Source organism: Podarcis muralis, chromosome 14 (assembly GCF_964188315.1).
Source record: "Podarcis muralis chromosome 14, rPodMur119.hap1.1, whole genome shotgun sequence".
NCBI lineage: Eukaryota > Metazoa > Chordata > Lepidosauria > Squamata > Lacertidae > Podarcis > Podarcis muralis.
In genome coordinates, this window is record NC_135668.1 from 7,728,882 (window position 1) to 7,873,060 (window position 144,179).

At 45.5% G+C, this 144,179-nt stretch overlaps 2 protein-coding genes across 4 annotated transcripts; one reads left to right on the top strand and one right to left on the bottom strand.

Moving 5' to 3' along the window:
- The first annotated feature begins 7,519 nt into the window (after nt 1–7,519).
- On the top strand, nt 7,520–48,181 carry BBS4 (Bardet-Biedl syndrome 4). The gene is made up of 16 exons (XM_077918865.1): nt 7,520–7,677; nt 16,134–16,185; nt 25,658–25,737; nt 27,649–27,712; nt 29,229–29,340; nt 30,213–30,285; nt 32,566–32,619; nt 37,292–37,419; nt 38,650–38,704; nt 39,547–39,615; nt 40,019–40,171; nt 41,443–41,614; nt 42,658–42,727; nt 44,649–44,787; nt 45,895–46,096; nt 47,399–48,181. The coding sequence occupies exons 1-16, from the start codon at nt 7,654–7,656 to the stop codon at nt 47,509–47,511; spliced, it is 1,560 nt and encodes a 519-aa protein (XP_077774991.1). The 5' UTR covers nt 7,520–7,653; the 3' UTR covers nt 47,512–48,181.
- A 969-nt stretch (nt 48,182–49,150) lies between these two features.
- On the bottom strand, nt 49,151–71,014 carry ADPGK (ADP dependent glucokinase). Of its 3 annotated transcripts, none has more exons than XM_077918866.1 (8): nt 70,684–71,014; nt 69,363–69,703; nt 68,287–68,512; nt 66,688–66,750; nt 64,902–65,022; nt 57,494–57,690; nt 55,548–55,646; nt 49,151–54,161 (listed from the first exon to the last, which is right to left on the bottom strand). In XM_077918866.1, the coding sequence occupies exons 2-8, from the start codon at nt 69,578–69,580 to the stop codon at nt 53,610–53,612; spliced, it is 1,476 nt and encodes a 491-aa protein (XP_077774992.1). In that variant the 5' UTR covers nt 69,581–69,703; nt 70,684–71,014; the 3' UTR covers nt 49,151–53,609. The 3 variants fall into 3 exon arrangements, with proteins under 3 accessions (XP_077774992.1, XP_077774993.1, XP_077774994.1); XM_077918867.1 differs by having other exon boundaries at nt 49,151–54,158; nt 70,684–71,013; XM_077918868.1 differs by lacking the exons at nt 64,902–65,022; nt 68,287–68,512; nt 69,363–69,703; nt 70,684–71,014 and having other exon boundaries at nt 66,688–66,725.
- Nucleotides 71,015–144,179: the final 73,165 nt, after the last annotated feature.

Sequence of the window (144,179 nt, forward strand, 5' to 3'; positions counted from 1 at the left end):
CTTCAAAGGTAGCCCCACATAGAGCGCATTGCAGTAGTCCAAGCGGGAGATAACCAGAGCATGCACCACTCTGGCGAGACAGTCCGCAGGCAGGTAGGGTCTCAGCCTGCATACGAGATGGAGCCGGTAGACAGCTGCCCGGGATACAGAATTGACCTGCGCCTCCATGGACACCTGTCCAAATGACTCCCAGGCTGTGCACCTGGTCCTTCAGGGTCACAGTTACCCTATTCAGGGCCAGGGAGTCTTCCACACCAGCCCACCCACTGTCCCCCAAGAACAGTACTTTTGTCTTGTCAGGATTCAACCTCAATCCATTAGCCGCCATCCATCCTCCAACTGCCTCCAGGCACTCTCACAGGACCTTCACTTGTTCCAATTTAAAAGAGAGGTAGAGCTGGGTATCATCCACATATTAGTGGACACCCAGCCCAAACCCCCTGATGATCTCTCCCAGCGGCTGCATGTAGATGTTAAAAAGCATGGGGGAGAGGACAGAAGCCCAAGGCACCCCACAAGTGAGGGCCCAGGGGTCTGAACACCCCCCCCCCACTTTCTGGACACGGCCCCAGAGGAAGGAGCGGAACCGCTGTATAACAGTGCTCCCAGCTCCTCTAGACGCTTAACACATTTGTCTGACTCCACAGTGAGACATCTAAGGACCATTTTAAGGGGCGGGGGCAGACACAAGTGTGTGATAACAAGTTAGGAAAATGTCCCAGCTTAGAATACGTTTCAGGGAACAGGTAGAGAATGAGCCAGATGGTAGTTTGGATTTGTTTCTGTTCCAGCTGGTGGGATGAAGCCACTGTTGATGTGGGTTTGTTGCCCATATGCAAATCTCAACATATCCCCTCACATACATAGATGTACCAACACTCCACAAGTCTGCAGCTCCACTTCCTTGTCTGTGCATGACTGTACTGCTTGACCCATCTGATTTTTATCTAGCCCTTCTTCCAAAGAGCTCAGATAACACACTTGATCCCTTCCCTGTAGCTCAGTGGTGGAAAACCTTCTAGATGTTGCTGGACTACAACTTCCATTGTCCCTGACAGTGTCTTGCTCAAGGTTGTCCAATGAGCCTGCAAGCAGAAGCTGTTGTAAAATGGCCAAACAGAACTAGAACCAGCATTGGTCAGTGAGGCACATTTGAGTATTCAGATATTATATTGTAGTACCTCTGCCCCTCTCTATTTCTATTTTAAATAGCAATATCCAACTACATGACATACAAGTGGTATAACAGGTCCTTACCAAAGAGACTTGCAGTAGATGTTCTCCTGGAGACACCTAGCTTGGTCGTCCTAGGGGATTTTAACATCCATGCCGACACGACCTTACAAGGGGCCGCTCGGGACTTCGTGGAAAGCATGGCCTCCATGGGGCTGTCCCTGAATAAGTCTGGCCCTACCCATAGCCGTGGACATGCCTTGGACCTGGTGTTTACCTCTATGGATGTTGGTGATCTGACACTAAGTAAAAGCGAAACGAAAGAAGTGCCATGGTCAGATCACTTCCTGGTGCAACTGGACTTCTCTGCAACCCATCCCCTCTGCAGGGAGGTGGGACCAATTCGGATGGTCCGCCCCCGCCACCTAATGGATCCAAATGGTTTCCAGAGAGTGGTAGGGGATGCTTTATCCCATGTTGATGGCCTTTCAGCCGATTCCCTGGTGGCCCGCTGGAATGTGGAGTTAACCAGGGCTATTGACTGTTTGGCTCCGAAGCGCCCTCTCCGATTGCATGGAGCCCGGACAGCCCCGTGGTTTTCCACGGATCTGAGGGCAATGAAACAATCGTTGAGACGGCTAGAGCGCCGGTGGCGGATAACTCATTCCGAATCTGACCGGACACAGGTTAGAGCTCAACGTCGAGCCTACCAAGTGGCGATAGCGACGGCGAAGAAGAATTTCTTCACCGCCTCTATTGCATCTGCAGAAAACAGCAGCAGGAGACTTTTTCAGGTGGTTCACAATTTAGCGGAACCACCTGCAACATCGGGGCCCAGTACGGGCCACATGTTCTCCTGCAATGATTTTGCAAAGTTTTTTGCAGATAAAATCGCTCAGATTCGGGAAGAAGTAGACTCCACCGTGGGAGCAGGGCCGGGGCGGGAGAGTGCTAGAGTTCTGTCTAGTCAAGTTGAGTGGGATCAATTCCAATCTGTTACCTCCGAGGATGTGGACAGGCTGCTTGGACGAGTGAAACCAACCACCTGTCTCCTGGATCCTTGCCCATCCTGGCTTATAAAAGCTAGCCGGGAAGGACTGGGCGATGGGCTTCGTGGGGTGGTGAATGCTTCCCTCCGTGAGGGAGCCTTCCCAGACCCGCTGAAAGAGGCGGTTATTAAACCGCTTCTTAAAAAACCATCTTTAGATGCGGCCACGATGGCCAATTATCGCCCAGTCTCAAATCTTCCATTCCTGGGCAAGGTGATTGAGCGAGCGGTTGCCAAACAACTCCAGGCACGCCTGGAAGAAGCGGACCATTTGGATCCCTTCCAGTCGGGATTCAGGCCTCATCATGGGACTGAAACTGCCTTGGTCGCACTGGTTGATGATCTCCGGCGGGCTAGGGACAAAGGTGAGAGCTGTTTCCTAGTTCTGCTGGATCTCTCAGCGGCGTTTGATACCATCGACCATAGCATCCTTCTGGACCGTCTTGAGGGGCTGGGAGCTGGGGGGCACTGTCATACAGTGGTTCCGCTCCTTCCTCCTGGGCCGTGTTCAGAAAGTGGGGGTGGGGGATGAGTGTTCAGACCCCTGGGCTCTCACTTGTGGGGTGCCTCAGGGTTCTGTCCTCTCCCCCATGCTTTTCAACATTTACATGCAGCCGCTGGGAGAGATCATCAGGAGGTTTGGGCTGGGTGTTCATCAGTATGCCGATGATACCCAGCTCTACCTCTCTTTTAAATCAGAACCAGTGAAGGCGGTGAAGGTCCTGCGTGAGTGTCTGGAGGCGGTTGGAGGATGGATGGCGGCTAACAGATTGAGATTGAATCCTGACAAGACAGAAGTACTGTTTTTGGGGGACAGGAGGCGGGCAGGTGTGGAGGATTCCCTGGTCCTGAATGGGGTAACTGTGCCCCTGAAGGACCAGGTGCGCAGCCTGGGAGTCATTTTGGACTCACAGCTGTCCATGGAGGCACAGGTCAAATCTGTGTCCAGGGCAGCTGTTTACCAGCTCCATCTGGTACGTAGGCTGAGACCCTATCTGCCTGCGGACTGTCTCGCCAGAGTGGTGCATGCTCTGGTTATCTCCCGCTTGGACTACTGCAATGCACTCTACGTGGGGCTACCTTTGAAGGTGACTCGGAAACTACAACTAATCCAGAATGCGGCAGCTAGACTGGTGACTGGGGGCGGCCGCCGAGACCATATAACACCGGTCTTGAAAGACCTACATTGGCTCCCAGTACGTTTCCGAGCACAATTCAAAGTGTTGGTGCTGACCTTTAAAGCCCTAAACGGCCTCGGTCCAGTATACCTGAAGGAGCGTCTCCACCCCCATCATTCTGCCCGGACGCTGAGGTCCAGCGCCGAGGGCCTTCTGGCGGTTCCCTCATTGCGAGAAGCAAAGCTACAGGGAACCGGGCAGAGGGCCTTCTCGGTAGTGGCGCCCGCCCTGTGGAACGCCCTTCCAGCAGATGTCAAAGCGATAAACAACTACCTAACATTCAGAAGACATCTTAAGGCAGCCCTGTTCAGGGAAGTTTTTAACATGTGATTTTACTGTATTTTTGGTTTTTATGGAAGCCGCCCAGAGTGGCTGGGGAGGCCCAGCCAGATGGGCGGGGTATAAATAATAAATTATTATTATTATTATAGATACAGGGAAACAAACGAGGAAGGAAGAGATGGGTGAGGAAGGGAAGAATATGCAGTTATTTAAATTACATGTACGTTGACAATAACAGTAAAGCACTAGGATCATGAGGGAATGGCAAGTTGAGGAGGAGGAGGAGGAGGAGGGAAGTGGGTAAGAGGGGACACTAGGAATGAGACCGGGAAGGAGGATGTTCTGTTTTGTGGCAGAAATGTGAAGTCAGTGCAACAGGCATACATAAAATATGTTTTCATAGTAGCTTCCCTCTGAAAACTTTCTCTGGAGCCTCCTCCCCCCCAGCTCTGAAACCTTTCCCACCGATTACAGAAACTGCTCAAATGAAAAGATGCTTGGCATGATGTTTTGTAATGCATTTTGAGGAGAGACTGTATGCTAACGATGAAGCCTTAGAAGAATGACATCTGTGTCCGCCTTTTTCTAGGCAACTAGCAATTTAACTATGACAGTGTGCTCAACACAGTTGGGGACTGTTTCCATAGAAACAGAACCCTTCTGCAATCCATCTTGCTGCTCATAAGGGGAGAAGCATAGCTGTTTTTCATCCACCTTTTTTCATGAGCTTTTAGTCACTTGTTGCACCTGCAGTTCTGAAACTGACTTTAGGTGCAAAGGTGTTGCATCCTGCCTCTTGCCAATTTTGTTAAACAAAAGCAAAATCTAACTTTTATTAGTGTGGTTTAAGAGTATTTGCAATGCAGCCACTGAAAAGTATTTCATTAAAAGCAATTTCCACAAAAGGCTTTAAGTCTTAGTGGAATCCCAGATGTGCTCAATAATTTATGGAATTTGGTGTTTTTAAAAGGCAGTATTTTATATAGATTTAAAATCATTACTTAACCCTTTTAAGTCTGAAGAATACAACTGAAGAATTGTAGATGTGCAAAATTAGGTATTGATCTCATTTTTAAAGTCCCTAGCTTACATTAATGTATGAACACAAGAATTACCAGTGCTCCAGTTCTGTGAGTGTCATGATGGGCATGATCCAACCCACACAGTTGCTGCAGTACAAATTGGGTGTAGCCAAACGGAATACAATTTTACTTCATTGCTGATTCTTCCATTTTATATTTGCAATATAAAATGTGTGCCCCTTTTCTATTAGGTTATGCCATAAGTGTTTTAAACTGTTCATTTGCTCCATTCAAAACTATATACTCAATTACAAATACCGACAAGCATCAATAATTCAATTTAGAAGCACCAGTAGATCTCAGTACAACTCAGTACCCAATGGGTGGGGAAGCTGTGAGCCTCCAGATGTTGAGCTAGAGCTCCCATCATCTCTCACTTTTGCCCATGGTGGCTTTGGGGTGATAGGAGCAGGGAGTCTTAACATTTGAAGGGCTGCAGGTGGCTCTTCCCTGCTCTCAAACAATACCTACTTAAATGAAACATGTATTTCTCTGTGTTAAAAATCTTACCCAGATACTGTACTTAAATCCAGTGCTTTTTTCGGAAAAAAAAATGTTTAGGGGTACTCTCATTTTCCTACTCGTATTGAAATACTGCCCCTCAATGAGGCCAAACTTAGATTCACAAAATGCTTAGGAGTATGTGTACCCCTGCGTCCCTCCAGAAAAAAGCACTGCTTAAATCTACCAGAAATATATTGTGTGTATTATTATGCATGGATGCCCATCTTTGCCTGTGTGCATGCACATGTTTTTCATGTGTAGCAGGAACCCCCCCACCCCAATCATTCTGTTTGTACAAACTTCATACACACACACTCACACACTGCATACGCCACATTTCTGTTATAAATTCATAGAAAATCAACCATACATCGGATTGCACTGTTCCATTTTTATTTTACTCCATATGACAAGAACTAACAAAGGGGGGTGGCTTGGTCCTGGTCAGCCATAATCCCTTCACCACCCCAGCACATCCACAGGAGCCCTGCCCAGTTGCTATGCCAACCCTGATGATCCCAGACAGAAGACAATCAAGATCACAAAGAACTTGCATATGGGAGTGGATTCAGCATGGACTGAAACGAAGGACAATGATCAGATCTTCCCTCTGGGGGCAGGAAACTGCAAACTCCCCTTTGTCTCCAGGAAGTGACTCATGAGGGAGGGGGAAAGGAGGAACCAGCCAGGTGACAGGACACTCAGGTTACCACCAACGCCTCCCTCAACCCCTCCTTTCTGTAATGTATGCATGATGTTTCTGGGGGTGGGCTCGACCTAGAGGAGGGGAATTTCCAAAAGTTTTTATAAGACCTTGCACACTATTTTTCTGGGTCTTTCCTCTCACCTGCAAGTGAGGGGAGCACCCTGTCGCGACAGTCTTTCTTCAATAAAGACCAAGCCTACAGGCTGCTGATTTGCTTCAATTTACTCTGGTTGGTGTCTTTACTTTTTGTCCAAGGGAGCCCTCAGATTTTTCCGGTAACACATGGGACAAATGTAGCATTTCATAATTTTTTTCCTGCATGTACAGTTAAAACTTCATACGCAAACCTGCAAGCTAGCGGCTACACTTCATTTCAGGGAACCAGCAACCTGACTGCTTTGTCCTTGTTCTCTCTAGCTGAAAAAGCGTAAGAAACGCCTCAAAGACTATAATACGGTTCACGGCATATGCTGTTGTAGGGTAGAAAACACACTGACGGATGCCTGCGATGAGGCAGTGGGTGGTGAGGAGAGCAAAGTGAAGCCCCAAAGGCCTTAAACTCAAAAGTAAAGCAGAATAATATGGTAGAATAGCTTAGGCAAGGAATATCTTTCCTACGACTCCCTGTCAAGACTGGTTATCAGTGCATACTTTTTCATGGTTTTAATGCTCAACGAGCCTTTTACACACGCTTCCCTGCCTGCTCTGTTTACCATCCAGCCTGATGGGAAACTCGAAAGCTAGCTCACTATATTCAAATTATGGTTGCGCCAGTAAATAATAATAATAATAATAATAATAATAATAATAATAATAATAATAATAATAATAATTTATACCCCGCCCTCCCCAGCCAAGGCCGGGCTCAGGGTGGCTAACAAGCAATAATAAAAATAAGTTGAATGAATACAACTTAAAACCAAGATTAAAATACAACATTAAAATATTGAAACATTAAAATGTTAAAATGCAGCCTCATCACAGGTGGAGAAAGGAAAAAGGAAAAAGAAAAACATTGCCTTTCCCCCTTATGAGTTAAAAAATATCCCAGTGTTGGGTTTTGTGTTGTTTTTTAAATAGTCCTAAAACCTCGATAGTTAGCACTGTAAATAGAAAATCACCACCAGCGCTTTCCCCACGTGCACTAGTTTTCTAGCTGCAGGGATGTGGTGGGGTATTATTTTTTAAAAAAAATGCAAAAGGGGAATTAAAAATATGATTTCCCCCGAAAAGTTAGCACTGTAAATAGAAAATTAACCGCGCTTTCCCCTCTTGCACTAGTTTTCTAGCTGCAGGGATGTGGTGGGGTATTAACTATTTTTAAAAAAATACAATGATTCCCACCCACTCCGAAGTGGTACAGTCCATTCTACGGCTGCGCGTTCTACAAGACTTCGCTGGGAAAGGTCCATTTGCGAAAACTGGGAGGGGGGAGGAGCTTATTATGTCGCGGCCGCGCCTCCCCTCCAACTTCCCGACAGGCCTCGCGGCGGCCGCATTCTCACTTCCCGTCTCCCGCTGATGTAAAATCCTGTTTGTCGGGGGGCGGGACCGAGGAGAGCCATGGTTACCGCGGCAACAGCATCCGGGTTCCTCGCGCGGCGCGGGGGAACCTTCCGCGTGGTCTGGTAACCATAGCAACAAGCGGCTTGCCGGGCCTGGTTGAGAAAGTGAGGCGCCATGGCGGAGGTGGCCGTGCGACCGGTGAGCGAGGGGGTCCTGTATTCTCGTCTCTTGCCACCTTTGCCTCCACTCCCCGTTTCCATCACGTTCCCCTTGGGAAGCGGTCGGGGTCCTTCCCTCAGAGCCCGCGCGGCCTGGTTGCTACCAGAAAGCCTGGCTTGGAAACAGGCAGGCTGGGCAGGCGCCGCTGCTCCTCTTCCTCCCCGTCACGTGTAGATATTGGGGTTGGTGAGGGGGGGGGGGTCTTCTGCACCGTCCTCCGAGGGGGCTCCCTGCTTGCTTGCCTACCCGGCCTTCGCACCCCCAGATTCCTTCACAACGTGGCATTCCTGCCTGGCGCGGGGTTGGACTAGATGACCCTTGGGGGGTTCCCTTCCGGCTCTAGGATGTTATAATCCTTATTTATATAGCACTGCCGGTGGCGCTTTGGCGCAGGGATAATAAGGGCAAGGCTGCAAGCTTTCGCGATTTGCTCCGAGCGTCAAGAATCGGTGCCGGATTTACGTATAAGCTCAACAAGCCATAGCTTAGGATCCTCCGGTCTTGGGGACCACCAAAAAATTAAAAGGAAAAAAAATATGGATGCACGTTTCCAAAATAGAAGATAAAAAAACAAAATAAAACCTTCAATTATTATTTACGTATAAGCTCAACAAGCCATAGCTTAGGGCCCCCGGTCTTGGGGACCCCCAAAAAATTAAAAGGAAAAAAATGGATGTACGTTTCCAAAATAGAAGATAAAAAACAAATAAAATAAAACCTTCAATTATTATTTATTATCTGGCCTGGTTCTAATATATCTTTACAATAGCCCTTTGAACTCGGCATCCTCTCCATATTGTCAGTGGTGGGGGAAAGAGGAAAAAGAGAGTGAGTGGCCCAAGGTAATCCTCTAAGCTTTGCAGGGATTTGAACAACCACGTCTCCCGTGCTTAGGCTAAATGTTCTAATCCTTACATCAGTCCCGGTTTTCATCACATACAGTTCCCATCAGCTTCAGCCCACATGGCCAATGGCCAGGGGTTATGGGAGTTGTAGTCCAGAACATCTGGAATGCACCAGGCTACCTTCCCCTTGTAGAGAATAATTGAGGGAGTTAGGAATCTCAGCAGTAGCTGCAATTTATTTATTAAAGTGTGTGTAGTATGCACCTCATAACAAAATCCTAGGGTACAAGAAGATTTATAAAAGAAATAAAATACAGTGGTACCTCAGGTTACAGACGCTTCAGGTTACAGACTCCGCTAACGCAGAAATAGTACCTCGGGTTAAGAACTTTGCTTGATGAGAACAGAAATTGAGCAGTGGCAGTGTGAGGCCCCATTAGCTAAAGTGGTACCTCAGGTTAAGAACAGTTTCAGGTTAAGAACGGACCTCCGGAACGAATTAAGTTCTTAACCCGAGGTACCACTGTACCCCTAAAAACAATACAGAATGATGATTTTAAAGGTATCTTTTTATGGCAATGTGCTCTAACATTAGATTTGTTAAAATAACCTCCAGTACATCACTTCAAAGGACATGATTCACTGGTGTTAATTTTTTGGTGGTCACAGCTGGAGAATATAGTTAGAACCAAGATTCTTTATGGTACATTCCAGGAATTTTAGATGCTCTTTTAATGGTGGTTTCAGCTCAGCATTTCACGTTTGACAGAAGATTTTGATCTGCAAGGTTGTCTTGCTCTATTTGACTATATTTGGTAGTACATTGAGAAAGTTTTGATGTCTTGGTTGCAGAATTATTTTGTACATTGGATTTTTCTTACCAAAGTACCTTCATTATCCAGCACTGCTACATCATTGCCCCAGGTCGCTATTAATTTAAAGTAAATACTTTTGTTTTTCCATTAACTGTTGCAGGCAGTAGTGTTTAAAAGCAGCAATTCTAAGAATAAAATAATGTGACATAAAGCTTTCCTCCTGGCCAGACGCACATGGATCATGATGAATAACCTCCTTTGTCTTCATAGCTGTACTCTGTGTCTCAGCAGTTTGCCTGAAAGCTTACAACATTAATTTATTGAATGAATTTGTGTGCTACTCTTCAGGTAAAAACCACAGGGTGGCTAAGAAAATACACTTAAGTACATAATAACAATGTAAAATGTCATAAAACATTAGCAGAGGAATTAAAAGCAGATGGCTAGATTAAAGCTTAAAAAGCATGGAGAAACAATAATATCTTTCTTCATTGGACACGAAAAAGACATCATTATTGGCACCAGCTGAGGCTTCCTGGACAGAGCGTTTCAGGGGTCTGAGGGCCACAGCTCAAATGACCCTCTTGTGGATCACGACTTGCCTCAGGTCTCTAGCAGAGGGACCCAAAGGAGGGTGTCCAAAGAAGATCCCCAAAATCAGGCAGATGTATGTGTCCAGGTGGTGGTCCTTAATGTATCCTGGCCTTAACCAATGTATGGTTTTAAAGGTTCAGCTAGCATCTTGAACAGAACTCAGATGTTTACTCTGTGAAACTGTTTTAAGACTAGCAACATACACCTGTCTCAGTTAGTACAAAATACAGCTGCTAGGTCAGGGGTCCCAAAACTAAGGCCCATGGGCCAGATAAGGCCCAAAGGACTCTTTATCCAACCCGTAGAGACCCCTGCCGCCCGCTGCCACCGCCCTTACCGGCGCTGCCCACTTCCGGCTCGGAGGAGGACCGGAAATAGCTTGTGCACATGCACAAGCATTATTTGCACATGTGCAAGCGTTATTTCCGGTGCACATCTGGGTCAGAGGAGGCCCGTGCACATGTGCACAAATTATTTCCGGTGCTCCTCCAACCGGGAAGTGCGCCGGAAATAGCGTGTGTGCACGCTTATGGGCACACGCTCCCCTGCTCTCTGGCCCGCCATTCGATTGGCACTGGAGACACGGGCCCAAGGCGCGGTAAGTTTGCTGACCCCTGTGCTAGGTTACCAACTGTATTTTTTCCAAACTGTATGTAGGCAGCCCAACATAAAACTTTAATGCAGCTGGGACATTATCACAACATTAAAAAATTGTGGCTGCTTTTCTTTGTCTAGGAGGGGCCATGCATCAACCTTACCAAGTGTAAGATGGTTTGTGCTGCTGCAGCCGCTTGGATGTCCAAATAAAAGAACAGATAGATCTAGTAGAAATTCCAGCCTATGAACCTAATTGTTCTGACAGTGTTCCCCACCCCCAGCTTCGTTCTCCAAAATCATGAGACTAGGTTCTCAGGCTACAGCTTGTTCTTTTTGTAGTTTTTCGGGGAAGTGCAAACCAAGGGTAGCTTATGGCACAGCAAATGTATAGTTGTTTCCCTGAAGGAAAATGTATGGATCATTTGTACTAAATGAGCAACGGTTCAATTTCTAGGAAGTTGCATTTTCCTATGACTCAATTCCCCCAACCTCAGTTGGCAGAGGCATAGCAGTAGAAATGCCAGTTGTGGTGTAACCATGTACTAATGCCACATACACCTACTGGAACTGGAACTGATTAGTTTTAAAGCTAAATGTAAATAAGTCCATAGTTAGCTTCTTCTGCTACCCCTCTTCTGGTTTTAGTGTAAAGTAAACCCAATCTAGGCAGCAGATACAATTGTCAAAGCAGGGAGTGGATCACCATGTTGTGACGAGAGTCACATATATACTCACAAACATGCATGACCACTGCTCTTGACAATAGATTAAAAAAAATAAAAAATAATCCAGTTTTTTTCTGTGTGCAAGTCCAGCTTCAGGCCAAAATTTCAGCACTCAAGACAGGCAGCAACTCTGTTACAACTTTAAAAGTTCTGCACACTGTCAGAATCCATATAATTATATAATATATAATCCATATAATATAATCCGTCGAAACTGGGCCCCTTGGTTTACTGAGGAGCTCCGGAAAATGAAGTGGGATCTCAGACGGCTAGAGCGAGTATGGCGACGGACTCGTGATGGAGCCTCAAGAACATCTTATAGGACGCTTATGAAAGCCTATGAGATGGCTATGAAAGCTGCTAAGAAATCTTACTTTGCAGCTTCCATTGCATCCGCTAGCTCTCGCCCGGCACAACTTTTTAGAATAATTAGATTAATAACGTCCTTAGGAGGACAACCAAATTTTAGCACAAATTCGACCCACAACTGTGAGGCATTCGCGAGCTTTTTTGCGGAGAAAGTCCTGTTGCTCCGCCGTGACCTCCCTGCCAATTTAGATACAGTGACTGAACTGGAGGCCCCTCGACTGACTTCAGGTCCAGTGTTGGACCATTTCGATCGAATACTCCCTGCTGATGTGAATAGATTCCTCCAAGTTGGTAGGCCCACCACCTGCCTCCTTGATCCGTGCCCGTCTTGGCTGATTAGGGAGTGTCCAGATGTTGCGCGGACCCCCCTGGTTGAAATTATCAAATTGTCCCTTGACACGGGGACATTCCCAGGGGAACTGAAGGAAGCAGTGGTATGTCCACTCTTAAAGAAAACTTCATTAGATCCCTTAGACCTATCCAATTACCGCCCAGTTTCAAATCTTCCATATCTGGGTAAGGTAATTGAGAGAGCGGTTGCTGAACAGCTTGGTAGGTTTCTGGAGGAAACATCGGCTTTAGATCCATTTCAGTCCGGTTTCCGTCCTGGTTTTGGGACCAAGACGGCTCTGGTTGCCCTAACAGACTATCTCCGTAGACAGCTGGATCGAGGCGGGTGAGGACTGGTGATCCTTTTAGATTTGTCAGCAGCCTTTGACATGGTCGATCATGATCTTCTGGACCACCGCCTCGCAGACGTGGGGATACAGGGCATAGCCCGTAACTGGCTGTGCTCTTTTATCTCTGGTCGGGGACAGAGGGTGGCACTAGGGAGGGAAATGTCGTCGCGCCACTCCTTGGTGTGTGGAGTGCCGCAGGGCGCAATCCTTTCCCCAATGCTTTTTAACATCTTTATGCGCCCCCTTGCCCAGATTATCCGGAGCTTTGGGCTGGGTTGTCACCAATATGCTGATGACACTCAGCTCTATCTGCTGATGGATGGCCACACCGACTCAGCCCCGAACGCACTGACGAGATGCTTGGAAGCTGTGGCTGGATGGTTTCGTGGGAGCCGATTGAAACTAAATCCTTCGAAGACAGAGGTCCTATGGCTAGGTCGGGATGGCATGGGGATGAGGGACCAACTCCCTTCTCTTGTGGGGGCCCAATTAGTGCCATTGCCTTCCGTTAAGAGTTTGGGTGTAATCCTTGACGCCTCCCTTTCCATGGAGGCGCAAGTTACAGCAACAGCCAAGGCGACATTTTTCCACCTTCGCTGCATCAAGTAGTTGCTCCCTTACCTTTCCCGCCCCGACCTGGCCACAGTGATCATCTCCAGGCTTGACTACTGTAATTCGCTCTACGCGGGGCTGCCCTTGAAGCTGTCCCAGAAACTCCAGCGGGTGCAGAATGCTGCAGCGAGGCTCCTCACGGGGTCTCTGTCATGGGAGCATATTCACCCAGTGCTTTTCAAGCTGCACTGGCTCCCGGTGGAGTACAGGATCAGATTTAAGGTGCTGCTTTTGACCTTTAAAGCCCTTCACGGCCTAGGACCCTCATACCTACGGGACCGCCTCTCCCGGTATGCCCCACGGAGAGCCTCAAGGTCCATAAATAGCAACACCCTAGTGGTCCCGGGCCCTAAGGAAATTAGATTGGCTTCAACCAGAGCCAGGGCCTTTTCAACACTGGCCCCAGCCTGGTGGAACGCTCTGCCTCATGAGACCAGGGCCCTGCAGGATCTGATTTCTTTCCGCAGGGCCTGTAAGACAGAGTTGTTCCGCCTGGCCTTTGGCTTGGAGCCAATTTGATTCCCTCCCTCTCTTTCTTTTTTCTTTTCCTTCTCCTCCTGCGATGAGGCTACATTTTAATATTTTAATGTTTCAATATTTTAATGTTGCATTTTTAATTTTGTTTTTAAGTTGTAATCATTTAACTTGTTTTTATTATTGCTTGTTAGCCGCTCTGAGCCCGGCCTTGGCTGGGGAGGGTGGGGTATAAATAAAAATTATTATTATTATTATTATTATTATTATTATTATTATTATTATTATCAATAGCAGCAGCAGGATGGCAGGTGTAAGTAAGTGGAATTACCGGTAATCCAATTCTGTTACTAATAATAGATATAATGCAGTCAGCAGCTTTGTGGTGGCTTTCTGTCTCCTTTGTTGATAACAGAGCATAAGCTGCATCTGTTAGGTCTTTAAGAAAAAACTGAACCATTTGGGGCTTTATAGAAAGTTTTTTTTAAAAAGTGGTGACATGTCAGAGATTGAGAAAAGTAAATGTGCTTAATGAGAGAATGCCCCCCTTTTTTCGGGGATCAACCTGTGAAAATTCAGAACAGTCATAAGGGGGTTAGTATTGCATACAGAGCATAATAAATGTATGGAACTTGCTGCTTCAAGATTAGATGGGGGTGAGGGGGCGCCAGCTTAGATAGCTTAAAAGGGGACTAGACAAATTCACCTGCTATTAACTGTTATGGTAAATGGAACCTTTATGTTCAGCATCAGTATACATTTTAGAATACTAGATGCTAGGGGAAATTGGAGGCTGGAGTGAGGAGGGTGGCTGTTTTGTTTGTCAGCTCTGCTGAGAAGCAAGACTTCTCTCTCCACCAAGTGCGAACATGGCAGCAGTCATTCCATCAGACTCAGAAGTGGAAGAAAAGGGAAGCAGTCCCCCTCCCCATTGGTGGTGCAGTTGAGAGACCAGCAATGTTTGGCTCTTCTGTTTCCATCTCAGCTGCTCAACCTTCATCTTAGAACTAGTCAGGACTGGCCCACCTAGCAAAGTGAGGGGGCCACCGTGGGCAGAAAGATTCAGCTAATCCCATTGCATATATTTATTTACACCCCCTTGTTCCTGATATAGATCTGCGCTCACTCCTTATTCCCTGGCAGAGAGGGGGGCATCATTTTGTTTTTTGCCTCAGCTGCCAAAATGTCTTGAGCTAGCCCTGGAACTAAGTACTTGTGTTTCCTCATTTCTTACTCCCTCCCAATCATATTTTCTTTTTGTGTGTTGTGTCTTTTTAGATTGTAAGCCAGAGGGCAGGGTCATTTTGGTTTGTATTGATTTTGTAAGTAAGTAAGTAAGTAAGTGAATGAATGAAAGATAGATGATAGATAGATAGATAGATAGATAGATAGATAGATAGATAGATAGACAGACAGATAAGCTCTTCAGAAGCATCTGTGTGGCCACTGTAGGAAATAGGATGTTGGAGTGGATGGACCCACCAGAACACTCCCATGCTCCTTTCCATTTAGGTTATTCTTGGAACTAAATAATATTGTACCAAAAGCAGGATACTGTAAATAAAATTGGGAAAATGAGAAGTGGAGTGTTACAGGAAGACTGGTGCAAAATCATAGTATTGTAAAGTTGGAAGGGACCTTGAGGGTCATCTAGTCCAACCCTTTGCAGTGCAGGAATCTTGCCCACAGCCATCCCTGGGTGGGCTTGAACCACCAACCTTCTGGTTAACAACCAGACCCTGTCCCTGGGGGCTTATTTTTTTTTATCCCTCTCCCAGTATTTTCCCATTGAAAGTTACAGGATTTGGAAGGAAATCGGGGGGGGGGGGGGAAGAAGGGATAGCTGTGTCTCAAACATTTGGCGTTTTCTCTTAATTTTCTGTGGCAAAAGATAAAGTGGGGCCATTTCTGGCCATTCCATCCCTTGTGGCTAAATTATTTTTGTAGCTTTTACTACACACCTAGCATAAACAAGGCATACCCTGATATACAAGATGTTCAACCCCTGCAGAAATTTCTTCAAAGCATGAGCTTCTTGAAAAGTTACATTAAGTAAATGCTTCTTAAAAAAGATACTATGATATGATATTACAGGCTTTAAAAAAACAGATTTGAAAGCTTCTATTAAATAAAGTTCCCCATTAACTTCTGCAGCCCAAAGAAACCTTCCCTTTGCTTGACTCTCTGCTTCTGTCCCTAGAAAACTGTTTTATTGATCACATGGTTGAATTTTTCAGTCAGCCTGGCAATTAGGCTTTTCTAGAGAGGAGATTTTGCTTCTCAGTTCTAATAAATGTAGAAGTAATGCTTTATAGATTTAGGCCTTGTTCTCACTGTGGTGGTGAATCTGTATCTAGGCTGTGAGCAGTGGGGGCTCACTTGACTGAAAGTTCCTCCAATGCAAAATAAAAATAAAACCCCCTGCATGTAGAAACCGTGTCAGGGTTTGCTTTTTTGTTGTGATGTGTATATTCTGAAGTTGTATGTTGCAAGTTTATCACCTCCATATGAGCAAGATCTTTGATAATGTGCTATTTCCTTTATTAATGTATATGTATTTTACCTGTACTAGTGGCCACAAGGACTGGGGCTGATGGAAGTTGGAATCCAACAAGATCTGGAGAGCCATCCCTGTCATAGTCCACAATTATTAGCGTCATCTCTGGATAGTCCTGTGTTATTCATTTTGACACAGTTTTAATGCCTTTTTTTGTATTATTTCAGCCTGCATCCTTCCCAGCATCCAAAGAACCTCCAAGAGCTCGCTCAGCAAGAGGTTTGTTCTAGCTTATCTATTTCATGAGTAAAACGCTTTGTGAAATAACGGAGCTGTCCTTTTGCAGTTACTGAATTGCTTTGACCCAACCTAGTGAATCAGATCCATTCTACACACACACACACACACACACACACACACACACACACACACACACAGACAGACAGACACACACACACAGACACAGACACACACACCCCTGTGATTTACAGGTTGGTGTGGAGAGACATTTCCATATATCATTGTGACCTTGAAAATGATCTATCAGTCTTTCATTTGATATTGGTACCACTTAGCAGTGACAAATAGTTTAGGCCCAATGGATACCTGTGGGCCAAACTATCATGCTAGGATCGGATTTGTGTCATAATCAGTCTGCTTTCTCATTAATAATAATAATAATAATAATAATAATAATAATAATAATAATTTATTTATACCCCACCCATCTGGCTGGGTTTCCCCAGCCACTTGCACTGGGGCCATATTATTATAGCAGGGGGAGGGGGCTTAAAGCAGGCAAAACTGGGTGGGGAGGAGATGAACATTCTCACCCCTGCATCACTTCCCCCCATCCATTTGTTCCTCAGTGGGGCACCAATAAGTACAAATAACAGGAAACTGACACATAACCACATTTTTCAAGTAACTACTATGTGTCCAGGTTCTGTATGTGTTGGCTCTCTGAGGATTACTACAGATATGTGCCAGTGGTGTTCTGCATGGTACCTAGCATATCAGCTGGGTAGAGGAGTGGAGAATTCTTTTGTTACTCACTGTAATGTCTGTTTTTCTAAGCAATGTCCTATCCAACTAGTTATCTCGTGAATATGAATCCTGCATTTTGTACCTAATGTTTGTCCTTGGGATCAGCTTTATATTACTAGTCCACTTTTGAGTGCATCTTGACCCCCCCATCCACTGAACTCCTTGCATCCTTTTCCTTAGCATTATTCTGAAGCATAGCATTTCACTTGTGTACTATTCACTCTCATTCCTAAGCAGGCAAAGAGGAGCAAAGCTAAGCCCTCTTTCTGGAATTTCCTCTGAGGTAAAGGCAAAGGCAAGTCAGAGTTAAGAATAAACTTCCTCACTTTTAAATAATTTAAACCAGATGGGGTGGAAAGGCTGACCCTGCTTTTGCAGAACTGTACAGCATAGCTGCAGAAACAGAAAATGGTGTGACTGATACGGTTCAGCAGCCTTCAAAATAAAGTCACAAAAATGTACTAGCCAGCAGGAACAGAAACTGGGACTGAGAGTGAGACTATTCAAAAGGCAATTCATCATTACAGCTGAAATCAATAAGAAGCATAAAACAGGAAGAACTGCAAACAGGAAACTTTTAATTAATGTTGCAAAGGACCTTTGTGACTAAACATTACAGAATGATCTATGCCTTGGGGTAGGGCACTGCTGGGTAATATAGCACTACTGTATATTAAATTCCATATGGCACTTCTGGAAAAGGACATAGCTAGGTTGAAAAGCTCATGCTCAAGTTTGGCGCCTCTGTTTCAATTCCATTTCCAGCTAAATGTGAAAAAGTAATATCTCAATAGCGCTAAGGGGCTCTGGTGTGGGAGCCATCCTGGACATCCTTCCAAGAAATCAGCAATGTGTCTATGGTAGATGAACACAACAGTGAAACACTACTTTCCATTAAAAACATAATAACCAAAGGCACCAAAAGCAGAAGAGGAAAAGGTAACGGAATGGAGAGAATAAGGCTTGTCATGAGAAGGAGATAGCAAGTTCCATCCCATCCACTACAGTTTGGCTTCTGGTGAAACCTACGTTATTCATCTCACTATCTGCGTAAATATGCAATTGATTTCAGTGGAAGGGAAAGATCAAAAACAATGCAGAAAAATGTATAATTATTTATGTCCCCATTTGTGGACTAAAAGGCTTGACAACAAATACTGCCCATATTCTGGATCGCAGACGAACATTCAGATTAGGGCAATTTCTGCTCCCATTTAATTTCCAACAGGATTCTTCAACAATACATACTCTTAATGGTGTAGCTAGAAAACACTTGACAAATGATTAGATAATTTTATGTTGTACAAATTATCTTGAACCTTGAAGTCCTTTCCGAGTGAAAGTCCTTGAAGGAAGTAAACCCTTCAGAGCTTTGCTGCATGCCAGGCAATATTCAGGGACTAACACATTCACAGGGGAAACCTTCATCTCTGCACCCCCACACACTTACTTTACCTCCTGGGTAGACCTTCTCTGAAAAACCAGTTTCCTTTGTTTGTGCCTCAAAATCTAGAATACACTCGAAATAGTTTCTCCCCACCCAGAATCAAACAGTGTTTGAATAAAAGGAGCTCTGCTTCTTGAAGCAGCATGGGGTTAATAATAATCATGCTGTGTCAAGATATTAATCTTACTACTTCATTGTAAATGAATTGGATATTTTCTAAAATGCTTTCCTGGTTTTGAATTAAAAATGTCTAGCTCCAGTCATACCCGTTTGCTCTCCCTGAGCATTCCAATCAAATCATCTTGTAGTTAGTGATAGTCTCATACTGGGGAAGGCATTTCTCTCTTTGTATACGGCTGGTCGTGTGGAGCAGGACTCCAATTTATTTTCTTTCTTTGTAAGGAAATGCTCTTTGCATTAAGCCCTGTTCATTAAGTTTATAGAAGAAACATCTCCTGAATTATTTGTTCTGGTGCTCAGTCCAGGTTTTGGGCCAGATTCATAACAGGCATTTTATTGTGGAGAGCAGGACACTAAATGGAATTAAGTCATTTGGGTTTTCTTGTGGTGAAATAGACACAAAATAGTGGGAAATGGACTAAGGCCAAGAAAAGATTGAATTTATCGCTGGATGAGCACGAAACAGATAGATGTTTTTCATGAGGAATACTTTGTTTGTATACATTTCTAGTTTTGCTTTTAGCAGTGGCTCCCACAGCCAACATCTTTCTATAACCTGAAATATATATGTGTGTATATCACAGTCACATAAAATAATTTGGGCACCATACAGCAGTATTAATACCGCATTTCACCACGTAATGGTCACATTTTTTGTGCTGATTTTTCCTTTTAAAAAGGGTGTGTGTGCGACTATTAAGTGAGGGTGGAGACGCTTCTTCAGGTATATTGGACTGAGGCCATTTAGAGCTTTAAAGCAATTATACATGGCCAATGATTCTACAGTGGTGCCTCGCAAGACGAAATTAATTCGTTCCGCGAGTTTTGTCGTCTTGCGATTTTTTTCGTCTTGCGAAGCACGGTGTTGGGAAAGTTTTGGAAAAGCTTCAAAAATCACCAAAGTCTTTAAAAACCTCAAAAAAGGCTACCACACCGCGTTCTATGAGTTGCTCCTCGAAGTCAAGTCGCAACTGTATTAACGGTGTTAAGAAAATGGAAACAAACTTGCAAGATGTTTCTGTCTCGCGAAGCAAGCCCATAGGGAAAATCGTCGTGCGAAGCACCTCAAAAAACAAAAAACCCTTTCGTCTAGCAAGTTTTTTGTCTTGCGAGGCATTTGTCTTGCGAGGTACCACTGTATTCTACCTGTTGAATGTTTTGTCAATTTAGTCCGAAATAGCCTCCCATGGATTCAGAAGGCTGGAGCGTGACTGTTCTTTGATTAAAGAGAGCCTCGAAAAGCACGCTTGCCCTATGGTCAGTTATCAGCCATTGGAAATATACTTTGGCAGCTGTGGTGTATGTGAACTGGGCACCCTCATGCGTTTATGCACGCTGGATCCGTACCTTATCCACACAGACACATAACTTTTTGCAACCCTGGCAAGTGAACTGAATCCTGACAACTGGCAACTGGCTCTTATAGTTGTTTTTTAACACAGCATTCCCCAAAGATATAACAGGGATACTGGTTTGCCAGAGACAAATACCAGAAAACAGGGCCTGTCCCTGCTATCAGGGAACCTGGAAATATTTTTGAAGTGATGGGGCATGCTGGTTCAATATTAAATTAAAAAAAAAAAGTTTAAAAAGATTCCAACAGTACTGAAAAGAAACAGCTTATGAATGTTAAAGAATAGTAGACGGATACAGGCATTCCCCAAACTCGGCCCTCCAGATGTTTTGGGACTACAGCTCCCATCATCCCTGACCACTGGTCCTGTTAGCTAGGGATGATGGGAGTTGTAGTCCGAAAGCATCTAGAGGGCTGAGTTTGGGGATGCCTGGATTAGAAGTTCACTGTTTAGGGCTTGGCCTCCTCAACTCCATATCAACTCTGGTCTCTCTCTCCCCCCCCCCCTTTCTCCTTACACATTCAGTATGTTAGTTGGAGTCCTTGCAGTGCTGATAATCTTCTGTCTGCATGGAAGGATGCCCCCCTCCCAATCTCCCCATAGAAATAGAGGAGGGAGCAGAAAACCCAGTAAGACCAGCACTTGGCCCCAGTCTCCTAGATCAAGGTGGTGGTTGCTGTTGTTCCATGGTTTTCACAAGCCACTATGAGACAAACTGCCTGTTTGGCCTCCTTTTTTTTCTGGGTCTCTGAAGGAAACAGGATACCTCTAACTCTGTACACTGGTGTGTAGCTCAGCCTCCACAATGCAGAACTATAAAAAAGCTTCCTGATATTGCCAGCAAATACCCTCATCATTCTTACAGACTAGCGTGCCAAGACGGGGCATCAGTGAGGACTTGTGACTTGCTCAGTCTCAGTTAACCTGCACTGTTGTGATCAGCCATCAGACAAACACGTTTTTAGGCATGCTAATTATAATAGCATCTTGCTTCCCATTTTTCCTCTTGGTTAGTTTAAAGAATTTAGAAACAAGGGAGGAAAAAACTTGTCAAATAGTCCATTTTCCACTAGGGGGAGATCTGGAGCCAGGAATGGCTGTTCTATATTTAAACCGCTGTTCTTATTTTTTCAATTTCAATCCAATTTTTTCCTTTTGTGTGTATGGGGACTATTAATATAGAATAGTGAGATGAATTATAGCTTTGTTGCAAGCATCAGAATTGTATATGATGGGTTTTATTAAACCCAGTTGACTGTAAATAACTGTGAGCCATACAGGTTTATTGTTTGATTTAAAGTTGGTTCCAGTGGCTGTTTGCAAAAGTGAGCAAAGGGAAAAGAAGCACTAAGCAATGAGACAACAGCTGTGTCTTGGGGAGTAGAGAGATTTCAAAGCTTTCTGTTGTGTGTGTGTGCCAGGAGATGGGCTTATCACCTGCATGTGCTTTTGAGTCTGTGTGCGCAGTGTAGTAAGACACCTTTGTGGTTAGATGAGTTTGTCATGCTTCATCTGTGATTATTCTCAGCCTTTGGGATCATGGATATTTGTAGATGCCGGCCACTATTCTTTTGTTTAACATCTTTAAGCAAACCCTTCACTTCTCCTGTTGCGGGTGTGATCACATCTCTGGAATCCTAGGTGAAAACAGAATCTCTTGTAAAAGACATCTTACACCTCGTGGCTAAGGGATTTTAAACCACTGGCCTGTAAAGAGAAATGTTAGAAGGTCTCCTAGGGCTCATGCATACGTTTTAATCCTCCTCTCTGATCCTTGCTAAAGGGAAGCGATGGCAGCCGACTGGATGTAAGACTTATTCATGCTAGCGTACTGCCTTTCATTTTGTGCCAGAATCCTTACTCCTTGCTCTTCTGTTGCCATTGTTTCTTTAGGCCCTTGTTACCGCTGTTTCCCTTGCTTCTTTTAAAGAGGAATTATAAATCCCCTGGCCTGGATAATTCTAAAGCTGCAAAAAATGGAAACAGTCACAGATTTATTCCCCGCAGGTTGGCAGTAAACGAGGCAAAACAAATAAAGCCCCACAAATACCAAACCCCACATCTGGAACTGCCTTCCCTGGTAGCAGAAATGGGAAAGCAAACATTACTGTTATTAAAAATTGGAGGTTTTGAGTGTTACCTACTATTTGTTTTGGAAAGTGGTTTGTCTGCTTGTCTATCTGTTCTCTATAGGTTTGAATGCTTCTTGAGATATCATTGCCAAATTCAGCATGAGGGTGGCCAAGGTGGGAGCAGCAGTTCTCCTTGATGCTGGGACACCAGCCACCATTTTGAATCAAGATGGCAGACCAAAATGTGACTTTGGCATGACCCTGCCTGCTTCTTTGGTATAGGTTTGGCCACCTCCTGAGATATCGCTGCCAAACTTGGCACAAAGGTTCCCGAGATGGCAGACTGGCAGTCTTTGCCATTGTTTGGACACCAGACATTATTTTGAATCAAAGTGGTGGACCAAAGCATGACTTTGGCATGACCTCACTTATTCTTGGCATGAAAGGTCGAAACTCAAAAACTACACTGCGTTTAAAAACCATAGTATGTTTTGGTTTCTTTTAATTCTTGGGCAGTGCCAGGCACTCCCTGCTAGCTGTTAATACTTTGTGCTTAGAACAATCCCTGGCATAATCTAATGCATGCGTGAATTTGAATTTTCTCACGGCCCAAGAATTGGGGGGGGGGGGGAGGGGAAGACAGAAACAAGTATGTGTCACTGAAGTTCAGGATGTGAGGCAGCAGAGCGGCAAGGCTATTATGATAGGAGGGGGAATTATTTTGTCATTCTTGAGGCTGTTTATACAGACTTATTTCCTAGGAACTACATACAGTGTGCCCAGATGCTGTTCGGTTTACTGGAGCCAACCAGAAACAGTGTTAGAACAGAAAAAGCAAAACTCTGACCAATGAGCTGCTGGCTAGGACCCTCAGAGAGAGAATGTGTTATTGTATGGGAAAGTGTAGGACTTGTAATTTCTTAACTGGAAAGAAGTGTGCCTGCCTGTGCAACATCCTCTCTCAATCATTAGAAGTCCTGGAGTTCCTGCAGGTATTTTCCATGCACAAGCAGGAAGAGCTAACAGGGTGTGGCAACAGGAGGACAGGACAAGCACCAGCATAACCAGGAACAATGAGCTCTCCGGGACAGCAGGAGCCAGCTCTGCTGATGTGATTTACAGGCCCTAGATCAGATGTGAGCAAATGAGTGAGGCCGTAGTTTCCAGTGGGCAGAGAAGATCAGGCACTGAATCTCAGGGATAGGGAACAATGTCTAAAAAGCCTGTGCACTCATATAACGAATGTACAACATACATGTCACACTGGCATGCCTGGCTATAAATCCAAATCAGACAGCCAGAAATGCTGTGAGTTTAAGCAAAAGGAACTTGAATAATCTAAAGGACGCCTATCCATCTTCCAGGATTTCAAAACTGGAGAGGGACCATGAGTGAAGGGGGGCCTGGTAATAAGTTTGGGTCCAGAGAGATGATGCTTTGGCACTGACTCCCCTTCAGGTAGCTTATGTCACAGTAACTGCACATGGCTTCCACTGGTGTCCCCTCCCTGTGGTGAAGTTATTAAAAATGTCTGCCCACATATCTGGCTGGCTGTAAGTATGCTATGTCATAGGCTGCCTGTAGCGCTTCACCAAAAGAAGGGCACTTGCCTCTCCTATCTGCTTTAAAAATAAAGTGAGCTGTTTATGTGATTCAATCAAACCCTTTGATGAAAGGTGTGTTTTTCAGTTGGGTTGGAACACTAAAAAGAAAACTTGATTCAGTCTTCCATGAAGCTTCCTCTCTCCCCAAACCAAAGTCTCTTTACCTTGAAGAGAGGGCATGCTAGAGACAGGATACAAGCCTAAGTCTGAGCTGGGCAAACTTAAAGAGGGCTTTGCTCTTATTATTAGAATGGGGGACATGGGTGGTGCTGTGGGTTAAACCACAGAGCCTAGGGCAGTGTTTCCCAACCGATGTTCCGCGGCACATTAGTGTGCCGCGGAACGTTGCCTTGTGTTCCGTGGGAGGGAGGCGGGCGACTCGGGCGGCGGGCGCGCGCGGGGCGGCGGGCGGGCTCCCTCCCGCATCCCATCGCCGCTCGCTTCGGCCGGCCTACTGGAGCGAGTGGCGATGGGATGTGGGGGGGGGGCTCGCTCGCCGCCCCGCGTGTGCTCGCCGCCGCCGCCCCGCCTCTCGCCGCCCGGGTCGCCCGCCTCCCTCCCACGGCACACCAGCCTACCTCCGTGTGCCTTTGCCCAAAAAAGGTTGGGAAACACTGGCCTAGGGCTTGCCGATCAGAAGGTCGGCGGTTCGAATCCCCGCGACAGGGTGAGCTCCCGTTGCTTGGTCCCTGCTCCTGCCAACCTAGCAGTTCGAAAGCATGAAGTGCAAGTAGATAAATAGGTATCACTCCAGCGGGAAGATAAATGGTGTTTCCTTGTGCTGCTCTGGTTCGCCAGAAGCGGCTTAGTCATGCTGGCCACATGACCCAGAAGCTGTACGTCGGCTCCCTCGGCCAGTAAAGTGAGATGAGCGCCTCAACCGCAAAGTCGTCCATGACTGGTCCTAACGGTCAGGGATCCCTTTACCTTTACCTATTCCCTTCTGAGGTGCTTTCTCTCAAATTCTCACTCCCTACTTCACCACCAACTCGGCGCTCTTGCTCTGGCAGTCTTTTGTCTTTGTTTCCTGCTAGGCTTCTCCATCGTGATACTGGCTTGCAGACATTGGATTTTGCTATTGGTTGCTATGGTTACCTTTGGGTTGCCATAATTTCAGATGCAGAAATGAATTTGATGAACTGCAACTCGTGCCCATTTGATGTGAACAGCGGCTTGTTCTGAAAACTTTAAATAGTATCAGCAAAAGCAGTGTCCATTCTTGCCATTGATTGCATTGTGACTCGGTCCTTCTTTAGAGCTTAAACACTGATTTCTCTGCAGTAACTATGCAACAAGAGGATAAGAGTTGCAACACTGGCTCTATCCCAAAGTCTATCTTGCAATAGCCAAGCAGTTGCCCCAGGTCTACTCACAAGTAGAACAAGTTCTGGGTTCCATTGGGTTATTGCCTCTAAAGCTCTGACTTCAGATTTGTATATTTAAAGTACAATTCCATATGATCTTGCTTATCCACTCAGAGCAACTAGAGAAAACTTGCTCCGTCACCTACTGTCAGAGGTGCAGTTGCTGCTTTGTGGCAGCATCCAGGTTGCGTAAATCCCTGTCCTGGAAGATCCACGAGGCTCTTTTCCAGTACCAAATGAAAACGTCTTTCTTCCAGTGGCCTGTCAGGGGTTTTTTAGTGTTGTTTCGTGGCTTATTTAAGGGTGATCTTGCTTGCTGGTCTTGCCTTTATTTTTAACACAAGGTGAGAGTCAGCTGCCTTGTACCACTAGGAAATGAGATGGAAACATAGGATATAAATATTTAGTGAATGGGTAATGATCAGCCATCCTTTATTCTTGTGCCCACCTTTCATGGCTCCACTACAGTAATAATGCTTAGTATGATGTTTCCTTCCCTGCTTACTTCTTTGTCGCTGCCTCCTGCTGTTTTCTGCTTCATTGGAGCATGAACAGCGAAGAACCTCATATAGCAGGTCTGGTCCAAGGTTCAGCTTCTCTCTGGGTGAAGTACAAAAACTGGGTCTCAAAAGCCATCATCTACTAGATCTCTAAATGTTTGTTTTGCTGCCTTTTTGCACAGTGCCAGAACTGCGCAGTCTGGAGAGTAGGAATTGGCTGATCCACTTGTACTACATTCGCAAAGACTATGATTCGTGTAAGGTAGGAATATGATATACCCTGACTTTTTTGCACTTTAAATCAGAGGTGGGGAACCTGTGGATCTCTAGATGTTGCTGAGCTCCGTTTTCCATCAGCCCCAGCCAATGACCAGATATTATCAGAATTGCAAACCAGCATCTGTAGGGCTATAGCTTTGCCACCAGTGCCTTTTAAGGATAACTTCAGAGAAGTACCCAGGCTTTTGCTTTGGAGAAGGACTTCGGTTCTTCTTGGAACACTTCCAAAACAAGATTTAAAGATAGGGAATATACCAAGGGCTCCTTGTACAGGTTCCTCCACCCTTCTCTGGTTTATTATAGCCAGAGTTTCTTATTAAACCCAAATCAGAGATAACTATGGTTCACACTAATCAAGATTGCTTCCAAACCATGATTTGAAGTGGGTTTGCATACCCCGGGTCTGGAACAATCCTAGTAAGGGTTAATATTCTTTCTGTTCCCAAAAGCCTCCTGTTAACTGAATTAACTGAATTTTTGTTTTGCATTTTGTTGGTTGGCTGGTTGCTTGCTTCAAAATCTAATGAGAGCATGGCAGCACGTTAACATGTTCCATCCTTAGGAACTGCTACCCCTTTACCAAAACTTGTCAGAGTCATGAATGCAGCTAGCCACTTTCTCCTTTTGAATAAATCGCAGCCTCCTATATCTCCCCACTTGGTCCTTCCTCACTGTCATTGGGCCTCTGCTGGTGATCCTATGCATGCTTACTCTGGAGTTCAGAGCTGTCAGAGGTGTTGCTGTCACTGCTGGTGGCCAACTGTCTTTATGGCTTGGTGCCCCTCTCCTGGCCAGGCTGGAGGGCAGTGGGAAGCACACTGGCTGGCACCTGTGCTGGGAGAGTTCAGGGCTGCTCTTGCATGACCCGCTGTTGCCTGCTGGCCATGCCCCCCCCCCCCCGTTGTGGTTGTGGTGGCGGCCTATTGCTGCAACTCCTCTTTTTGCTGGGCACCTCGGCCTCTCAGCCAGCCCAGGGGTGGGGCACCCATGGGCGTCCCTTCGCTGGCCACAAGGAGAAGGAGGCCTGGTCTGGGCACGGCTTGCCTTCCTGAGGCTCTGGAAGGCGGCAGGAGCTCAGCCCGATGAGGGAGCCTGTTGTGGGAGCTCTCAGAAATCTGTGCCCCTCCTGCCCTCCACTGCTTGTGGCCCACTTGGTATGAAAATTTGGACTGCCCTGCTTTAACCATTATGTCACACTGGCTCCTAGAGGTGCAGTTTTCTCTTTGTAGTGAATACAGGAATCTTTGGGAACCTCTGGCTATTTTTGAAAAATAATTTACTCTTGGTGCTGTGAAAAGAGAGTGTGCACTTCTAAGGACCATCAAGGCAGGCACTTAATTTTCCAATAGATGGATAACAGCAATCTATTCCACAAGTACTTGGGTGGCAGGAGTTTCACTTGTCCTAATGTTACCTCTTCAGAGGTCGTTGCCTTAATGTTAACATTTTTTAATGCAAAAGGGTTTTTTATAGTGCCATTAAATGAAATTGAAAGCCTTGCCAATGTCAAAGCCATCAAAAAGCTCCTGCTCTTGGATAATTTGACTTCAGGAGGCTCTTTTCCAGGAAGGACAAATTACCAGCGCGAGAGGTAGTGGTTTCAACAGGCATTTCCTTGCTCTGAAAAAAGGAGAAAATTCTAGGCATTTCCCCCCTCTAGCACAGAGACTGGGAATTTGTGGCCCTCCAGATACTGCTAGGCTACAAATTTCATCTTCCTTGACCCTTGACAAGGTTGGCTGGCCACAGGTTCCTCACCCCTGATCTTTTAGGTACCTTTTATTAATAAATACTGGCTTAGCTTATTAAAGGGTAGAGTTGACAACATTCTGCCCCTTATCCAAAAAAGGAAAATCTTTTTATTGGAACATAACTTCTTTACTTTGTGGTTCAGATTCTTATAAAAGAGCAACTCCAAGAGACCCGTGGGATATGTGAATATGCAGTCTATGTTCAAGGTAAGATAAAAGCACCCTCCCATGACTGACATGCTTCTACCTTGTCTGACACATTTTCCAAGATTAACCTCTCTTCAGGGCTGAAAATAAAATTCTTTCACTGACTCCCTCAGTGAGTTCCAAAAATACAAGGGTCCACATAATCCTCATTATTAGAAAACTATAAAAAATGGGACATTTGCCTAATCTGTCACTCTTAAGGTGATGGGAGGGAACATGAAATGTAGCCCAGAATGATATTATATTATTTCCACACCAGCAAGAGAGATAAATCTGATAAACACAGCTCAAAACACACAGCGTGGCTTACCATGCACAAGCAAATATCTCCTATTTCATTTTTCCTTGCTCATCTACTTATACTGGGAGGAGACAAACCATGATCCTTGACTTAGCCTTTCACTTCATACAAAACAAACCACGGCCTCTGGTTCAGATGTAATATTAGGCCAGGAACCGTGCTTTGTTACCTCCTGGTGCAAAAAGGGAGGGGAACAATAGCACAGAGAGACACGTTCATGGCAAACTGCTAACTACAGTTTACTGTGACATGATTACTAGAAGTCTGAAAAAGAGGGCAGTTGTACATCTCTCTCTCTAAAGTGTGCCCTAAAATATTTAAAGTACTTACAAACTACTAAGAAAGTTGATATTCAGTACACATTTAGCTGAAGATTACTGCAGGATTCTGAGAACTGGTGGTATTTATTTTAGTCGTTCATTAGCTACATTTTCTACCAAATGGCACACGGCATACAATACAAAAATTTACAATAAATCAGCAATACAAACATTCAACACTTATTGCACTCTTATTATGAATTTATTATTATCTTACCCTTAGGCCATTCTTCTCCCCCTGAGCAGCTTAGAGCAACTTATGTACAGTTCTTCTGTCCAGGCTATACGGGGTCATACCTACTGGAGCTAGTAGAAATGCAACATTTGCTGTTTTTACATTTTTACCGCCCGTGTGTGGGACATAAGGCAGAACTTACCATTATAGGATAAAGATGTGACAGCTTCTATAGTTTCCTTGTTGCTGTGTCAGATGCTAAAATCCATGGCAGAAAGTTGAATTGGGGATTGGAGCTTTGAACTCTTCATCGACTGTGGTCCTTGCTGCCACTGCAAAAGTGCCTTTGTCTGCTGCAGCTGCACACATTATGCCACTGCTGGTGTGTATAGTTTGTGCCGTGATAACAGACAAAAGCGATCCTATGGCTCTTTTAGGACAAGCGGGCCAGAGAAATGCTAAACTACCCCATGGGCTACGCTTACCACAAAGGAACAGTGGTGCAGATGGCACCATGGTTTCCAGATACAGAACCCACCAGCTGCTAGCTCTGCTCCACTGTGACCTACCTTCTTCAAAAGCCTGCTGTGTGCTTCAGGTGGGAAGCTGGTGGGGGTCGGTTCTCCTCCTGCACTTCTATACATTTCAGCATTGCCCAGGGTGCAGCTTACTTCCTCGAAAGGACTCCCGATTAACATGCTGTGCACTGTTGTTTTTCAGCTTTGATATTTCGCTTGGAAGGGAAGATTCATGAATCACTTGAGCTTTTCCAAACTTGTGCTATTCTTACGCCCCGGAGTGCAGACAACCTCAAGCAGGTGGCGCGATCGCTGTAGGTACCATTTTATTCTTTAGATTTTGGGTGTTGCATGAAGGGAGTGGGGTTACCAAAGGCTGTTTTACTCCCCTTAGCCTTCACATTTGCATAGGCGAACTACTTAATCATACACCCTCCCTTGCCCACACACTTAAAAACAAAAGCCCTGCTGGACCAGACCAACTCAAACCATCTAATTCAGCATCTTATTTCAAACAGTGGCCAACTAGACACCTGTAGGACATGAAAGCAACAGCCTGCCTCCATTATCTGTCTCCCGGAAACTGGTATTCAGTGACATACTGCCTTTGAACTCTGAGTTTCCATGCAGCCACCATTCCTACTACTAGCTGTCGATTAATTAACCCCCACAAATTTGTCTGCTAAAGCTGTCTAACCTAGTGGCCATCACCACCGGAGGAAAAATGATGTCTATCTGATCCGGCACTATTAGCACAGCACACACTTAAAAGAGAGAGGAGTCACTATTTTTAAAAACCTCTCCAGTCCCCCAAGCTTTAGGGTGGATAACATTTTAAAAGTTATTAAAAAGAGTTGTAAAAAGAAAGAACAGCTGTGAAACTCAGATGGTAGCACCAAGTGGGCAGATACGATCCATATCATGTGACATGACATTATCTGTCCATGCATTAGGAAAGCAAGAAATAGGGGATATCCAGCCTTCTAATAAAGTCCTTTTAACAGGCCTTGTGACGTGCTATGAATCCCCAGTATAGTGGACAAGTATTGGATTCTTCTGTTTGACTCTACAGCACACTAGGCTTCCCTAGAGCTCCCTTTGATCCTCTGACTGACACACAATTGATGGTCCAGTGATACCTTGGGAGGAAAGGGTAAGAAAAATAAGATCTGACATTTTCTTGCAGGTTTCTTTTGGGAAAGCACAAAGCAGCCATTGAAGTGTACAACGATGCGGCCCAATACAATGAGAAGGACTGGGTATGCCCAAGGTTTTCTTTGCTACTTGTAAATAGAATGGAGTTCAATTTGAGACTTGCAGATCGATGGCTGACCTATGGGTCAGTTTTGCGCAGCACTTTCTTCTGTGCAGGAACAGCAGCTCCAGCACCAGCCTTCTCCTCGGAATGCAGCTTATGAAGAGAGGTGTTAATATGAATCTGGGTCTACACAGACACAGCCTTAATGATTCCTGTGGCAAGTGGAGAAGGTGCTCCTGCAACAGCAGGAATTGCTGCTGCCTCTATTGCGTGTACTCCTCAGTTGGATATGTTTCCCACTGTGATCATGTGCAGTCACATGACCAAGGACGGCTATGGCTGCTCCTTTATAGGGGAAAGTGACTGTGTGGATCAGCTCTTAGTCCCATTGGGAGTCTAGTTGCATTGAAGACATAAACCTGTTTCATAAATTCCATGATACAGGAAGGAATATACAACCTTCCCACATAGTTCATCAAAACAGAGGAAGCGCTGGTTAGTGTCTCTGCCAGATGTGCACACAGATGGCTCCCTGCTTTAATATTCAGCAGGAAAACAAAACATGGCTTGATACTCGCTCTTGGACCGAATGCCGCATCTTGGGTGGTGAGTCCACCGCAGAAGAGCCATCAGCATAGGCAAAACATTGTGTACCAAGCTGGATTACCACAACAGACACCAAAATGATCACTGCCAAGGCATATCCATTCATTTATTTGTCACATTTCTTACCCTGCTCTTCAGCCAAGAGCTCTCAGAGTAGCTAACAAAGATTTAGAAGCAGCAAAAAGCCTAAATACAATTAACATGGATAAAGCAGCCAGAATATATCAGTGCCAGACATGTTAAATCAGAGGTCTTAAAATGTGAGGCTCTAAACACTCGAAAAGTGCTTGACCAAACAAAAAAAATGCCCTTGCCAGGCACACAAAAGACATTGAACTCTGCCCAGGTGAATCTAGTGTTCAATTATTTGTTAATTGCATATCACGCCTTTGTACTCAAATTGTGCTCAAGGTGGCTTGGACTTCTGCAGAAGCCTGACAGCATCTCTGTTGTTGAAATGGCACACTGACAAGCCTTATAACTAAATTTATCTTCCTTATTACATGATGTAAATGTATATTGGGCCCGGTATTTATTTTCTGCTTGCATAAGCTCATCCATCAGGTTTATATGCAGAATTCCAATGATAGTTGTTAAAAGAAAGATTAACAGATGTGTCTGGCTAAATCTTTGCTGGGTTTTCAGTTTAATTGTATTTCTGTAGCATCTTTGGTCATAATGGCTGAAGCTAACAACTCAGATCCGTTGAACTTTTCTTTCTGATTCTGGAAGACCAAGTAAGTTACAGTGGCCCAGTTCACACATCATGATAAACCGTAGTTTATGGTTTACTGTGAACAATGAACATGCAGATCTGGGCCACTTTGCTGCTTCCCATTAACACACCACAGCAACAAACCATGTTTCTTGGCTTAACATTATAGCCAGTGTGGTGTAGTGGTTAAGAGCGGTAGTCTCTTAATCTGGTGAACTGGTTTCATGTCTCTGCTTCTCCACCTGCAGCTGCTGAGTGACCTTGGGCTAGTCACACTTCTCTGAAGTCTCTCAGCCTCACTCACCTCACAGAGTGTTTGTTGTGGGGGAGGAAGGGAAAGGAGAATGTTAGCCGCTTTGAGACTCCTTAGGGTAGTGATAAAGCGGGATATCAAATCCAAACTCCTCCTCCTCTTCTTCTTCTTCTTCTTCTTCTTCTTCTTCTTCTTCTTCTTCATCATCATCCAAATTGGAGATCATAGTAGTTTTGTTCCACCCAGTCAGTCAGTCAGAAAGCAAAAAATTCATGCTTTGTTTGAAGTAAAACCCATCATAATTCCCAGTTCAGATATAATGCCATGGTAGGGATTGTGGTTTGTTCTTCCCATGAACTAGTGGGGATGAGCGAAGCTGCTCAGATCAGCGTGTTCATGGTAAACTATTAACTATGGTTTACTGTGATGTGTGAATAAGGCCAGAATTTGGCTATTTGTAAATGAAGAGATTTGTCAAGCTCAGATCTGGGGCATTTAGTACTGTTAATATTCTACTGAATGGAAATGATTTGTTACCAATCTGAGAAAATGAGATCTTTCAATAGATTGTGCCATTCCTGTTTTTTTGAGCACATTGAACCTGTGGTTTTGCAACTTGTGAGCTTGAGACCAATAATGACAAGAGGTTCTATCCCCTCAAGTATCACATGTGGATTTACACATGTCCCCTTTCCCCCCACATCTAGGAGATCTGCCACAACTTGGGTGTCTGCTACATGCACCTGAAGCATTTCAACAAGGTAAAGGGGGCAGTTGTCTGGCAAGCATGAAAGGTCCAGGGGGTGGCAGCCTGAGAATGGGCATTTTTTTGCAGTGGCTCTGTTTGTGGAATGCTTTCCCCAGGGAGGCTTGCCTGGTGCCTTCATTACATAACTTTAAGCACCAGGTGAAAACATTCCTCTTCTCCCAGGCCTTTGGCTCATTAAACAATCTATGGTCTTTTAAACTGGGGGTAGGGGTGGGTGGGTATTGTTTTGTTGGTTATTATGTTATTTATTTTTTTAATTTTTATACCAGGGTGGTCGGATTTTTTTTAAAAAAAATGGATTTTTAAAATTTAAATCAGATTTTTTAAAATTTAAATTGGATTTTTAAAATAAAATGCTTTTGGAGGAAAAAATCTTTCTAAAGATAGTTTTCTATTTAAGTTACATTATAGTCCAAAGGCTATTAATCAGGAAATAAGGATTTGTTTTAAGTTTTTCATGTATGCTGAAACTCAGTCTAAGTTGGTTTTTAAGGAAATTGTTATTAAGGAAATGATTCTTTCATTGGAAAGGATTTTTTTCATGACAGACAGGTCCCCAGTATGCCTCTCATTTTCATGTTAGAACCACAATATTTGTTTTTTCCTAAAACAGCTGCTACGGTCATAACAAGGGTTGAAGACAACCCTGTTTAGGGAAGTTTTTAATGTTTGATGTTTTATCGTGTTTTTAATAGTCTGTTGGGAGCCGCCCAGAGTGGCTGGGAAAACCCAGCCAGATGGGTAGGGTATAAATAATAAATTATTATTATTATCAAATAAGTTATGCACAAATGAAACTTTCCCATAATATTACTTTGTGTCCAACTTTGTGTACAACCTGGTAGGATTTGGGTTTGAATTGCAGAAATCAGCCTTTTTGGTGGGTGGGGTATCAAGGACTGACACATAGAGGAGTGGTTGGGGGGAAGCTGTGGGGGTATAACGGCCTTGCCCAGACTAGTGCCCACAAGATGCGTTGCACTACAACGTCCATCATCCCTTACCATTGACCATGCTGTTTGAGGCTGATGGGAACTATACTCGAAAACATCTGGAGGGCATTAGGCTGGAGAAGGCTTGGATGTAGGATTGAAGTGTGCAGAACTGCTGTTAATAGACAGGAAATTATATGTGGCTGAGCAGCATGTACGTGTATGGCCCCTGGAGTACCTAGCCCATGTTCCTATAGTTAGTGAGTGTTTGACAGAAACAGCCCAGACCTCCTCAGTCTCTGCAAAACGTGAGGCCTATTAACTTGCTGTTTGAATGGGACCCTAAATGCAGAATCCTCTGCATGTTAAACCAAATCCACACCACGTATTGGCCGTCAGAGTTTTGAGTGGAAAGCTGGAAGAGCAGAGATACTTGCCTCTCATGGAGTTGTACAGTAGAAGAATCTAGCTGGAAATGCTCCAGAATCCTGATATCTGACAGGACCAAACCAGCGGCAAACCACACCAAGCAAGTTGGGGTTAGAATCATAGAATCATAGAGTTGGAATAGACCACAAGGGCCATCGAGTCTAACCCCCTGCCAAGCAGGAAACACCATCAGAGCACTCCTGACATATGGTTCTCAAGCCTCTGCTTAAAGACCTCCAAAGAAGGAGACTCCGCCACACTCCTTGGCAGCAAATTCCACTGTCGAACAGCTCTTACTGTCAGGAAGTTCTTCCTAATGTTTAGGTGGAATCTTCTTTCTTGTAGTTTGGATCCATTGGTTCGTGTCCGCTTCTCTGGAGCAGCAGAAAACAACCTTTCTCCCTCCTGTATATGACATCCTTTTATATATTTGAACATGGCTATCATATCACCCCTTAACCTGCTCTTCTCCAGGCTAAACATGCCCAGCTCCCTTAGCCGTTCCTCATAAGGCATCGTTTCCAGGCCTTTGACCATTTTGGTTGCCCTCCTCTGGGCACGTTCCAGTTTGTCAGTGTCCTTCTTGAACTGTGGTGCCCAGAACTGGACACAGTATTCCAGGTGAGGTCTGACCAGAGCAGAATACAGTGGCACTATTACTTCCCTTGATCTAGATGCTATACTCCTATTGATGCAGCCAATGCTGCATCAATAGGAGTATAGGAGTATTCTGTTTTTGCTTATAAACGGGTTAACCGTTTATAAGCAAAAACAGAATCTGCAGAGGAGCGTCAGGCCTAATGAGTACAGCAGCTCATTTCTGGCAGGTCTTGCCCCCTTGAAGCAGCCTCAGTCACCTCTCTCTCTTGGCCTCCCTCTTCCTGCTTCAGCCTCTGTCTCTGATTCTGGACTTGTCTCTGACATAGACCACCCCACTCCTTGAGCCCTGTTACCTCTCCAGCTTCCGACACCTTCTCCCCCCAGTCTTCTCCCTCTGACCACTCATTGTCGTCCTGCCACCAATCCCCCCGTGACAATATCTGACTATGACCTGCAAGGCCATATTCCATGTGTCGTCGGCATGACAGCGATTTAGAAGAATCCTCGTCATTATACATTTTACATGGCTGTTTATTTTTACATATTTTAAATTTTATATATGGATGTTTTATGATGGCCTGTACTTGTAATGCCTAATAAAGGTTTGGCGAAGTAAGAAGTACCATGAAAGGGAGCCTCGGACTTGGCCAGCACATCACCTGTTTCCTGAGCTGTAGCCTGGAGACTTTCGGACGATCGCATGAAAATGCCTGGGCTCCATGTGTTGTTTGATTGGTTCCCACCATATCTTTAGCATCTGTAGCCCTCCAGATGTCTGCATCAGCCCTTGTCTGCATGGACAATGGTCAGGGATGGTGGGAGGTTTTTGAGTGATGAAGCCAGTTGCAGAAAGTATCCAAGATAGCGATGCTGTCTTTACTGAGAATACTGTAGCCCTCAGGTCAGAGCTTGCTTTACTGTCACCAATTAGGAAGATGTACCAGTTTGATTCTTGCAAGCCATGAAAATGGTCCATTCTCTCCAGTTTGGGGCACACAAACATTTGCATTGAGGTGTTAATGGGCCATTAGTATGAGAAATTTCCTCCTTCTCACATTTCCCCTTTGCTGCGTCCCGACCGTACACCATGCTGCTTCCTTGCATCGAGTCACATGGGCCTATAAAATATAATGAAGCCTATAGAATGTGCTGGCATTTTAGCTTTTTAGCAATGAATATCCCGTGGCTGCATAATTCTTTTTTACTTTGTCAGCATCTCTCTCCTTTAATGTGCCTGGAAAAAAGAGAGGAGAAAACCTGCAACCTTTCATTCCAGTCCCACCGGCTGGGCCCAGGGGAGGAAAAGAGGCCATTGCAATCGATGCCTCTCATTGGAGGGGATTAACAATGTGCCCAGGAGGAGCAGTTCTGCTCCTTTGTGCAGTTCAGCAGCCCTCCTGGCTCAGTGCTGGGATAAGCATTTTGTGGAATGATGAGCTGTAAAAGCCTCGCTAACATCCAATCCTGCCAGTCCGCAGATTCCGGCTTCCTAGTGCTTCCAGGCCTATTTAACTCGGGAAAGCACCCAGGAAGACAGGAGGGGGAGGGGCAAAGCAAATGCAGCCCCACCTTTGAGGCTGAGCCCACTGCCCACTTGGCTGGAGCATTCAAGGGGGAAGGAAGGAAGGAGATGAACTCTGCTCCTAGCTTGCCTACTATATATAGGACCTGTTTTGGCAGTGGAGGGAGAGGGTTAGAAAAAAAGGGCCTATCCCAAGAGCTTCATGCAAGAAATTATATTCCGTCCATAAGAGAGAGAAGGAAGGAAGGAAGGAAGGAAGGAAGGAAGGAAGGAAGGAAGGAAGGAAGGAAGGAAGGAAGAAAGAAAGAAAGAAAGAAAGAAAGAAAGAAAGAAAGAAAGAAAGAAAGAAAGAAAGAAAAAGTATCACCAGAGGAGCTCAAGTTGGACCAGCAAAAGGGAGTGAGGAATTAACAAGCAAGGGGAGTTTTTAAAATTGTGAGGCATCCACAGTTGTCCAAAGGGCAGATCATTGGCGAGTGTGTTAGCTTGGTTGCTTTTCTGTCTTTCTCCTATGGGTGTAGCTGCATCATATATGCGGCAAGGGAGTAACTAGCCATTGGTGGGACCAGATACCTGGCATTCCAAAGGTCCCAGGTTCAATCCCTGACATCTCCAGTTCAAAGGGATACAGATAGCTGGACTTTCTCAGCCCGAGAAGGGCAGCAGCCCAGTGGTAGAATGTCCCAGCTTCAGTTTCCAGCATCTCCAGGTGAGGGTGGTAGAAACTCCTGTCTGAAACCCTGGAAAGCCACTGCCATTGAGCTAGATCAATGGATGGTCTGACTTCGTACAATGCAATTGCATAAGCTCAAAACTTATTTGCTCATTCTTTTTCTGGGTCATTGAGTCATCACACCATGACCACCAAACACTGCCCTTCTGCTTTCAGGCTTTTGCAGCCCCAAAGACTACAAGTATTTTTTAGCCCACTGGCTGCAGAAACACGCTTGTCTCTTTTCTCTCTTGCTATCCTAGTGTAAATGAACCAGTGCTCAGGCTGACTCTTTGCCAATTTCATTAAGGAGAGATCTAGCTTTCAAAAAGGTGGGTTTTTTGGTCGCTCATCTTTGGTGTTTTATTATATAGGTTTACCATTTCAGTGTGAAACACTTCATGAAGTTCACCTGAACAGTGGCATATAAATATCTGAAAATGAGTAATACGCTCTGTGCTCTGCTCAGGCAAAAGATCAGCTGAATAATGCCCTGAAGCTCAACCGACATGACCTGACATACATGATGCTGGGGAAGATCCACCTGTTGGAGGGGCAGACGGACAAAGCCATTGAAGTCTATAAGAAAGCAGTGGAGTAAGAGCCTTTCTTCTCTTGTTCTGTTGGGGGTGGAGGTTAGGAAAGATGTCTTGTGACCAGGAATTAACCTCATTGTACAGAACTAGAAAGCGTTGAGAAAGGTCTTCTCTCGTGGCCCAGGCAGCCATCTTAGGCACAGTTTTGGATTACTGCTCCCACCTTTCAAGTCCCTTTGAAGCGCATGAATTCACACAGGTCTCCCACCCCGAGGCTATAAGCCAGTGTGACAGCCTGCAAATCAGCTTCTTCAAACTATTTCTGAAGGCTGTTCTGATGCTAACACAAGCATTTTCATAGCACTCATGAGGGGAAACAGAATCTGCTGCTGCTGTTCTCACAGTATGAGTCAAGGAGCATATGTCAGCCCCATTTCCAACAAAAGGGGTTCTGTTCAAATAGCCTCTAATAGAATTAGGTTTGTTCATTTTTTGGTGTGTGTTTTTAAAAGGAATCATTTGTCTTTTATTCCTTCCCCGGTTTGTATTTATTTATTATTTAATAAGTGCATTTAGAACCTGCCTTTCATCGCAATAGATCCCAGGGCAGAGTACAAATTGCATAAAAGCACATAAAACAGCCATGCACTGCAAAGCCGACAGGAACGATAAGAACAGCTGTATGGCCTTTTAATGTAAATTGATCAGAGAGCTTTGCTGTGGTGCAGTATGTAAATTGAAAAACAAAATCTAAATCTAAACAACACCTCTGGTAGAGTGGGGAAACCTCCTTTGCATTTGCTGCCCCAGACAATTAAAATATGCAGCAATGGCAGCTGGATGGGTGTGTTAGCCCTGCAATACTTCAGAGGCAAATGTATTTAAGCCTTTCTGTGAGCCCCTTGCTTTCAGCAAGTAAAATATTTCTGCCCGGCATGTCATTTGCCATAGTCTTCTGCTCAAGCCACACAGTGGGGGCTTGGTAGTCCTTCTTTAAGGCTGATAAAATGTCTCCTTCACATGCAAGATTGGGGCTAGTCCTCCCATTACGCAGGAAGCAGATCACTTCAAGTGGCAAATTTTGGACCACCATCAAAGGGTAGCAACTTGTACGATATTTACTGTCGTTTATTTTTATCACCATAGTGGGGAACATTTGTATCTTCTGCTTCTGGTGCAGAAATGTCATGGGCCATCTCTGCGTGAAACTCGTTTATGCCCTTGCATAACAATGTATTAATGAGGGCACCAGATGCCATAAAACTCTAGGGTCTCTTTTTCTTTGTTTCAGGTTCTCTCCGGAAAACACAGAGCTCCTTACAACTCTGGGCTTGCTCTACCTGGAGGTATGGGAGGTTGCTAATTGGTTAGCTGTTCAGTTTGGTCCAGCAGCTGTTAATGGCATTCCTGTTGAGGCATCCCCATTGCCACTTTGAGACTTTTCTCAAAAAGTTTGCCCCAGACTATCTCTTCTAAATATGTGCTTTAGATCCCCACAGGATGGAACTTACCTTACGCAGTTGAGCCAAAGCAGAATGCAGATAGGCTCTGCTTCTATATTCTGCTAGTCCAAGTATACGAAGAAGGAAATAGTAGCTTTGTGCATTTTCTATATAGGAAAGGACTGCGTATTGGATACAAATTCAGAAATGGCTTTAAAGTTTCCTGGGGATAAGCAATGTCACACAGTTTTGTGAGTCGACAGTTTTCTCTGTACCATAATTCTGCCAAATCCCTAGCTCACTCCCAAAATGGTTCTTGTTTATGCAACTTGGGCCTCCATTTTGTCTCTGGGCAGGATTTCCTCATCTAAATGCTTTCTTCATTTCCTAGCAGCCTCAGTAATGGCCCGAGATTATTAGGTTTCTAGTGTTGATTTCCCAGGAGGAAATGATAGGGCTTTGAATTCTGGGGTGTGATATTTGGGGCTGGTTGACTTTTGAGTCCTTTCTCATGGGAGAGCCAGATTTAGAGCATGTCAGCCAAAGACGCACAGCAGTCCTCTTTAGAGAGTGCGCAGTGGCTTCCTGGTTGCGTTTGATGAACCTCAGAGGGTTGTTTGTTGCAGTTCCTAAAGAACCTGCATGTGGCGTAGGAAGCAACTACGACCGTGGAGTAAAAACCAATGAAAAATGTATCGTGATTCAGTTGTTTAAATATTCTACTGACATTTCTCCTCTTTACTTAGCTCGAGGTTCATCAGAAAGCCTTTGAGTATCTTGGGAACGCACTCACGTATGATCCCAGCAACTATAAGGTAACTCAGGGGATGGGAATATATTGAATTGTTGGCGGAAACAGAAGAAAATCAATATGAATGTCACAAAATGGTAACCTAAGTAAACAGCTGGATGAGCTGGTCAGAGTCACTAAAGCACCTTTTCCTTCTTGGCACTCTTCACATATTTTGGACTGCAACTCTTGTCCGCCCTAGTTGTAGTCCAAAACATCTGCTGGGCACCATGTTGGGGAAGGCTGATCTTTCTTAGTCCTTGGTCCTGCCTATCCCACAAGGCTCCAGGTATGTGTGGCTTTGGGTGTATTCCTGATGTGCAAAACCTGTCTCTAGTCATTGCTCTGATAATGCCTTCGTGTTCTTTACTCATTGACAGTGGTGAAAAGCCCTATGATTTGGTTTTTTGCTTTATTCTGTTCAAAAGGCCATCTTGGCAGCTGGCAGCATGATGCAGACACATGGAGACTTTGATGTAGCCCTCACCAAGTACCGAGTGGTCGCTTGTGCTGTTCCTGAAAGCCCCCCGCTCTGGAACAACATTGGAATGTGCTTCTTCGGCAAAAAGAAATATGTGGCGGTAGGTGTGTTTTGTGTCATCTGCCTACCCTATTACCTTCCTGAATTTGCTTCCATTTGTGATTGTCTTTTACCCCCTCCTTCCCCTCTCCCCAATCCTCCGGCATGCAGAATTGGAAGTGGGGAGGCAGGCATTTCTTTCAATAGCATTGGTGTTCCTCTTGCTATTTCTTGGCTTCTCCATACTCCAGCATAAAGGAGAGAAATGCCCACCTACCCCTTGGCACAAACAGAGGCAGGGTTTTGTCTTATTTGCACTGATGTTTGGAAAAGATGAAAGCAGTCAGGATTTTGTTCATTCCGTCTTAGCTAGCATTGGCAACTGGAGAGCAGCATCAGTGCTGGTTTTGACATATAAAGCCTTGAACTGCTCATGACCCCAATGCCTCGAGGACCGTCTCTCCATATGAACCTACCCAGACCCTGAGATCATCTTCTGAGGCCCTTCTTTGTGTGTCTCCACGAGAAGTACGGAGGGTGGCAACACAAAAATAGCCCCTTTCTGCAGTGGCTCCCCATCTGTGGAATGCTCTCCCCAGGGAAGTTCGCCTGGTGCCTTCATTGTGTACTTTTAGGCACCAGGTGAAAACATTCTTCTTTAATCAGGCCTTTGGCTGATTGGCATCTAATGCCCTTTTAAATGTGTTGTGGAAGAGGGGATTATTGGGTTGTCTTTACAGTGGTGCCTCGCAAGACGAAAATAATCCGTTCTGTGAGTCTCTTCGTCTAGCGGTTTTTTCGTCTTGCGAAGCAACCCTATTAGCGGCTCAGCGGATTAGCACTATTAGCGGTTTAGCGGCTATTAAAGGCTTAGCGGCTAAAAGGCTATTAGCGGCTTAGCGGCTTAGAAAAAAGGGGGGGGGGAGTGAAAAAAATCGCAAGACTCGCAAGACATTTTCGTCTTGCGAAGCAAGCCCATAGGGAAAATCGTCTTGCGAAGCAACTCAAAAACGGAAAACCCTTTCGTCTAGCGGGTTTTTCGTCTTGCGAGGCATTCGTCTTGCAGGGCACCACTGTATTTTTGTTTTTATTATATATTCTGTGCTTTGTATTTTTTAAATTTTTTGTGTGTTTTGGACCTCTTTGAGATCTATGGGTATAGGGCAGCGTACAAATTTAATAAATAATAAAATAAATGAATGAAGTTCTTTTGAGAGGCGTTTTTATTTGGAAGGATCAAAAAAATTGTACCCTTGGCCTCTACCCCTAAAGCAGCCATTTCATAATGCCTTTGCCTTCTCTCTTATTGAACGGAGCCATTTCCCCCTGCAGGCCATCAGCTGCCTGAAACGAGCAAACTACCTTGCTCCCTTTGACTGGAAGATTCTGTACAACCTTGGCCTCGTCCACCTGACAATGCAGCAGTATGCCTCTGCGTTCCACTTCATCAGCGCTGCCATCCATCTCCAGCCAAAGCTGGCAGAACTCTACATGTTGTTAGCAGGTAGCACCACACACACCTGCCACCCTTACCTGGTTACTACAATGGAAATTCTGTTTCTTATTGATGTTAGAGGATGCCACCCTGGTTGAAATCACTAGTATAAATTTATGTGTTTTAAGCACGTGGTTTATTCGATACTGATGATATCATTTCTTTCCTTAATAATCCCAGTAGACATTATTCCCATTATACAGACTGGGAACTTAGTTCAAGAGACTGACTTGCCTACGGCTACCTCTTATAGTCATGACTAAATGGGCAGTTCGAATCCAGATCTCCCAGGTTCACATCCAACTTTCTGTTCAGTGAACTAAACTGGCTTGAAATAAAATCAGCTGCGATGCAGGTGCAAAAGTACCAGATCCATGGGTAAGGAAGACGGAGGATTCCTATCCTTGGTTAGCATTGATCCTGAACGCATGAAGCAGGCTTATACTTAGACCATGGGTCTATGTAGCCCAGTATTGCCTTTTCTGGTTGGTAGTAGCTTTCCAGTGTCTCAGCCAATGGATCGTTCCCATCACCCAATACTTGAGATCTTTAGCTGGGGATGAAGAACCTCTGACCCACCAGACATTGTTGGACTACAACTCCCCTTATCCCTCAGTCCTTTGCCATTCTGGGTAGGTCATATGGAAGTCACAGTTCAGCAACATCCAGAGGGCCACAGGTTCCCCATTTCTGCTTTAACTGGAGTTGGCAGGGAGTGAACCTGGAAACCTGATCAGGGCCTTTCTACCTACAACTTTTCTGAGAAGACTGTTGTTCCCTGTCTCAAACCCGAACGCGTCTCTTGAAGAGGCTTGTGTGTTCTCTCAGCAAGCTTAGTGTGTTGTGACCCTTCCTTAAGAGCATTGCATGGGGGCCGGGCAATAAAATTCAAACCCTACTCCACCATCAACTTCCTGGAAGGCAAGTCATTCTCTCAGTCCCTTTCCCAGCTGCAATATGAGAATAAAGACACTGGCCAAAGGTGCAGAATTAATTTAGAATTTCTTCACTTTGCCAGCAAGAGTTATCCCATTTCCCCTCTCTTGATACAGTTGCTTTGACAAATCTTGAAGATGTAGAGAATGCCAAGCTCGCCTATCAAAAAGCTTCAGCGCTGGACACGTACGTTTCTCAGTTTACTTGGGGCAGTTTACTTGTTAAATAGTGCTCTTTCTGCGCCTACCCAAGAGTGGCTCCATAGAGCACATATCCTCTCCCATTTCCTCACTAGCAGTACCTTAAGGCTGGCACTATCTGTGAGCTTTCTTGTTTCTTAGGACCACACTTTCTCAACTTTTGTTTTAATGGGAGGTGGTGAGGGGATCAGGAGGTTGTGCATGCATGTTTCTGTAAGGGGGCTCTAGTCCATGAAAAGTGTTTTCCACACTAAATCTCCCTCTGGAACTTGCCATATGAACCTAGTTCCACTAGTCAATAGGTGTGTGCAAGTGTTATCCTGCACAGATTAATCTGGAAATGTACTCTGTAAAGAAGATAATCTTGTGCCTCCAGTGTTTGCTGAGCTTCATTTGCTTCTTTCAAGTGCAATTGCATCATTGCTGACCTAAAAACTTAGAAAATCTGCAAGAGTGGGCAGCAAACAGCATCACTTCCCAGTTCCTTAGCAGAGCCAAAGACTACATTAGTTCTAGTGCTCGCAGCTCCCCATTTGTAAGAAACCACCTCCACTGTATCTTGTCATGATCTCAAAGATAACGTGTGTGCTACCTGGGAAGGTGTTCTTGGTAGCCACATTATAAAAACCATCTCCTGCCTCACCTTTTGGGGTGGCTTTTGGAGACCAGCTGGGAGAGGCATTTCTGTTTTTTAAAAACTATTTCCCTTGGGATTAGAGTATTTAACCTCCATCTGCTCCATGTTGTTGGAATAGGATCAATAAACAGTTGCCAGCTTGCAAGTTCCAGGACTATGATAAGGTGCTTTGCCCTATAACTGCAAGGTATTTGGGGGATAGGTTTCAACATGTGCGTCACATGAGTGAAACGAGTTTCAAAGCCAGTTGGAAATCTCTTGCAGTTGGGGGATTACAACTGTGGCATCTAGGATTGTTTATGCACCAACTATTATTTTGCCTCAGAACTATGGAGCTAATTTTGGTCACATTGCACCAAATCCTGCCCAATCCTGACACTTAAAAGCTGCTGAACTCCAAGCATAAGCACCGCCAGAGGGGTGCAGGGGGGCAGCTACCCCCCCAAAAAATCAAGTAAATAAAAATACTTAACTGACCAATTGCACTGCAGATAACTTGGTCCCCCCCCACACACATAAAGGCTGCCCCCTAAAATAAATCCTGGCTACGCCCATTACTCCAAAGACACAAGTTCAGTGCATGTTCTCATGCACTTTAAAAACTTCAAGATTTGGCTTCCAGCACAATCATTAGACATGCTCTTAGGAACCTTCATTTCCATTTTAAAAAACCCCCAGGTTTTTTTCTTCATTCATATAGTTTTGGAGAGAACACTTGAAAGGGGGTACTAGGATGTGTTAAAGGCCCCAAGGGTCTCTTTGCCTGAGGCTACACTTTCGTACAGCTCCTTGTCCATGTACAGGCTCTCGGTTTTTCATTACTCTCTTACTGTTTGTTCAGCTAATCAGATCTAATATGTAAGATAAAAATTACCTTTGGACACTTACATCATTTTTATGATCTATTCTTCTCATTTCTGAAAAAAGTAGAATTTGACCTACTAGGTTACAGAACTCTTAATTTTATCTGTACTGCAACTGTTTGTTTTTATATGTGGACTTGCTTTCCTAGATGAACTTATTTTTAACTGTTCTGACACTTTCCTTGTGCTGTGGTTGTAATTTTTTTATATATAACTGTGTATTTTATTGTTGTAACCCGAAATCTAATTCATCCAATTAATAATCTCAGCAAGCAAAAGGCCACTGCCTAAGAGATCTCACAGATGGGTCTTGGTCCTGGCTGCAATACTTGCTGACAACAGTGCAGTTTACCTCCCTTTAGTACCAGTACCATTTATACTACCATGTTGTCTCTCCTGGGTTTCAGGTTCAGCCCGCTGATAAATCTCAACTATGCAAGCTTGCTCTACAATCAGGGGGATAAGAAGGGGGCAGTTCTTCAGTACCATGAGATGAAAAGAAAGGTCCAAGCATTAGTGGATAGCACACCGGAGTTTGACCCTGAGGTATGTTAGTTTAAACCACTGCTTGCAGCTCCCAAAGAGCTACGCAGCGAGGGGTTGTTTTGTTAGCGGAACTTCAAACAGAGTGTGTGGTTCCTGAGACAACTAAGGGGTAGGGGTGGGAGAGAAGAGAGTATAGATGCATCACAAATACTGCCCTTTAAAATGAGAATGTAACAGAATCCATTAAAAAAAACCAGAAACAACTAATACAGTGGTACTTCGGTTTTTGAATGTAATCCGTTCCGGAAGACTGTTGGAGTTCCGAAATGTTCAAAAACCGAAACTCAATATGGAAGCCTAAAAATAGAAAACTGAAATACGGAAGCCGTGTGGCATGTTTGACTTCCGAGGCATGTTTGAAAACAAGCATTTGCTTCCAGGTTTACGGCATTCAAAAACTGAAATGTTTGTCAAATGAGATGTTCAAAAACTGAGGTACCACTGTAGTAGCATGGTTGGGATGCCTTCTTAGCAGTCAGTGGACCTAGATAGCATTCCCTGAAATTTGGGGTGGGGAGTTTGGGCACCTCTGGGGATGGGGAGGCAGGCACACAGAAAAAGGGCAAGAGGTGCCAAGGTTCAGGAAGATGAGCACCCCTTCCCTCTCACATTTTGCCCTTAAAAAGGGGGGTAGCACATGGTCTCCATGCAAAACGTCCTAGGTTTAATCCCCAGCCCCTCCATATAAGATTCTTGGAAGCCCCAGAAAGCTGCTGGCAGGCAGTGTAATCTGAACTTGATGGACCAATGGTCTGATTTTTGTGAAAGGCAGGTTGCTAAATACCAGCATGGCTGTACAAGTTGTCTTTTGCTTCAGGATCTTTGGCTGGGCAGGATGATGTACTTCAGGGGAACATACGGCAAGAGGTTATACGTGTGTTTTCCCCAAGTTCCCCTTCCTCCTTTGCCTTTTATCAGGGAGAATCTTTGGCCCCCCAGATATTGCTGGGCTGCAACTCCCATCTTCCCTGACCACTAGGCATGCTGGCTGGGGCTAATGGGAGTTGTCAGAAACATCTGAAGGGCTACAGGTTTGATGGCAATGGTATTTGCTGACCAGATTTTCAATTTCTTCCCACCCCCGTTTCCCTCTTCACACTTGGGCAGATGGTGGATGTAGCTCAGAGACTAGGTGCTGCCTTGCAACTAGGAGAGGTTGCAGTCTGGGCTAAACCTGCTAAAGACTCCAAATCAAAGCAGCGAGCAACTGCATCTAGCAAATCCTCCAGCGCACAGCCTTTGGGCTCTAACCAAGCCCTGGGACAGGCCATGTCTTCTGCAGCTGGGTATGCCAAGACCATGATTCCAGGTATGCCTATCTGCACCATGTCTATTTGCATAGGGCAGAATCAATTCCCTTTTTTCTTTTCATTGTCTGAATACTATAGACAAGCGGGAGCTACACAGTAGCAGTTTAAGTGTTCACTAGTCATCTGTAACCTCACAGGGAGATAGGCCTTCAAGCAGTTAAACCCAGTGTTGCAAGTGCTCAGGTTAAATGGAGAGGTGGACTTCACTGTGAAAAACTTTTAGAAGTAGTTCCTGCATACTTCTGCAGAAAGAAAAAGTTGAGTTAGCAACTTTCATATAGACACAAGTTATGCTCCAGCAAGCACAAGTTTGAATTTAACGGCAAGGGTGGATCCTCATTCAGATTCTGTGCCCACTACTAGCATATAACTTGCAAAAATAGCAGGTGAAGTCTCCAGGCAGCTTGGAGACCATGCACGTAATACCTAGTCTTAGTCTGTGCTCAAAAATGTTCCCAGGTCTAGGTTCAGCAGTGAGAAGTGTTGGTTTTATGTATATTCTGCCTTTTACTCAGTAAGTGATAGTAGCAGGATAGTGTAGAGCAGGAGCAGAGGGAATAAAGGAGGGAACAGGGAATCCTAACAAATTTGTACATGATCTCCACTGATCACACTGGCTCTTAAAAGGCAGAGGCCTCAGGGATAGTTTTGCAAAAGACATTATCTGCTGCAGATAAATCTAAGCACAATTATTGAGCATTTGTTTATTTAACAAAATGTATATACGGCTTGATTGCAAATAGAACCTACAAGCAGTTTCTACCCACTAACAGATATTGCCCATCTTTTGGGGCCAGAGGGCACATCTGCTAACCAGAGAAATGCTGTGGGCATCACAGACACCTGGCAGATTTCTTGATATAATGCTTCTTCTGTCAAGCCTAATTTTAGCAGGGGGAATAAAACCATGCGGGCAGTAGAAAAAGCCTCTGTGGGCACGTGTGCTCGCTGTTCAGGCTGACCCATTTTCCCACACTGCCCCCCCCCAAAAAAAACCCCAATGTGCAATAGTTTATTCACGGTCCTAGAAGTTACTGGAATGGGAGAAGTTTCCTTCCTCAATCAAGGCTAAAGAGAAATGCTTGTTACTTCAGGCAGACAAAAAAATTCCAGGTTACTTACAATGTGATTTGGTCCAACTGAACCATATGGATGCTCAGGAGCAAAGGCTGCTCATGGAATTGGGATAACCTGCACAGTCAGCAATATATAAACACTAGGAATTTCACCATCCACCAAAAGCTCTCTCTCATTTAGAAGAGAAAAGCAAATTGCTGATTTGTGCTCACTTTCATTTTCAGGCGCTGGAACTCAGCTGGCCAAGCCAGTGGAGCCTAAGCCTGCCTCTGATCCAGAGAAAACTGCATCTGCTGAAGGGCAGGAGCCGCCTATGGAACAAGAAAAGGAAACTTGAAGAGACTACCAGGACAGCTCGTAGAGCTGCAGAACCTGCCCTGCTAGTGAGAGGAGCAAGATGTATAAAGTTGGTATCACCCAAGCCTTGCTCCAGCAAGAGGTTCTCTCTCCATCCTTGAGCCAGCAGGATGCTTGGGAACTATTTAAAATCTACTTTCTTCAGTATTCCAAATTAAAAGGATTATGAAAGATGCCCTCAAGATAACAGCAAATGAAATTTGGTAGTAGTCCTGGAAAAAGTTAGGTCTTTGCAGCAAGAGAAGTTGGGTTTTACAGTTATTCTTCAAGTTACTGACAGAAAAACACAATTGTAGAGAGGTGCCCTAAAAATTGAGACTGCAGCATTCCTTGTGCTTTTGTCTTGCCCTCTCCTAGCATATCTGTACTGATAGTAGCCAGTGGTTAACTGATAAAGGGCAGCCTGAAGCATCTGCTACTATACTCTCAAACTAAGTTCTCCGAGGTTGTCAAATTTTGAATGGATTAAGCTACTGCCTTAGGATCCCAGAAAGATCAAGCAGACCAATGATCAGCAGATATCTTCCATCACTGAATGGTGGAATTTATCACTACAGCCAATTTGGCAGAATTACTTTATATATAGGGGGAGCTTTTTAAAAGATGTAAATAGAAATATTTAATAAAAGGATTGAAACGCTTCTATTTAACTTGTCCCATGTGTTACTTTATTCCTTATTAACTTTGAAGATGGATTATGTCTGCTATCTTTTTACCTGGCACATATATATCTTAGTATTAGAAAACAAAAACAAGAAGCCAAGTCTCCGTTGCAAATGAAATAAAAGAGCGGTGTTACCTAAGGTTCCAGATTAGATACCTGAGAAATGAAGTTATCAGAGCTGGGCAGGGGCACGTCATGAAGGAAGAGCTCAGCCAGCTTCTCTGTTTCAGTTTGACAGAGGCAACCCCAGCCCCTTGTACTAGCTGTGCATCTATAAGCAAAACTCAGTAAGGGGGACCCGGCTTGTAGGATGTCTAGAACAATCATATGCTCTTCACTAGCCAACAGTTCCATTCTACCAACTTGTCTTCATTCTTAGTCAGAGCGCACCATTCAAGGACTCACAGCCTATTGTGAATGCCACCCTCTCAAAGAGCTTTTGTTCAAATTGTATATTGATTGTGGTTTTCTGATCAGTAGTGGCCAGTGGACAATTTTGAATTGTCTCCCGTTTTGTTTGAGAGAGTGCTTTGTCATTGAGCCACATCTGTATAGGACTTTGGAAAGAAGCATTCAGGCATTAGAGGCACTGCACCACTGCCCTGAAGCCAAGGCTGTATGGTACCTTTGACATGGTGTCAGTAGAAAGGTTAACAATCCCTGATTTACTATGGAGTAGTTTCACCCGATAAAAAAAGCTGAAAGACCATAGGTCAGTGGGAGAGAACATACCTTGAATGAAAAAGCTACAGATTCAATCTCAGACAACTGAATGGGAAAGTTACCTGTACAAAGCCCTGGAGAGGCATTCTAGTATTGCAGGCCATGCATACTGAGCTCTATGGACCAATGATCTTCGTATACGGCACCTTCTGATGTTTCTAGATTAGTCACACACTCAAAGCCATGGAACTTTAAACCAAGTAATTGCCAAAAAAAGAGAGAACACAGTACATTCTAAATGCAAAAAGAATGTTTTATGGTAACACCAGAATCTTAAGGTTTTAATAATCATATACATTGAAACAGAACACAATGTCCAGAAATACTTTTTTCATAGGAATTGTACAGGCAGAACAATTTGGCAACAGAAGTTATTGAGAACTTGCTTTCAAGGATGCTTTTTAGCTCTTGCAAATGACACCTATTCTATCCCTGCTATTTACAAAAGAAAACAGGAACTGTAGCTTGCACAGCACAGGTGACTTTCACCACCCTTTGTATTAGCAAGTGCCAAACACCAAGACGACGGATGCTTGGTTTCTGAAGCCTCTGGTCCCATGTTAGATTCTGGGGTCAGCAACTCCCTGAGAATTCTGGTGGGATAGAGAGCTGTTCCAATTTGACAATGTGGGCAAGAAACTATACCATTCAGAAGAGCAAAAAGCTCACTTTAGCTGTCACATTAAAGAAACAACTGGGTGTAAAGCACAGGCTAGAACTCTTAGCAAAAGCTTTACTTTCTATCCATAGGGTTTCAGATATAGAGAGGATGAACCTGCTTCAGTATTCTGCTTCACAGAATATTTTCCTAGTGCAAGGAGAGTTGTAAGGAAGACTTTGTCTCACATCACCCATTCGTAAGAGGCCCTGGCACTGGGCACTCACATTGTTATTGCCGTTAAAGCTGGGTTGGCTTGTGGCCAAGTGGATAGGCTCATTCCATAGGCTGAACAAAACAATTTATTAGTATAGCAACTGATGACCCTCAGAGTCCCTTCCAACTCTACAATTCTATGATTCTGTATACAGGAAAGCACCACAGGCAGAGGAAAGGGGTAGGCAGTGTCCAGGTGTTCAGGAGAAGTACTAAAACCAATGCATTCAAATATCTTTTTTACAGGTACTCTTAGACACAATTAACTTGAGGCTTCGGCTTCTAGCTGGTAGGAGAGGACTTTGGGGTTCATGTTCCTTCTGTCTTTCTAACGAAAAGGGTGAGTAAAATACAAGAGTGCACAGAAGTAGGCTCACCTCTACCCAGGGCCACTCTTGATTCAGGTAGGAATTACTGAACTCAAATAAACCTGTGTTAACAAGAGCGGCGGCGGCAGGGGGATAAGGTTACCAAGGCCTCGCATATCAAATAGAGAAACACATGTACAAATGGAGGCTGTCACCACTGGAATATGTGTGACAATAAATAACGACATGTGGATCTAATTAGGATACAGTTTTGCGAAGAGCAAAGGAACTAAGAAAAACCCAACAAGCACCACTGCTGTATAGCTGCCATTCATTTACTTCGTTTATGGAATGAAAACAAGTTCTACAATAGTGCTTTGTACAGTGCACCCTAAACTCAACAGCAAAACCTGGAAAATAAAGCTGCATATTTAACCACTATGATTTGTCTCACAAAAGCAGCAAACACCAAGAGAATACTTCAGTCTTACAGCTCAGGATTGTTAACATTATGCTTTCCTAGTGACCTGTTTCGAGATGTCTAAAGACAGAAGCCCTTCCCACAGAAACAAGAACATGATTATGTAGTACAGTCAAGCTCCCTGTTCTTAAACCTTGATCCAAGCAAAGCACAGCCATGAGCCCGTGGTCTACTGCAACCCTTGGAGTCCTTTTTGGTAATACTATTCATGCACACAGAAGCAACACTTTTGCAAGCTGATGTTTTGGTAAGAGTGTTATACTGACGTTCTGTACTTGGGTTTATGCCAGCAAGCATATGACTGTAAATAGACATAGCAAGCATCTTAGTGCCTGCAGCTGAGTAACAAAATGCCTGCAGGTGGGGCTCACTCAAGTGAGGCCTACTCTGCTGCGAAGAGCCAAGAGAAGCCAATTGACTAAGGACAAAACTAGCTGAGATGGTAGCACATCTGTATTATCAAAGTTCTCTACCATACTGGTATAAATAGGGGGAGAGATGTCAGTTCCAGATGAAGAGGAAAATGGAACATAGGAAGCTGTCTTGAACCAGGTCTGACTATTTGGTCCCTCTATCCAGTACTGTCCATGCTGGCTGGCAGTAGCTCTCCAGCGTCTCGGACGCATCAAAGTATTTCTCGTCATCTACTACTAAATCCTTTTATCTGAATATGCCAGTGACCTGAACCCAGGACCTTCTGCATGCAAAATGAGTGCTCCACCACTGAGCAAAGGTTCTGAACTTTTCCTTTGCCACAGCTTTCCATCACTTCCTCTTCTTTTCTTATGAAGACTCAATATTTGGATATAAACCTGGCTAAGAGGAAAATATCCAGGGGTAAGCAGTGAAGAGAACAGAAAGCAGAGGAACGGTTCCTGCACTGCTACTTCTCCACCTGAAGTTGCTACCCCACCTCTGTTTTAACAGCTATTCAGCAGCTAACTGCATGGATCATCTGTTGCTACTGCCTTTAAATGCAGCACTGAAGTAGTAAAGAAGAGTCCACCCTTCACAGTTCTCCACCCCTGGGCTGACAGAAAAAGCAATTTGAGCAACAAGCATTATACCTTGATGTAAAACTTGTCAGCATGCCCTAAGCCACTGTTTTGAAACTTTTAGTGTGAGAACACATCCTTGATCAGGTTCAAGACCTATATGTCAATTCTAATTCTAAAGTCAAACCTTATCAGCCCTTATTATAAAGTCCTTTTGATGGTTTTTTCTATAGAATGCCCCACCTCCCCCACCCAGTCTCCAGACCACTATCTGCAGCAAAGGAAAACTTTCAGCAAGACTCTGGCACTCAGAGCGTGGGAAGAATTGAAGTCATCCTCCCTGATTCTCACTCAAGAGGCCCCACCACTGCTTTTGGTAGAAGAGGCACACAGAACCCATAGCATAGGTTTAAAAACATTTGAAGTAACATCTAGTTTGACCTTAAGAGACAACAAAATCTGGAATATATTACGTATACAGTGCAAAATTTCTGCTCACCACATTGTAAAAAACTAATGAAAATCTGTGCTAATCAGATGGAGTCCTGCAGATCCTGTTATGTTCCTTAATTGTAAAGGCATTGGTAGCAACCTTAAGCCCTGTTCAGATCTACCAGCATTAATCATACCCTGACCTGTTTTAATCATATCTACTGGCATTCTGGGAATTTTCAGTTTCATCATTTGTTACTACTGTAGCCCACCCTTACTCTGAGGCTTAGTACAGTTCTTAACATCACAACAACCCCATGAGGTAGGTTAGGCAAAGATAAAGCCTAGTGAGAGCCATGTCTGGGTACAGATTTGCACGTGGATTCTCCCATCCAAACCCAACACTCTGCTAACATAGTACATCACTGCCAGATTTTGTCCTCATCCTGAAGTCAAATTTTGTATCTCAGATTCTATATAGTTCTATTGCTATGTGTAAGTACACAGAAAGGAATATGGATTTTACACACACACAACCTGCTCAATGGAATTTCCTGTGCTATGAGCAACACTTACTATCATCATGTGATCACAGCTCCACATAACCTTGCAGAATAATACAGTAACCGTGGAATAATAGAATGTGCCAGGTCCCTAGCCTCTTCTCCACTGAAAATTATGTTTATGCCATTTATTAGGAGTCATTTCAGGTTTTGTACATTACATTTCTTTGGAATTTGACCCAGACTAATTGTCACTTGTTAAGCAGACCAGCAATTATACGGTAAACTCTCACTCAGAGTAATGATCTCTAAGTCACTGCTTAAGAGGCTATTGAGAGGTAAAATAATTGTGTGCATGAGCATTTGGTATGCAACTGTCTTAAAAGTAGATTAACCTGCCAGCAATAAAACAAAACAGAGGATCAAAATTAGCATACACTAGCTGAGGAAGCACATGTAACAAAATGCCACACTCCCAATATTTGATGTCCACTTCATGAGGTCAAAAAAAGGGAGAAAACAGGTACCATTCAGCATCCTTTCCTTGCCACAGAACAATTTATGATGCTTTCATCTTGCCTACCTCCCATTTGTAGAGCTTACAGAACAAGCTTTTGTACTATTCACTTGGGACAGTGTTCCCTTTGGCATGGTGCAGCCCAAGTGCTATACTTTTTCATTCCACCACTACCAAACAAAACAATGGCTCTTGCCATGTTCGGAATGTGATAAGAGGTAACACAATTATCTTTTACCTTTGCCTTCCCAGATATATGTCGGTGTAAAAGACCAAAATAGCCTTCCTGTGATAGCTAGTCACATCAAACTTCTTTCAGTTCCCAGCTTTTTAAGTTACTGCAAATAAGACTGGCTTACTTAAAGCAGAAGCTGTTTTGGTTTAAGTTGTCATTCTGGGCAAAAGGCAGCCCATATATTTAACAAGTCATACCTCACTCTTTAATTGTAGACATCCCTGTAGCAACACGCAGCAGCTGAGCTGTGCCTAACTTTTATTCTTTGGCTTTCTACTAAATGCTAACTTCCAGCCCATGCCTGCATGGTTCAATTTTTGTGTGGAGTGTATCTTAATTCCACAGGTTAATGAGGATAGATTTCTGAATAAAGAAGTCCTTCAGCAGAAATGGCATCACCAAGGCCAACGGTCCGCAGGGGATCTTTGCACACCAGAACAGGAGTGTAATGGAATGTTACCCCATCCCTGTGCCATTCTGACACAGGCTCGTGGGGATTTAAGGAGACTGTAGAGGACTTCTCCATCTTAGAAGTGGCAAACTCCAGTGGCGCTTTAAGGAAAACTCTGCTGGCATCAATGGTTTGGGTGGCACAAGCTTGTGTCCCTGCTACTCTTGCACCAGCAGCAACAGCTGCCACCTGGTTGGCCCAATATCCATCCACAGTAACTAGGAGGTGATAGGCCAAAGTGTGAAAGTGGATACGAGTAAGATCTGATGCTTTCCCAGGAGTCCTTCCATGTTCCTTCAAGATCCAGAAGACAATGTCACTGACAACACCCACATCTGGGACACCATTCCAGGAAGCCAGTGAGGCATGTGGTCCAGAGGCTGCTTGAGTGAGGAACAGTAGCTCCTGTTCATTCAAACCAACTGAGTTCACAAGAGGGAAGACCTGCTAACAAACAGAGCAAGTGACAGATTGGCTTCAGGGGAGTCCAATTTTTAGATTAGGCTTTGACAAACATATAGGAACCAGGGCATGCAAAGCTAGCGTAACATAAGAACGTAGCAAGAACCTTGCTGGATCAGACCAAATGCACACCTATCCAGCATCCTGTTCCCACAGTAACCAACCAGATGCTCATGGAAAACCCAAAAGTAGAACTGGTGTGCTACTGTACACTCCCCATCTGCAATTCTCAACAGCTGGTATTCAGAGGCATATAGCCTCTGGCAGCAGAGGTAGTGCGTAACCTTATCTTCTATGAATTTGTCTAATTCTCTTTCAAAGCCATCCATGTAGGTGGCCATCGCTACCTCTTGTACAGCAAACTGCATAAATTAATTATGAGGTGTGAAGATGTACTTTGTCCTGGATCTTAAACCTTTTTTATATCCATATTCCACATCATGCATAATTTTATATACCTCTATCATGTCCCCTCTTACTGCCTTTTCTCTTAATAAAAAGCTACAAGGGTAACCTTCCCCCATAGTGGAGTTGCTCCATCACCTTCATCATTTTAGTTGCCTTTCTCTGAAGCTTTTCTAGTTCTACAATGTTGTTTTTGAGGTGAGGCGAACAGAACTTTACATAGAATTCCAAGTGTGGCCACACCATAGATTTCTATAACAGAACTATAATACAGGCAGTTTTATCTTCAACTGCTTTGCTAATGATCCCTAACGTGGCATTCACCTTTTTCACAGGTGCAACACACTGTTCTGACACCTTCATCAAACTATCCACAACAACTCCAAGATCTCATTCCTGGTCAGTCAGGGCCAGTTCAGATCTCAAGAATGCATATGTGAAATTTATACATATAATTTTGCTGCAATGGACATCACTTTATACATGCTTATTTTGAAATGCATATGCCATTTTACCACCCATTCACTCAGTTAGGAGGTGTTTTTTTTAAGTTCTCCACAATCCAACAATTTGTTATCAACAACAAACTTTGCTCCCTCTTTTCTCACCCCTAGCTCTAGAGCATTTATGCAAAAGTTAAAAAGCATAGGTCCCAATATGGATTATTGGGATACTCCACTTGCTATACCCTTCCATTGGGAGAACTGTCCATTTATTCTTACTCTCTATTTCTTGTTTCTTAACCACAAAGGACTATGTATTTTGACTGCTAAGCTTAGTAGTAAGGAAGTTTGTCAAAAGCTTATTGAAAGTCTAAATACACAGTTTCCAATTGATCACCTCTATCTGTCTGCTTGTTGACTCAAATGACTAACAGATTAGTGAGGCAAGACTTTTGGGGGAGGGAACAAGGAGTTTGTTGACTAGAAGTCTGAGGTACAGGTCATACCCTGCCATTTAGGTTACCTGATGAATGATTGCGCTCATAAGTTCTGGGTCAGTCATACTGGCCAGTTCCAGGTGTACAGGTACACCCATGGGAATGTCAGAGATGGAAGCTACAGCCTGCAGAAAACAAAGGAAAAAACTTAATAGTAGGAAAAAAGGGGGTGGAGAGAGAATGACATTGATAAAAAGTACAGTATTATATATGCTGTAGATGCAGTCAGATTTATAAAGCCGCAATCCCATAAAAGTAGTCTAATGGAATTCAAGAGTCTAATTCAGGGGTCTGCAACCTTTAAGACAAAAAGAGCCACTTGGACCGAAGAAAACAACAACTGGGAGCCGCAAAACCATTGCGACATTTAAAACAGTGGGGAGTGTCGGGGCACACAATGTGCCTCCTCCCCTCGCTAGTATCTGCCCCAGAGCCGCGGCAAAGGTGTAAAAGAGCCACATGCGGCTCCGGAGCCGCAGGTTGCTGACCCCTGGTCTAACTGAACTCTGAGGGCTTACTTCTCAGTGGACATGTATAAGATTGCCCAGTAAATGTGCTAGTGGACAGAGGCCCAAACATATCCTAGAGTGCTACAAAATTACCGTATTTTCCGCCCTATAGGACGCACCGGCCCATAGGACGCACCTAGCTTTTTGGGGGGGAAATCAAGTAAAAAAATTTTATTTCCCCCCCCAGGTTTGCGCAGCCATCCCCAAGCTAGAAGAGGGAGACGGAGCGCTCCGTCTCCCTCTTCTGCCTTCAGGGACAGCCTCTCTAGCCTCCGTGGGGCAGCGGCTTGCCCCACTATCCCCCGAGCTTATGGGGCTGGCGATGGGGAGAAGCAAGCTTGCTACTCTCCCCCCGCCAGCCTTCAGATCAGGGAATAGCGGGGGTGGCGGCGCTCCGCCTCCCCACTATCCCCCGAGCTTATGGGGCTGGCGGGGGGGAGAAGCAAGCTTGCTTCTACCCCCCGCCAGCCTTCAGATCAGGTCGGGGAATAGCGGGGTGGCGGCGCTCCGCCTCCCCACTATCCCCCGAGCTTGTGGGGCTGGCGGGGGGGGGGGGAGAAGTAAGCTTGCTTCTCTCCCCCCCCGCCAGCCTTCAGATCAGGTCGGGGAATAGCGGGGTGGCGGCGCTCCGCCTCCCCACTATCCCCTGAGCTTATGGGGCTGGTGATGGGGAGAAGCAAGCTTGCTTCTCTCCCCCCGCCAGCCTTCAGATCAGGGAATAGCGGGGGTGGCGGCGCTCCGCCTCCCCACTATCCCCCGAGCTTATGGGGCTGGCAGGGGGGAGAAGCAAGCTTGCTTCTCCCCCCCGCCAGCCTTCAGATCAGGTCGGGGAATAGCGGGGTGGCGGCGCTCCGCCTCCCCACTATCCCCCGAGCTTGTGGGGCTGGCGGGGGGGGGGGGGGAGAAGTAAGCTTGCTTCTCTCCCCCCCCGCCAGCCTTCAGATCAGGTCGGGGAATAGCGGGGTGGCGGCGCTCCGCCTCCCCACTATCCCCTGAGCTTATGGGGCTGGCGGGGGGGAGAAGCAAGCTTGCTTCTACCCCCCGCCAGCCTTCAGATCAGGTTGGGGAATAGCGGGGTGGCGGCGCTCCGCCTCCCCACTATCCCCTGAGCTTGTGGGCTGCAGGCTGCTGCCCGCAAGCTTTGCGAGCCGGCGGGACCTCCTGCCGGGCTTGCAAGGCGTGCGGATAGCTTCCTGAAGCCTGGAGAGCAAGAGGGGTCGGTGCGTACTGACCCCTCTCGCTCTCCAGGCTTCAGCGAAAGCCTGCATTCGCCCCATAGTACCCACACACATTTCCCCTTCATTTTTGGAGGGGAAAAAGTGCATCCTATAGGGCGAAAAATACGGTAAAAACAAGTCCTTTGTAGGGCAATGACTGTACCTAATGTCCTGCACAGTGACAGAAGGACCAACACAGTGCACTTTGGAATGCCTTAAGAGTCTGAGGGAACAAGGTGCTCTTACCTCTAGGAGTCTCTTCTGACGTATCTCCTTTGTCTGTCCCTCCATCATATGCAGACCTGAGAGGACCACCAAGTCAGGCTGGAACTCCTCCAGACTGGACACAAATACCTCCAGCATGTTCATGGCCCCATTAGATAGGTCATGAGAGAAGATAAAGCGGTTGGCATTCGGAGCTTTCAGCTGCCCCCACTCTTCACCTAAGGAATACCCGCAAAAAACACACAATTATATGGGATCCATATAGATAGGCCTCTGAATTACAGTTTGACCTTTCATCAGAGTAGCAAGTAGGGTGGGTTTTATTTCTCCCCATCTGCGTCCTCCTGCAGGATACAAATATCTACACCACATTACTCAATGCACTATTACAAACATAAGAGCTCGCAAATTTAAACATAAGAAGAGCCTAATGGATCTGGCCAATGGACTATCTAGTCCAGCATTCTGTTCTCACAGTGGCCAACCACATGCCTTTGAGAAACCCACAAGCAGGATTTGAGTACAACAGCATCCTCCCCTCTTGTGGTTTCCAGCAACTGGTATTCAGAAGCATTACTGCCTCCAACTATGGAGGCAGAGCATAGCCATCATGGCTAGTAGCTGTCAATAGCCCAGTTTTCCAGGAATTTGTCTAATCCTCTTTTAAAACCATCTAGGTTAGAACATTAGTGCCTTGTGTGAGAGCAAGTTCTAGTGTTTATGCACTGCATAGAGAAGTGCTTTCTTTTATATGTCCTGAATTATCCAACATCCAGCTTCTTTGGATGTCCACAAGTTCTAATGTTATGAGATGGGGGGGGTGTGTGTGTGTGCTTTCTCTATCCACTTTCTCCATGCATCATATATGAACTTCTATCATGTCACCTCTCACTTGCCTTTTCTCTAAACTAGTAAGTCCCAAACGCTGCTACCTTTCTTCATAGGTGAGTTGCTCTGTCCCCTTCATGAGACACCCACAATAGTTCAACAATTTGATTCTTAAGTACCTCTACCCTTGCTGAATGAAGCCAGATTGTTTGAAGCCTAAGGCATTTCCAAGAGATGCTGCTTAAGAATATGCAAGCAAGCCATGCCCTGCTGAACTGCCATGCATTAGTAATTTAACTTGAAAGCAGAGTGCTATCCCTTTAGCCACAGCTCATGAATTCCTCACAATCTTGAGAGGATTTGAATCCTACAGTCAGCTGCAGCCTTCAGTGGGCATGAGGGAAAATTCTATGCTGAACAACAAAATGTGAGATAAATTAATGTGGATCAATGAACAATATCCTGGGTTTGGGAGCTGGGTTTATCCTAATAATTACATGGCAATATTGGCTACATTTTTTTTTCTTTCAAGAGACCTTTTTAAAGAAGTGAAATCTCTCTCCTTTCTCTGATACAGTAATCCAAGCACTGGCAGCTTTGATTCTTCCAAAGCCCAGATTTGCAAATGTGTTTGTGTAGCAGCTGCAACCCTGGACACATATCTCTTTTGATTCTCTTGCAATGAATGTTTTTAGCCAAGAGGGAAGAAATGTGATCATCTGGTTGTTGCCATAATTTCAGGGGCTGCCTACTAAGACAGCTGTCTATACTAGAGCAAACCCGCAATCTACAGGCATTTCAGACCAGTGAAGTACTAGAATTTTGGGGAAAGAGGTGATGCCCCTTACTGAATTCCACAAATTACAGCAAAATCATACCCCACCCATAGCTTTATAAAATCTGTCACTAAGACGCCCACACCTTCTGCTCATCTCTGTAACTCTTTCTGCTCCCCCTGTAAATTCCAAGTGCCAAACCTATGAGAGCTCTGCTCATACTCAACTTGCATAAATGTGCACTACTAATAGGATTGGGCACCATATACAGGGGAAAGTGCTCTTGTGTTCAGGTTCTGCTTGTGGGTTTTGTTGTAAACAAAATCTGGTCTTGTTCCATTACGGGGTACACAAGAGCCCTTATAGAGTCCTTTGTAGGTTCTCCATCGGTAGGAGAAAATAATAGAGGCCAACCAGAGAATATTGAGAAGCAAAGCAGCTAGTAAGCCTGATCTTTATTAACGCTGTTGCAACAGGGTGCTCCCTTCACACACAGGAGAGCGGAGAAGGACCCAGAACAAAGGTGTGCCTGCCCTTATATAGATATTTTAAATTGCCCGCCCCAGAGTCCAAGACCACCCCCAGAAACATCATACATACATCAGAGAAGGGGTGTAGCCCAAGACCACTCCCAGATACATCATATCTGCATTATAGAAAAGGCGGTCTACAACAGAAATTTGAATTTTGTTGTTTTTCCTGTCTGCAAGCTTATCTGATAATGCCTTATCTGATTGCCTTTCCTGGTAGTCTGGCCATTCCTTTGAGATGATAATTACTTAATTCCTGAGACAATGGGAAGGTTTCCTTCACCTCCTCCCTCCTTGCAGAGAAACATTTGGTCAGTTTGGGAGTCAACATGGTTTCAGGACTGTCTTCCTGTGCTGCTCCAGACATGTGGTTTATATATTTATGTACGTGTTTGCTTGGTACATTTATTATAAATCTAAGACCTTAAAATTCTTATAACAGTTTCCACAGGCATCTGTTTGGCCATTGTTGAGAACAGGATGCTGGAGTGAATGGGCCACCGGCCTGGTCCAGCAGGCTCCTCTTAACATTTTTAGCAGGTAGGAATTCAACACAGAGTCAGTTTATTTTTTAATATGTGGGAACCAGTCATGCTCCTATTCTCTGTGTATCAAGCAAAACTGGGAGCACAAGAATGCTTTTAGAATTATCTTTTAGAAAGAAAAGCATGATAGAAATGATGACTTGAAATAAAATGTGCACTGGAGACACAATCATGCCCAGCATTTCATTCTCACAAAGCATATATTCAATTTGCTCTGAGAAGAAGCCAGTTATCACTCATCCACAATGCCATAGGAAGAAACTAAGAAATGTTCTCGATTACCACCAACCAAGCCAGGAATTTATAAGAAGATCAAGTGAATTCTGGGTTATAGGTTTCATTCCAACTCCACTTAAAGAAAGATCATTTAGATTTTTCACTTTGAAACATGCAGGCACACTAAAGACAAAGAGTACAGCAATGCTGTAGAAAACAGAGGAAGAAGAGCATTTTGGGGGCTCTAGTTCAAATGGAAAAGAGCAGCTTGCTGCAGCTTATGCTGCTTTTTCACCCAGCAACCCAGGAAGCTGCATAAATCCAGCAGGAGTACCAGACTCCAAAACTGGCAGCTCTAATTTAGATTATGCTTGACTGCTAAGAAATTTACTTGAGATGTAAATAATAAAGTCAAAAATATACTAGGGTTATAATCAGTACCATTGTGGCATCTAAGCAATTTTTTAAAAACCCTCAAGTTTACAAAAATCTGAAATCATTGATTGAACTCAGCCAAACAAATGCATCTTCCACAGTAAGTTAACCTAAACACCTCAAAGAACAGGATTTCCTCACTCTCTAACCCTGACAGCGTCTAGGAAGAATCAGCACACTGAATGAACTGTTCCCAAGATAATAAAGTACTCAGAAGGGAAGTATCACGTGGAACTACACCACTTAAAAAAAGAGTCACTTCTAAGAAGCGAAGGCTCCACCCAGAGAACACTTGCAACAGAAACACTTGCAGCAGTAACACATAAATTTTAGGTTACTCCTCCACCCACTTTTACAAAGTTTAGAAACAGCAAAATGACTCATCACCTACATGCTACCATATCTGATAATCAGCATTTTTATCATTTAAAGATACAGTTTTCAGACAGAATATCATAAAATATCAATCTAATCTAGACTGTCTTCTTGCAAGAAGTTTTGCAAAAACTTCTTGCAGAAATGGGTCATTTTCACATTGTATTTCAAGTAAAAAAAAATGTAACTGCTTAATGCTGAATTCTTTTTCTGGAGCACAACATTCACTGCCAAAAGTCATCACGACTTTCATGTTGGGCTTCTCTTCAAACTCTACTAAATGAAACTATATGAAATCTGAAACCACCTCGCCAATTTCCACACACTGAAAGAAAATGAAGTTATTATTTTCTACTTTCATACTGAGTAACCTGTAATAGAACCACCAATTTTTTTATTTTTTTTATTTCAGATTTTCTTGTTTTACAGAAGTGTAATGCCTCGTATTCCCCCCCCCCCCATGTAACATTTTTACAAATCCGTTTCATTTGTTGAGGCATTAGGGGGAGAAGAAAAAAAGAAGGGGGGGGAAAGGAAAAAGAAAGGGGGTGGAGGGAGGGAAGATGGATGGGGGTGGGGGTCAGGTGGTAAAGCAGACCTATTCACAACACTCACTATAGGAAATAAAGATCCTGGTTGCATCAGATTGCTTGGTGCTGTATTACAATGGGTGTGGTGCACCAAGTGTCACTGCCAGTTTTATCTTCCTTCAGTAGACTTTTTCATATCTCTAGAAATTCACATTTCAACTCAGATACAATTCAAGTTTAAATGGCCCCATATGTTCCCCTTTAATAAGCATGGATCCTTTCCAAAATGCTTCTTCTGCGTAAACAGCAAGTCAACAGCCATTCAGAAGCATGTGTCATATTCACAATTGTATTTTGCCATTTTTAGATATATGTTGTTCGGTAGTGTGCCAGTACCCACATTTATGTGAATATCTGGTGTTGTTGGCATTTTTATGCAGCCCTTCTGCCAAAAAAATTCTCTAAGGAAGGCTTACAAATACTAAATGAGCAGAAAATCCATAGCCACAGGCACATAGTTTGAGACAACACAAATGGAAAAGAAACTATTAATGAGACTGATCCAAAGTGGTGAAACCCAACTTCCTGGGAAGAAGGCAAAACCTCCTGGAAAGAAGGCTGGACCAAAATGGGGATATTTTGTGTACCCACATTTAGGAAAAACACGTCATACTGCTTCATCCTGAATTTGAAAGGGCTTATTGCACAGAGTTTGATCTTGGACCTGAGTGACATTTTATAGCAAGTAAACATGGGTGGAGTGTTCCTGGGACACCATGAGTTAGTTAAATGTCACAGGGGCTTTTCCATTTACTCAGTCTACTGTTTGCAGAAAAGATATGGTGTTTGTAAATTCTCAGGAAGCTGAAAAAGAAATACTATTGATCGAATTAATCCAGTGTATTAGAAACAAGCTCTCATTCTTGCTGCGTGGCTGTTTTTTAATATGGCATTGGACTCTGGAATTATGTGGGGCAGGGTGTAACCTCCTGCTTGACACCAGCATGAGCCAGGATCATCACTGACTCACACAGTAGGGAACTGCCTGTCTGTCACATGGATACCCTCACTGCTCAAAACAAAGCCAAACCTCTTGCTTCCCCCCCTCCCTGCACTCCAGCATGGCAGTTGAACCAAATTACTCAGTAGCCACGTACTTTCTCTACCAGAGTTTAAAGTGTGAATCAAGACTCTATCAAGAACTCCCTTCGCTCATGCACCTACTTCACAATGCAATCTCCATGTCCAATTTTAAAATTGACCCTGGATCAATTTCAGATGAATCAAACCAAGGCTCTGAATAACTGAACCACATTCTATATTGGGCTACAACAAGCGCAAGTATTTTGTGAAAAACAAGGGATTCTTCATCAATGGAACCAAAGTACCTCAATGCTGCACTTGCAGTGTCTTCTAGAAATCTAACCAGGGCTTCTATATTAGATACTCTCACTTCCTAAGAACACCACAACTGGGAGTATATAAATTATATTTCTAGATTCCATAGGTGGTTTGGTTGTCACGTTTTTCTAAGCACATTTAAAAAGAGAAGTAGGAATTACATTTCCTAGATGATATTACGAAGCTAACTACGGTTTTGATATGGAAAGCAGCTCACAGCCACCACACAACACTTGATAACAGCTTTCCAAGCAATTCTTCAACATAGAAAAATGTAAAGATATAAACATACACTGCATGAAGACCATTAAGCAATTGCCTTCTTTAATTTAGCACCAATTTTCAAACTAATGCTGATCATATAATATAGCAGTTTCTTTCAGTGCTCAATGTACATACATAAACACCTGTAATTTTTATGGTCACACTATAAAAGGTAGGCCACTATTATAAAACTCAAATTACAAATGGGAAGATGAGGCCGAGAGATCCTGGTTACCTGGTTAAAACTGAAGCAGACTTACCAGCTGATAGCTAGCTCACTTCTTAAGCACTGTGCTACACCAACAACACAACACATTAATGCTGACATATATACAAATACAGTGGTACCTTGGGTTACGAACAGCCTAGCCAACAAACTTTTTGGATTACGACCACTTCAAACCCGGAAATGAGTGTTCCGGGTTGTGGGGTTTTTTTTTTTTTTTGCTTTTATTTTGTATACGAACGTACTCTGTTCGGAGGAGCACTTCCATTTTGAGTGCCACACTTCCATTGTCCGGCAGAGAAGGGGATCGTCACAGCGTTTCCCGCAGTGAGGGAGGGAAGCTGCGTGCCCGCAAACCAGCTGGCTCTCCTCTGGGAAAACCACGCGGCCTTTCCATGCACCTCCGTCTCCCAAGAGGCTCAGCAGAAAGAAAATGTTCCCTCCGCCCGGCCGGGCTGCGGGAGGAAGGCGCTCTGCTCACAGAATGGCGGTGGCGGCTGCTCCCCAGGAACTATGTGGAGGCATGCGTACAGCTGCCTTGGCTGCCCGCCCCAGTAAGTCGGAGGAGGCAAGTCCAGCTGGCCGCCGTTCTGCGCACCTGGGAGTAAGCACCATGCAACTTAATGGCACTTTCTGCCGAGTAAACATGGCCGGGGAAGGGAGGCGGGCGGGTTGGATGGAGCTCGCACGCTGCCTTTGTCCAGCCTCGGGAAACACTCTCCTCCCGCAGCAGCATTGGGGGGGGGGGGGGGTTGCACACCCACAAAGCAGCTGGCTCTCGTCTGGGGAAACCACGTGACAGAGTGCCCAGCCAGGCAGAGGGAACTCGTCCCCCATGCCGCTGTGGGAGGCGTGTGCTCTAGGGAGCATTTCCCGCAGCATGGGGGGGGGGGTCTGTGTGGATCCCAGTTCAGCTGCTGATTGATTGATTGTGGAAATGGATAAAAGCCCCCCCCCCCATCCAAACAATGACTATCAGTGCAGGTAAGAATTTTTTTTAATTTTAATTTTTATCATCTGCAATACTGTCTTATTTATTTTATAGTACAGTACATTGATTATTGCTTTCATTTTATGATCAATGGCCTTGTTAGATAGTAAAGTTCATGTAAAACTGCTATTTTAGGGGTTGCTTTTCATCGCCTGGAACGGATTAATCCATTTTCCATTACTTTCTATGGGAAAGTACACCTTTGTTTAAGTACGCTTTGGTTTAAGAACGGAATTCTGGAACGGATTAAGTTCGTAAACCAAGGTACCACTGTACAGCTTTGGGCCTTTTGCATCTTTCAATAAAGCATACCTGCTCGGTACTCCAAAATGAGGTGAAATTCATCAAATTCTTGCATTGATTCTGGAGGGACGATTACATTTTCATCAAGCAGCTCATGCAGCTTAGGACCAATTGGGCCACACAGCAGAACCTACAAATCAACCAATTGATACCAGTTAACTGTTATCATCTCTGTTTAGTGCAATCTTCAGTGAGATGGTTCTCACTCTAACAGAGACACTATAAACTGGATTCCAATGCATTCACTTTTCTGTCCTGTTCCAAATACATGAATTATGTGTGTAGACAGGTCATACAGTTCTATTGTCAGAATATTTCAAAATAAAATAACCATGTGTAACAAGCTCTCAGATTCCAAAGCCCATTCTGAAGAAACGGTTGAGCATCAAGTGTGGGGGGTGGGGAGAAGTCAACTCACTTAACAACCAATACACCAATAAGCACCCTAATATGACATTTCCACACTAGAAGACAAATTACAAACATGATATGGATCATGTCCACAGTTGAGATGTTAAGTCAACTTTCCTATGAAAATGGACATGTCTTTTGCTTCTCTGTATATCCAAATTAGCTTAAAAGACATTTAGTACTACATCTTTATCACCAACAATAAGAGTTCTGTGTCGCCTGGAAATGGAAAAACTAAGAACGCAACTTTTCTCCTATTCATGGGACTAATGAGCATGCGAGTTCGAACACTGTCTGGCTTCTTCTCTAACAATGAGTTCTTCCTATTAAAAAAAATAAATGAAGCCGTGCAGAGCTTCTTGTACTAGGAATATGTGGGACACGGGCAGGAGGGAGGAGACACACAAACAATTTTGCATATCAAAATCTCATAGCACAAGTCACTACTACTGCAAGGTTGGCAGATGTTGGTCATCCCTGGCCACTGGCCACACTGGCTAGGGTTTATGGGACTTGTAGTTCAGGAACATCTGGAGGGCCACCCCTGTTCTAAAAGACCATGTATACTGATGTCATAATATGAATAGCTACTATTACATATAACAGCTGAAATAAGCAGACAGCTCCCAATAACTTGGTCCACTAAGCTACATATACAAATGTATATGGACACTTGGAAAAAGTGGCATTCCACTACGGATTGATTCCTTTTGACATTCCAAGTACATCTCTATGCACAATACTAGAGGTAAGAAAGAAGTAATAACCTCTTCTTCCAAAGAGTTAAGTGAAATATTGTTTAGAACTTTCCTCCAAGTTCTTTTAATTTCCTGGTATGTCTAATCACATTTGTTCACTCAGCAGCTCCGCACATTCTGCTACCAAGCTGCAATTCCTGTTTTCTCAGCCATATACTGCTTCTCATAGTCAGAGGCCTGGTTTTATTTTTTATTAGAGTAACATACTTCACACATATGTGCCTCTCAGCTAGAGATGCCAGGAAGCAATGGTAGTTACACTTCAGTAAAGTAACTTGCACAACTGCCTTTGCTTGTGCTGTTTTTACTTATTTCATACATTATTACCCAGTACTTTGCCCATGTGCTACTCATTGCCTTGCAAAAGCATAATAAAAAAGCCAGGCATGGCACCGGAGTGCCTCAAGCAATAGCTACAAGCATGTGCATCACTAGAAGAAGTTTGTGTCATCAAAAGGAAAATGAACTTTTCCACTGAAAAATTCTTCTGCATCATGCCTGCATATTTACTGGATAAAATGGGGACAATGATTAGATGCTACGTTCAGGATTTTAAACAGGAAAACCAATGAGAGGAGGTATACAGTTATAGGCAATCAGTGAGGGTTGGCATTTGATATTCTTACCTTTAGGTCTGGATTTGTTGCAATTTTCTGGCCAATGAGAGCAGCATTGCCTCCCACATACAACTGTTAAGACACAAATTTGTGCACACATTTAATCTGCAATTTCTACATATCTTTACATGATCACAGTCCTTCGCAGAGTTTTATATGTGTACTATCAAGAATATAACCATAGTTATCAGTGGAATAAACATGTTCACTTATCTAACTACTAGTATGCCAAAGCTGCAGCAAGGCCGCTCTACTCACTTTAGCCACTGACTGCTTGGCTCTCACAAACAATTAAGACCCCTAGATCTTTTTCACATGTACTGCTACTAAGTCAGGTTTCCCCCATCTTATATTTGTACACCTGGTTCTTCCTATCTATGTGCATGACCTTACATTTGTCCCTACTGAAATTCATTTTGTTAGCTTGGGCCCAGGTCTCCAATCTGCTAAAGTCATTTTGAATACTGTTCTGTGTTTTGTGGCATTAGCTACCCCTCCCTTCTGAAACAGGTTTTCCCAGAAGCAGTGGCTTTAAGTTGACTTGAAAGACTAGTTTCAACCCTTCCAACCTTTGGAAAAGTTTCATGTTTCTTAAGCTTTTTTACATGTTGCTGCCTGCAACTTTAAATAATTAACATATATTTTGCAAGGCCAATCTTGTCAGACAGAATTTCATCTCTACTATACTGGGCAGTATTCTTAATAGTGATATTAAGATACAATAGTGCATACAAGTGACATTTTGAGAAGGGCTCATCACTAAGTGAATACAAAAGATGAAAAAACTGCAGGGCTCTTGATATATAGTAGTTTGTGTAGCATAAGCTTTGTAAAGCTTATTAGATTGCACTTTATATATCTGATGAAGCAAAGTTAACTCATAACAAATAAAATGCTTTGGGTCCAAACAAGACACTATTTTCCCCATTCCACTCCATCCCTGCCAAACTACAGGAAAAAAGAATGATAAAATTATAGGGGAAATGGTTATTTGAGCACACAATCCTTTAAAGGAAGGCTAAATTCTGATGGTTTAAATATTCCAAAATAAGAATAACAACTATCACTTAATGATTCAGGAGAGCAGTAAGCAAGGAAGCATGAAGCTGATTGCCAAGCTCTTTATGGAGACAATGTGCCTAAAAGACAGTTTGTGTCTTTTTGCTACTGCAGATTTACAGAGCTATTCTTCTGGAAAATGTGTACCATCAGCTGAAGGCCATACTTCCCCCCAAAATATCCACATAGTGGCTACTTAGCAGTTCTATGGCGTGTTGCTAACTCCTAGTTTGGGGGCCTAGAACAGTTCAAGCAAAATTAAAATAGACAGAGCTGCATATGTAAATTGGGGCTGTGTGCCTGCATGTGTATTGCAAAGTGTTGGGTGGCTACATCCATCAACTGCATGTAGCTCTGGAAGGTTGCCAGGGATGGATGTGGCCCTGAAGCCAGAAAATGTTAAGTCACTTCTGCTCTAGAGAGCAGAAAGAATAGCAAACAAAGGGAAAGCTAAACAATTTACCACAGAAGCTATAAAGAGGTATTGGATATATGCAGTGTATTATGTATCACAGAGGGATAGACTTTGCTCCAAGCTAGAGAATGTACCTGTGCCCCAGGATATGCTGAAGCAGTCTCTGCGATGTGGCGGAAGGACTCTGCATCACTGAAGAAGCGTTCTGCAGCAGCTCCCTTCCCCATGAAGTGGCTGAAGGCTTCCTTCAAATCTTTTGTGGAATGCAAGATTGAGTGGTCTTGCCCAACACCAGAATCTAGACCAAGGGCTTGAAGCAACTTCACACCAGAAAGGACGACATCTACACAGGCATTGACCCTACCAATAACAGGAGATGAAAAGGTATAATCTAGGCTAATTTTTAAGGAACATATCTACAAGGATATATGCATTCAAGCTTATTTTGCAGTTTATTGACATAAGTATTCTGTAGAGTTTAACAAACAACACTGAGGAATCATATCACTACTATTTACTTACAATGGAAATATATGCATGTCTATTCATAAGTAAGTCCTACTGAGTTCATGAGAGTATGAAATTGCAGCTGAAAGTTAGATTTTTCATAAATTCTGTATTTGAGAAATGGACCTCTGAGTGTTTAAGCTTTCTGTCTTGTTTTCCAGGCAAGGCCCCCATGGTGTACTGACTATGAAAGTTTAGGGGTGCTCACATGAGATCTCAGGGGAACTTGGATGGACTTGCGAAAGCATCCCAGAACTGGTGCACCAAGAGAACCTTGCCTCCAAGAAAGGCAAAGAGCTTAAAGGCTCTTTTCATACTGGGAAAACCCAGTGCAAAAATAACTTCCTTGCTTGCATTTAACTTGCACAAGCTTTCCCACCACTATCTGACCTTCCCTTGCAATGCACAACCACAAATAAGTGTGTTCTAATGCATGCTCTTAGTTTACACTTAGATTATACAAAGTAACATCATGGCTCAGCTGGACTGACTAGTGTCCTACATTGAAGGACCCTAATATGTGCCCTAGAATATTTGCCTGGCAAGCATGCAGAGGATCCTCAGTAGTAAAAAATACATGGAAACAGGTTCCTCCACAGCAGAAAATATAAGGACCACTGCTCTATAGCAGGAACGTTTATTAGCTAGTGTTCCAGAGAACACTCAGGGAGACCTATACACAATAATTTAAGACATCACTCACCCAACAGCAACTCTGTTCCACTGTTTGCCCGGCTGGGTGATAAGCACTTCCCAGGCAGCTGCCATGCTGCTCTCTGGGGACGTAAGATCCCCCTGCAGCTGATATAGGAAGGAGCTTGAGAGATATTTCAGCACTGAATCTGGCAGATCAGAGTCCAGTAGGAAGACATAGCCTGTAGCCAGAGCCAACAAGGCCACACAAACCGACTTGTTCCACATGCTGATGTCTTGAAGTGAAAGGTGAAGAGTGTGAATGAAGTTTATATGGCAGCTCTCTTAAGTCTGGCCTGAAAATTGTTTTTCTCCACAACGGCCACCTTCATGTTTATAATTGTTCACAACCTATAAATAAATATTTAAGCATGAGCATTAGAATTTGTATAGCAAATCCCACCTTGCTAGGTTCTTATTTTTGCTTTTTCCTTCTCTTTCCTCCCCCTGCATCTAGGTTTATTATACTTATATTTATTAATTTCTTTATATTGTACAATAAGGTACGGGGTGGGGGTGCAGAGAAGACCTACTGAGTTAGTTGTGGGGGGAATTGCACCTGCCACTCACTCAGTTAAGAAAAGGTCTGACCCAGAGAGAGGAGGGGGTACTGAGAGAGATAGACAAGCGTTGGGCACATATGTGTCTGTGTGTACATATATGTGTATGTGTATACACACACACATATATGCGTGCAACCAGAGTCGGATTTAGGGAGGTGTAACGCCCCCCCCCAGGGCGTACAACCAAAGGGATGCAAAATAACACCACCACCACCTTTATTTATACGGGTACCTACTCAATTATTGTGAAAATAATATATATATGTATATATTGGGGGTGCCCGCCAAACTTTGTTCTGGCTCAGGGCGCCCTTTTACCAAAGTCCGCCCCTCATGATATATAAAAGATATAAATACCTACTCCCACCCCCCCACCCCATTTCCTCTTTGACCTCGATTAGGAGGAAACGAAAGCAAGGAACGGGGACAGGAGGAGGAGAAGTCGGGGGGGGGGGCGTCGGACCCTTCGCCCCTCCCGGGGTCGCTGGACTGCAGCTCCTCCCCCAGCCCCCGACCTCGGGGCAACTCCGGTGGGAGCCACCGGCGAGGGAGGCGACGAGCGGGACGGGGGAAGGCGAAGGAGGGCCTTGCAGGCGGCCTACCCTGCAGAACGAGCTTTCCTCCCTCCCTTTCGGCGCGCTTAGGGGACAGTCACCCCCAAATTTGACCCAAGGGGGAAAAAGAAGCCCCCCCAAGTCCCTCCCTCCCTTTCCCTGAGGTAAACCCCTCGCTGGCTTCCGGCGGAGAGAAAAGCGCGGGCTGGTTTACCTCACAGCTGAGGGGGCAGCAGGGGCCCGGCGCCTTCCCGCCCCTCCCCGGAGCCCAGGCCGCGGGCTGCTCCTCTCAGGAAACGCGGCTCTTCCCGTCCCCGAGGAGACCCGCCGGCCGGCCGCGGGCCCTGCAGCGCCTCTCCGCCGCCCGAGGCTCTCGAAAGGCCGCCTCAGAAGCGCGCAGCTCCCTTACGCCATCTCCGTATCCCGCCGGCGGCGTTACTCAACCCGCTCGGCAGGACCGGGGGGGGGGGCGCCACCGCTTTACGGAGTTTGCGCAGCTTGCGCGGCTCTGCCTAACTTCTCGCGCGGCGGGCGGCCTCTCGTCGGCGCGGCGAGCTTTGCAGAATCGTCGGGCGCCGCAACTCGGAAGCCGGCCGGGCGAAGCTTGACTGCCAATCAAAAGGGAACGTAACCAATCGTCGGGAGAAAGGGGTGGGCGACTAGAGATGGAAAGAGGAAAGGAGGGGAAAAGGGGAGGGAGAGGAATGTACCATGAGGCGTTGCGAGGCGGGGGGGTGTACGCATATATTTTCTCCTTAGTTGCTTGGACCAGTTTGGTGATGGTGATAAGGATGCCCTTTATCGAAGAATGGTAGAGTTAGTCAAAAAAGCTAAGATCATGGCCACTGGGCCCATCACCTTCTGGCAAATAGAAGGGGAAGAAATGGAGGCAGTGAGAGATTTTACTTTCTTGGGCTCCATGATCACTGCAGATGGTGACAGCAGCCACGAAATTAAAAGACGCCTGCTTCTTGGGAGAAAGGCGATGGCAAACCTAGACAGCATCTTAAAAAGCAGAGACATCACCTTGCTGACAAAGGTCCATATAGTTAAAGCTGTGGTTTTCCCAGTAGTGATGTATGGAAGTGAGAGCTGGACCATAAAGAAGGCTGATCGCCAAAGAATTGATGCTTTTGAATTGTGGTGCTGGAGGAGACTCTTGAGAGTCCCATGGACTGCAAGAAGATCAAACACATCCATTCTGAAGGAAATCAGCCCTGAGCGCTCACTGGAAGGACAGATCGTGAAGTTGAGGCTCCAATACTTTGGCCACCTCATGAGAAGAGAAGACTCCCTGGAAAAGACCCTGATGTTGGGAAAGATGGAGGGTACAAGGAGAAGGGGACGACAGAGGATGAGATGGTTGGATGGTGTTCTTGAAGCTACCACATGAGTTTGACTAAACTGCGGGAGGCAGTGGAAGACAGGAGTGCCTGGCGTGCTCTGGTCCAGGGGGTCACGAAGAGTCGGACACAACTAAACAACTAAACAATAACAGAGTTAGAAGGGACCCTTGGGGGCCATCTAGTCCAACCCCCTACAATGCAGAAATCTCAGCTAGGTCATACATGGCAGGTGGCCATCCAGCCTCTGCTTAAAAGCCTCCAAGGAAGGAGAGCCCTTGACTCAGGATGGGTAGGAGGCGAAATGGAGAGAATAGAAGAGGCAGAAAGGGGGAAGGACCATAACAGAGGGGCAGAGCACCCGGTGCTCTGTATGCAGAAGGATCCCAGGTTCAATCCCCAAGTTTGAAATCCTGGAGAACTGCTGCCAGCCTGGGTTGACAGCAATTATGGTGGAGGACACACGTTGCATGACAAAAGCAGATTTTTTAAAAAAAATTCCAGGTTCAGTTGCTGGCATTGCTCGTTATATATTATGTATTGCATTAAAACAATTACCTTATTTTCTTGTTTCATTTAATGGATGTTATGTACATCATGTTGCGCATTATGATATTATGTTGTAAACCTGGATAGCTCAGTTGGCTAGAGTGTGGTGCTGATAATGCCAAGGTTGAAGGTTGGATCCCTGTAGGTGATCCAACTGCATATTCCTGCATTGCAGGGGGTTGGACTAGATGATCTTCCAGCTCTACAATTCTATTAAACCATCCTGTTTGGGGGTTTTTTGGGGGTATGGGGAGCCTACCAGTTTTCAATGTTCTTTGTCACTGTTTGATTTAGAGGCCCAGTTGCCCTTGGATTAGCATAACTGTAGTCATAATGGTTATAGAAACACACCTTGTACATGCTCGATAACTTTTCCTCCACCACCCCTCTTACATTATTATCTGAAGTTAATGGCAGAGCACGTCTGTCTGTGTTTCATTCCACTCAGTGATGGTGATGGATGGATTTCTGGGAGACAAACATCATAGGAACATAAAAAGCTGCCTTATACGAAGGCAGGCCAATCAGTATGGCCTACATTGGCTGGCCACATTTCCAGCTCAGTATTGTCTACACCTGCCTGGCAGGAGTTTGGACAGGACTCGGACGTGGAGATGCTGAGAACCTGGGACCTTCTGCAAACAAAGCAGATGTCCTACCACTGAGCCAGACCCTTCACTGTCAGGCGAATTTGGAAAAGGGTGAGATTTAATGAAGGACAAACACCTAAGAACGGAAGTGGTATTGAAATATACTCGGGAGTCGAGAGTGGATTTCATGCTCCTTATTCAGCTCATAGTAGTGAGGAATGAAAGTTTCCCCAAAATATCTGCTTTATATACATTATTTACACAATGGGCTGCACGTGATTGGCTAATTCCGGGATTCTCCTGTAGGCCAATCAGGTTGCGGATTCACTTCCACCTGGAGCTGGATTGGGTGGCTCCTGCGGACCAATCATACTGCTGCATTGTTCTAGGAGCAATCAGACTGCTGCCTTCTGAATCCTATTCTAGGACCAATCAGACTGCTGCATTTTGGATCCTATTCAACTCAGTACATAACAGGTATGCTAATAGAGTTCCTTTCTTTCCTTAGTTTTCTTTGATTAGCGGCTTGTAATTTAAACCCCAAAGTCTGCTGAATCTCCCCAACCAAAGATGTCATTTCCTAAGCCTGAGTCACTGCAGGCAAACCACTGGGTGGTTACTTCGGCTTTCATGGCTGAGGCAATTACAAAAACAACAAAAGGTTCCCTCCCTAGTTTTATGGCATTAAATAAAACTAAACAAAAAACAACCCACAGAAACATGCTTCTAACAAAGTTCACAGTGAAGGGAAAGGAATATCAACAAACCACATTCTGTTTATCATTCCAGAAATGTTGAAACCCTGTGCATTCCTCTTCCAACTTATTTACAGAGCACAATTCCTGACTTGACCCTAATAGACCAAGGACTCAGCTAGACTGTAAAGAAAAAGCAATTTATATGTGTTGTATATAAACGGCATTTCAGTGCGCTGCTCTGGCTTAGTCATGCTGGCCACATGACCCGGAAAAACTGTCTGTGGACAAACGCTGGCTCCCTTGGCCAGTAAAGCAAGATGAGCGCTGCCACCCCAGAGTCGTCTGCGACTGGACCTAACAGTCAGGGGTCCCTTTACCCTTTACCTTTATATGCAATACAGTGGTACCTCTGGTTACGTACTTAATTCGTTCCGGAGGTCCGTTCTTAACCTGAAACTGTTCTTAACCTGAAGCACCACTTTAGCTAATGGGGCCTCCCGCTGCCGACACACGATTTCTGTTCTTATCCTGAAGCAAAGTTCTTAATCTGAGGTACTATTTCTGGGTTAGAAGAGTCTGTAACCTGAAGTGTGTGTAACCTGAAGCATATGTAACCCGAAGTACCACTGTATAACATTTTGCCACCAGATGGCGGTATGGAGTCCCTTTTTTCTCTACCTGTTTTCCCTGTTTAAATTTACAACGCTTTAAACTGAAACGCTTCTTTGATGTGTCTAGATCCAGCCCAAGTCAATTTACTCAGTTCTGCCAGGGCCTGCAGATTTACATACCATTCCTTCAGTTTTAGAACCTGCTATACTTGCCAGAATCATGTAAAACAGCAATGCCTCTTTATTCTTGGGAACTCACCTTTTAGCCAAAGTCAACGAAACCCTTTAAAAATAATAATAATAATCCAGGCTATGTCTCTCTTCCAAAATCTTATGGAGTGCACATAAAATCAGACTCCAAAGCATGTTGGCCTCTCCTTGCATCCACCAATAATGAAGGGAAGCCTCATTTTCCTCCATCGCTTTTCCAGTGCTGGTCTGATTCTGCTTTATCCCAGATAATTTAGCCAGTCTTATAATCCTCCAATTCTTCCTGAAGCTGCAACTCTATTCACCCTTACCTGGGAGAAAGTCCTACTGAATCTGACTTCCTTTTTCTCCCTCTCTTTCTGATATCTACTTCTCTCCCTACTAAGCCTTCACCCATCAGGCTATCAGAAGCGGCCGAGAGTCGGTCACGACTGGACCTAATGGTAAGGGGTCCCTTTACCTTACCTCGGGTTACAAACTTAATTCGTTCTGGAGGTCCGTTCTTAACCCGAAACCATTCTTAACCTGAGGTGGGCTTTCACTAATGGGGCCTCCTGCTGCTGCCACGCCGCCGTCGTGCGATTTCTGTTCTCATCCTGGGGCAAACTTCGCAACCTGAGGTACTACTTCCAGGTTAGTGGAGTTTGTAACCCAAAGTGTTTGTAACCCAAAGTGTTTGTAACCCAAAGTGTTCGTAACCCAAAGTGTTCATAACCCAAAGTGTTCGTAACCTGAGGTACCACTGTACACATTTTTGTACCACATTGTTTGATTGGAGAACTGTGTTGCAAAATTTGAAGATGTGTGGTTTTCAAGGGATGTCTTGTGTTTCAGTTCCCTGTTTTGAAAAGTGCAAATTAGTTAGCTTTGTGTTTAAATGTGAACTGGATCGATTTCTCTCCCATCCCTTTCTCCAGTCAAAATAATCAGATGATAACGTATCTTAAACCCTGGAACGCAGCTGCCAGTCAGAGTAGCTAATACTCAGCTTGATGGGCCCATGGTCTGGCTCAGTACATGGTAACTTCACATGTAATTACAGAGGCTTTTAAAATAAAAAAAACCTGCATTATTCCCGGGAGGGGGGGACCACAGATTTTTAAAACCCCATTGCTAACCCTCATGCTTGTAGAAATATACTTGAAAAGACATCACTGGCTCTGTTGAAAAGACTTGGCCTCCATTTTGGTTTTAAAACTTTCCTTTCTAGCCCAGCTTATCCTTTCTCCTCAGCGCTAGAATTCTAGTATTTGTTCTTCAAAGTTGTAAAGAAAAATGAAGAAGAGCTCTGTTAAAAATCCTTAGGTGTTTCCCCCCCCCTTTCCTTTTTTTATAAGCTGTTCGTTTCTTCCACGAGAATTCACCTCTTCCCTTTGCTGCGACTGAAAATCAAAGAGATATAACTCCAGGGAAGGAAAATTGCCCTTGAGAAACTCTTAATAAAGCTCACAATCTTTTTTAGTATAAGCTGCAGTAAATTTCATTGAAGTGCCTGAGTTGTGGAGCGCAGTCCCCGAAGAAGAAATCTATGCTGCACAAACAGCTGCTGCAGGTTAAGTTTTCTGCTTAACCACTTCAATCCTCAAGTAGGCTGGCGACAGATTACACAGATTGCACAAAAACAGCCGGAGCCTGTCCATCCAATCAGGCTTTCCTCTCTCCTACCCCCAGCAAATGTGCATGTGCTTCATATTTCTTGCACGTGGCCCACAAGCCTTCTATTGTGCTTCTGTTGGAAGGAAACCACATTTCATCTTAGAGAGAGAGAGAGAGAGAAATTCTAATACACAATTCTTATTATCCTCACCAAGTTACAGTGCCCAAGATGTTCTGGTAGAAGCCATGCCAGCTGAACCAGTATAAAGGGAGCCCTGACCGTTAGGTCCAGTAGTGACTGACTCTGGGGTTGCGGTGCTCATCTCGCTTTATTGGCCAAGGGAGCCGGCGTACAGCTTCTGGGTCATGTGGCCAGCATGACTAAGCCGCTTCTGGCGAACCAGAGCAGCGCATGGAAACGCCGTTTACCTTCCTGCCGGAGCGGTACCTATTTATCTACTTGCACTTTGACGTGCTTTCGAACTGCTAGGTTGGCAGCAGCAGGGACCGAGCAATGGGAGCTCACCCCGTCACGGGGATTCGAACCACCGACCTTCTGATCAGCAAGTCCTAGGCTCTGTGGTTTAACCCACAGCGCCACCCGCGTCCCTATTGAACCAGTATAGAAGTGGTGTAAATTGGTTGTAGAGGAAGACCTCAAGTTATGTTAGGGTTACATTCTGGGGATCCAACCTAAAGTAAAAATCATCTGCAGTTGGGTTCAGCGGTGAGTGGGATTGCCAAAGTCTTGTTTCCCAGATGCTTTCCTGCTTTCCACCTCCTAATTTTTTAATTTTAATTTGCCAAGCAGGTAAAGCTGAATGCACACAAGTTAAATGCTACACATTTTGCCAGCAGGACAGGCGTACAACTAAGTGGCTTATATGCACCACTGCAAACAACCAACTGCTATTCTCTCCCCTCTCTACCGCTCCCCATCTTTCTATTCTGGCGCAGTGCTGGTGGTGCAACATAACTTATTGAAGATCAATGCAATATGCTAGTGCTTTATGCCTTTCCTGATAGAGGAGGTTACTTTCAGACTTAAGTTATGGCCGTGTAAGCAGTAGGGAAGCTTGCTAAAAGTAGACAAAACTCAGCACAATAAGATCTCAACCTGGAGGAGCCTATTCTTTGTCACTAAACATCATAATTAGACATGCCTCTAAGACAGCAACAAGCAAAAGTATTGTCACAGTTCAGGGACTCCTTTATTAGTAAGGCTTAATCAGAGGGCCACATTGCAAGCAGATTGCTTACAAACTCTGCACACAGGTTATTAGCTAGGATCCCAGTTCAGGGTGGCTTTTAATTACTTTCTAATGTGCTGCTAATGAAAGGAGAAGACTACACCAAGCACAAGTCAAAGTTCCTGTCTCTCTGTTTCTCTTGCATGAGCCACATCTCATGAGCCACTCATTTCCTTGAGTCAAGATATAGAAATGAATTCTCCCAGATACCTACTTCCGATATTGTAAATCAGCTTCTACCATTAGGTTCTCTGGACAGTTTTTCAGACTACAGAGGGCTGGAATAGGGTGGTTCCAAAAAGAAAGAGATTTGCATGGGCTAATTTGCATTTATAGAAATAGTTGCTTTGTACTTTGAAAAGAAATAGGTTTCTTTGTTTGTTCCAGCCCTTTCAATTATCACTTAATCACTGGTGGGGATAGTTCATATTCCAGCATGCTCCTCCTGCCATCCTAGAGGGGATGGTCAGATCAGAAAAACAGGTAAGGGGAGCTCGAAGAACTAAAGTCTGATGATCCTGGGTAGGGTCCTAGTGGGTTGGGATGGGCTTCATCCTGGGGAGATTCAGAGGTTGCTGAGCAGGAGGATACAAGCACAGAGTCAGATCCCGGGAAGGGACCAAGGAGGATGTCAGAGAAGGAGTCCATCCTTATGCCACCTGATGCTTCTGAGCAGCACTCTGCCATGCAGGTAATGGTGTACTCAGAGCCAGTGTGGAATAGTGGTTAAGAGCGGTGGACTCGTAATCTGGGGAACCGGGTTCGCGTCCCCGCTCCTCCACATGCAGCTGCTGGGTGACCTTGGGCTAGTCACACTTCTCTGAAGTCTCTCAGCCTCGCTCACCTCACAGAGTGTTTGTTGTGGGGGAGGAAGGGAAAGGAGAATGTTAGCCACTTTGAGACTCCTTAGGGTAGTGATAAAGCGGGGTATCCAATCCAAACTCTTCTTCTATGGTGCCTCCTGCTGTCAATCGGCTTGCACCCACAGAGGAGACCCTGGATGACAAGTCTGACATGAGTGGGCACTTTCTCCTCCTGCATCGCCTGGGGACATGGAGATGTCAGCACCGGTGTGAAAAGACCACTCAGACCGTACCCACTTGAAGGAGCTCCCGTTTGCTTGCCCAGTCGAAAGACACCTCTCGCTTGCCACGCTAAAGCTTTGCCAGCCCTGCTCTTTAATAGCAAAGGGCAGGAAGCATGTAGCTTGTCGCCCCAACAGCTTAGCATGCTTAGCCATGCGTTCCACCTGCCATGCCTTCTAACCCTTGGCTACGTGCCGTACTCATCATTTGAACATTACCAGAAACTAATCCGCAGGTGCGTTCTTCTTCCAGCAAGAGCCATGTCCTTGGTAGAGCACCTCCAGCCCATTCCTTTTCCACTCATTAATCTATTATGCCACTTTCTGACATGAGATAACTTAGAACTGGAGTGTGCAAGTGAGAAATCTTGCAGATCCAAGCCACCTCCACTGTTCTGCTATTACATACTTCTGGAAAGTATTTTTATCTGTTCACTGCGCCTTTGGACTCCTCTTAACCCTATTTGGGTTCCTGATATCAAAAAGCAAGTTTTCATCTAAGTTTGAATACAGTTGGGTGCCATTCTGAATCAAGATGGCAGGTGGTAGCCTTTGAAAACTGATGGCAGCCTTTTAAAACTGCTCTGATTTTTAATCACATTGTGCATGGTGGTTCTTGAGATCAAGGAGCAAGCATTTGCCCATATTTAGCGGCAACTGGACACCATTTTGAATCAAGATGGCAGAATGAACTTTGCAAAATTACACTTTAAAAAAGAATTCCTGAGTACTGCCAGGTACAAAGCTGCTAGCTGAGCTGAATGGTACTATGACTTTATTTGGTGGAACCTGTAAGGCTCTGGCTTATATTTTCTGGACTGTAGCCTGGTTTGGGTGTGCTGCCCCCTTCCATTATTTCTAGGATTTGTTTCGTCTGATGGGACCCCACTCACTCCATGTCTGCCAATTCTTATTTTATCACCCTGAACTGTGCTGTTATAAAAGAGTATGGTTATGTTTTTATTTGTTAGGGTTATAGTTTGCTATGTCTGCGTAATATTAATGTTTTTTTGTATAGGAATTGACATATCAATAAAAATATAATTTTAAAAAAATTGAAACAAAAGATGTAGCCCAATGTTGAACTTCAGCGGACCCCCCACCACTTTGTAGTAATGAGGTTTGCAATTTCTGTCAAAGACAAATACAGAAGAAGATTTTGGATTTTCTGAAAGGGTATGCCCCCTTCCAAATTGTGCAAACTGTTATTTTGGGAAGCATTTTGTCTCATAGTTGTATTTTTTTTAAAAAAATGCAATTATATATGAATCTGAAAGGTGGAAGCAAGATTATTGGCATGTGATATGCAAATTCACACGCCTGCTCCATATGCGATACAAAGATCATGCAGTATACCCCCCTAGTATTCTGTTCCACGCTCTCTGTTGAGCAGATAATACCAGCTATGGAAAAACTGTGCCAAGTTGTTTCATTTGAACTGCAAAATTCATTTTCACTTGTCACCTGACACGATTTCATAACACTCCTTCTACAAACGGACTGTCAGCCGACAGAGAACACCCCCCTCCCTCCCTCCCTGCTGGGCTCCCTAATTATACAGCGATGTGTTAATGACAGAACGCTTTCAAGTCTCCGACAACCGCAAAATGCATGTCAACCTCGCAGTCACTCAAATCAGGATCACACAGGACAAAGTGTTCAGTCTTGTTTTAGATTAGTTCATTAACTAACTTAACACTCAGTCAGAAATCTGGGGTTGAAGTTTGGGGCGGGCCTCTCTTCCAAGGCGTTCCAATGCGATTTGCTTTGAAATGGCTCTTGAACCTCTGTCTCGGATCACCCCCAACCCGGCCATAATTTGTGTAGAAATGAACAACACCCTACAAATAGAGAAGTCCTTAGGTGAACCCTGTTGTTGTAAGTGCAACTGTGATTTTTTTTTAATGTACCGTAATTTGTTTATTAACATATTTCAATCCCACCTTTAGCCGATGAAATGAATCTCAGTTGGCTAATCATTGACAGTGTGATGTAATAACAGAGATTTAAAAAACACACCAAATCTTGCAATAACATGATCCAATCTTTTGGCTAAAGAAAGCCTGGACCAAAACCATACCAGCGAAAGGTATTTTTGTTTTTAGAGCAAGGGTAAAGAACCTGCAGCCTTACAGATGGTGTTTGACTGCAGCTCCCATCAGCCTCTGCCAGGATCATGAATGATGGGAGTTGTAGTCCAACAACAGCTGTGGGAGGAGGTGGAGGAAGTTTCCCCACCCCTGTTTTAGATGATGAACGCGAGTGGCGCTGTGGTCTAAACCACTAAGCCTAGGGTTTGCCGATCGGAAGGTCAGCAGTTCGAATCCCCGCAACGGGGTGAGCTCCCATTGCTCGGTCCCTGCTCCTGCCCACCCAGCAGTTCAAAAGCAAGTCAAAGTGCAAGTAGATAAATAGGTACCAATTCGGCAGGAAGGTAAACGGCGTTTCCGTGCACTGCTCTGGTTCGCCAGAAGCGGCTTAGTCTTGCTTGCCACATGACCTAGAAGCTGTCTGCGGACAAATGCCGGCTCCCTTGGCCTATAGAGCGAGATGAGCGCTGCAACCCCAGAATTTTCCAGCAGAGAGTGGGGTAGCCTGTTTTACTGAGAAATGACCTGTTAGGTGATTCACTGGTTGGTTTCCTTCAAATATCTTACAGGCCAACTTCACAATCAAAAGGAATCTTGTTCAGCTAATGTCTAGATATCTACATTGTAATGAAACCTGCAGAACTCCGTTGTCTCCTTTGAACTGACCCTTGTGGCATTCAATATAGGGATTAAAATTAAAAAATAATAATCCCATGCTATCTTTAATCTTACAGCTCTTTCACCAGTAGCTATGCACAAAAATGCATAAAACTTACTGCCTTCAGAAATGCCTTTCCCTGTTGGTTTTGAGGCAACCCATGTATACTTACTACCCATAAGCATACATAGCATGGAGGCTTTCTGATCTCTGTGAGAGAATGGGCTGTGAGCCCATTAGCTGCACCATCCCCATGGCCATCCATGAATTGGTGGGATAACTTCTGAAGCAGAGAGGCTTTTCTACGCATGCTGGTTCCCCACTTGCAGACCTTTCCTTCCAACACATGGAGGGAGCCAGAGCCAGTATGCTCATCCCCACATGGCCTCATGAGCGTCATTTTCTCGTTCAAGAACATGACACCGACAGCGACTCTCCCTTGAGAAGAAGGAAGGGATCTTTATTTGGACTAATAGCAGGACTGATTTTGGAGCAAGCACAAGCTCAAACGTCAAGATTCCAAGGTCCACGAGCCGGGAAAGTGGTCTGTGCCTGAACGGAAGCGATGAAGGGTCCTAGCCATTGACACAACTCTTCCACCAGCCTTTTAAATATGAGGCTGGGTGAGCTCAAGGGACTATTTCGCCCTACAAGTCTGCTGTGTGTGAACTCCATCTGGGCAGGTGCCTCTGATCCCACCTATGAAGGTGGAGACTGGTTTTTGGTTGCAAGACCGTCTCCTGTGGTGTAGCCAGTGTTGTGTAGTGGTTAAGAACGGTGGACTCGTAATCTGGTGAACTGGGTTCACGCCTCCGCTCCTCCACATGCAGCTGCTGGGTGACCTTGGGCTAGTCACACTTCTCTGAAGTCTCTCAGCCTCACTCACCTCACAGAGTGTTTGTTGTGGGGGAGGAAGGGAAAGGAGATTGATAGCCAGTTTGAGACTCCTTAGGGTAGTGATAAAGCGGGATATCAAATCCAAACTCTTCTTTTTCTTCTTCCTGCCCATCTGCCTCCAGGTCCAATGTCAGCTCTCCCTGTTTAGCCCCTTCCCTCTGGCTGGCCAAAGTCCTCCCCACTCCTGATGAGGCTCTATGTTCTGCTGGTGGGGCAGGGGAGAGAGCAGGCAGATCTGCTTCCTTCCCTCTGACATCTAAAAACACAAGGGGAGGATCTCTCCCCCTCTCTCCTTGGGTGCCTGCCTTCCAGCCACCCACCTGCTGCTGCTTCCTCCTCCTCTATCATCATCATCACCATCATCTGGCGCTGCTAAACCATGGCAAATCCTGGTGGAGCCATGGGGCCCGTGCTGTCGAGATTCTAATCAGATAAGGGATTCGAACACTTGGATAGGGCTAGAGAAGGGTCGTAGAACTTTCAACCCGCCCACTGGGCCAAGCCACGCCCACCTTTCCCTACATTCAGGTGATGGTCAGAGCTTGCTCAGCTCCATGTGCGGTGCTTTGCAAGCCCCAATGATCAGCTGCGTGATCACTGCTGTCGGCAATAATGAGACACATGACGTCCACATCACCCGGGAGGTGTGGGAGACAAAGGATCTGCTTCACCAGCTGGATCTGCTTCCCCACTCCTGGACTAGAGTGCTGCAGGGGCAGAGCTGCCTTTCCTATTGGGTTTACTGGCGCGTTCCTCTCAGGGGCACCCCAGCGAGTGGGGGAGCTGCGCAGCTTTGTTGGTGGCCTCCCCTTTCCCTCCTGCATGCCCACCAGCTGTGCCCCATCAACCATATGGCTGGCGGGCGTGCAGCTGGCCTCCCAAGCCTCCGCGGGAGGAGAGCGATCCCTGCAGAGCCTTAGGATAGAAGCTGCATCCCGCCAACTATATGGCTGTCGGGCTTGCAGCTTCCTTCCCAAGCCCCTGCGGGTGGAGAGTGATCCATGCAGAGGCTTGGGTAAAGGTTGACAACTCTGGGAAACCGGGGGTGGGGCGCCGGAGGTATCTTTGCACCACGGCGCCGGATATGCTTAAGACGGCACTGTGCAGGGGATCCAGTCGAATGTCCATGCTGTTTTGGGATACTGCCCAGACCACCTGGGCCCAGCTTTCATTTTGAAAGAAGTGAGGGGGAAGATTAGCAATGGTGTGCAAACTGCCAGCTTGCCCGCTTCTCCTGATACACTCTTGAAAAATCCCAGGCTTCCCAGGAATACTGTTTTAAAACCAAACAAAGCACTTAGGTGCTGCATCAGCGGAGCAACACGGTGACTTAAGCCTTGAAGAATGGAGGAAGGGTGAAAGGGCTTCTCCCAGGCTCTGACAGCACATGTGGCCTGCAGTATGCTGGCCAGGCACTAGAGAGCACCCTGCCCTTTCCAGTTTTACTCCTGCCTTGTTTCCGTGGCATGGCAAATCCTCCGTTTTGCTACCAGATTTATTGCCATATCACATATTTCATGGATTAGGGACGATATGCAGCATAAACCAGGCAGTAATAGGCAGAAAACAGGGGTGAAGGATTTTCCATGAAGCCCATTGATTCCAGAGCGTGGCAGGGAAAATAACAGCAATGCAGGGTCAAAAACAGGATCTCTCTGCAAGGCACAGGGAGTAGCAAGGAATACTAGTGGAAATAAATGGGAGCCCCCAGTCAACTGAAGGCTTTACATGGTGGACACAAATGCAGTGCTAAGCTGGTGACAGAGCAATGTTGTAGCAACATACTATAAAAAGGAGCGCAACATCTGGGGTTAGGGCAAATCCACGGGTTAGGGGGCGCAAATTACTTGCCTTGCCCCGGGTGCTGACAACCCATGCTACGCCACTGCTAGGGATGGAGGGGAAATCCAGTCCAGGCACTTAAGGCCAACTAAAACACAGCTATCCTTTGAAATGCGCACTTAATTTTGCGATGCAGTTCTGCAACCAAGCAAAGTTCACAAGAATGCATACATTGGGGAAAACATGCGTAAAAATGAAGATACGAGTGAAAGGAGCACACAAAGACGTATTTTATTAGGGTGACTTGCTTGCAAGAAGTGAGCACATTTGTCAAAGCTGCACATAGAAAGTGTTTATCAGGGGAAATTTGAACTAAAACGCTGGTGAATTTTCACAAGCTTTTTTAATAATAAAAAAATGCAAATGGCTGTAGAATGTGGAGAATTGAACTCCTTCCCCACTCATAGGTTATGTGGTAGAGAATGGGATCCGTTCCTCTCCTTAGATTACTGCATTCACATTTTAAAAATGGTAGTGTGCCATTAATTCCCATTTTGCAAGCTTCCTGAAAGACTGCACAGAAGTATTTTAAATAAATAATAAGCAAATAATAAATGCATTTATACAATTTGTTTATTTGGGGGAAACTTATAATCGGTATTTGAGGTATGTGCTCCCCAAAGCACCTTATGGCATAACTAAAAATACAACGCCAACACGGCATAAAACAATCTAAAATATACATTTAGAAAATGCTAACCCTATAAGCTAGCATGAAATACACACAATATAATAATAGCACTACAGTTTCTGCAGACCTCAGCACAGCCTAGTTTATGATCCCAGCTTAAATTTCACATCAAGGGTCTTAGTGGAAAAGTAGGTCTTCTGGGCCTATTTAAAGACTATTAAATAATAAATAAGACTGTAAGGTAGGATGTACCTGCAAGGAGCAGACAAAAGGTCCGTCTAGTCCAGCATTGAGTGGCCAGATGTCTCTAAGCGTCCCGCAACAGAGCATTAAGGCAACAGCCTTCTCCCTTCCCCCGTCCTCCCAGAAACTTGTACAGTGGTACCTCAGGTTAAGTACTTAACTGGTTCTGGAAGTCCGTTCTTAACCTGAAGCGTTCTTAACCTGAAGCGCACTTTCCCATTGAAAGCAATGGAAAAGTGGATTGATCCGTTCCAGACGATGAAAAACACCCCCTAAAACAGCAATTTAACATGAATTTTACTGTCTAACGAGACCATTGATCCATAAAATGAAGGCAATAATCAATGTACTGTACTATAAAAAAAGACAGTATTGTAGATGAAAAAAAAAATAACATTTATTTTTTTTCTTACCTGCACTGATGATAGTCATTGTTTGGATGGGGGGGCTTTTATCCATTTTGGCAGTCACACAATCAACCAGGAGTTGAACTGGGCTCCACACAATGCCCAAAACAATGGCAGAAGGCAGAGTCCCCCAGAAGTCCCCCAAATGAAGGAGCAAAGCAGAGACAAAGGCACAGGGCAGATTCACATAAACAAATCCCAAAATCCCTTGCAGAATCCCAAAATCTTCCACTCCTCCCCTCCCACAGGTCAGGCTTACCTGGCTAGGTGCCCCTCATCTTGCACCCATCTTAAGCTTAGGCCAAGAAAGAGTATTCTCCATAAGATTGAATATAAATATACGTGACTTTGAGATTAGACCACTGAAGAAGCCTGGAAAACTATCTTGGGAGTGTGCTACTGTAGCCTTATGAGGCTTTGCCCTCGGGTGGGAAAAAATATTGCGCCCGGGAAAGGGAGAATGGGAGTCAACAGACACTCAAGGAATAGTTTCGGAGAAAAAGCTTTTATTTCTACCATCCATGAACTGGTAGAAGGAGCAAGTGTGATAGTTCACAAACAAGCACAGGTTCACAGTCATGTGCACAGAGTATATATTCCCCTTCTAGTTCCCTCCCCTTTCTCCTCCTTTTCCAGGAGTCCTGCCCCATGGGTTCCTCTGAGCATGAACAGAAAGCTCCCCTGTCTTTGGACTCTTTTGGACTCTTAGCGCCCTTCCCAGGAAAGGGGGGTGAGAGCCAAGGGGTTGAGGAGCCCTGGTGGTTCAGCATGTTTCACTACCTGCAAGCCCCAGTCAAAGGGCCCCATGGGGGCGAACAGCGGCCTCTTGATTACTTGGACTTCCAGGGCGAAACAGGTGCAAAATGCCGGCACCCTGTCGTCTACAACTTCATTGTCTACAACTTTATCAACATCTATCTACAGTTCTACTGAAATATACCCAGAGTCGCAAAGTGATTTCATGCTCTTTATTCAGCTCATAGTGGTGAGGAGGAATGAATGAATGTCCCCTCAAAGTATCTGCTTTATATACATTATTTACACTATGGGCTGCACATGATTGGCTAATTCCGGAATTCTACTGTAAGCCAATCAGGTTGTGGATTCACTTCTATCTGGAGCATGATTGGGTAGTTCCTGCCAACCAATCATACTGCTGCATTGTTCTAGGACCAATCAGACTGCTGCATTCTGAATCCGATTGTTCTAGGACCAATCAGACTGCTGCCTTTTGGATCCTATTGTTCTAGGACCAATCAGACTGCTGCAGTTTGGATCCTATTCAACTCAGTACATAACATCTACTAACATCTCTCGATGTTGTGAATATCACCGAACTTACCTTTTGTTTGTATCTTCATGAACTTATCCAAAATACTGAGTTAAGCAATCAAAAAATCTACTGAAACCAGACATTATATGTTCATTTTAGGCTGGGTAGTTCGCAAGTCTTTGCGGCTTTGTTTAATGTTTTGTATTTTTCTCAGAAGGTTGATAAAGTATGTATAATTATTGTTCTGTGTATCTTAATTGCCAACGTGTTGCATGAGTCGCACTACCCATCTTGCTACAGCTGGGGGTGGGGCAAGGCTTTTCGGCCCAGGCTCATCTTTGTTTTCTTAACAGCTTCACTGCTCTTGGTCTTTGTTAGTGTTCCTTACGTAACTTTGGGGCTGGGAACTGCTGGGCATCTTGACGATGTTGGGGCCTGGCTCCGGGCAGTTGCGAAGGCCTCAGAAAGCTCTCGTGGCTGGAGACCGATCGCGGAGGCTCCGAAGGCCCCGCGGATGTCAGGGCTTGGCTCTGGGCAGCGGCGAGGCCTCCGAGAGCTAGGAACACTCACTTCCAGGTTAAAAACGTTCGTAACCCCCCCAAAAAAACCTGAGGTGTTCGTAACCAGAGGTACCACTGTATTCGGAGTCTCACTGCTTCTGAAGATGGAGATTTCACAAAATAATAGTAAAAGGCAAAGGTACCCCTGACCATTAGGTCCAGTCGTGGCCAACTCTGGGGTTGCGGTGCTCATCTCGCTTTACTGGCCGAGGGAGCTGGTGTTGGTCCGCAGACAGTTTTTCCAGGTCATGTGGCCAGCATGACTAAGCCGCTTCTGGCAAAACCAGAGCAGCGCACGGAAACACCATTTACCTTCCTGCCGGAGCGGTACCTATTTATCTACTTGCACTTTGACGTGCCTTCGAACTGCTAGGTTGGCAGGACCAGGGACCAAGCAACGGGAGCTCACCCCGTCACGTGGATTTGAACTGCTGACCTTCTGATCAGCAAGCCCTAGGCTCTGTGTTTTAACCCACAGCGCCACCCACATCCCTAAAGGTAAAGGGACCCCTGACCATTAGGTCCAGTCGTGGCCGACTCTGGGGTTGCGGCGCTCAACTCGCCTTATTGGCCGAGGGAGCTGGTGTACAGCTTCTGGGTCATGTGGCCAGCATGACTAAGCCGCTTCTGGTGAACCAGAGCAGTGCATGGAAACACCGTTTACCTTCCCGCCGGAGCGGTACCTATTTATCTACTTGCACTTTGACGTGTTTTCGAACTGCTAGGTTGGCAGGAGCAGGGACCGAGCAACAGAAGCTCACCCCATTGCGGGGATTCGAACCACCGTCCTTCTGATCAGCAAGTCCTAGGCTCTGTGGTTTAACCCACAGCGCCATCCGCGTCCCAATAGCCCGTAGGCAAATCCGCACTATACATCGAAAGCAGAATGAACACATATTTAAAGCACATGACTTGGCACAACGAATCTTGGGAAGTGTAGCTCCTCCCCTCACAAACCTCCAGTTCCCTGCACCCATAATAAACTACAGTTCCCAGAGTTTCTGGGATTCTTTGATGAAGAGAGTCATGTGCTCTAAATGTTGCTTCAGTGTAGTCCTATGAGAGAGCTATCCAATTCCCCACCCCCCAAATCCCCAATTAAACCCATCTACACGATGGACTTTCGCCCCATCTTGTGAAAGCGAATCCCATGCATGTTGCAGGAAGAACTTCTACTTGTCTGTCCTGAATTTCAATGGAAGCGAATTCAAAAGAGGTCAGTTTGTAAGGATACAGTAACCGCCTCCACTTGCAAACAAGCCATTGTCAATCAAATACTATGGGGTAAAAAGGTAAAGGTAAAGGATCCCTGGATGGTTAAGTCCAGTCAAAGGTGACTATGGGGTTACGGTGCTCATCTTGCTTTCAGGTTGAGGGAGCTGGTGTTTTTCCACAGATAGCTTTCTGGGTCATGTGGCTAGCATGACTAAACCGCTTCTGGCACAACGGACCACCGTGACGGAAGCCAGAGCGCACGGAAACGCCGTTTACCTTCCCGCCACAGTGGTACCTATTTATCTACTTGCACTTTTGTGCTTTTGAACTGCTAGGTAGAGCATCTGACTGCCATTGGGGTAGAGCATCCATGTCACACGGATGCAGCGCTTTTCGATGGAGCTGGTTTGCCGCCTCCGACAGCAAGTCGTCAAGTGGAAATGAATGGAAATGTCTGGGTTGCTGTGAATTCCCCACCCCACCCCCAACATCCTCCAGTCTCCTCCCCCTTCCTTTTCGTTGCCTTGTACCCTTCCTGGATGCAGAGCGCACATGCCATACAGCATGGTATTTCCTTTCTGTGGGTTGGAGGGAAAGTGCAGCTTATGGCGACTGTCACAGGTTTGTGTGTGCGTGTGTGTTTTAATTTGGCACGGGGCCTTTTATTAACCCCCTGCTGGACGGCTCCCACCGCCTCCCACGCCCATCTCGCCGCACCTGCTGCGCCAATGATGAGAGCGTGTGCAACAGCAGGTCTGCCTCGAGAGATTACAGGGCACCCCGTGGGCAGGAAGCAGTGGGCTACCCGCCTTGCGCACGCAAGATTGCGAGCGAAAGGCCTGCCCCTTCCATGCCCTCTCGGCTGGGGTAGGCACCTTCTCGCCTCCCCGCGGCGAGGACTGGCACGCTGCTATCTCCGAATGAGCTTGCCAAGCCCCTCTCATCATCCCCCACTATTTCAGATGACAGACTTTCTTTTCCTTTCTTTCTTTTTCTTCTCCCCCCCCCCCCCATCCTCCAGCTGGATTCCTGCCAGGCCACACTTGCAAGGGAGGTGGGGGAAGGGAAGCAGCAGCGAGCAGCCGGGAGAGAGAGAGAGAGAGAGAGAGTTTAATGCAAGGACACCTTCCATTGTCCCCAACGCTATACTGTTCACTGGCTTTGCTTCTGGCAAATACCGCTTTCATAAACTTGGCCACGTTTTTGCTTGACGGTCAGAGCCATACTCTCCCTCCTGCTTCCCCCAATAACCTGAGGGTGCAGGGGCCACGATTTAGAATCCTATTTGCTTGACGCACACAAAAGAGCCTTTCTGGTAAGATCTTTAGGCAGTTTGCTTTTCATCTGCTGCTCTGCTGTACAGTTGCTTGGCAAACGATTATTCAGACAAAGCAATCACACATGCGCTCACACACTTGCAGGAACACATAGAGCCCAATTAGCTTCCTTTATTTCATTTCTTCCCTTCCATACTTGCAGTGTCAACTAGAATTGCAAAATATTCCTCCAGCGCAGATTTGGACACACACACACACACACGCCCCAATGCCTTAAATTAATACCTTTCTCCAAGCCTCGCCTCCACCCAACCCAGGCCCTCTAAACACGGGATCAATGCGCTCATTTGACAGCCATGATTAATTAAGCCCAATCCTGCTCCTGGGAAATTGATTCATATCACCCTCCAAACAGCCTCTACTATGTATTATAATCCAATAATGCCTTCAAGTGAGGAGGGGAAGATGATTGACACATCAAAAACAAATTAATTAAGAATCTAATGACAGAGGAACTTGCATCTCAAGAAAGCAATAACTATACAGGGCCAGATTCTGTCGCTAGTGTGTCCCGCTCTGTAACTGGCATCTGCAAAGCCAAAGGAACATGCGGGTTATGCCATGAATTAAGAGGTGTAAAGAGACTTTTACAAATTGTTCCCAAAGACATCGCCCATGTGCTGTGGCAGCTCCCCACCCCCCAATCTTCATTTCTCATTTCTGCTAAATTGGCTTCAAATAGATTTTGCTTCATACATACTCTTACCCACAAACAAGCAAAGGAAATTCAAGCATGAATGGATCTCAGCTTCCTCACTCATGACCAGTTCACACAACCCAAGTAGCATATGAGGATGCTTGTTAATTGGATCCATGGACCATTTGGTATGTACTGCTGTGGCTGTATGAATGCTTCAGTATTAACCTGTGAGAGCCAGCGTGGTGTAGTGGTTAAGAGCGGTGGACTCATAATCTGGTGAACCAGGTTCGATTCCCCGCCCCTCCATGTGCAGCTGCGGGGTGACCTTGGGCCAGTCACACTTCTCTGAAGTCTCTCAGCCCCACTCACCTCACAGAGTGTTTGTTGTGGGGGAGGAAGGAAAGGAGATTGTTAGCCGCTTTGAGACTCCTTAGGGTAGTGATAAAGCGGGATATCAAATCCAAACTCTTCTTTTTCTCTTCTTCTCAGTGGCGTAGCATGGGTTGTCAGCACCCGGGGCAAGGCAAGTAATTTGCGCCCCCTAACCCGTGGAGTGAGTGAGTGAGCCAGGTAGGGGCAGAGAGCTGCGAGTGCGAGCGCCCCCCAGATGTTGCGCCCGGTGCGGCCGGCCCCCCTGCACCCCCCACGCTACGCCACTGCTTCTTCTTCAGTAGTTTCCAGTTCCACAGTACTATTCTATTTTGTTTAGATGAGGCCTTCAAGGATGTTATTTCTCATTTCTTGGATGAAGCCTCTAAAGACAGCTGTGTCTCACTCCCTGTGGCCTGGGGAGAGAGAGAGGGTTACGTTTCGCTCCCAGGCCAGAGGTTCCTCGTTTTCAATGCATTTTCATGAAAAATTCAGTGAACAGAAAGGAAGTGGCCGGTTCAGTTTTGGCTTTTGCCTCGCCCACAACTGGCATTCAGCACTCAAGAGATTGTGTCAGAGGGAATGAAAACCTCAACAGAAAAAAAGTTTGCTCACTCCTGTTCTAAAAAATGTGAATAGGGCACAAGGGGGAAACCTGCCCCTTCAGTGCTTAGAATGAGCTGGTTTTGTTTAACAAAGTTCACCTCATCAGTAGCTCAAAACCACACACGAAAGTACTTCCCATAAACTGAACTTGAATTAAGTTAATTTTGGGGTAGAACTTTGAACTAGCTCGTGTGTTTTTTTCATGAGGCATTTTTTTTCTTTTCACTCTTTAGTCCCTCTAAGCTTTTAAGCTTAAAAGTAATAGTTGGGGGAAATCAATTAAGCAATTCACGTTCCACTGTGTGAGAGTTTAGATGTTCTCTTAGCCTTCATAAGTATATATTTTAGACATTAGCGTTGCTGCTTATCTAATTCTGAAAGCTGGAAAAAAATGCTGAGGCTCATTGAACTAGAGCTAGCTCCTTTTTAACACAGACTTCCTGAGCTCTGCTTCCTTTCATTTGCACCAATGGCTAAAAGGATTGATTCTGGTTTTGTGGGGAGATCAAGGAGAGCAAATTGGGTGTATGCACGCACATGCGCGCGCGCGCACACACACACACAATTGGTGCTAGGCTTCTGCCAGAAATAGACAGACATACACCCTTGTCAGAAATCGCAAGCCGGAGACTGAGAATGGCAGATCTCTCACCACCTTTTGCCTTTTCTGACAGGCCAGATGCCTGAATTCTCTAATGCAGGCCAGCGAGGGAATGTGCAAAGGCTGCTCCATCTTCCTAATGATCGGTGTGTCTGCCTCATGCCGGCGTAGGACAAACGAGTCTGCCGTGTCCTTGATGAGAGACACCCCAGCTGTCTGGGTTAACTCAAAGCCCAGATTCTCTTGCTCCAGAGACTATGAGACAGCTCTGGGCGAAAGGGGAGGGACGGAGAGTAGGAAAAGAGCGTTCCTGGCACAGCTAAGGCAAGGAGAGCTAAAGGTGAGCTAAAGTGTTTACACATTGCCTTTTAGTACCAGCCTTCCTCCCAAACTAGCCCAGGGTGGCAAACGATAAAGAAGCAAATGATGCAATTAGAAACGAAACAAACCTGATAAGAAGGTCTAAAAAGAGTTTAAAAGCTATCACATCACTTGTCCTCACAAACTGCCAGAAACCATATCTTCCAACTATCAAACGCTTGGGCAAACCAAGGAATGTTTTTAAATTTCTCCTGAATGTTAATAGTGATGGAGACTGGGGGCATTCCTCTTCCAGAGAGGGCTTTCCACAAATAGGGAGCCACCACCAAGAAGGCCCTGACACTGTGACAGTGAAGGGCACAGGGAAATCTTGTCTTGCCTGGCACGGCTGCTCAGACTCCGTTTGGGGAGTCAGCAAAAGAAGCTGTTTTCCTTCTCTCATATATATATATATATATATATATATATATATATATATATATATATATCTTTGTCAGTCCCTTACCTAACCGCAGGGCGGTGTAAGGATGAAATCCTAGATTCTTTCAAAATATATAGACATTTGGAAGTAGGTCACATCTACACTTTTAAAGTACATAGCTTCCCCCAAAGAATCACAGGAATTGTTGCTTGTTAAGGGTGCTGGGAATTAGAGCTCTGTGAGGGGTAAACTAAAGCTCCCGGATTCTTGGGGGAAAGCTGTGTGCTTTAAATGTATGGTGCAGATGTGTCTACTTTGAAAAAGGCGGAACTGACAGTGTGCTCCCTCTCTCTTGGGGCCCTGTGGGGTCAGGCATTCAAACAGGTTGGTCTAAGGTTCTGCAGCGGTACAGACTGTTAGTCTGGGGGAAAGGAGACGGCTAGCACTGTCGACAGCAGGCCCAGCTCAGGTTCTGGGGGCAGCAGCCAAAAGAGGTCAGAGGTAAGTAACACAGTTCCACCAGGGCGAGAGGCCAAGATCCAAAGTCTGCAGCCAACACTCTAAAGGGCCAGAGGCAGGTGACATTACCAATTACAGGCAGGCAAGTGACAGGGCTCCCAAAAGCAGCTGTTCAGAGGAAAGAGGAAAGGCTTTAGGAATCTGTGGCATGGCTATACACCGAGTGATCATTTGCTCAGACTAGGGATGAAACAGTACTCTACCAGGTACCATTTCTGAGAAGATTAAAAGGATATGTGTAAACTTAACTCAGTAAAGCAATTCTCAGCTGAATTATTTTATGACTCCTCTCTTGTCTATCTCAGAGTCTCCACAACAGAGAGATCTGAATTATGTACAGTGGTACCTCGGGTTAAGTACTTAATTCGTTCCGGAGTTCCGTACTTAACCTGAAACTGTTCTTAACCTGAAGCACCATTTTAGCTAATGGGGCCTTCCTGCTGCTGCCGCGCCGCCAGAGCACGATTTCTGTTCTCATCCTGAAGCAAAGTTCTTAACCTGAAGCATTATTTCTGGGTTAGCGGAATCTATAACCTGAAGCGTATGTAACCTGAAGCATATGCAACCTGAGGTACCACTGTATGTAGTAATTTCACTGTATGTTGGAATGAAGGATGGGGAGAAATTTGATTCCGTTTGCATTTCAAGACGATTCTACTAATTTTCACTTTCTGAAACTATGCGCCAGCTGAAACACGGCTATCCTTCAGAAGTTGCACTTCTCTAAATTTTGTGATGCAGTTCTTCAACCAAACAATGTTTTACAAAAGTGCATATATTTAGGGGGGAAGTGCATAAGAATGTTTTTCGTTGTTGGCATCCGTCTCTCTCGGAAGACAATGGAGGAATGCACCTTTGGGCTAAAGACAAACCTTTGGAGAGTTATAGTGCCTGCTGTGGCTTTAGAGACTGATACAAGAGAGACATGTTTTGCTGCAGCTGGGGCAGATGAAGGTGTCTGGTTTTGCGGCTACAGCTGCACCATGGCCTTTCTCCTCCTGTGCTCTTCCAAGCGGTCATTTCTCCTCTGGTCAGTACTGTGGATGCACAAATAAGAATGGATACATAAGAATATATAATTTTTGAGAAGCATTTGAGCACAGGATTCCCCCATCTGGAGTCTGGAATGGCTGTCTCAGGATCCATGAGATTTACCTGCACACAGACTCACCCTCTCAGTTAGCCCATTCTGGATTTCTAAATCAAAACTTTGCAATGCTGATTGTCTGAGAAACAGACATATAAAAATGCATTGTGTTAGGGAAAGTTGCTTGCAAAAATGTGTATATTGGTCAAAACTGCATACAAAAAAAAATAATGTATTCGTTAGGAGAAATCCACATCCCTAAGATGCTGGTGAATTTTCATGAGGTTTTCAAAACAAACAACTAAGCAAATCTCAAATTGCTGCAAAAATGCAGAGAACTGAATTAGAAAAATGAGAAACGGAGAGAAACCAAACCTGACAAATCATTCCATCCCTAATTAGATCTCTCATCTTGTGGTACCATCGGGGCAGTAATTCAGGGCAAATATCCAGGGCCCCAATGAGCAGGAGGACCCTAAACACAGCAAGGCTGGCTTGCCACATTTCAAAGTAAGTGAGACTCTCTAAAGATGGCCCCCTCCCTCCCCCACCCCCTGCCTGCTCAGTAAGGCCATTAAGTCTAGAGTCTAAAATTACCTAACTGCACCACTGCTCACATCCACGCCAAGCTGTAACTTAGACAGCTTTGCAAAGATCAAAACCAATTCCCTCTCCAATCAGTGTCTGGTGGCAGCTTATTCTAGGTTGCACATGGCCCTAAAATTATAGGTCTCTCTACCTTGCTGTCCTGTTGAAAACAGAGGACCACGGAAGACGATGGCGTGTACACTGCAAAATGAATATTGCCAATCTCATGTTCTCGCAAAAGAAATGAACAAAAAGCCATTTTGGGTTTTTGGGGGTGGGCAAGGAGGCGAATCCCTTCCCATATGTGAGTGCTGAAAGGTAATGCTGGGGGAGCACTCACTTATCTGATGACGAAAAAAGAAAGATAATATATATCCACACACACTTAAATGGAAGAGAGGGATGGGGAGATTGTAGCTCACTATTGTTCATAGTATGACATCACTGAGAGCCAATCGGCAAGCTCCCTTTGTGTCTGCCTTCTAATAAGAACCAAATCAACAGAATAATTTACAACTCACTGCAAAATGTACACACACACAATCTGTTTTAAGCAAATAGCTTACTCACTTTATGGTACCAGACAACCCAGGTAATGAGCTAAATTAGATGTGCAGCACCCCAAAGAAGGTGGACTTCCTTGTCAACAGAGACAGATTGTAACTTACAAAGAACTAGTGCCCAGATTTGTTTGTTTGCCTTTGCCTATCCCCACTGCCCCTCAGTTTGTATCACATGTATTAATTTGTAAGCCTGCCTGTAGGCAGCTGGTGAAAGAGAGACAATATTTTCAAAAGACTGCTGCATCTTGTGGTCATTTGGAGAGAGAACAATGGTTTAGGGTTATTACTGGGTCACTGTACGCTGTCCAGGGTGCAAGCCTTGAATGGAGCACAGGTGTGGCTGACCCAACCCTTATCAGTAACATGCTTTGCAACATTTTAAGATGTGTGTTTTAATCTGGGTTTCAGTTTATCATTGATATTAATTATTTTCTGAATGCTTTAAACAGTTTTTAAAAACCATTTTTACTGATTATATTAATGTTGTAATCTTGATGTAAACACATTTGAGGTTATTTCCCCCCTACAATCAAGTGGTATGTAACTTGTAAATAAATAAATGGTAAATAAACTTTGTTGACCTGCAGATTTTTTTGCTGTTTTCATCGGATGCCCTCTTTTTGGAGGTTGCACAGATGTTCAAGCAATGTGCGTCCCAATGGCATGTTCCTCGCAGCACAACATACCTAGCACCTCATTCAGCTGTGGATTTCACTCCCACAAGATACAGAGAGAGTCGCCAGCTAGGATGACTTTAAAAGAGGGTTAGACAAACTCATGGAGGATAAGGCTATCAATCCGAGCTGCGATATAAGGGTTTGATCGGTACCTAGGTAAAGGTAAAGGACCCCTGGACGGTTAAGTCCAGTCAAAGGCGACTATGGGGTTGTGGCGCTCATCTCACTTCAGGCTGAGGGAGCTGGCATTTTTCCACAGACAGCTTTCTGGGTCATGTGGCCAGCAGGACTAAACTGCTTCTGGCACAACGGAATACCGTGACGGAAACCAGAGCGCACGGAAATGCTGTTTACCTTCCTGCCACAGCGGTACCTATTTATCTACTTGCACTGGCATGCTTTCAAACTGCTAGGTTGGCAGGAGCTGGGACAGAGCAACCGGAGCTCACCCCGTTGCAGGGATTCGAACAGTCCACCTTCTGATCGGCAAGTGCAAGAGGCTCAGTGGTACCTAAGATATCCTGAACTCAGGTTGTTCAGGGCATTGTAAATTAATTCAAGGACCTTGAAGATAGATAGATAGATAGATAGATAGATAGATAGATAGATAGATAAATTTATTGTCATTGTCCGTATATACACAGTATACACAACAACGAAAATCAAACACCCACCCAAAGACCGGGTTCACATACACATTTGCACGTATCTCCAACACTCTCATCCTATTCAGACATAATCTATAAAAACATAACATAATCCAGAATATAACATAACCTATTAAAGGCATAACATAACCTAAAGCCTATCTCATTCCTTCCTACTCCCTGCTTGCTATTTCTTGCAACTGGCCCTGAGATCATTATTTAGTGCAATCAGAGCTCTTGGATAGAAACTATTCAGAAGGCGTGTGGTTCGTGTTTTCATTGTCCTATATCTTCTGCCCGAAGGCAACAGTTCAAAGAAGTTGTGAGCAGGATGGGTGGGATCTCTCAGGATATTGTGTGACTTCTTCAAAGTGCGAGACGTGAAGATCTCATCCAGGGTTGGTAGTTGGAGCCCAATAACATTCTGGGCAATTTTAATTATTCTCTGTAAAGCTTTTTTATCCGTTTCAGAGCTGCTCCCATACCACGATAATATACTATAGGTTAAGACACTCTCAATGGTACTGTGATAATAGGACAGAAGTAGGTGCTGAGATAGATTCAGTCCCCTGAGCATTCTCAGGAAATACAACCTCCCCTGCACCTTCCTCACAACCATATTAATATTTGCAGTCCATGAGAGGTCCTCAGAGATATAAATGCCCAGGTATTTAAAACTACCAACCCTCTCCACCTCCTCGCCATTTATGTGTAATGGTAAAAATACACTTTTCTTTCTCCTAAAGTCAATTATGAGTTCTTTGGTTTTTTTGGTGTTAAGCATAAGATTGTTTTCTTTACACCATTGAATTAACCCCTGTACTTCTTTCCTATAAGCAGTCTCATCGTTCTCACTAATGAGCCCCACCACTGTTGTATCATCCGCAAATTTGATGATTGTGTTGGACTTATACAGTGGGGTGCAATCAAATGTGTACAGGGAATAGAGAAAGGGACTTAGCACACATCCCTGAGGGGCTAGAGTAGAAGAATAGTAAGGTCCCATTCTCACTGTCTGCGGCCTATCAGTCAGGAAATTCCTTACCCACAGACAGATCTTCTGATGTATACCCAAATTGGTCATTTTAAGAAATAACCTGTCTGGCAGAATTGTATTGAAGGCAGAACTGTAGTCCACAAACAACAGCCTTGCATAGGTTCCCTGTCGTTCTAGATGACTCAGTACAGTATGGACAGCGATGGAAATAGCATCATCAGTAGATCTGTTTCTTCTGTATGCAAACTGGAACGGGTCTAGAGTGGATGGAAGACCAGCCTTAATATGATCTAGCACCAATCTCTCAAAACATTTCATAACGACAGATGTTAGGGCTATTGGTCTATAGTCATTGAGAGATACCACCACTGACTGCTTGGGGACTGGCACTATAATCGATGTCTTCAGGCAGGTAGGGACAGAACCCTGCAACAGGGATAGGTTAAAAATGTCCGTAAATACACCAGCTAGTTCTGCAGCGCAGTCCCTAATAACCCGTCCCATGATTCCATCCGGTCCAGCTGCCTTCCTAATGTTAATGCTCCGAAAGGCACGTTGTACGTCACAGGTCTGTAATAAAAATGGTTGTCTATCAGTAGTAGTTTCTGATGATGTGCTGGTAGCCAATGCTGTAGTGACGGTAGTTCCAGTTCCCTCCTCAAAGCGACTAAAAAATTGATTCAGTTGATCAGCCAGGTGCGCACTGCTGCTAGCCAGTTCGTTTTTAATATTTTGCCCTGTAATTTGTCGCAGGCCTTGCCATACTCGACGAGGGTCGGAGCTCTCAAAATGTTTTTCGATCCTCCGGCAGTACATAGCTTTGGCGTTCCTAATGCCCTTTTTCAATTTGGCTCTGGCTTCTCTATACTATTGCGCATCACCAGAGTGAAAAGCAGCATTTCTTGCCTTTAACAGAAGATACACATCCCTGTTTAGCCAGGGCTTGTTGTTAGGGAACACCCGTATTTGTTTGGTGGTAGTGACAACATCAATGCAGCTTTTAACGTAGAACAGTACTGTTGAAGCGTATGTGTCCACATTATTCTCCACAAAAAGCGACTACTCGGTGCTCCGAAAGCAATCTTGAAGTTGCTCAGATGCACCTACTGGCCACACTCGTATGCTCAATAGGGGATGGGCAGCCAGTGCAGGTATTTTAACAATGGTCTCACATGTTGTTGGCCATGTGTCCACATCAGCAGCCTGGCCATTGCATTCTGTGCCAGCTGAAGCTTTTGGCCCATGCCCAAGGGAAGCCCCACATAGAGTTTGTCACAGTAATCTAGCCTTCAGATTGCCAGCACATAGACTAGACTTTCTCTGTGTGGGAAGCACATCTTCTGTCAATTGACCCTAGTATTCCAGACATAAACATATGTGTTAGCTTATCTGCCTGCAGTGCCAGAGTACTATCATAGCAGACCCAGAGAGCTTCACTTGCTGGTGCAACGTGCCTTAAAATGCCAGCCTGCAAGTCACTGTTGCTTCTTTGATGGCCTGAAGAACAAATATTCACAGCAAGAGTTTTGCTGCCAAAATGTCTCTGTGAGCAAAAACTAGCCAAGCTTTCGACAGGAAATTTTAGCTCTTCAACTCAATGGGCTGCATTGATCCCTGAGTGCAGAGCAGCCCCACAGGATAAATAGTCTGTGTTTCAACAATTCCTTAATGAAGTATTTAGCCAACAGTCCACAAAACCTCTGAAAGAGTCTATCAGACCTTTGTCTGCTTGGAGCATACCAAAGCAGCCTCCTTGGGGGCACAGAGGGGGGAGGACTTTTAAAGCCAGGAGAGCATCTGGTTCTTGAGAAGGCATTCAGCGAGGCCCAAACTCAGATTGAATATCGGGCTTGTGTGCATTAACAGCCCGAGTGTAGAGCTGAATTAAAATGAGCTGGGAACCCAACTGCGGATAAGCCAAGTTGAGATATTGTAAGAACAGAGGAAGAGCTATACTGGATCGGACCAAAGGTCCATCTGGTTCAGTGTCCTGTTTTCCACAGTGGCCAACAAGATGCCACTGAGAAGCTCCCTACTTGCAAGAGATGAAGGCAATAGCTCTACTTTGTTGTTCTCCCACCCCAGCCCTGCCAGCATCTGATACTCAGGGATATGGGCTGAGGCATGCTGACATTTTGATCCTCTTCTATCTCCTGTCCAGCACAATCCTATGCATCTTTGCATGGAAGTAAGCCCACTGTTTCCAGTAGGGTGATTTCCTGATAAGTGTGTTTATGATTGCAACCTCAGCAGTCATTCTATTACGGAAGGGTCCCTGGCATCTCCAGGACCCTGCCTGAAACTCCAGATAGTCACTGCCAGTCAGTGTATGCAATACTGAGGTAGATGGACTGATTCAGTGTAAGCCAGTTTGATTCCTATGTGCCTATGTTCCATCTGATCATAAAATATGTCTATAGTTGTTGGTTTGGGACAGTCAATAATAATAATAATTTATGGGGGTGTCTGTCCAGCTCTTCCAGTACATTCACATCTGTCAGGATGGCTTACAAAAAACAACCCCCCCCCAAAAAACCCCCAGTAAAATCAAATGAAAACATATAAACCAGAAAAACAAAGGCATGTGCAACAGATAAAAAAGATCTAAAAATAAAGGCATGTGGCATTTTAATAAACATGCCTGCGATAATTCCAAAAGGTTTGACCAGGCAACAAAAGTCAGAAAGGGCTATGGAGAAATTTCTGAAACCACAATGGGATATTAGCTCTGCCCAAGGCATGATGGAGAACAGCAACAACAGAGGAAAAGATAGACATAACATTTTACAAGGACAGGAAGAAACATCACAGACAGAATAATTGCCACACACAAGAAGAACAAGGATATGGTTTGAGTGCCTCACTTGTAGTTTTATAAACCATTTAATGTGTCAACACAAATAAAAGTTATTAATACTGCAGTTGTTGTATAAGGGATTAAGGGATTGCTGTATTGTGTTTTTAACATTTGGTTGGGAGCTGCCCAGAGTGGCCGGGGTATAAATAAATAAATAAATAAATAAATAAATAAATAAATAAATATTATTCTTACTATTTTGACCAAAATGTAATTTAAATTATTAAGGTTTTGGAACACAGAAATAAAGAAAAGCATCCAACCATCAATTCTAGCATGTGGGGGGGCCACTCAAATTATATAATTTGGTATTTGAAAGATTGGTATTAGTAATTTTATTATAATTTGGCATTGTTATAATGAGGCTGTTATTGGACTGTAATTGAAAACTAGTAAGAATTATTATAAAAAAGTCAGAAAGGGCTAGATAGATCTCATGAGCTAAGAAAGCGGGTCAGCCATAGACACCACCCACAAAATGGCCACTGTGGGCTGTGGCATAGCACAAAATGGCTGCCACATCTAAAAGAGAACAACAACAACAACAAAAGAAACGGGCCCACAAAATGGTGTGGACCTTCTGCTCTCTCTCCATAAACTCCCCCATCAATTGGAAAAAGGCACCTACCTCAGTTAGTTCTGCATTTGCCTACAGAGAGAAGCTCTTTGCAGGGGAGAGCCAGTGTGGTGTAGTGGTTAAGAGCAGTGGACTCGTAATCTGGTGAACCGGGTTCGCTTCCCCACTCCTCCACATGCAGCTGCTGGGTGACCTTGGGCCAGTCACACTTCTCTGAAGTCTCTCAGCCCCACTCACCTCACAGAGTGTTTGTTGTGGGGGAGGAAGGGAAAGGGAGATTGTTAGCCGCTAGACTCCTTAGGGTAGTGATAAAGCAGGGTATCAAATCCAAACTCTTCTTCTTCTTTGCACCTCTCTACTTTTCAGAATGAATGGGAGGCTGGGTGCCTCATTTTTGTGGCCAGTGAAATGTGGGTATGTTGTGGAAAACATAGTGTAAATCAGGCATCCCCAAACTCGGCCCTCCAGATGTTTTGGGACTACAACTCCCATCATCCCTAGGTAACAGGACCAGTGGTCAGGGATGATGGGAGTTGTAGTCCCAAAACATCTGGAGGGCCGAGTTTGGGGATGCCTGGTGTAAATGATCAGCCAGTGCAAAGAGGAACTGAGCAGGAAGAGCAAATCATTTATTGTACACTGTGGATTTTTGTTGCCCTTTGTGGAGTCCAGAGAAGGTACTGGATGCCATGCTGGAGACTCCCAAGTGAAGATGTTCCATAATTTATACAGCTAGTGCATGAATTTGCTTGCTTTCCTCTTCCCTGTTCCCATTCCTCTTGGGAATTTATCAGTGGTAAGCCTGCAGATAAGGACCCTGTTGTTGCTTTAAGCTCTGTGCAACACTTGAAAAATATTAGGCACTTGATAAGGAAATAATAATATTAGTTCCAGCAAGCCATCAGCACGGTTGATAGACTTTCCCTCTCCATAATTTTGTTTCATTCCCTTTTAAAACTATCCAAGCCAGTGGCCGCCACCACGTTCTGTGGAAGCAGGGTCCATACATGAATGCCGCATTTTGTAAAGAAGAATTTCCTTTTGTCTGTTCTGAATCTCCCACCATCCAGCTTCATTGAATGATCCCATGTTCTACTGCTGTTCTTGTATTACAAGAGAGAGAGAGAGAGAGAGAGAGAGAGAGAGAGAGAGAGATCTTCCTATCTGATTTCTCCCCCATGCATAATTTAAATGCCTCTATCACGTCCCCCCTGACTCGTCTTTTTCTCTAAACCAAAACCCCCCAAATGTTGTAACTTTTCCTCATAGGGGAATTTCTCCTCCCCCTTGATCTTATTAGCTGCCCTTTGCTGACCCTTCCCAGCTCTACAATATCTTTGCGGTGCGGTTACCAGAACTGTACACAGCATGGATTTGTATAACAACAATAAGATATTTCCTGGCGGTTTTATTTTTTATCCCTTTCCTTTTTAGCCCAGAAGGGCAAGCAGCACTCCGGCTGAAAAAGGTTCCCCATCCCTGCTTGGTTCTTATACTGGACCACCATTTTACTTCTTATTCACCCCATTTTGGGAGATAATTTTGGAATTATTCACAATCCCCTTTGGGTTTCATCACCCTGAATAATTGGGTTTGCAGTGTGTTTTTATCGATTATTTATACTTCTGCAAACAATGCCACTATCTCCCTCTCATTTGTCAGAAACCGACCCGTTTTGACTCCATTGCTTCTGGCACTTGACACCTGAACTCACAATTAGAGGAACTGAGGATTATAGCACTGTTCGGAAAGTAAATCCCACTGTGCTCAGTGGGAATTTCTCCCAGGAAAGTGTGCCCCATGGATTTCAACCTAAGTCTCGGCTGCCCTCTTCTCCAAAGGAAACTGGCTTTGTAAACTCTGCATCAGAACATCCCGCTGCTCGGAAGCACCAAACAGAGTCCTCTTTGTCTGAATGTTTCTTCTCTCTCTCTCTCTGTCCCCGTTAAAGGTTGTTTATTGATTTACCCTGAATCTGGCTCCTTCACCTCAGATGAGAGCAGCAATCAGAGGAAATGGAGGCCTCAGACTGGAGGAGCTTTAGATCACACATCCCGCCCCAAACGAATTGCTTGTCATATTTGACAAGAAAATATGAGGGTAACTCGCGAGCACAGAGGTAGAGAGCAAGCGAGCCAGCGGATAATGGCTGCCCAAGGAAAAGTCCTGCCGACATGCCGCAATCTGACAAAGTAATAGGAATTAGAGCAAAGCTATGCTTCGATTAATAGAATCCTTCGGAAAATAAAAACAGCTCTCCTGCTTCCGCTGGCCCCTGCAGGGTATCTCCTATCCCTATCCCTTTTCCTTGTTGTTTGCATGCCCATTGCCTGTTATTTAATTAGCACAGTGCTTTCCCTCCACCGTGGGACGCTGGTGGCGCTGTGGGTTAAACCACAGAGCCTAGGACTTGCCGATCAGAAGTCGGCAGTTCGAATCCCCGCTCCGGGGTGAGCTCCTGTTGTTCAGTCCCAGCTCCTGCCAACCTAGCAGTTCGAAAGCATACCAGTAGATGAATAGGTACTGCTCCAGCGGGAAGGTCAACGGCGTTTCCGTGCGCTGCTCTGGTTTGCCAGAAGCGGCTTAGTCATGCTGGCCACATGACCCGGAAGCTGTACGCTGGCTCCCTTGGCCAATAAAGCGAGATGAGCACCGCAACCCCAGAGTCAGTCACGACTGGACCAAATGGTCAGGGGTCCCTTTACCTTTGCCTTCCTTCCACCCTTGCCATAGCCCTTACCCATAAAGAGCTGTAATGGTTGAGATCAGTCTGTACCCAGAGCCAAAATCAGAGGAGGATTCCACCAGTGGCCCAAGCACATGCCCAACCTAAATTGATAATGCAAAAAATATTTTTAAAAACCCAAGCAATGAAAATTCATAGGCAATAAGCCACTTCTAGAAAGGAGCCAGAGCTCACTGCAGTGCAATGGGGTATTAGTGTGACTCGGCCGATATTTTGGGTTGTCTGGTGTAGCACTCTTTGGTAGGAAGGGGGCGGTTACCTCTGTCTGCCATCACTGCCTGGCCGCAGAATACCATTTTTGTGAGCACTGCCTGCTGCAGGTAGTGGGAGGGGGGCAAGGGGCTGCCAATATTCTTTTCTGCACTTATTCTGTTGATTTTGTTTATAAATAAAAGAGTGGGGGGAAATAGGGGAAAAAAAGAAGAGAGAAATATTGACAGCAACTGCCAGGAAGACATAACAGGGAAATGGCAAGACTCAGGGGGGGGGGGGGCGGGTGAATCTGTCAATTTTTCTTTCTCTCCATTTCTCATTTTAGCAGTCTTAAGTCCAGCTGTCCACATTTCCACATCAGTTTTTGTTTTGTTTTTTTTTAAAAAGAAGGCATTCATGGAAATCCATCAGTGTTTTAGTGCTAAATCACACACAATTTTTAAAAGCAATTTCCTCATAATATAACAGGTTTGGGTACATTGTATGTGTCTCTACGCACACTTTACCTCAGTCTATGCACTTTTGTACACACAACCTGGCTGGGAAACCCACATTGCAAAATTCAGAGAAGTCCAAATTCTGAGGGATGGCTGTGTTTTGGCCAACACGTTGTTTTTGAAAGTGCAGATTACGTGGGTTTGCCCCTAAATGTGAATTGAATGGAATGGCTCATTCATCTCCCACTTCTGGTTTCTCTATAATCACCCCGGCTGTCCTGGCTCACACCCGGATCACAACAACAGAGGCACTTACTTGAAAGTAGGGAAGAGATTTATTTATTTTTGCAACACATCAAAGCTACAGGCTCAGCAACAGTTAATGAGTCATGGCAGCTGCTACTCTCAGGCTAGTGCACAGGTGAGGAGAGGCCAGGTGAGCCAGAATAAAGAAGGCAAGGAGTTCTGAATTGCATGGAAGCAAATGAGTTGTCCCAATGTGTGGGCATGCCCACACACCAAGCTTTTAAAGACAGGGCAAGGCTAGTTTACGTGCATGAATCAGAGCAGTACTTAGGCAAGGCACAGGTTACAAGACACAGCTGGTGTTCTAGAGGATTAGACACATGGCTATATGCAAGCTGAGACATTGACCCAACAAGGGACATGCCCTTTTATTTGGAGAATGGGGCTGGGCATAGCACTTAATATGGCAAGCAGCTGGAGTCCCAAGAATGGGCAAGCAAAGAGGCACTCTTCAGAGTAGGAAGGGCTTGCAAGGTCCATTTGTGCCAACACTGGCATCTCCATGTCCTAGGAGATGGAAGTGGCGTCCGTGCCAACTCAACCTCCAATTTACTCTCAGTCACCGCCCTCAAAATAAGTGACTCCTCACTGACAGGAGAAGGTGCTGGAGACAGCTCCACAATAAGAGTTGTCTCAGTAGGAGGTGTCCGATGTCACAGGGGTGAAATGCTCCTCTGCTAACCTGTTGAGTCCCTCTCCTGGGTTCAGCTCTCTAGTCCTCAGGTTACTGTCTCCCTCCCTGGGCCCAGGCACTTATTGAATTTTTGCAGACACTTTCCCCAACCCACTAGGGCCTTCTCTCGGGTTGTCCAACTCCTTGAGCTCATCCCACTCCTTCTTAGGATCTGGCTGTCCCCACCATAACATCTCCATGGAGCGCATGAAAAGAATTGGCTACACCATCTGGTAGTGGTCCTCCATAATTTCAGACAGCTGACGTTCTCAGCCCTTCCTGGACATGCTAGAGATTGACCCGGGAACCTTCTGTGTCCAAGACAGATACCTAGCCACTGAGTCACAGCCCTTTCTCCTAAGTGGGCTCACATGGTGGTGGCAGTGATGGTAGTAGCTGCTAAGGACCCAGTGCCCTGGAACAATATTTACAGACCCACTCCAGAACCAGTTCCCACAGCCGTGGGCTCTGCCAGGGCATTGCATTCTTAGCAGCTACTCAAAGATGCCTTTGGCTGTTGCCAGGCCCAGAATGCGTCATGCAAAAGTAGTAGCAGCAGGTCTATCACATCATCTCCATCCATCTAAAAACACAGCCTGTGTGATATAAATCTCCCACACCCATTTTAGAAATGGTTCTCTTCAGCATTTGGGGTGGGGGAAAAAAGAAATAGTAATCTTCCTACTGTAGAAGTGGCACAAAATGGCTGGTTGTCAGCTGGACATTTCTGTTTATTGAATGACCTGCTTCAATAAGAAGTCCATGACTTTACCTTCACTGATTCTATATTGCCAGGAAATGTCTGCCCCACGCCCAGCTATTACTGGCTGAGTACAGGAGTACCAAGACTACCTAGGGCTAGCAATATGAAGGGTTTGTTCTCGTTCTCTCTCTCTCTCTCTCTCTCTCTCTCTCTCTCTCTCTCTCTCTCTCTCCATCATCTTCTCCTGTACCGGAATCATGGGCAAACTGGATCCACAAATCCATATTTGTATAGGCAGCAAATGCCATTACTCTGTCCAATTATAATACAAAACTTTAAAATGACTAGCAGCTGATAATGAATGAGCTAGCTTTTGCCTGAGCAAATATTTTCCATGCTGAAACCTAATCTCTCCTGTTAATAATTGGAGCCATTTTATTTTATGTTATTGGGTCTGCGGAGGTTGCTGGCATATGTCCGTATGTGTGAAGGGGATTTGTTTCATTAGATATTGTCCCTGGCTTAAGAGAATTTTAGGCCCCCCTCTCTCCCCACTTTATGATGCAGCCCAAAGAGAATTTATTCTTGCAAGAGGTTTAACGATTCTTAGCTGACGTTGCTTGCTCCGCTGCAGTTGGGCTGTAATAAAAAGTACTATTGGCTTTTGTTAGCTGTGTGCATTCTTAGCTGCCAATAATGATTAATCTTTCCTCTTGAGGATCATCTCCTTTGTGGAGTTTGCCTCATCCCTCTGCAGTGAGACCTTCTCCCCCACCTCTTGGCAGCATTTCCTCAAACAAGCTTCTCTGCCACATTCTTGTTTCCCCATATTGGGGGCAAATCTACCAGCGGTTTCTTCCACTCCTTCAGTGTGAGAGTTCCCAGCAGTCCTGAAAACCACTGGATCTTCTGTTGGCATTCAGAACATTCCTTGTTTTTGCAATTGATTATTCAAAGATTCTAATTTTTTAAAATGGCATATACTTCTTGGATGCGCTGGGGTGAAAGTAGCCTGTGAAATATTCAAATGCGGAAATCTATGAATTATGGGCCTTTGAGGACAGAGCATTCTTCCCTGACTTGGTGCCCTCCCAATGCTTTGGACTGTTACTCCCATCAGCCCCAGAAAGGCTGGTTGTGCTGGCTGGGACCATTGATGAGAGTTGTAGTCCGGAGCATCTAGAAGGCACCCAATTGGAGAAGGCTCTTACAGAGGACACTGCTGCATTGTAGGGTTCTGGATTAGATCATCCTTCAGGATGGGGGGGGGGGAGGAAAAGAAAACTTTAGACAGTGAACAATGCTCTGCTTTCAAGTCAACCAACCCTTTAGGGATGCTTGGTCTGATTTCAGCTTTAGCCAGCCATAGACAAAGCCACAAGTATGGAATACATTCCAACTGCTGCTCGAGACAGCCGTGAATAAGTGCCAGCATTTAGATTTTGAAAAGGAAGCCAACCATTGGTTCTTTGACTCAACAGACTTTGGTGCAACCTGAGATCTTTCTGTAGGAAGCACAATCTCAAACTGGATTCCTCAACCTGGTGCTCGTCAGATGCTGTTATGTTAGACTGCAACTCCCATCACTCTTGACTATTGGCCAGCAAAATTGTAGTCCAAAAATATGGAGGAAACCAGGTTGGCGAGAGGCTGCTCTTAGCTAATTTGCAGTGTAAATAACTGCATGTGTACTCAGAAATGAATCCCATTGAGGGGTCCCTCTATGTCTACTACTGAAGAACCATTGGATCCAGACATTCCTGACCTCAAACTGGAGGTCCGTCACCTCCCCTATGGCCACAGGAGAAGAGGAGATGATGAACCAGACAAGAGCTTCAGGCGCCCCCCCAGAAGGGCCTGGCGAGCTGCATGTGAGACTCCAGAGGAAGGGTGCCATCACTAAGAACGCTCTGTCTTGAGTTGCCACCAGCCATACTTCAGAAGGCAGAGGCACCCAGAAGGGACCTTCTGATGACACCCAGAATGGTTGAGCAGATTGGTATGGGTGAATGAGGTCCAACAAATATCCGGGCCCAAAGCCTTGTAGGAATCTTTAGCTTTGTCTTCTTCATGGATAGCCAACATGGTGCTTTCAGGATGTTTGGGGAGTCCAGATCCCATCAACCCTTGCTGGGATGGTCAATGGCCAGGGATGTGATGGGAGCCATACTGTTCTACTTCCATTGTCAAGAGGCAGTGTGGCCCTGAATGCCAGTTGCTAGGATTCAAAGCTGGGTAGAGTGTTGTCGTGTCCTGCTTTTGGGCTTTCCATGGATATGTGGTTGGCTACTGTGAGAGCAGGATGCTATTGAAGATGGGCCATTGGCCCAAGCCAGCAAAATCATTTTATGTTCTTAATCCTATGACGTATGGAGGGCACTACATCTGTTACATGCCTAGCTTGGCATTGGGTTCTCACAGTTGGCCAACCAGATACCTCTGGGAAACTCACAAGCCAGGCATGAGTGCAAAAGCATTTGTAGGACTATTGCTAAAAATAAAGAAGAGGATGGCTGCAGGATGTGCAGAGTGAAGATGGTGACACCTCTAAGCCCCGCTGCTCCTGCCTGTTCTGCTTTGAGTTTCCTGTTTGACCATCGACCAAAAATTCAAACAGGGGGGCATCTGAGGGAGAAGTCCCAGCTGCTTCAGTTCTATCAACCCCTCTGACCTAGGTAAACAATTTACAAGGGATTTATAAATGGCATGTCTTGTTTAGGACGTTGCCTGCCAGCCAACCTCAACAGCCTCTCAGTTCATGGAAACTCTGGGCTGCCTTGCATATATCTCCAGCTGGCGCTGTTGGAGAGAGTGAGAGGTTGCACTGAGATGCATCTGGGACTCTGTGCAGGCTGTCACCACTACTCAGATCTCAGTGCAACCTGGCCTAGCACTGGAGTCAGAAGGAGGCTCACACATTGGGTTAAGCCTGTTCCATGTAAAGGGCTTGGGACAGGAAGAAGCTGTATAAATCAGTGGCTAATCTGGGAGAGTCATTGGATTAGGAGATCACATCAAGGTCACACGCACAGCTGCTGGACGGGAGCAAGAACCAAAGAGGAAATCGGGACCTGAAGCCAAACCAGGAAATGGGCTGAATTAACCAACCATGAGTCAGGGCTGGAAGAACAACTGCAAATACAGAGACACAGCAGCGCTCACAAGCAATGCAAAGCTGGAACTGAAAGCCCTTTTATATTCCTGCCTGCACAGAAAGATCCAATGGCCAACCATAGGCAGAGCAGAAGGTTACCTGCCAAAAGGCCTGCTACCTGCAGTTCAGTGGTTCACCACATGGGGCAGTCACACACAGATTCCAAGGGCTGACTGTTTCACTGCAGACGTAACTGAAATAAATGTTAGTTTTTCCATTGCCACCAGACCTTGAGTTGCAGGCCTACAGAAGATTTAAAAATATTTTATGTTGAGTCTGTAACGATGAGTGATATATGTAATCTAGAAAAAGGAACCAGGTAGTGTGTAGTACTTCTTTTCTTGGCCTGCCCCATAGCCTTCTTTATTTTATTAGTGGATTTTTCAATAATCGAGTGATTCCTGAGACATCTAAACCACTTGGCAATACTAATATTGGACGGACTTTTCCAGTTGGTTGTGACTGCAGCTCTTGCAAGATTGCAAGATTTGACATCTTTGGCACATGAGGACCACCACATCTGCCTGAGTGTTTTAGTCTCTTGGCATCATCTTCAGAGTTTACTGGAATTAAGCATGACAAAAAGTGTTGGTGCTGACCTTTAAAGCCCTAAACGGCCTCGGTCCAGTATACCTGAAGGAGCGTCTCCACCTCCATCACTCTGCCCAGACACTGAGGTCCAGCGCTGAGGGCCTTCTGGCAGTTCCCTTGCTGCGAGAAGCCAAGTTACAGGGAACCAGGCAGAGGGCCTTCTCGGTAGTGGCACCCACCAGATGTCATAGAGAAAAATAACTACCAAACTTTTAGAAGACATCTGAAGGCAGCCCTGTTTAGGGAAGCTTTTAATGTTTAATAGGTTATTGTATTTTAGTGTTTTGTTGCAAGCCGCCCAGAGTGGCTGGGGAAACCCAGCCAGATGGGCGGGGTATAATTATTATTATTATTATTATTATTATTATTATTATTATTATTATTATAAAAATATTTTGACAAGTGATAAGTTAATACACACCAGTGATCCTAGTTTGCAAGTCTGGTTTGTAAGCCACAGATCCTCAGTTTGGAGGTCATGGAGAAATTGCAATTTAAGAAGCCAGGAAGTCTCATCTGAATTAGGGCATCTGAGGGGAAGGGAACAGGTAGAAATCAAACCCATTGCTTTCATTTCCACTGCAATGGGAAATGTTATTTCTGAAGAACCACTGGGTTGTACCTGCCATGGTTCCCCACATCAGACTAGGAACTGAAACAATCCCCATTACCAGATTGCTTATTTAGAAACTCAGTGCAATGCCCAAACATAGGGCTGCAGGTTACAAAGTAATAAGGCACAGCACAGCTCTATGGCACATGTCTAGGTATTGCTAATACATTGACCCAACAAGCAACGCACCTCCTGCACCTTGCTTATGAAGTGCAAGGAGAGGGGATGACTATTGGCATGGCAAGAGGTCAAATCTTGGGACTGGGCAAGGAAATGGGGACTCCTTCAAATATGTTGAACAGATGAGGTCTGCTCACAATGGTATCTCCATGTCCGTGGCAAAAGAGGTGGAGATGCTGAAGCCATCTCACTATCAGATTTCTCCCCTGGCACCTCTCCTGTAGGGAAAGGGTCCTCCCTGGCAGGAGAATGCTCCCTAGCTGACTTGCTAGCAGGTATTGAAGCCTCTCACTGCAGCCACAGCCAACTCATTGCAGCCCTTCTGTGGGCATGTTTAGCTTGGAAAAGGGAAGACCGAGAGGATATATGATAGCCGTCTTCACATATTGAAAGGGTTGGGACGTGGAAGATGGAGAAAGCTTGCTTTCTCCTGCTCCAGTTTTCAAACCAGTGGATTCAAGTTACAAGAAAGGAGATTCCTACTAAACATCAGGAGGAACTTTCTGATGGTAAGAGCTGTTCAGTAGCGGAAAAGACTCTCTCAGGAAGTTGTGGACTCTCCTTGGAGGTTTTTAATCAGAGGTTGGGTGGCCATTTCTCCTGGATGTTTTAGTTGAGATTCCTGTATCGCAGGTGGTTCAACTAGATGACCCTAGGGGGCACATTCCCACTATACAATTTTATGATTCTATGAAACCCCCTCCCCAATATCACAAAGACTTTGCCCATGGTCATCCGCTGTGGCCCTCACCCGGATCAATTCCCCCTGGTTTCCAGATGCCTTGCATTCTGGAACGTGTCCAGAGGAGGGCAACCAAAATGGTCAAAGGCCTGGAAACGATGCCTTATGAGGAATGGCTAAGGGAGCTGGGCATGTTTAGCCTGGAGAAGAGGAGGTTAAGGGGTGATATGATAGCCATGTTCAAATATATAAAAGGATGTCATATAGAGGAGGGAGAAAGGTTGTTTTCTGCTGCTCCAGAGAAGCGGACACGGAGCAATGGTTCCAAACTACAAGAAAGAAGATTCCACCTAAACATTAGGAAGAACTTCCTGACAGTAAGAGCTGTTCGACAGTTGAATTTGCTGCCAAGGAGTGTGGTGGAGTCTCCTTCTTTGGAGGTCTTTAAGCAGAGGCTTGACAACCATATGTCAGGAGTGCTCTGATGGTGTTTCCTGCTTGGCAGGGGGTTGGACTTGATGGCCCTTGTGGTCTATTCCAACTCTATGATTCTATGATTCTTTGTAGGCCTCCTAGTGCTGCAGCAATAAAACTGCTAGCGCATTTGCAAAGCTAAGCAGGATCTGGTATTGTTTGAAATTGGATGGGGGACCGTGGGCTGAGACTTCTGCATTTCAGGGGGTTGGACTAGATGTCTCTCATGATCCCTTCCAACTCTACAATTCTATGATTCTATTATTCATAGAGTCAATGAGAATGAGTCGATTGGGTGCATGAAGAGCTCTGCTGGATCAGGCCAAAGTTTCATCTTGGGGTGCCTCTAGACCAGCGGCTCTCAACCTGTGGGTCCCCAGATGTTGTTGAACTACAACTCCCATCATCCCTGAGCTCTGGCCTTGCTAGCAAGGGGTGATGGGAGTTGTAGTTCAACAACATCTGGGGACCCACAGGTTGAGAAAGGCTGTTCTAGACTGTTAGTATCCTGCTTGAGGGATTTAAGTACATACTGGAACTTTCAGCTTCTGCACTTACAATGGATTAAAGAACTATTATTCTAGTACAACAATCAAGGAAGGAACGAATAGAAACTGTTACTTTTTTGCAGCTTGGAATGCATTGAAAAGTGTGGGATGAACAAATGATTAACTGGAAGACATGTAAACACCCCATAATCAAATCAGAATGAATGCTCAATAGAGACTGGACAAAATCTAACCACTACCTAAGCTTTCAGCAGCTAATCAGGATGAATGCTGAATATACAGGTTGTCTGGAACAGCTTTCATTCCATCATCCTCTTTCTCACAGTGCCCAACCAGATGCTATTTGAAAGCTGAAGAACAGGATATGAAGGCAATAGGATATTTGATTGATAACTAAGATATATTTACAACAACAACAGCAACAACAACAAAGGTCAAATAACATTATGCATTTCTTTTGCTGTCAAGAAAAGAATGTCTCCTAGGGAAATTTGATTCAGTTTGCATTTTAATGAGAAACTACCTAATTTGCACTTTTCAAATCCATAAGTGAACCGAAAAGCAAGTCCTTCAAAATTTGTACTTGTGCCATTTTGCAATGCCCTTCTCCAGCCAAACAATGTTTACATAAATGCATATTCTAGGGGGAAGTGGGCATAAAATTACATAGTGAAAATTGCATGCAATAACGCATTATATTAGGGAAAACCAACTGTAAACATGTGTATATCAGTCAACACTACATACAAAAATATGTTTATTGAGAGAGATTTATACAGAAACACTGGTGAATTTGCACAAGGATATGTATAGATATATAGATATCTCACGTATAAGATAGAGATAGAGATATATCACAAATCGCTGTAGAAATGTGGAGAACCGAATTTAGGATAGCAAAAATGAGAAGCTGAGAAAAATCAAAATTCACAGATTTATCTACCCCTAAAGTCTCTCCTTGAGCTATGGAACAATGACTCCAGCCACAGATATAAGCAGAAAAACCTGGTTTCAGTGCCAAGACACCCTTACTTCCCTGAAACACAAACAGTCCTTAGATGTGTGGTTTTGACTCTCTAGGTCCCCAGGCATCTGAGAAGGACAAGTTGCCAAGTGCCAATCAGAGACGAGTGTGAAATTCATCTTTCTTTCCTCGGAGCCAGAAACCTTCCCGAGAAACAGCTTGAAAGCCAATCCTCCACCCCACCCCCACCCTGCAGAAGCCCCATAAGAATATTTCTCTGCATAAATTGTCCCAGGCTAGGCTGCCAGAAGAAACAGACAAAATCGCTTTGACCCAAACTCCTCAGTATATGGAGCTACCTAACTGCAACTTGGCTTTGGTTTTTGCTTCCCCCAAATCATTAATTCTGTGTGGTCTTCAGCAGGGATTCCAGTTCCCCAGCTTGACAATGAGGACTCTCATATGGCCGTAGACCTATCGTGTCACTATAACATTGCTGGGGTTAACCAAGGCCTTCCTGTCTCTAAACGACCTTCTGAGATGGACTTAGAGCAACTTCTGAGAATGACTAAGCATCTCCTTAAGAGGCACTGTTCCCACCGTGGAAGAGCAGAGATAGGAGTTCTGCCTATGACGCATTCAGTGTAAATCTAAACTAATCTTGTTGGGTTTGGTTTAGCTCTTTCCATACAGAACGAAAGCCAACTGGAGCCCAAACAGAAAGTGAGCTGGGTGGTTGGGAGGGTGATGTCGGCAGCACAGAAACCACCTTTTAATTAATCACAGCTGTTTTGGCACACTGGTGCAGTTGGAAATCTTAGACCCAGGACTAAATGGTCTTCTTGGGTGGGGGGTGGGGTGGGGCAGGGGTTAGATATCTATGTGTCCTATTTCAGTTGCAAAGCAGATATTTCACAATTCTCTTCTCCCTCCGCCCCGTACTTTACAACGTATCTCTGCATTCCTGGTATGCTTGCCCCCAAACAAATGAAAAACAGTTTGGTTAATAAGGAAAGATTCTAAACAAGTGCAGTTTTGCAATTTAAACTCACTTTTAAACGCACAGCGCCGTCATGACTATGGCAATACAGTGGGGGTTGCTGCAGCCCTGATGCAGAACACATCAGGCAGTATTCAGTGCTAGTCCTACTCAGAGTAGACCCATGCAAGTGAATAGGGATAACTAAGTTAGGCTCATCAATTTCTACTGAGTAGAACTTGGTTGAATACCATCCACTGATTTGGGAAGAAGTTCGGAAAGGATTAAGTATAAACAGTATTTTAAAGTGGAAACTATAAGCTGAGCAACTTGAATCACGCATGTGCCTGGCTGGCCACCTCCTAACTATAAAATGGGCTCCATGTCTCTATGCTAAATCTCTTTTTTTACGTGTTTTTGAGCTCTTTTTAATGAAATTTGCCAAAATGTACACTATCAACATGGACTGCCATACGCCCAGATCTTACCGGACATTCCAGTGATTTTTGCCCAGATGCTGCTTACGAGGTCTGTGTTAAGTTGTGGGTGAACATATCAGACGACACAGCGATTCTTCCAAAGCAGCTTTTTATTTGTAAGCTAGAACAGAACTGAACTGAAGAGCTCAGTCAGCCTGCTTATATAGAGCTCCAGAACAACGTAACTGTAGCAACTTTCTAAAACTATCCAATCACTGAACATCACTTTCGATCCTTCATTTGCATACAAACTATCCAATCACTGAATGTCACTTTTGATCCTTCATTTGCATAACTATCTACAGTATCCCCCTGCTGGCCCAGGGTGAGAACTTCAGTACATAACAGTCTGAATACCGCCTATATCCTGGATGTTATGGACGTATGGCAACCCTAATCTACTGTAGCTACCGGTGGCAACCCCATAGGCTTCAGTATGCCCCGACCACCTTAGTCGCTGCTGCTGGTGTCTCTCTCACCTGCATCTCCAGGTAGGCATAGAACTGCCTCTAGACTGAAAACCTACAGAAACATTTCCAGTGAGGGAAGACCAATGGTTCTCAAGCCTTTTTCTCTGGCTGCACCTTTCAGAATAAAAAATTGCTCACACCACACCAAATTTTTTATTGATAAGAAATACAGTGGTACCTCGGGTTATAGGCGCTTCAGGTTACAGACTCTGCTAACCCAGAAATAGACCTCAGGTTAAGAACTTTGCTTCAGGATGAGAAGAGAAATCATGCGGCAGTGGCACAGCGGCAGCGGGAGGCCCCATTAACTAAAGTGGGTACTTCAGGTTAAGAACAGTTTCAGGTTAAGAACGGACCTCCGGAACGAATTAAGTTCTTAACCCGAGGTACCACTGCACATTGGAAAACAAAAAGAAACAAGGCCTAACAGTGCTTGATTTATAACATGGAACACAATTGCTATCTATCCATATTCTTTAAAAAATATGATACTATACTATACTACACTGAGATGTTTAAATGTTTCTTTGATTGTCCTTGATGCCAAACTTGCCATCCTCTCCTGCTGCACCAGAGTGGCTCCCTTTGAGAACCGCTGGGGTAGACAATACTGAACTAGATGGGCCATATGATTTGTATAAATTTGTATGTTTAATGTGCAGCTTGGGTCCAGCTTTTCTGAATGTTTCTACAGTATTTGGATCTACAAAGCTGCAGCCATCACCTGCGCTTTGAGCACCATCCATCTAATAAGCCCAGTCTCACATTTCCTGGGACAAAATGCTGTTTATTGCGAAATTGGTCTGAGACCCTTTATCGGAAGCGATTCATAAATGGGATGGAAACAAATAAACGAAGCCAGCCAGGAAGCAAGCAGAGGACGATGGAGGCAGTTAAGTCCGGCAGCTGCTTAACCTGCTCTTTATTGCAGAGTTGCATGGTGCAAAAAGAGGGGGGGCGAGGATCAATATTTATTAGTGGAAGAAAGCATGATTTTGCATGAGGTGCATCGATTGCCTTGTCAGCCGAAGCAATGATTGTATATCTTCTCTGTGATTTGGTCTGAAGAAGAGCAGTGTCTTGAAAGAGAGCAGAAAGCAAAAGGGAGCGTGGGCAGCAGTGGCCAGGGCTGTCTTACCCATAGGCGTTAGGGGTGCGGGGCACCCGGGCGCCGGGCTTTCAGGGGTGCCAGGGCGAGAGTCCGGGGCCCGAGAGTTGAGTCTGGGGAAGTCCCTGCCCGTTGCTCGGAGCGCCGCGGCGGGCTCTTCTGCAGCAGGCAGCTCTGCGCCATGAGTTCGGGGGTGACCAAGCCAGCAAGACACGGAGGCAGCCAGCTGGCTCCGTCCTCCTGCGCCCCTGGTACTGGGCAACCTGGGGGGGGGGGCACTGGGCGGATCTTTGCACCCCGCTGCTGCATATGCTTAAGACAGCCCTGGCAGTGGCTGTCTGCCATGGTGGGTATGCCTGAGTGCCCTGGCCAATAGGTACAATTGCAAGACTTTAGCCTGCACCTGGCACAAGCACATAAGCCCTCCCCCCTAAAAAAAAAGCCTTGGAGCTGAAAAAAGGAACACTTGTATATTTTTTTGTATTAAATTTCTTTCCCACCTAAAGGAGCCCAGGGCAGCAAACATCAAAAATGTCAGTGCAATACAATTTAAAATGAAATGAAAACATATTTAAAGCAATGAAAAGCCATCTAAAACATTTAGAACACATATCTTTTTTTAAAAAGCCACCATATACCTTGCAGACGCTAATTTCAAGGTTGCCAGGAACAGTGACTTTCAGCCATCAAATGTCTGAGTAAGCAGGAATGCTTTTGCACTTCTCCTGACAGTCAGTAATGAGGGAGAGAGACACACCTCACCAGGGAGGGCATCGCACAACTGGGGAACCACCACCAAGAAGGCCATGTCATGGGACAATGCCAACTGGGCAATTCTCGTGAGTAGCACTGCCAGTGGACTCCCCTGCCAACCAAAGGGCCTGAGATGGTTGGTATTGGGGTGTCGCTCCTTTAGATACTTGGGCCCCAAACCGTTAGGGCTTTGTAATGATACCTTGAATTGGGCTTGATAGGTCACTGGCAGATGGTGCGGCACTTTTAGGACTGGTGAGAAATGGTCCCATTGACCTGCACAACTTAGCAACTGCATCCTGCACTAGCTACAATCCCCAGATCGTCTTCAAGGGCAGCCCCATGAAACACCCTTAATACAGTTATGTGAGGATCACAGCCCGGCAGTCCATTTATGTATTTCTTAAGGCTTCTGTTAGCCTGATCTAAAGCCGTTTACTTCACTCTACAATATAGCTGGTCCCATAATATATCCAAACACATATTCAAGGTGATCCTCACCAGCTGCAGCATGTGAAAAGGCAGGCCAGCTGGGTTCACTATGGTGCTTTAGTGTTCAGGCACCCAGGGCCATAGCTAGGGGGTGGCAAGGAAGGGCCCTCCCAGGGGCGCAGGCAAGCCCACCCCATTGGCTAAAAATATGTCCATAAATAGGGATGCAGGTGGCACTGTGGGTTAAACCACTGGTCTACCTGGCGGAGGGGCTGGAAGCTGGAAGCGTTGCACAGTCTACCAGTGCGAGAGCCAGTGTGGTGTAGTGGTTAAGAGCGGTAGTCATGTAATCTGGGTAACCGGGTTCGCGTCTCCGCTCCTCCACATGCAGCTGCTGGGTGACCTTGGGCCAGTCACATTTCTTTGAAGTCTCTCAGCCCCACACACCTCACAGAGTGTTTGTTGTGGGGGAGGAAGGGAAAGGAGATTGTTAGCCGCTTTGAGACTCCTGAAGGGGAGTGAAAGGCGGGATATCAAATCCAAACTCCTCCTCTTCTTCTTCTTCTTCTTCTTCTTCTTCTTCTTCTTCTTCTTCTTCTTCTTCTTCTTCTTCTTCTTCTACCAATCTATGACCCCATTGGTGACTCCAGGTCTACTGTGTCACTTGGTGGGTGGGTGGGGCGAGTGCTCTCCGGTCTACTTGCTGTGGAGGCTGGGGCTGCCGGGTCTACTTGGGAGGAAGATCTAATTTGTCTGTGGCTAGGGGGCGCAATCTGGACGGTTTGGCCAGGGGCACAAGATCATCTAGCTATGACATTACCACGCATGCAGACTTGAGCCCAAATGCCTCCAATCCTACTCAGAGATTTAACTTCTAGGGCAGGGGTCAGCAAAGTTTTTCAGCAGAGGGCCGGTCCACTGTTCCTCAGACCTTGTGGGGGGCCGGACTATATTTTTTTGGGGGGGAATGAACAAATTCCTATGCCCCACAAATAACCCAGAGATGCATTTTTTAATAAAAGGACACATTCTACTCATGTAAAAACACGCTGATCCCCGGACCGTCTGCAGGCCAGATTTAGAAGGTGATTGGGCCGGATCCAGCCCCCGGGCCTTAGTTTGCCAACCCATGTTTTGGGAGCCGTAAGAGGGGGTGCTGACACCTTTACAGCTCAAGAGAGCCTATAAACAACACCCCCAAATTCTCCGCCAATGCAGAATACAATAAAAGACATCTGCACCATCCATTTAAAACATATTCATACCATTTTAGCAGTCATGGCTTCCCCCAAAGAATCCCAGGAACTGCAGTTTACTCCTCACAGAGCTACAATTCCAAGCACCGTTAACAAACAACAGTCCTCAAGATTCTTTGTGGGCAGCACTGTGCTTTAAATGGGTGGTGTGGATGTGGCAACTATTTTTATCCCGCAAGTTAGAGACCGTTACTAGGGACAGGTGAAACAGATGCCATCATTGTACTGATAGCGCATGCCCCTGAGGTTGTTCCTTCTTTTACAAGTAGCAGATGATTTCCCTTGTACATGTGCCCACTCCATGTGAGGTCCAGAGGGTGGCATCACGAGAACAGGCCTTTTCTGTGGTGGCTCCCTGTTTGTGGAATGCTCTCCCCAGGGAGGCTCGCCTGGCACCTTCATTGCATATATTTAGGTGCCAGTAAAAACATTCCTCTTCTCCCAGGCCTTTGGCTAATTAAGCAATCTATAGCCTTTTAAACTTTGTTTGTGTAGGGGTGTTCATTGTTGTTTCATTTGTTATGTACTTTTGTGTTTCTCTATTGTAAACTGCCCTGGGATCCTGGGGTGAAGGTGGCATATAAATTTAATAAATACTAAATAATAGCTCTGTATGCAGGTGGCGCTGTGGTCTAAACCACAGAGCCTAGGGCTTGCTGATCAGACGGTCGGCAGTTCAAATCCCCGCGAAGGGATGAGCTCCCGTTGCTCGGTCCCTGCTCCTGCCCACCTAGCAGTTCGAAAGCATGTCAAAGTGCAAGTAGATAAATAGGTACCACTCCAGCAGAAAGGTAAATGGCATTTCCGTGCGCTGCTCTGGTTCGCCAGAAGTGGCTTGGTCATGCTGGCCACATGACCCGGAAGCTGTACGCCGGCTCCCTCGGCCAATAAAGCGAGATGAGCGCCGCAACCCCAGAGTCGGTCACGACTGGACCTAATGGTCAGGGGTCCCTTTACCTTTACCTTTAAATAATAATAATAGCTCTGTATGCGGGTGGTACTGTGGTCTAAGCCACAGAGCCTAGGACTTGCTGATCAGAAGGTCGGCGGTTCGAATCCCCGTGACGGGGTGAGCTCCCGTTCCTTGGTCCCTGCTCCTGCCAACATAGCAGTTCGAAAGCATGTCAAAGTGCAAGTAGATAAATAGGTACCACTCTGGCGGGAAGGTAAATGGCATTTCTGTGCGCTGCTCTGGTTCACCAGAAGCAGCATAGTCATGCCGGCCACAGGACCCAGAAGCTCTATGCTGGCTCCCTCGGCCAATAAAGCGAGATGAGCGCCACAACCCCAGAGTCGGCCACAACTGGACCTAACGGTTAGGGGTCCCTTTACCTTTACCATTGATACTGACTGGCGGAAACTCTCAAGGGTTTCAAGCAGGGATTGCTGATGTTCTATCACTAAGTGGCAGCCTTTTCCCAATGCAGATGTGTGTTGGAGTCCAACAACATCTGGAGGGCCACAGGCTCCCCATGTCTAGGCTACTTCCTAGGCATTTGCTGAGCGGGTCACTCCGCTCTCGTCTTGCTCTATCAGAAGGGCAGCAAAAGATATTTGCTGTGTGGAGCTTTCTGCAGAGAGTTATAAATTTTGAATTAGAACATAAAACCAGCTGGGCTGAGCAGACCCACATTCCATCTAGCCCAGAATTCTGTCTCCAGCAGCCAGCCAGTGCAGGAAATAGCAGAGGAAGGCATAAAGTTCCAATAATGCGCCTAATTGTAGAATCCTAACCTACAGGGGAAATTTCCTCCCTTAACCCAGCTGGCAGGCTGCTCAGGCCCCGAAGAAGAAAGGATCGATAGCCGGTTATGATTCTCATCGTATTGAATGTCAGTGCAGATGCCACTCCTGTTCACATATAAATGTCAGATCTTGTGAAGCTCACTGTTGCTGCTGCTCTCAGCTCTCTCTTAATTGTCCCCTGTGCACTGGCCATTCTCAGATGCACCGTTCAGATTGAGGGCTGGCAAAACACAGCTCAGAAGCTCCCCAACCCCACCTGCCTTGATCCAAGGTGCAAGGTTCAACGACCTCCATCACCCTCTAAAGGAAGTGTAGCAGCAGCACTGGCAAAGACCTTCGTGCACGGGTGGGGGAGATTTCCTCCTTTGAAGGGCAAGTGACCAATGGGAACAGTCAGTTTGGAGCTGCATCTGAAGGTGGGCAGACAGATCTAACAGTGGGCAGAGTGTTCCACATTGCATGATTACATAATTTTTCTCTCCCTGCCAACCCATCCCTTGGTTTTTGTGTTCACCCCAGCCTTTTGTGATTCACCCAAAGCTTTAATTTTATATTTAATGCTAAATGTTTAGCTTCCAGATGCACCACATACACTTTGACAATGTTTAAATACCACGTTTCTTAATGAGCAAGATTTTCTCCCACAACACAATACCCTCACTTTGTTTTAAATTCAGTTCACCGGAGGCTGGGCTGTCGCCATATTAACAGTATTAATTATTAGCTTATTTGTAGCTCATTCTTCTACTCGTGAAGAAGAAGAAGAGTTTGGATTTGATATCCCGCCTTTCACTCCCCTTCAGGAGTCTCAAAGCGGCTAACATTCTCCTTTCCCTTCCTCCCCCACAACAAACACTCTGTGAGGTGAGTGGGGCTGAGAGACTTCAAAGAAGTGTGACTGGCCCAAGGTCACCCAGCAGCTGCAGGTGGAGGAGCGGAGACGCGAACCCGGTTCCCCAGATTATGAGACTACCGCTCTTAACCACTACACCACACTGGCTCTCGTGGAGCACTCAGGGTGGATTTGCAGCATATAAATATGCAACAGACTACACAAAAATTAAATAGCAGTATCAGCACACTGGAACAGTAATCTATTTGATTTTTTTTAAAAATATGTGAATATATTCCTTCACTGCAACCAAGCTGCTCTCAAATCCATGGATAGCCAATATGGTACCTCCAGGTGTTGCTGGACTCAAACTCCCATCATCCCTGAGCATTGTCTGTGCCGGCTAGGGCTGATGGGATTTGGAGTCCAATAACATCTGGGGCAACACACAGCTTCCCCATCTCTGGTCTAGAACAAATGTTGTACTAAAGGGGAGCTAGAACCTAAATTTTATACCATATATGGAACTTCTTAGGGACTGCTTCATTGTTTAAATCAGTTTACTGAATTTACGAAGAGCACGTGGAACAACTGGGCGGGGAGAGAAGTTAAAAAAGGCTCAACATGAGCCGTATAAATTCTTTCCTCCTGTTCCTGCTAGAAAAACTGGCTCAGAAGTCTTTAGGCTAGAGAGCAAGTCTCAGCCTGCACTCCAGGGAGTAAGCTTATCCAGCCAGCACTCATTAGACTTATTAAACCTGGCAGTGATACAGACTATTAGACAACATGGTTCGGAGGAACCAGACGCCCCTGGCAAGAACTCGACAGTAACACTCATAATCTCACCAGTCGTTCTGCAAGAAACCAACCCCTTTCTAGCAAACTCATGAAAATCTCTCCACTGATATATCTGCTGCCCAGTTAACTGGAGCACCCTCTTCATCTATTGAGAGTGTTTAAATTAATCTAACCTGTTGTTGCAGCTCTAGTTAGCAGGGCTATTGCTGATTTTTTTCAAAGCAGAGGTTGAAATATGAAGTTACACCCTCTGACACACCATTGCCCTGCCCTCCTCAGAGTCTATGGACCATGTGTTTACTAACCCTCATGTACCGCCCTATCCTGCTCCCATCCTCAACTCCCTCTCACTTTTGGACGAATCTCAAGGCTGATGGGTGGCGTCTCTTGCAGGAGCAAATGGCTTCTTGCTGTCAGCAAGATTCATCTGAGCTTGTGATGTCAGGATCCAGATTCATCCCTGAGGTTTGGTTCCAGTCTGATAAAAAGATAGAGTCTCGGCGAAATTCTCATCTAAATCCTCATGTTCAGATGCGTACAGAGATACCAAGAAGTCTGAGCTGACAAATCTTTCCAATTTGGATTTAGACATAAACATTATTCAGCAGAAGCAGAAACTGCATGATGTAGCACAGCTCAAGGAAGGCTGGCACTGGTGTCCTAATTGCAAAGTAGGCAAGGATTTATGGGGTCCCAGAAGGTAGCAGGAAGGAGCAAAACAACTGAACCAGGTGCAGAGAAGTGAATTGGAGTAGCCCAAGTCTGTCGATTTTGGTTTCTCTCAGTTTTTCATTTCCCCAACCTTAAATTCCACGTGTCTATATCACTGCAATAAAACAGAAATATCTGCATGAAAATTCACCATTTACAGCATCATTTGCATCAGCCTTTTAGTGTGAATTTCTCCCAATAATACACACCTTTTTTGTATGCCATTACCCTACTATACACATTTGCAAAGCAATTTCCCCCAACATAGTTCATTTTTACATTTTGTTTTCACTAATGTATGCCTGTTTATGCACACTTTATCCTTGCATATTGTATATAATTTTATACACTGCTTGGCTGGAAAAGTGCACTGCAAAATTCAGAGGATGAAATTTTGGTTCTTGAATTGTTTTGGAAAGTACCAGTTAGGTAGGTTTACCTTTAAATGCAAACGGAATCCAATTTCTCCTCATCTCTTGGTCCTGCAGCTCCAATGATTTCCCCACTAATGCTGCTTTTTTATGATGGGGAAGGGGAAACTTTGGCCCTCCAAATGTTGTAGACTTCATCTCTAGCCAGCATGGCCCATGGCCAGGGATGATGGGAGTTCAGGAACATCTAGAGGGCCAAATATTCCCCACTCTTGGACTCACTGATGTGGTCCAAAGGAAAGCAGAGCAATACGTTTGGCACCAGTTTGGCTGCAGGATTTGCTGGAAGGAAGTATACAAGGCACCATACAACCCTCTTAGGGACTCCACTCCAGATTTGTATAGGGTTTTACTCAGCCATTTTGTTAGGTTTAGCACATCTCTCACAAACGACACAGCAATGGGGCAGTTTAACCCCTTTAGCTTTATTTGGCAATTACAGGCTTACAGCAAACAGAGCCTCCCACAGCTCATTCTTCACTATCGGAGTCAGTTGACTCAACTAGCCTCTGGCCCCGTCCAAGGCCACATATATGCTGAGCCCGCCCCCGCTTCCAGCTGGTCTTCCTTCGCTTGCTCCGCCTCCTACTTCTGGGAGACTCAGGTGCAGCCAATTCCTCCTCCTCTGGAGTTGAATCCAACCCCTTACTACCACCTGCCTCCTGCTCCTGCATCTCAGTGTTGCTTTGAGAAGTGACAGGCAGCCTTCTGTTTTCCTCTGCCTCTTCCTCCCCCTCTGCTGATTCCTCTCTGTGGGTCATGTCTCTGACACTTTTCTTCTCCCAAAGGTAACCCTTAAGCGAGCAGAGATTTAGGATCAGAGTTTTCCTTCTCCTAGATAGGCTACCTTCCCATGCTGACCAGCCCCACATGCCCATGAGTGTTCTAGCCCAGGAAGAAGAAGAAGAAGAAGAAGAAGAAGAAGAAGAAGAAGAAGAAGAAGAAGAAGAAGAAGAATAGTAGTAGTAGTAGTTTGGATTTGATATCCCACCTTTCACTCCCTTTAAGGAATCTCAAAGCGGCTAACATTCTCCTTTCCCTTCCTCCCCCACAACCAGTGGCGTAGCGTGGGGGGTGCAGGGGGGGCCGGCCGCACCGGGCACAACATCTGGGGGTTAGGGTTAGGGGGCGCAAATCCACGGGTTAGGGGGCGCAAATCCACGGGTTAGGGGGCGCAAATTACTTGCCTTGCCCCGGGTGCTGACAACCCACGCTACGCCACTGCCCACAACAAACACTCTGTGAGGTGAGTGGGGCTGAGAGACTTCAAAGAAGTGTGACTAGCCCAAGGTCACCCAGCAGCTGCATGTGGAGGAGCGGAGACGCGAACCCAGTTCACCAGATTACAAGACTACTGCTCTTAACCACTACACCACACTGGCTCTCTAGCCAGCATGGCCCATGGCCAGGGATGATGGGAGTTCAGGAACATCTAGAGGGCCAAATATTCCCCACTTTTGGACTCACTGAGAGCACTAGGTTCCCACTCCTCACATTAAAGGTTGGTTTTTTAACAAACAACAAACAAATGAAGAATTAGACTTTTAAAATATAGTATTTGGGGGAGAGAAAAATCAGTAAAATACCTCTTTTGGAGGTGGTGTGGGCATGTGTCCAATTGCCTATTTTTTCCCCAGACTGGCAACTAGCCAAGTGCTTTAAAAATAATAATAATATGGAAGATCAGTAAAAAGCACTACCAGGTGTCACCCCAAGTGCTGTGTCAGGATGCAGCCCAGGATGATTCACTCTTTTCATGTTCAGTTACATATCCTTGTTCAGCTTGGCTCCTGAAATGTTGGGGTTTTTCTCCCGCTTCTGACATTTCTCACATTTCTCAGCCTCCTCACTTATACTAATTTTGGAGGGCACAAAGAGTGTGTGTATGTATACAGGTAGAGTTGCTGGAGAATTCCAAGGGAAATGGAAATGGGAGTGGATATCACCAATGTGTGCTTACTTGTCCCCTCTCTGGAACGGAAGTCAATCCAGCAGCTGCTCTCGGTATTCTCTTCTGTTGTTCTTTCAGTCTGCAAATGGTACGTAATGGATGGCTTCCCGCCTCATTTGCATTATGTTTCATTTGCATCACGATGAATAGCGTGCAATGACATAAAAATAACGCAATTAATTGCATAATCAATTACATACATTTTCTGCCACAGTGGACAGTGAGATGAATAAGGTAGGCCCAGGGAGCTGGTGCAGCGGGAGCCGAGACAATGAGTCCCTCTAACACAACATGACTTCCCCGCCTTCTCCACCCCACCCCACCCCACCTAATGCCTCATGGGGGGACGATAGGGAACCCCTAGAACAGCATGGGAGTGGTGTGGGGAGACATAATAATAATAATAATAATTTATTATTTATACCCCGCCCATCTGGCTGGGTTTCCCCAGCCACTCTGGGCGGCTTCCAAAAGAATATTAAAATACTGTGATACATCAAACATTAAAAGCTTCCCTAAACAGGGCTGCCTTCAGATGTCTTCTAAAAGTCTGGTAGTTGTTGTTCTCTTTGACATCTGGTGGGAGGGCGTTCCACAGGGAGGGCGCCACTACCGAGAAGGCCCTCTGCCTGGTTCCCTGTAACTTGGCTTCTCGCAGTGAGGGAACCGCCAGAAGGCCCTCGGTGCTGGACCTCAGTGTCCGGGTAGAACGATGGAGGTGGAGACGCTCCTTCAGGTATACTGGACCGAGGCCGTTTAAGGCTTTAAAGGTCAGCACCAACACTTTGAATTGTGCTCGGAAACGTACTGGGAGCCAATGTAGGTCTTTCAAGACCGGTGTTATATGGTCTCGGTGGCCGTTCCCAGTCACCAGTCTGGCTGCTGCATTCTGGATTAGTTGTAGTTTCCGGGTCACCTTCAAAGGTAGCCCCACGTAGAGCGCATTGCAGTAGTCCAAGCGGGAGATAACCAGAGCATGCACCACTCTGGCGAGGCAGTCCGCGGGCAGATAGGGTCTCAGCCTACGTACCAGATGGAGCTGGTACACAGCTGCCCTGGACACGGATTTAACCTGTGCCTCCATGGACAGCTGTGAGTCCAAAATGACTCCCAGGCTGCGCACCTGGTCCTTCAGGGGCACGGTTACCCCATTCAGGACCAGGGAATCCTCCACACCTGCCCGCCTCCTGTCCCCCAGAAACAGTACTTCTGTCTTGTCAGGATTCAATCTCAATCTGTTTGCCGCCATCCATCCTCCAACTGCCTCCAGACACTCACACAGGACCGTCACCACCTTCACTGGTTCTGATTTGAAAGAAAGGTAGAGCTGGGTATCATCTGCATACTGATGAACACCCAGCCCAAACCCCCTGATGATCTCTCCCAGCGGCTGCATGTAGATGTTGAAAAGCATAGGGGAGAGGACAGAACCCTGAGGCACCCCACAAGTGAGAGCCCAGGGGTCTGAACACTCATCCCCCACCACCACTTTCTGAACACGGCCCAGGAGGAAGGAGCGGAACCACTGTATGACAGTACCCCCAGCTCCCAGCCCCTCAAGACGGTCCAGAAGGATGTTATGGTCGATGGTATCAAATGCCGCTGAGAGATCCAGCAGAACTAGGAAACAGCTCTCACCTTTGTCCCTAGCCCGCCGGAGATCATCAACCAGTGCGACCAAGGCAGTTTCAGTCCCGTGATGAGGCCTGAATCCCGATTGGAAGGGATCCAAATGGTCCGCTTCTTCCAGGCGTGCCTGGAGTTGTTCAGCAACCACTCGCTCAATCACCTTGCCCAAGAATGGAAGATTTGAGACTGGGCGATAGTTGGCCATCGTGGCCGCATCTAAAGATGGTTTTTTAAGAAGCGGTTTAATAACCGCCTCTTTCAACGGGTCTGGGAAGGTTCCCTCACGGAGGGAAGCATTCACCACCCCACGAAGCCCATCGCCCAGCCCTTCCCGGCTAGCTTTTATAAGCCAGGATGGGCAAGGATCCAGGAGACAGGTGGTTGGTTTCACTCGTCCAAGCAGCCTGTCCACATCCTCGGAGGTAACAGAGGTGATTGTTCTATTTGCCACACTGTAGTCTTTGTGCTGGTGGAATGAACAGAATTGTATGATGTGGAATTCCTCTCAATCTAAGCCAAACTGCAGTGGAACAGAAACACTGCTGCAGGTGATGCACATGGATTGGAATTGAAACTGATGCTTTCTTTCATATCTACATGCACACCAGTAGGTCATAATCCATAGATAATCACACTGAGCTGGGGCAGTCCATGATGCATCTTAGGAAACCGGAACAGGTTATTAACTGGCCCAGCCAGCATAGCCAATGACTGTCAGGGACTGGGCAGGGGAGGAATGGTGGAGACCGCCTCCCCATCCCAACCCTTCTAGGGAGGAGGAAGAGGAAGACAGTATAGATTTACAACAGGGGGTTGAGGGAGGTAACAGCTCAGAGGCAGATGAGGGGGAAAGCTGGGAAATCATGGGAGAGCCAGAGCAACACCCGGTTGACATGTCATTAGAAAGCATTCCAGACCCTCCATCTCCCAGAACCCGGCGAACCTTGAAAGTAAGAGAGCAAAGAGCTCAAAGACAGAGGGCACGTAGCAGCACCCATAGAAGTGATGAATTAGGAAGTGGAAGAGATGGGGGTGGAGATTCACCCAGGATAATGCCATTATCCAAGAGGCTGGATTCTTTAGCCTCTCTCTGTAAAGATTGAAATAAAAAAAGGACAGTAAGAAACTTTTCCTTGTCTTACCTGGGTAGCCAGCTGGGAGCCACTGACAACATCCTGACAATCACATTGTTAAGGCATGGGCAAGGGGGCCTGAACTGTGGATCTTTTGCCCTGGGCTCTGAATCTCCTGCCCTTTCATGTGTGTAGTATTGCACGCTCAATTTTATGGAAGTCCTTTCCACTTGATGTCAGAAAATCCCCCTACATAGTGAACTTACAGTGCCTACTGAATACTTTTTTAAAAAATCTAGCAGGTATTTTAAAGGAAGTTTGATTTTAGTTTTAACTGATTTTCTTCTTTTTTGTATCCGTGTAAAACCACGTAGAGATTATTGTAGTTAAGTGGTATATATTTTGTTTAAATAAAAATGAGTAAAACCTCCTTCAGCGCTACACTGCCCACTGAGAGAGGGAGCGCATTGTCTTAGGCAGATACATATGCATAGCCACCCCCAGCCCCCGCAAAACCAGGCAATAGATGACACAGACTGGCATAATATTTGCATGTGCTCATTTATATGCATCAGGGGAAATTTACAAATAATCGCTGCAATTTAAACAGAAGCACATCCCTCACTGCTACTGGAAGGAATTTTTTTTGTTTTATACCAAGGAAGACTGTGTGATCAGGTTACCTGTGTGCCTTCTCACTCTGTCATCCAGGTAAGTGAAAGCGGAGAAATTTGATTCAGCTCACATTTAAAGGTGGACTTAAAAGGTAAAAGGTAAAGGTACCCCTGCCCATACGGGCCAGTCTTGACAGGCTGTAGGGTTGTGCGCCCATCTCACTTAAGAGGCCGGGGGCCAGCGCTGTCCGGAGACACTTCCAGGTCACGTGGCCAGCGTGACAAAGCTGCATCTGGCAAGCCAGCGCAGCACACGGAAACGCCGTTTACCTTCCCGCCAGTAAGCGGTCCCTATTTATCTACTTGCACCCGGGGGTGCTTTCGAACTGCTAGGTTGGCAGGCGCTGGGACTGAGCAACGGGAGCGCACCCTGCCGTGGGGATTCGAACCGCCGACCTTTCGATCGGCAAGCCCTAGGCGCTGAGGCTTTTACCCACAGCGCCACCCGCGTCCCTTACGGTACTTACGGTAACCTAATTCACACTTACCGAAGCACAGCCATCCAACCTTAGCACTTCTCCAGAGGCAAAAACACTTGCAGCTGGATCCATACCTATACCTATGTACTCAGTATCAAGTCCCACATTGGGGCTTAGTTTCAAGTGCATCAAGTGGGAGACACCATGAAATGTAGCCAGAATGAGTGCTGGTCAAGAGCTGTCTGTAGGATCTCACCTTGCATAGGAGCCAAGGTTCCTTCAGCCCCCCCCTGAAATATTTGAGGGAGCCCCCCCCAAGTTGATGGGCATAGCCATTCCAATGGCATATGTGCTCCATGTCATGTGATCGATTGTGTGGGGCGGGGCTTACTTGCTCCCCACCCCAAGTATTTTAATCAAGTTTGCACCCCTGTCGCCTTGCAATACAATTCCTTGCATTTGAAGCCTTCAAAGGCCTATAAACCGTTACCCTTTCCGGGTGAGATTCACTCACATGCAGTGGTACCTCGGGTTACATACACTTCAGGTTACAGATGCTTCAGGTTACAGACTCTGCTAACCCAGAAATAGTACCTCGGCTTAAGAACTTTGCTTCAGGATGAGAACAGAAATTGTGCTCCGGCAGCAGGAGGCCCCATTAGCTAAAGTGGTGCTTCAGTTAAGAACAGTTTCAGGTTAAGAATGGACCTCTGGAATGAATTAAGTACGTAACCAAAGGTACCACTGTACTGGCAAATTCAGGTCACCCTACTAAAGTGGTGTTGGCACCCTTGTGCTTTGCGCCCCAATTGGATTTCTTGCAATAAGAAAAGTGATGGGCCAATGCAATGGGAAAAGGTAGGATCACAACTGCTTGAGGCAGTGTTGTCTACCTGCCCCACAAACTTGGTGCGAACAAACCAGGGTGAATGTTCAACGAACAGGTGATGCAGAAGCGAGCTGGGTCTTGTTGCATCATGAAATGCACTGCAGATGTGGCAGAATCCAAAACTATTCTGCCCACATACTCACTTCTTTCCAGTGATTATGTAGCTCCCAAGAAGGGGCGAATGCCACAGGTGCATTGAGATGTACCACCCTCTGGCAAGAACACTGCTGCTGATTCAGGTGAGGCAGATGGAGAGGGACTAAGGGGCTGCGGAGGGAGCTGCCTCCCTCACTTCCTTTTCTCCGTCTGTACCTGTTTTGTGCTATCCTGGACCAGAACAGCCTTCCGGAAAAACAGAAGGAAGCACAGAAGAGAAGGAAACGGTGAATGCCCAGCCCCAGGGAAACAGCTCTGTTTTGATGAATGCTTACATCGTAATTTGAAAATGGGGGTGAGCATAAAAGCATTTCCTCCTCCACATGTTTTACAGCAGTGTGGCCGTCCGTCAAAGTACGGTGCCCATCCGACAGCTCTGGACTGGATTTCCCGAGAAGCCTTTTGTGTTTGTCTCGATAAGCCCCAGAAATTTCCTTCCACTGGGGGTCATCTGGCCACGAGCAGTGGGGAGCTTTGTGACTGACGCACAAAGGGTGGGCCCAGCCAGCAGGGGGCCCGCCACTCCCAGCTCCAGAGCACAGGAAGTCGCAGCCCTTGTGCATACTGAACTAGGCGACCTTTCCGACGGGTTATGTTGCCATTGTGCTTTATTGGCTTGTAACCTCCCCCCCCCGCACCACCCCCCGAGCATGGGAGGGGCAGGGGAGGATCAATTAAATAAATAAGCGTCACTAACAGGCCTGGTCGCCTGACAAATTTATGATGCTGCTTGGGGTCGGCAGCTTTTGGGTGGGGTCTATGGGACAGCCCCCTCCAGCATGCTCCTTATAGAAATCACTCCAAGATTCCCCAAAGGCCACCTCCTTCCATGCAGATCTTCTTGAGGGTGAAGATCAACAGAGTGAGCCCTCCTAGTGGAGCAGCAATTTTTTTAAAAAAAACTGCTAGAACATTTGCAATGCTAAGCAGGGTTTAGTATGGTTTCAGATTGGATGGGAGACAGCATGTTGAGGTTACTGCATTGCAGGGAATTAGACTAGATGACTCTCAAGGTCCCTTCGAACTCTATAATCCTGTGTTTCTAGTTCCAGTACTCTTAGAAGTTGGAGGGGGTGGTGGTCTGGCAGGGGATATTCTCTGCAGCAGCCCCTAAGCTGTAGTATTTCTTTTGCACAGGGATCCCGCCAACTCTGCCCTCCCCCTCTTGGTTGCTTATTTCTTTTATATCTTTATTTTATACCACTTGATTGTAGTAAGCCCCTGCTGAAATTCACCCGCATTGACCCACGACAGGGTAACTGAATGTCGCCACTGGGACAATGCAGGACCCAGCTTTTCTCAGGTGGGCACTGAGCGCCACAACCCTAGAGTCGTTCATAACTGGACTTAACTCTCAGGGGTCCATTTACCTTTTTAAGCCAAGCTCTGTCAACAAATACACGCAGCAACTTTGCTGTAGTTTCGCGAGGTTCAATATCTGCATGGAACAGGCCTCTCATTTTGCTCCTGCTGGCTAAAATGGATATACAAGGGGGCTCCAGCATCATTCGTTTTCCTGAATAGCTTCATTCATATGTGCTGTATTGGAGAATCACAAAGCTGAGGAAATGTGCAAAGCAATTAATTGCGCTGGGGAAAGGCAAAAGGACCCCAAAGTTAGGGAAGCCCAGATGTCTTCTGAATTGAGCTCAGGCTTCAGATTAAGGGGTGATGTGTGGGTTCTGCCAACCTACACCTGCCCTGTAAATCATAGCAATTTCTCTTTTCTGTTTTGTTGCTTGTGGCAGGTCAGGAAACTCTTAACACAATGATGCAATACCAATTGGGTCGTCCCCCCCACCCAAAAAAAGGGAGAGGTGAATTGTCTCCACATAATGTGTAGTTTGGGCTTTGATACTGCTATTCAAGAAACTAGGACCTGGGAAACCCGGGTTCAAACCCCCGGTCAGCCATGAAGCTCATTGGTTGACCTTGAGGCAGTCACAGTCTGTCAGCCTAACCGACTCCACAGGCTTGTTGCGAGGATAAAATGGGGAGGTGGAGAATTCTGTATGCCACCTTGAGTTCTTGGGTGGAAAGTTGTTTATAAATGTAATAAATAAGTACATTGGTATGGCAAAAGTCAGCCGAGTTGCTCCAGTGGTGGAATGGTTGGTGATTTTACCACAAGTGCAACTCCACCTGCAATTGATCGACTCGCTCCACTTTTGGCCACTTTGCAGTTGGGAGTGAAGTGAGTTCTCACGATGCCTTATGAGTAGATGTAAGTTATTTCTGAGTAGGGTTTAGGGATTGGGGAGCAGTTTGATTCACATTTAAAGGTGAATCTACGCTGTTCGCTTTATCCAAAACAATAATGTGAACTGAGACACAGGTATTCTTTGTGATGCAGTTTTCCACCCAAACAGAGTTTTAAAAATCCATATATTATGGAAATGTGGGCATAAAATATATATATTAGTAAAAATAACATACCAAAAGGCACTGTATTACAAAAAAATCGCTTGCAGAAATGTGTATATTATGTGTTCATTAGAAGTCTGCACTAAAATGAATTTTCATGAGGATTTTTTTTTAAAAAAACACCACACATCTCGCAAATTGCTGCAGAAACACAGAGAACTGAATTTGAGACTGGAACAAAGAGCAACTGAGAGAACTGAAATTGGCAGATCTTCCCATCCCTAAATTGCACAAACACTTGCATTCCGCCTCACATTGCCCTCCTTGTCTGCTTGATGCAGAACCCGAACATCACCCCATATTTTATCCCATCATCTGCCTCTAAGCTCCTTGGACCCCTGTCTGCCTGGGACCAAACTCTAAGCTTGGCTGAGGTCTGGAGGCCATTTGGCAAAGTTTTTGCAAAAACCCTGCAAGAATTGTTACAGCATTTTCAGGATCTAATTTGAAAAAGTGAGAAATATAACCAGCAGCGAACACCAATGGCAGTTTTGGGGAATCTCTCGCCATTGCACCACCAACAATGCCCAGCACGAAACAGGAGGACATCTAACTGAGAACCTGGTGCTCTCTTCCCTGCTCTCGTTTCCTCTGCCATCTTTCCTGCAAGCTGATCTATTACTATAAACGCCACAAGCGGGAGAGACAGGAAATCGCTTCCGATCCTAATCATGGTGGTGGATTGAATGAAGCTGGTGTGCTTAACTGAAAGAGCTAATCATGTGAGTTTACGGGCAGGCTGCTTAACCTCTCTTTATACATGCCATAGAGGTTTGCTGTAACATACAGGTCTCCGCCGACACAAATAGTTTCTGTCAATGTGTTTTATTGGAGGGCATCAAAGTGAGATCAATACAGAGTTTCAAAAAGCTCAGCTGACTTGCTGGTGCTAACCTAGCAAGAAAAGATCAGACCAGCATGGAGTGGGGAGCAGGTAAAGGTGGACAGAGCTGTGGGGCGAAGGAAAGGGGGTGCTATTTTTCTAGAAAAAGAGGTGCTGGAACTCACCATGAAAGCCTTCCTTGTTCTCTTATAATGGCAGTGGCACCTACCTGAGAGGTACTGGAACTGAGTTCCTGTGAGTTCCAGCTGAAAAAAGCCCCAGTAGAGATGGGGAAGAAAATGGATTCAGTTCACATTTAAAAGTGAAGCTTCCTAAATACATGCTTCCTGAAACAACCCACAAACCAAAACATGGCCACCCTTAGAAATTCACACTTCTCCTAATTTCACAGTGCATTTCTCCAGCTAAGTAACGCGTACAAAAACGCATATACTAAGGTGAGTTGTGCAAAAGCATGCCTATATTAGTGAAAATAACATCCCAAAAGGCATTATTAATACAGTGGTACCTTGGGTTAAGAACTTAATTCGTTCCGGAGGTCTGTTCTTAACCTGAAACACCACTTTAGCTAATGGGGCCTCCTGCTGCCGCTACACCGCCGCCACGCAATTTCTGTTCTCCTCCTGAAGCAAAGTTCTTAACCCAAGGTACTATTTCTGGGTTAGCAGAGTCTGTAACCTAAAGCGTCTGTAACCTGAGGTACCACTGTATTATAAACATTAGGAAAAATACTTTTTGCAAAAAATAAAAATAAAAAAAATCAATGCATGTCCACCTAGCATTGCCAGAGTTTGCAAAGCAGTACCCATCCAGCTTTGCACAGTGTCTACAAACTCCCTTTTGATCCATTCTGATTTTTACGTGCTCTGCCACGCCTGACGTCCTGTGCCTAGCTTGGCCAAAATAGCCTCGTGGGCCCAATTGTGTGTGAGGGAGAGGCCTATTTAGATGCATGGGCCAGAGGTTTCCTGCCTCTGATTTAACATGTGACCTTCACACAAGTCTGTTAAAAAACAAACAAATAAGAATCATGCACACAAATGCCCTAATTCCATAAGATTTGGAAATGGCCAAGAATATTTTTCCGGGTAAAACAATTTAATGGAATAACAAATATTTCTGGTTATTTTTTTAAGATCACCAGAGTTCCACCACAGGAGCACACACTAACATGTCATTCACAAGAAACAAGTATAAAACCAAAGTAGGTTTTTCTTGCATGGTACACAAATGAGCAGTGGAACTCCTTGCTGCATTATGCCGTAATGGCTAGCAATTTCATTGGGTTGAACAAAAGAAGAAACAACTTCATGGCTGAGTTAGAGGCCATGTAGCTAAGGGCTTACCCACAATGTACCATTAGTGTGCCTTTGTCTTGAATGAATGTGAATTGGATGTCCGAATGATCACAAATTTGGTACTAAAGTTGCTCAGAGTTGCAACTGAGTCCCTGGCAGTGGATGTGTGTGAGATTGAAGGCATGTGCATACAGTATGTTGCAATGTTTTGACCTTTCCTCAAGCCTGCCTCTGGAAGGCATTCTGTAAGAGAAATATTGTGGTGTGGCTGGAAACCAATGCAAGCCTAATGTGAATTTTTTTGGGTTGCAAAACAAATTCCAGAAAAAGCTGGGTCCTTATAACACGCCCTCGTGTTACATTACATAGCAATGCCTGCAAAAATCAGGAAATCCATTCTAGGGGAAGTTTGCGAAGCCACCATTCAGACACACTCAGAAGAAATGAAGAGAAGGAACACAAAAACATAAAGACCTTCCTGGGTCTGACTAAAGGCTCATCTAGTCCTGAATTCTGCTCCCCAACAAGATGCCTCTGGAAAGCCCTCAATCAGGACATGAATGCAAGAGCGTTTCCCCCAACTATGAACCCCAACAACTGGTATTCAGATGCACACCACTTGGGATACCCTCTTGACAAACAGCCATAGATAGCTACCCTCCATGAATCCCTTTTCAAAGCTAAGTTGGTGAGCAACAGTATGCCTTAGGGCAGCAAGTTTCATAGTTTTAACAATGTGCTGGGTGAGCAAGTCTTTCTTTTCAACTGCTGTCAGGATGCTGTCAGCAGCTCCCTATTGGTTGCCAGTGGCGGGGCAATCTGTACGGAGTGCACATGTGCGGCATCCCATACGGACTGCGCATGTGTGACATCCCGCACATGCGCACTCCGTACAGGCTGCCACTCACGTGCAGGAGCCATATGGGCTGCCGCTTGCACGGCGACTGTACAGGCTGCCGTGCAAGCGGCATCCTGTACAGACTGCGCATGCGCAGCAGCCCGTACAGTTGCCGTGTGAGCGGCGCCCATATGGACTGCATGTGCCCTTGGCTGCTCTACAGCTGGGGGGAGGCAGGGGCCCCAGATTGGCACCCAAGGCGGACCACCCCCTCCGCCCCTCACTTTGTACGCCCCTGCTGGTTGCCCAAACCAAACTCCTGCCACTTGTACAGTTAATAATGAACACAAATTACCTACAGGCCTGGGAACGCTGCCTGATCAGGGTGTGATAAATATGAAGGAAAATCTGATTAACAGGACGGTGGACTTTATAGTAGTTTTTCCAGATGGAGAAGAACAGAAAACTACTGTGCATGGCAGTAAAGCCATGATGGACCTCTTAGTTGACTTGTGCAGCCGGTCCCACTTAAATCCAGCCTATCATACCCTGGAGCTTCAGTCTTCAGGAACCCAACAGACTTTGAGTTATAAGCTAAATACTTTGATAGGGGCACTGGATGTATGGAAGATACTTCTGAAGGAGAAGGTTCCTGCAGGAAAGTATAAAGACAAAGGAAAGTTTCTTACTGTACTTGCTCTCCCATGATTCCCCAGCTTTCCCCCCTCATCTCTCGCTGAGCTGTCTCAATCCCCTGCTGTCAATCTATACTGTCTTCCTCTTTCTCCTCCCTGGAAGGGTCAGGATGGGGAGGCAGTCTCTGCCATTCCTCCTCTGCCCAGTCCCTGACAATCCGGCCCGTGGGCCTTAGTTTGCCAACCTGTGTCCTATGGCTTTCCTGAGTGACAGCCAGACCTTTCTCACACAGAGCCCCCCAGCAGCATGCCAGCCCCCAGCCATCCTCCCCTCCCTGCTCCCACCCCTGACCTGTGATGGTGACAGAGGCGTGGGTCTCCTGCCGCAACAAAGGGTTCCTCACTAAGCAGCTGTAGGTGCTGTTGGGCTCCAGCACCACCCGCAGGATGCTCCGCACGTCGAAGAGGCCCTCCTCGTTGGCCAGCTGGGAGGTGGTGATGGAGAGCCAGTGTGGTGTAGTGCAGTGTTTCCCAACCTTGGGCCTCCAGCTGTTTTTGAACTACAATTCCCATCATCCCTGACCACTGGTCTTGCTAGCTAGGGATGATGGGAGTTGTAGTCCAAAAACAGCTGGAGGCCCAAGGTTGGGAAACACTGGTGTAGTGGTTAAGAGCGGTAGTCTCGTAATCTGGGGAACCGGGTTCGCGTCTCCGCTCCTCCACCTGCAGCTGCTGGGTGACCTTGGGCCAGTCACACTTCTTTGAAGTCTCTCAGCCCCACTCACCTCACAGAGTGTTTGTTGTGGGGGAGGAAGGGAAAGGAGAATGTTAGCCGCTTTGAGACTCCTTAAAGGGAGTGAAAGGCGGGATATCAAATCCAAACTCCTCCTCCTCCTCCTTCTCCGTTATGTTGTTGCCGCGGCCATCTTGCCACAGCACCGTCGCCTCAGGGTAGCCGGAAAAGGTGTGGCATATCACCGTGACCAGGTCTCCCGGCTTCAGGTTCTTGTTGGGCTCCAGGTTCAAGTTGGGCTTGGAGTAGAAGGCTGGAAGATGAGGAGCAGGTGGAATGCTGTTCAGCCCGCAAATTTAATAAGTACATTCCTTATCATATATTAACAAAGGTAACATAAAAAAACTCACATTATACTAAATGCATTATATTACTTGAAAAAAAAAATGCATATATTAGCAAAGAAATTTCACTGCAAGGCTAAGGAATCTTTGTGGTCTTTTTTTCCTGTTTAAAGAATTGCAAATTGATGAAGAAATGTAAGGGACTAAATGCAAGATGGGGGAGGGGGACCAGGACTCAGCCTTTAGCAATGGTTCTGAAAGTGTGTGATGTACCTGTCAGGATGCTGTCAGCGGCTCCCGGCTGGTTGCCCAGGAAAGTATAAAGACAAGGAAAAGTTTCTTACCGTCCTTTTTTATTTCAAACTTTACAAAGAGAGGCTCTAGAACCCAGCATCTTGGATAATGACGTTGTCCCAAGTGAATTTCCACCCCTGACTCTCCCACTTTATCGCTTCTACGGGTGCTGCTACATGCCTCTGTCTTTGAGCTCTTTGCTCTCCTACTTTTACGGCTCGCCAGGTTCTGGGAGATGGAGGGTCTGGGATGCTTTCTAATGACAACGTGTCAACTGGCCATTATTCTGGCTCTCCCATGATTCCCCAGCTTTCCCCCTCATCTGAGCTGTGACCTCCCTCAACCCACTGTTGTAAATCTATACTGTCTTCCTCCTCCCTGGAAGGGTCAACCGAAAAGGAATAGTAGCTAAGAGAGAGTGGCAGATAAACATCTTCCTAGACCTATTATGCAAAAGCCTTAATGAAATTAGTGTGTGTGATGGGGGAGATAACTAATCAGGATGCTGTGTGAACTAGACCAGCTATTCATGCAGTTTTATGTTTCAGCTCACATAGGAGAAACTGCCACACTGACTCAGCCAGAGCCTGTAGGACAAACCCTGCCCAGAGGGACAGAGTGGCCGTACCTTGTATTCGAGACAGAGAAAAGAAGCCACTTCTTCACAGCATGAACTTATGGAATTCACTGTCACAGAGCGACAGGGATCGGTTGTTAATCCACTCTGGGAAATGTAGTGCTGTGAAGGGAATGGGACTCTCTCAGAAACTCTCAACGCCCTTCACAAACTAGAACTCCCAGGACTTGCTGGAGGGAGCTAAGACACTTAACTCAATGAGACGATGAGTTCCTGTATTTCGTATCATCTAAAGCAATACATGAGCAGATGCTCACAGATGTATTGTTATTAGCAGTGGGAAAGAGGGAGAGAGGGAGCATGAGAGCACATGGGTCCAGTTGTTCCCCTATGATTTATACCCTACACAGTCAAAAATTGTTCCTTGTTTAGTGTAGTATTGTCATCTTTGGAAAGAAAAGTGGGGGTAGGGAGGGGGGAGATTAGACATATTCCATTCCTGCTGCAAGAATGTTTTATGCAAATTGCTAATGAGATGATTTGCATATTTGTAGCCTATTTGCATGAGGCCATAAACCTGGTGGTGGCTGTTGTTATTTTTTAATGTGTGGTTTTAGTGCCGTCACACTGACAGGCTGGGTGAATTACATCTCATGCTTCTCTGCAGGGCAGCAGGGAGGCAAACTCCCCCCAAGCCTATATGACACCCTTCCCTGTCTCCATTTATGAGATGTGCACCCTGCTTTTCTGGTATGTATCCCAGGTGAGCCACTGTCTCTGCTTCGACTTTGGGGTAGAGATTGGGGAGGGAGGGGTGCCTTTTTACAGTTGTGAGATGCTGCTCTTCAGCTTTCAGCCAGTAGATTGTTAAAAGGCAAAGGTAAAGGACTCCTGACAGTTAAGTCCAGTCGCGAATGACTCTGGGGTTGCGGTGCTCATCTCGCTTTACTGGCCAAGGGAGCCGACGTTTGTCCGCAGACAGCTTTTCCAGGACATGTGGCCAGCAGAACTAAGCCGCTTCTGGTGAAACCAGGGCAGCACATAGAAACACTGTTTTACCTTCCCGCCGGAGCGGTACCTATTTATCTACTTGCACTTCGTGCTTTCAAACTGCTAGGTTGGCAGGAGCTGGGACCGAGCAACGGGAGCTCACCCCATCACGTGGATTCGAACTGCCAACCTTCTGATCAGCAAGCCCTAGGCTCTGTGGTTTAGACCACAACGCCACCCGTTAGGGACCCCCAAATGAAAGCAGAGAGGTTGCGGTAATCCATAGCATGCAAGGAAGTGAAGTGATGGGCTGGTACATAGGAAGCTGCCTTATACAGAGCCAGACCATTGGTCCATCTCACTCAATATTGTCTGCACTAACTGGCAGTAGCTCTCAGGGCTTCAGACAGGAGTTTCCCCCCCCCAAACCTACCTGGAGATGCTGAGGGTGGGACATGGGGTCTTCTGCCTGCAAGCAGATGCGCTACACACTAAACTAGATCCTTCTGCTGCCACCTGCCATTTTGAATTAAACCATTTACCCAAAGCAAGAGTGCCAGGGAGCTCAGCCAATCAGATGCTACCTTGGGCAAGGGCGGGCAACAAGGGCATTGGGGGAATGGCAAAGGGTGGGGAATCAGGATTCTTGTAAGTTGATCTGCTAAAGATGCTTTAAATGAATAATGGTTACAAAATCAATGTTGGCTGGCCCGATACAGGGCTCCTGCACATTTAATTGTTGTCACCAAGAGTTCAAAATATGCCTCGCCAGCCATAGTGGGTGGAATAATGGGCATGCTACACAATGCCTTAGTGTTCATGCGCTTGCAGTGTGATATCCTGAGTTGCCTGCTTGTCATTCGGATGTTTAATTTCTAGACAGTGGCACCATCAGGACAGGACTCTGGAGCAGAATTCTGTGGCCCCACTAATCAAAATGAGTGGAAGGGGACCCCCAAAGCAGTGCGGCTAGCTTCGCACCTTGAAAAGTAAGTGAAGGAATGCCCATATTACAACTGAAAGAGGTGGGGTTTAAGGCCATCATACCTGGAGTCTAAACTTAGCTAACTGCACCATCGCTTCCTCAGCCCCTCAAGAACGGCAAGTCTGGGAATCTGCAAGTCTAAGAATATTAGGTAAAGGTAAAGGGACCCCTGACCATTAGGTCCAGTTGTGACCAACTCTGGGGTTGCAGTGCTCGTCTCGCTTTATTGGCCAAAGGAGCCGGCATACAGCTTCCAGGTCATGTGGCCAGCATGACTAAGCTGCTTCTGGCGAACCAGAGCAGTGCACGGAAACGCTGTTTACCTTCCCGCTGGAGTGGTACCTATTTATCTACTTGCACTTTGACGTGCTTTCGAACTGCTAGGTGGGCAGGAGCAGTGACTGAGCAATGGGAGCTCACCCCGTCATGGGGATTCGAACCGCCAACCTTCTGATCGGCAAGTCCTAGGCTCTGTGGTTTAACCCACAGCGCCACCTGTGCCCCTAGCACCACATTAAGATGTCTTTAAAAGCAAAATATGGACAAAATAGAGACCGGTTTGTGTGTTCAGACCCAGAGACCTCCCCCCTAAATAAAGACACACTTGACTCAAATTTTAGTTTTGGTTTTTGGCAGAATTTAGGCCACAACATTATTGATTATAGAAGGTGAGTGGTTGCATAGGCTCTGGTTCGACTAGCTCCCTGCACCCTTGCAGGCAGCATTGGCCCAGGGCACCAGCATAGGTCAGCCAAGGGTGAACACCTGGGTAGGTGAAAAGCCAGGAATAGACTATGTTCACCACCCAGATGCCCCCCTGGACTCAGGCACGGGCACAACCCCCTCTCGGGGGTTGACCAAACCAGTTGAGTCCCTGGATTCCTTTAACGGAATACCCTTCACATAGTGATGGCGAGACCGTTCTTCCATCCCTATCACCTGAACCAGTGCCTATCCACAACCTTACAAGTTGTGACGATTTGCTACATGGGAGGTGAAACCCAAATGGCAACAGCCCATCAGCCAAGTGGGGAAAATCCTGCCGTGCCCCTGTCCCAAAGACAGACGACAGACGACAGCATAGCAAGGTCAATTGCAAAATGCCCTAAAAGTAGGGAGAAGTGGACAGGTGTTCCAAATGCGCACACAGAAAGAGGAATCTCAGGGTCACGTGCATGGGCATAAATAGGTCCCACGATCCCATTGGCCAGATTGCACCCAGCTTTGAGGGACCTACCAATTGGGTGTTGTGGCTGACCAACAGTACCCACCCAGAACACAGGGTGTCGGTTGTCCAGGTCTCACCACAATACATGCCCTCTTTGTCACATGTAATACAGTTATAGAGGGACGCAGGTGGCGCTGTGGGTAAAACCTCAGCACCTAGGACTTGCCGATCGCATGGTCGGCGGTTCGAATCCCCGCGGCGGGGTGAGCTCCCGTCGTTCGGTCCCAGCTCCTGCCCACCTAGCAGTTCGAAAGCACCCTTAAGTGCAGGTAGATAAATAGGTACCGCTTTATAGCGGGAAGGTAAACGGCGTTTCCATGTGCTGCTCTGGTGCCGGTTCTCCAGAGCAGCTTCGTCACGCTGGCCACGTGACCCAGAAGTGTCTGCGGACAGCGCTGGCTCCCGGTCTCTAGAGTGAGATGAGCGCACAACCCTAGAGTCTGTTAAGACTGGCCCGTACGGGCAGGGGTACCTTTACCTTTACCTTTACTAATACAGTTATAGGCACTGTCCCTGGTAAGTAGAGACAGAAGATAAATGTTTAGCATATATGAAGTCCCTCTGATGGAGCTGGAGAAAGGAACCCTCTCTGCTTGATACTCCAGATTTGCGATCTGGTCCCTGGCCAGCGTTGAAATTGCTGGATCAGAAGAAGTGCCGGCATGATTAAGCACACACATCTCCTACATAAGTATATTTATATGTACTCATAAAGTTGAAGAGGTTGTAGATCTTATAAGATTGTCTGCATGCAAATGATCTCAAGTTATACAAGACAGGATGATTCAACTGTTTTCGTCTTGGAACAAATCCACGGCCTTCTTGCTTTGAGGAACTGCTAAAGATCTATGCTTCTAAGACCTCTACAAAAACTCTGTCTTCCCAGAACAGAAACTTCTATGCACACACAGCCCTGCTTCCGTGCATTTAAAAGAGACAGAACCTTTTGTATGCGTGGGCTTTGCACAACAGGCAAGGCAAACCATGTCTTTAGCCAAGTGCAAAAAGTTTAGATGAGCAACTACTCTTAGCTATCTAAATAATCATCATCAACAACTCAGCCCTGATGGGAGATTTATTCCACAGTGCAGAGAATGGGCCCCTTCCCATATTTCAGTATGACTGTGTGCAGGAATAATCTCACGCAAGTCAAATGGGAAGATGGAAAGTACTCATGAATCAGACTGAGAAGAGCTGGCGGTCTGCTAACATCTTGACATACCAGTGTGTATAAATCTAAGGTAGCAAGATTGCCACCCAGAAATTCTCCTCCCAGACCACCTTAAAGGTGCTCCCAGACTGCCACTCTTTTGGGGTGGGATTCAGTCACAGGTTGGCAAATCTAGGTTGCACAATTGCAGTTGATTGTGAGTGTGTGTCCCTGCACAGCAAACCCACAGATTGGTCTTTTGAGATGAGGGAAGTGATGGGAAAATGCACTGTTAAGTGTGGGACAACACTTTATGCATTTATTTATTTCATAAAATGTATATACCACTTGGCTGTAAAAAAAAAACCCCACCAACCTCAAAGTTGTTTGCAAAAATGATAAAGCAAAGAATAAAAACATCACCGAGAAAAATGAACAACAGTAAGACTTTCAAAAAGTTCAAATCACAATGGACTAAAAAGAGATTGAAACTGGGAGTTGTATTTGTGAGGGAGTGCATTACAGGCTTCTTTGGGCGAAGCACTAAATGTACTTTAAATGTATGATGTGGCTATAACCAGAGTTATTCATCCTAGCTGCAGTCTGGGAGCCCCATGCAATTGACATTGCAAAAGTGACCTCCAAGATAAATGCACCAAAATCATAAATTGTGTAGAAGGAAACAGACCTTTCCCTGGTTATACCCAGGTTACAAGGGGTTAGATCCAGACGTAGTCATGCTTAGAGTAGACCTATTGAAATCAACAGGACTTAAGCTGATTCCGATGGGTCTTCTAAGGAGGGATGGGGGATAAATTCTGTTCAGTTCACATTCAAAGCAGAAATGGCACAATCTGCACATTTGGAACCAATAAGAGAACCAAAACACAGCCATCCTTCAAAATTCGCACTTCTTTGAATTTTGCAAAAATGCATTTAATTCTTGGATAAAGTGTGCATAAAAATGTAGAATAACACAGACATTTACTATATTAGGGGAAATAGGGTTTGTTTTTGTTTTTTTTAAAAAGGCGTATTAGGAAAAACTGCATGCCGAAAGTGCACATATTAGGAGAAATTTGCATTAAAATTCTGATGAATTTTCATAATTTTGTTTTTTATAATTGCAAGCTGATGTGGAAATGCAGAAGGGTGACCTTAAGATTGGGGGGAGGGGAGAAACTGGGAGAAACAAAAAGTGACAGATTTGCCTATTCCTACTTCTACATTCAGACCCAATCAAGTTGCTTAACAGTCAGGGGTTCTTATAGACTGCAGCTTCAGCCTAGAGGAAAATAGAATTCCTATATGAAAATTCTACTTCCCATCATGGAAACCAGCATGCAGACCCTTGTACACACATGCCTGCTCCCGCTGACTCTCCTGTGCGTTGATATAGGGTGAAGCTGAGATTTATTTCTGCAATTAGATCTTTGCAGCAAGAATTAATCTAAAGAGAAAGGGAAAAGGAGAGGGAAGTGTTTATTAATTATATATATTTCAGTTAGTGAAACATAATATTTAACTTAAATAATTGCAGGCAGGCATCTGGCAGGAGAGCGCGATCCATTCCGAGTGACGAATGCTTCTGTGCTTTTCGCTCTTGGCTTGCTGGGTTGATCTGTGAGATGACGAACGTGCCTCATGTTTCCCACGCTCCAGAGCTTCACACACAAGGAGGGAAAATATGGTCTCCAGCTCTTCCCATGAGCTATCCTTACCCTCTTACTAGAATAGTGACCTCACCTAGCCACTGAGGGATTAGCACAATGTTGGTGTTTAATT

Bases quoted from the DNA above. Each gene is read 5' to 3' on its own strand.
- BBS4 (XM_077918865.1), top strand. From the start codon at position 7,654: ATGGCGGAGGTGGCCGTGCGACCG. The intron at 27,713-29,228 runs GTAAGATAAAAG...GTTGTTTTTCAG, and splicing joins ATATGCAGTCTATGTTCAAG to CTTTGATATTTCGCTTGGAA. The intron at 44,788-45,894 runs GTATGTTAGTTT...ACACTTGGGCAG, and splicing joins CACCGGAGTTTGACCCTGAG to ATGGTGGATGTAGCTCAGAG.
- ADPGK (XM_077918866.1), bottom strand. From the start codon at position 69,580: ATGTGGAACAAGTCGGTTTGTGTGGCCTTGTTGGCTCTGGCTACAGGC. The intron at 65,023-66,687 runs GTAAGAATATCA...GTTGATTTGTAG, and splicing joins CAACAAATCCAGACCTAAAG to GTTCTGCTGTGTGGCCCAAT. The intron at 57,691-64,901 runs GTATGCTTTATT...GGTATTCCTTAG, and splicing joins CATTTTGGAGTACCGAGCAG to GTGAAGAGTGGGGGCAGCTG.